At 33.1% G+C, this 112,238-nt stretch overlaps 18 protein-coding genes, 1 long non-coding RNA gene, 1 other non-coding gene and 1 pseudogene across 29 annotated transcripts; 11 read left to right on the top strand and 10 right to left on the bottom strand.

Annotated features, from left to right (window-relative positions):
• Positions 1-345: 345 nt before the first annotated feature.
• LOC111006634 (biotin/lipoyl attachment domain-containing protein) lies at positions 346-5,195 on the top strand. Of its 2 annotated transcripts, XM_022278661.2 has the most exons (9): positions 348-604; positions 1,495-1,683; positions 2,557-2,624; positions 3,111-3,164; positions 3,540-3,794; positions 3,906-3,968; positions 4,615-4,683; positions 4,777-4,822; positions 4,964-5,195. In XM_022278661.2, exons 1-9 carry the CDS (start codon positions 571-573, stop codon positions 5,023-5,025), a joined length of 840 nt encoding a protein of 279 aa, XP_022134353.1. In that variant the 5' UTR covers positions 348-570; the 3' UTR covers positions 5,026-5,195. The 2 variants fall into 2 exon arrangements, with proteins under 2 accessions (XP_087979404.1, XP_022134353.1); XM_088123278.1 differs by lacking the exons at positions 4,615-4,683; positions 4,777-4,822; positions 4,964-5,195 and adding an exon at positions 4,232-4,309 and having other exon boundaries at positions 346-604.
• Positions 5,196-6,004: 809 nt separating this feature from the next.
• On the bottom strand, positions 6,005-11,131 carry LOC111006183 (uncharacterized; annotated as a pseudogene). Its single transcript, XR_015790354.1, has 11 exons — positions 10,959-11,131; positions 10,744-10,847; positions 9,839-9,934; positions 8,963-9,750; positions 8,776-8,853; positions 8,302-8,626; positions 8,016-8,215; positions 7,628-7,704; positions 7,205-7,306; positions 6,478-6,661; positions 6,005-6,382 (listed from the first exon to the last, which is right to left on the bottom strand). The product of XR_015790354.1 is annotated as an uncharacterized LOC111006183 (transcript).
• A 4,420-nt stretch (positions 11,132-15,551) lies between these two features.
• Positions 15,552-17,374, bottom strand: LOC111006450 (uncharacterized). Its single transcript, XR_015790383.1, has 2 exons — positions 17,178-17,374; positions 15,552-16,534 (listed from the first exon to the last, which is right to left on the bottom strand). It is a non-coding gene; the product is annotated as an uncharacterized LOC111006450 (long non-coding RNA).
• A 1,740-nt stretch (positions 17,375-19,114) lies between these two features.
• On the top strand, positions 19,115-20,018 carry LOC148212104 (uncharacterized). Its single transcript, XM_088123011.1, has 2 exons — positions 19,115-19,340; positions 19,483-20,018. The coding sequence occupies exons 1-2, from the start codon at positions 19,115-19,117 to the stop codon at positions 20,016-20,018; spliced, it is 762 nt and encodes a 253-aa protein (XP_087979137.1).
• Positions 20,019-21,475: 1,457 nt separating this feature from the next.
• LOC111006462 (DUF399 family protein, putative (DUF399 and DUF3411)) lies at positions 21,476-25,989 on the top strand. Its single transcript, XM_022278416.2, has 6 exons — positions 21,476-22,420; positions 22,921-23,448; positions 24,002-24,109; positions 24,294-24,839; positions 25,263-25,376; positions 25,668-25,989. Exons 1-6 carry the CDS (start codon positions 21,560-21,562, stop codon positions 25,815-25,817), a joined length of 2,307 nt encoding a protein of 768 aa, XP_022134108.1. The 5' UTR covers positions 21,476-21,559; the 3' UTR covers positions 25,818-25,989.
• Positions 25,990-28,613: 2,624 nt separating this feature from the next.
• Positions 28,614-29,437, top strand: LOC111006023 (protein EARLY RESPONSIVE TO DEHYDRATION 15). Its single transcript, XM_022277758.2, has 2 exons — positions 28,614-28,957; positions 29,055-29,437. Exons 1-2 carry the CDS (start codon positions 28,693-28,695, stop codon positions 29,207-29,209), a joined length of 420 nt encoding a protein of 139 aa, XP_022133450.1. The 5' UTR covers positions 28,614-28,692; the 3' UTR covers positions 29,210-29,437.
• Positions 29,438-29,462: 25 nt separating this feature from the next.
• LOC111006024 (Heavy metal transport/detoxification superfamily protein) lies at positions 29,463-30,441 on the bottom strand. Its single transcript, XM_022277759.2, has 3 exons — positions 29,970-30,441; positions 29,814-29,889; positions 29,463-29,698 (listed from the first exon to the last, which is right to left on the bottom strand). Exons 1-3 carry the CDS (start codon positions 30,096-30,098, stop codon positions 29,541-29,543), a joined length of 363 nt encoding a protein of 120 aa, XP_022133451.1. The 5' UTR covers positions 30,099-30,441; the 3' UTR covers positions 29,463-29,540.
• Positions 30,442-37,737: 7,296 nt separating this feature from the next.
• Positions 37,738-38,633, bottom strand: SAG20 (senescence associated gene 20). Its single transcript, XM_088122308.1, has one exon. It carries the CDS (start codon positions 38,365-38,367, stop codon positions 38,035-38,037), a length of 333 nt encoding a protein of 110 aa, XP_087978434.1. The 5' UTR covers positions 38,368-38,633; the 3' UTR covers positions 37,738-38,034.
• Positions 38,634-42,429: 3,796 nt separating this feature from the next.
• On the bottom strand, positions 42,430-42,501 carry TRNAP-UGG (transfer RNA proline (anticodon UGG)). Its single transcript has one exon. It is a non-coding gene; the product is annotated as a tRNA-Pro (tRNA).
• An 847-nt stretch (positions 42,502-43,348) lies between these two features.
• ALPHA-SNAP2 (alpha-soluble NSF attachment protein 2) lies at positions 43,349-48,244 on the bottom strand. The gene is made up of 9 exons (XM_022278594.2): positions 47,918-48,244; positions 46,975-47,024; positions 46,821-46,893; positions 46,005-46,084; positions 45,679-45,830; positions 44,498-44,657; positions 44,358-44,405; positions 43,904-43,984; positions 43,349-43,564 (listed from the first exon to the last, which is right to left on the bottom strand). The coding sequence occupies exons 1-9, from the start codon at positions 48,060-48,062 to the stop codon at positions 43,484-43,486; spliced, it is 870 nt and encodes a 289-aa protein (XP_022134286.1). The 5' UTR covers positions 48,063-48,244; the 3' UTR covers positions 43,349-43,483.
• A 1-nt stretch (position 48,245) lies between these two features.
• LOC111006636 (pentatricopeptide repeat-containing protein At2g33680) lies at positions 48,246-52,936 on the top strand. Of its 2 annotated transcripts, none has more exons than XM_022278664.2 (3): positions 48,246-48,376; positions 48,634-48,876; positions 48,961-52,936. In XM_022278664.2, the coding sequence occupies exons 2-3, from the start codon at positions 48,799-48,801 to the stop codon at positions 51,148-51,150; spliced, it is 2,268 nt and encodes a 755-aa protein (XP_022134356.1). In that variant the 5' UTR covers positions 48,246-48,376; positions 48,634-48,798; the 3' UTR covers positions 51,151-52,936. The 2 variants fall into 2 exon arrangements, 1 of the variants encoding a protein (XP_022134356.1); XR_015790266.1 differs by lacking the exon at positions 48,246-48,376 and having other exon boundaries at positions 48,430-48,876; positions 48,961-51,356; positions 52,265-52,936.
• Positions 52,937-57,380: 4,444 nt separating this feature from the next.
• LOC111006410 (transcription regulator) lies at positions 57,381-58,981 on the top strand. Of its 2 annotated transcripts, none has more exons than XM_022278346.2 (4): positions 57,381-57,690; positions 57,953-58,069; positions 58,201-58,368; positions 58,799-58,981. In XM_022278346.2, the coding sequence occupies exons 1-4, from the start codon at positions 57,613-57,615 to the stop codon at positions 58,895-58,897; spliced, it is 462 nt and encodes a 153-aa protein (XP_022134038.2). In that variant the 5' UTR covers positions 57,381-57,612; the 3' UTR covers positions 58,898-58,981. The 2 variants fall into 2 exon arrangements, with proteins under 2 accessions (XP_022134038.2, XP_087979399.1); XM_088123273.1 differs by having other exon boundaries at positions 57,382-57,690; positions 58,198-58,368.
• Positions 58,982-64,924: 5,943 nt separating this feature from the next.
• Positions 64,925-67,244, bottom strand: LOC111006478 (BTB/POZ domain-containing protein). Its single transcript, XM_022278446.2, has 3 exons — positions 66,963-67,244; positions 65,562-65,741; positions 64,925-65,498 (listed from the first exon to the last, which is right to left on the bottom strand). The coding sequence occupies exons 1-3, from the start codon at positions 67,137-67,139 to the stop codon at positions 65,055-65,057; spliced, it is 801 nt and encodes a 266-aa protein (XP_022134138.1). The 5' UTR covers positions 67,140-67,244; the 3' UTR covers positions 64,925-65,054.
• Positions 67,245-69,508: 2,264 nt separating this feature from the next.
• Positions 69,509-70,491, bottom strand: LOC148212102 (uncharacterized). The gene is made up of 3 exons (XM_088123253.1): positions 70,195-70,491; positions 69,911-70,001; positions 69,509-69,782 (listed from the first exon to the last, which is right to left on the bottom strand). The coding sequence occupies exons 1-3, from the start codon at positions 70,241-70,243 to the stop codon at positions 69,680-69,682; spliced, it is 243 nt and encodes an 80-aa protein (XP_087979379.1). The 5' UTR covers positions 70,244-70,491; the 3' UTR covers positions 69,509-69,679.
• A 2,388-nt stretch (positions 70,492-72,879) lies between these two features.
• Positions 72,880-75,730, top strand: LOC111006488 (uncharacterized). Of its 5 annotated transcripts, none has more exons than XM_088123271.1 (5): positions 72,880-73,518; positions 73,912-74,029; positions 74,749-74,809; positions 74,935-74,973; positions 75,444-75,730. In XM_088123271.1, exons 1-5 carry the CDS (start codon positions 73,071-73,073, stop codon positions 75,585-75,587), a joined length of 810 nt encoding a protein of 269 aa, XP_087979397.1. In that variant the 5' UTR covers positions 72,880-73,070; the 3' UTR covers positions 75,588-75,730. The 5 variants fall into 5 exon arrangements, with proteins under 5 accessions (XP_087979397.1, XP_022134148.1, XP_022134149.1 ...); XM_022278456.2 differs by having other exon boundaries at positions 72,882-73,518; positions 73,906-74,029; XM_022278457.2 differs by having other exon boundaries at positions 72,882-73,518; positions 73,906-74,029; positions 75,430-75,730.
• Positions 75,731-78,191: 2,461 nt separating this feature from the next.
• On the top strand, positions 78,192-80,232 carry PRX52 (Peroxidase superfamily protein). Its single transcript, XM_022277951.2, has 4 exons — positions 78,192-78,661; positions 78,757-78,948; positions 79,219-79,384; positions 79,565-80,232. Exons 1-4 carry the CDS (start codon positions 78,449-78,451, stop codon positions 79,954-79,956), a joined length of 963 nt encoding a protein of 320 aa, XP_022133643.2. The 5' UTR covers positions 78,192-78,448; the 3' UTR covers positions 79,957-80,232.
• A 2,520-nt stretch (positions 80,233-82,752) lies between these two features.
• On the bottom strand, positions 82,753-84,969 carry LOC111006433 (LOB domain-containing protein 15). The gene is made up of 2 exons (XM_022278379.2): positions 84,333-84,969; positions 82,753-83,419 (listed from the first exon to the last, which is right to left on the bottom strand). Exons 1-2 carry the CDS (start codon positions 84,558-84,560, stop codon positions 82,994-82,996), a joined length of 654 nt encoding a protein of 217 aa, XP_022134071.1. The 5' UTR covers positions 84,561-84,969; the 3' UTR covers positions 82,753-82,993.
• A 3,405-nt stretch (positions 84,970-88,374) lies between these two features.
• LOC148212101 (histone H4) lies at positions 88,375-88,897 on the top strand. Its single transcript, XM_088122395.1, has one exon. The coding sequence runs from the start codon at positions 88,449-88,451 to the stop codon at positions 88,758-88,760; it is 312 nt and encodes a 103-aa protein (XP_087978521.1). The 5' UTR covers positions 88,375-88,448; the 3' UTR covers positions 88,761-88,897.
• Positions 88,898-90,550: 1,653 nt separating this feature from the next.
• Positions 90,551-91,111, top strand: LOC111006180 (histone H4). The gene has a single exon (XM_022277949.2). It carries the CDS (start codon positions 90,621-90,623, stop codon positions 90,930-90,932), a length of 312 nt encoding a protein of 103 aa, XP_022133641.2. The 5' UTR covers positions 90,551-90,620; the 3' UTR covers positions 90,933-91,111.
• A 6,095-nt stretch (positions 91,112-97,206) lies between these two features.
• Positions 97,207-98,302, bottom strand: LOC111006479 (uncharacterized). Its single transcript, XM_022278448.2, has one exon. It carries the CDS (start codon positions 98,107-98,109, stop codon positions 97,438-97,440), a length of 672 nt encoding a protein of 223 aa, XP_022134140.1. The 5' UTR covers positions 98,110-98,302; the 3' UTR covers positions 97,207-97,437.
• Positions 98,303-103,949: 5,647 nt separating this feature from the next.
• LOC111006728 (WEB family protein (DUF827)) lies at positions 103,950-106,668 on the top strand. Of its 2 annotated transcripts, none has more exons than XM_088122787.1 (2): positions 103,950-104,376; positions 104,891-106,668. In XM_088122787.1, exons 1-2 carry the CDS (start codon positions 104,125-104,127, stop codon positions 106,400-106,402), a joined length of 1,764 nt encoding a protein of 587 aa, XP_087978913.1. In that variant the 5' UTR covers positions 103,950-104,124; the 3' UTR covers positions 106,403-106,668. The 2 variants fall into 2 exon arrangements, with proteins under 2 accessions (XP_087978913.1, XP_022134501.1); XM_022278809.2 differs by having other exon boundaries at positions 103,954-104,376; positions 104,888-106,668.
• The last annotated feature ends 5,570 nt before the right edge of the window (positions 106,669-112,238 follow it).

Here is a 112,238-nt window from a genome sequence, read left to right as displayed (position 1 = left end):
ACAAAAAGAAACATATAAAATATGTAACATACTAGAGGAGACCAAACAAATAGATGTTTCGTAAACTACAAAACTAGAAATTGTTAGTTGATTCAATTTGAATAAATTTTGTTGATTTTAATAAAATCAATTAATTAACTAATTCGGTAAAAAAAATCAAAATTTTTGGACTTGATATCGTTTCGTTGGGAGCCCAGTAATTGAAAATGGGCTTTGGAAACACGGGACAGGCCCAATTGGATCTTAGTTGCGGCCTGCGGATACATAAATAGTAACCGTGGGACTGCAGGTACCTGATCATAACCCAAGTACATGAGCGTAAAGCCACGCTAGGGGAGGAAGCAGAGAGCTAAAACCATTTCACGGAGAAACTAATGAGAATGGGCGGAAATTTCGAAGCATAACATCTTCCAACGGTGACGAATCACAACTCACAACTGGATAGTACTATAACTCCTTTCTCTCTTCTCTCTCCCTCGATTTTGCCTCCACACAACTTCGCAGCTCTTTTTTTGCTCAACTTTCTTTCCTCTCCTCCGCTGCCTTCGAGCTCGCTTCTTGACCTCTTCCATGGAGTCCTCCGCTACGCTTCGCTCCTTTCACTGTAACTCTCTCTCTCCTTCTCTATCTCTATCTCTATCTCTCTGCTTGTATGTAATTTAAGTTTATTTCAGTGCTCTGGTTTCGTTGCGTAATGATTTAGGCTTTTGGTGACTGTCGCGAACTTGTTCTTGTTTGATGTTAAATCGAACGCCGATTGAAAATGTTGATTGAGCAGATTGTTTGAAACGTAAGTGCATTATTTCGTAGTTGCAATGTTGAACTATGAGTGAGCCGAGCTCCTCCTTCCGTGAACTCGCATTTCGGCGATAGAATGTAGCTTAAACTTTCCGGATCTGGTGTGCGATTCGTTTGACTATTTAGTTATTTTGAGCTACGGTTATCAACGTGGAACCGGAGTTCTTAGTGTAGGCTTGTTTGCTCATTGCGTGTGATTGTTAGTGTTCTAAACGAAATTCTTTGTGATTATTTCAAGAGGAGGATGCGCCTTTCTTGTATTCTCTTTCGGAAGCCTTGGTATGGTAGCAGGAAGCATACCTTAATTTGCAATTTAGTTTTGTGTATATAGAGATAATGTTTGCTTTCGGCCTATGATTGTCAACAACCTGAGGACGAAAGATTCAAAAGAAAAGTTTACGTGTTACAATTTAATGAGGTTGTTGAAATTATAACATTCTCACGGTTCCTGGATTAATTTTTTTTAAAAGAAACCATTAATGATTGCCGCTTTCATCGTCACTCTTTGTTGCCGGGATATATAACCTATAGATAAGCGCACAATATCTTTGGAATTTCATCGAACTTCTATTATTTCTCTTCATTTTTCTGTTTTTTATTTTATTTATTTGTTTTCATTTTCTTGGTCAAAGATTAGCTTAAGGAACAGCTCACCATGAGTTTCTATAACGAGCATACTATTCTGTGTGATTCCAGATTTGGCAGGTGGTTCACGTCTCCAGTTAATTGAGAAACCTTGTAAAATTTCTGTGTCTAATGTTAATACGTCGTGCATTCAAGGACTATCAGTTTTTGGTAAGCCCGCCCATACTCCAACAAACCAGAAGAGAACAGTGGTATTGTGCACAAAGACGCCTGAAGTTACTGAAACTGCAAAACCCAGTGGTAAGATTTATTGTAGTTGAAGTTTCATTATGGTTGTGTTCTGTGAGTAAATTCTGTTCTTCCTCTGACTTGACAGGCGCTAGCTGTTCTTATCCATTATAGTTAATTTATCACAATAAGGTTTGGGCTAAATGTTGTTTGTAACTTGTGTAGTTTAGGTGCCAAAAATAGACTAAATCTTAATTTCTACAACATGGATCAATAAGTTTTCCTGCAAATATTATGCTTTCTAATGCTAGATACTGGTGTGGCAATTTGTTTAATCATATGCATCCTATTCGTTAGTTTATAAACTTATACCGTTAGGCTCAGTTGGGTAAAATAGCGTCCATATTTCTATTGCATTAAGGAAAAAACTAGAGGTATAAACTGGTTTTAAGAACAATTATAGGCAGGAAATTGAAGTCATGCTGTCTCCCCCATCCAAGACTAGATTCTCCCTAACAACCCTTGTCACTTCCCTCCCCTCTTGTACAGAATTCTCTGTCTCTAACTAGCTCCTTATTCTAGGGCTCGGTCTCATTCTAAGAAATCCATGCAGGCAAATACAAAATTGCCCCTCCAAAATTAACCTGGCCTTACTAAATATTCATATACTTCTTTGTCAGGTATGTCAAACGCACCAAGTGCTAAGGACGAACTCCTACTTAAGTAGAATGAAACCATACCCTTACTGAAGATGACTTTAATAGTAAATCATGTGTTTCATCCTTGGTGAACATCTTGGTCTTTTAGTTGTAATTTTACTATTCTTCTTTTAACTACAACTATTGAAGGTTCTGTATATTTTGCACTGAAAACATATATAGGCATTGATCAACTATTCAGGTAGATTCTTTATTGGCTTTTAAACCTTCAACTTGATATCAACAGATAGCGTACTCCAAAGTTCAGTACAGAAGAAGCCTGCAACAAATGCAACATTTCCTAATGGATTTGAAGTGAGTTCAAATTTAATCTTGTGTTCCCGTTTTTTTCCTAATGAATAGCAGACAGTTTTCATTGGGTTTCCATTAGTAACCAGTAGAACTTCATCTGAAACTATAATGACAAGAAACTTGCTGAAATTCATATGTTATGCACTTCTCCTTCATGGTTTATATACACATGTGATGAACCTTGCAATATGGTACTGAATTAGAGTGTCGTGGCCATCTGCTGAATGGAAAAGGCCTTGGAATTATGCCCATTATATCAAAAAAGGGTTTTCTTTTTCTTGCTGAGTGTATTTGTCAGTAATTTCCGAAGGACATTCTTAGAGTTTGTGAAGTTCGAATATTCTTTTCCAGCAGTTGGTTAGTTAAATGTTGCAGTTGAAATCTGATGATATCATTTAAAATTTGTTTCTTAATAGTAATATTGTCTTTGAACAATTACATTCGATCATTCCAAATCAAACTGACTTATCTACTGTTTGAAATCATCAGGCATTGGTACTGGAGGTCTGTGATGAAACAGAGATCGCTGAACTAAAACTAAAGGTGTAGTACAATGCTTTTAAATATTTAGACAGCCATGCAGTGCCAAGAGTTTTTTCAGTTTATCTTTCACCTGATATCATAATTTTCAAAAGAATGAAAAGAACGCGAAGCGGAGTTGATGAGTCTTCTTCTTCTTCCTCAGCATCGCTCCTTCTTCAATTCCCTCTTACAGTATACCAATCTAAAAAAAAGAATGAAAAGAACACTGTACAAGAGACTCTTAGAATGACATTTACATTACATGGTTGTTCAACCAATGAAAAAACAGATGCATTTTGAATTGGTTGAATTCTCTTGGACTAAGTTTCTGGGACATAAAGATGTAGTTTATTCATTTTTTACTTGTATCGATTTGTCTTCTGTTATCTATTATAGGTTGGAGAGTTTGAAATGCATTTGAAGCGTAATATTGGAGTCGTAAAAGCTCCCATGTCTGCCATTTCTCCAACAATACCCCCACCAATTCCATCTAAACCCATGGTTGAGTCTGCTCCTACTGCACCTGCACCTCCAAAATCTTCTCCAGAGAAAAAAACTCCTTTCGCCAATTTTCCCTTTGAGAAGTCATCAAAGCTAGCAGCTCTGGAGGCATCTGGATCAAAAGGATATATTCTAGTATCTTCTCCTACGGTATGTAATGCATTAATGTGTACGGTTATGCTTCATCTAAAAAGAAAGAAGAGGAAAATCTGAGAAACCCTGGCATTATTTTAACACAAATTTTGCTTGTCCTTTCACTAGGTCGGAACATTCCGAAGGGGCAGGACAGTTAAAGGAAAGAAGCAGCCTCCTATCTGCAAAGAGGTATTGCTTTCATGCCTAATTTTTATCTTCAACAACATTTTTAACTGTCAAATTATTGAATCTAGGGGAGAGGATCGTGCCACTTTATTTAAACCTTAGATAGTCTGGATCTTCCTATACTTTGGGAGAAAAGGAAAATCAAACTGACTGAAATAGCCATGCCAATTTATTCTTGATACATATAAATCCGGGTGAGGGGGGAAGCGTGAATCGGTTTCAGCTGGGATTGTTTGTGCTACTGATAAAAAAATTGTGATTTGAAGGTCAACGAATTATTAGAGCTGCTGCAACTAGAACTGCATTTTCCGATTTCTCAGTTCATATGAAACGACGGTCGATGCATGAATCATTAACCCACCTTCATAATAAAGCCAGTAAATAAGTTCTTACTATCTCAAACTAGCACTATATTTTCTGATTTCTCAGTTCATATGAAACGTGTAATTGACGGGATGCATGAATCATCAAACCACCTTCATAATAAAGCTAGAAATTAAGTTCTTACTATCTAAAATTCATGATAACATGTTTACGACTTTTCAAATTCTTTCCCAATTTTAGTTTTACATTTTAAGTCATTTTGAGCAATTCACATAGTTCATGGTTTGGTCATTTAAGTCATTTTGGTGGCTTCTTCCATGCACAGAATGACGTAATAAAGGAAGGACAAGTAATTGGATATGTGGAACAGTTTGGCACTCAACTTCCTGTAAAGGTATATGTGAACCTTCCAATGCAATATTGTTTGGGCCAAACCTCTATGGCATCCATTAATACTAATTTTCACCCTCAATTCGTTGTCGTGCAGACAGACGTGGCTGGAGAAGTATTGCAGATTCTCTTCAGGGAAGGAGGTATGTTTATTCTATGTATCCTGGCAGTTAAAAAGTGTTACATGACATTCCTAGACTTGCGAAATTCCTCTAAATCTCAAACAAGTTTCAACCTTGGAGTTTATTGAGAGAGTTCCTCTTAATTTTATTTCTGGTTTGCAGAAGCTGTTGGCTACGGGGACCCCCTCATTGCTATCTTGCCAGCATTCCATGGAATCAAGTGATGATCAAGGTTTGCAGATTTCTGGTTTCAATTATTCTTTTCGCGTACTGTCTCTACTAAAAATGTGGTTACACAATGGGGGCTTAATTGCTGATACGTACTTTGTGTAGGTTTTTGGGTTTTATTACAATAAAGATCTAATCAACCTACGAATGCTTTTTGGATGACCAATTTTTGTTTTTAATTTTTCTACTTTGCATTTTAAAAGCAAAAATCAAGCATCTTTCGAACCTTTTTTTCCTTCTAAGAATTAGAGAAGCAAAGCATGTCTGTATGATAGCAATTTATGTTTTCTGTTTTTTTATTTTTTTTTTCAAAAGTTAGAAAGAGATGGAAGGAAAGAAAAGTTATAGAGAAACATTTAGATAGAGAAATATTCGCCTGGTTTAAGAAAGGTGAAGAGATTTATATATGAGATTTGGAAGGGAGTAAAGGTGGTTATAGAGAGAGAAGTAAGTTGGAGAAAGACAATGTTATTATGCAGTGTCTGGAAGAAAATGTGGGGTCTTGAGAGATGAATACCAATTTCTAAATTAAGAATCTGAACTTGTTTCTAAGAATGGGTAAAATATAATAAAGAGATTGTGAATAAACCATCATAATTAAAAAAAAGAAATGAAACAATTTCTTTAGTATGTTTTTATCAATTCTTAGAAACACATTTGACTTTTTAGTCAAACTTTAGAACAATTTTTTTAAACTAGTTTCTTTAGTTTTCAAATTTTAAGAATGTAGATGCAAAATAAAGAAACATATAGGTAAACTAAACACAAAATTGTTATCACTGATTTTTTTCTTTTTTTAGGAAAAGATAAATTAAAAAAACCAAATTATAATCTATTATTCGATAATTTTGGTTACAAATTTTCGTTTCTAAAAGAGTTTGACATTTTTTGTTTTTTATTTTTAAATTTCGAAACTTCACTGCCTCTATACTTCCTCTTCGCAAAACCTTCATTTCGCCATAAAGTGATCTGAGACCCATTAAATAATACAATATGATAGATAATGATGCGATTAATATGAAACTGTCCCCATATTATCACAAAACTAAAATTCGAAGGATATGTTTTGAGTAACCATAGAAAGAAGGGATAGTTAGAAGGCTGCAAACAAAAAACCCATTAAGCATTTCCCGCCATCTACCTACCTAACTTTTTACAAAAATTCACATTAAACGATGACCTGTAACAATTCTTAATTTTCTTACGTGCATTATTTACTAGTCCCAAAACGCCCATATATTCCTCTACCATCTAATTCTGAACTTACATGACGACGGCAGAGAAAAAACATCTTTTGCCAAATGCCCTTAGGTTGGTCAACTCCCAACCTCGCTCCTCGTTGTAACACTCCACCTGTTGAAAGATTTGCGTAAAAATGAAAATTCATTTTCATTCATGAAATAAGGTTGGTTCCATAGGGCCAGAAACAACAATTATAAACGACATACCGTTTCCGAAAATTCCTTGTTTTTCGTACCACCTAAAACGTAGATTGTATCTCCAATCACGGCATTAGCAGAGTAGCCCCTCGGTTCATTCATGGGCGCTGTTATCGTCCATGAACCACGACGAGGGTCAAATACCTCGACAGTAGGGATGAAGCTATCTCCACTGTATCCACCCAATGCATATCTGCAAAGGAAAAAAAAAACCCCCTCCGTGATGGTGATTAGTTTGAAAAGAAATTAATGTATTTTATACAATATTCTTAAAAGTACGGTAGTTTTATGAATGTCAATTTCGCTGTATGTTTAACAAATTGTTTTACGTGTTCAAGAAAAAAACAAATTGTTTTATTTGTAATAAAGTAAAAGGGTAGTTATTTAATTGAAATCATATATTCAGGAAACCCTTTTATATTAATTATTATATTTTTGTCAAAACGCGTAGCTAATTAGCATATATTTACAACGAAGAAGTTGAGAGTTCGATCCCCACCCCACGTGTTGTACTAAAAAAATATATATTATATTTTTCCTTTTTATATTTGTTCCTAAAAATAAATGATTTTTATACTCAGAAAATTTCACTAAAAGCACGTAACATATTTTAAAAAATATTATTAAAATATGTAATCTTAAAAAAGAATCCGATATTTCACCTCTAATACTGATAATTAACTTTTAAAAACTATACATGCCTATAATGCGAAGTAAAGTGGACAAGAAAGCTTACAGTTTTTCGTTGAGTACAGCCAAACAATGGCATCCCCTCTTTGTAGACATACTCGCAATTTCTCTCCACGATTTCTCCCGCGGGTCCAATATTTCTACTGACCTAAGGAAGAAGATATCATGTCAAACTCAAATTCTCACGGGATTCCAGCAATTTCTACTCCATAAACTCTTATTATCATTGGCTGTGTACTCTTTTGGAATACCAGACGAAAAATTTAATTTTATTATCAGTGTCGAGCAAAGGAGAATAGAAGCGATGCCTCAAAACATCCACGATTCAATAAATAGCAAGTGAAACTGCAAGCATCTCAAAGGAAAAATTACACAGCCAAAATGAAGTCAATTCAAGCGAAGATGGTAATTAAGCAGAGAATTCATTAATGCATATGCATATCCAATACTAAAATGAATGTAGGCTTACTGCAAGTAGTTCTTCCCATCAAATCCTCCCACAGCATAGAGAATGCCATTAAGTTCCCCAGCAGCAAGAGCAAATCTCTAGTTAAATTAGACTTCTGTTAGAACATGCCTCGAGACAAAATTCTGAAACTTTGTAATCTAAAACTAGGAAGAGTAAAAGGTAAAATCTTCATATAGAAAACTACAGTAAATGCCATAACATGGTTACTTGTCGTTAAAGATGGAAGCACTAGTGGCTCCATAATCTCTGATAAAAGCTTACAAGTTACACAAATTAATTAAAGAATAAAAGATAAGAATTTCACAACACCATTTCTTTGCTTAACAGAACACTTATCTAGCAGTTCTTATTTTTCGCAGAAGTTATAAAAACATTTGTAAGGAAATACCTCATGTCTCATCGATGGAGTTTGGATCCACCTTCCAGCATCTAAATCCAACATTTCTACTTCTGAGAAACATTCAACTCCATTTCCACCACCAATTGCAAAAATCTTATTATTTAAAGATACACCGGCCAAACTTCCCTTCTCCCGATTCAATGAGGGTCGACTAACCCACTGATGATTTTCTAGGTTATATGATTCAACTACGTATAAGAAAAATTACAATATCATTAAAATAGGTTAAAAGAATCTACATAAATAAATGACTGAAAAAGCTTCAAACAAATACCTGTATCATACCACACTTTTCCATTGGCACCACCAAGAACATAAATTTCACCATCTAACTTAGCTGTTGAGGCATGTGAACGCACAGATTTCATTGCAGGAAGAGATTCCATAATATCCCTGAAAGGATAATAGCAATTCATAGTTGATAACCAACAAGAACCATCAAAACCTCCCACTATCAATATAGATTCTTCAAGGTTTGCATGAATCTCTTCAGTTGACTGAAGCTCTTTTCCTTCCATGCTGCTTTTCTTAGGATTCATATCACTTTCTAACATCTCACACCGGCTGTTTAAACTTTGAATTTCAATTTTTGATCCAGCCTGTATTGCAACATAATTCAGCCTCTAGTAAATCATGAAGATTAAGTTTGAAAGAGGCGTAAACAAATTAGCATAACTCCAATTTAAAGAGAGTATACAATTACAGAAGTGAATAACATAGAAGCATCATCATGGGAGATAAGTCCTACCAGCTCCTGCTGCAGTAAATTGATTTTCTGAACTTGTTTATCGTGTAACAACTTCAGCTCTCTGACTTCTGCTAATAACTTTAGTGAATTGAAAACCAAGAAGAATATATCAGAGTAAAAAAACACAGACTGGTACATACGCTGGGGATCAAAACAAAGAAGTGTCATAAAAAGGGTGCTCAAGTACCTGAGTAACAAGCTGACGATCAGAACTCAAATTCACATCTATATTGGCTCCTAAAGAATTGTTCGCTGTTCTCTCCCAATGCATTCGAACGTCCTCATCATAAGTGTCCTCAAACAATATCTCTTCATCACCCTTAGAAAGAGCATTTCCTTCCATATTTTCTGCTACATCTTTAAGGTTTGAATAAGGAAGATTCACCTCCAAAGCAATTGACTTGTACTCTTCACTTTCAACTTTGACTTCAAAATAGGAAGAGTCTATTTCATTACTTGATATGAAGAATTCAGGTTCTTCAATTTCTCTGTCTTCCAGAACCACTGGTGGGAGCTTCACAAGACTTACTTTCTTCTTCAGAAGAACGCGATGTACAAGAAGGCTCCTCCCACCCATAGCTAGAAGGATTTGAACTAGAAAGATTCAATTCAGATGTTGGTTTCTCAAAATTCAATATCCTCTTTCGCAACAGTAGGAGAGACTTTGAACAAGGAGCTCCACTTTTTCTTTGAATCTGGACAAGTAACACTTATGTTTGAAGAAAATACCGAACTATTGGTGCTGTCTTCTCTTACATTGATAGTTTGGAAAGTTTTCAATGAACTGCTCGCTCTGTTCAATGGGGAAACAGTCGTCAAGATTGGTGAAGATGAAAATAAAGCAATCAACCTGTCTGTCTGCCTTTGGTCCAGTTCAAACCAAAAAAGCTTTGACTCGTAATAATTGTCAGAAATGATAGGCCTAAACTGATCTTCCAGCAAGGGGTGGCATTGCATCCGGGTCTTAAATTTAACCTTATCAACAAAATAGTAAGAGATCCTCAATTATGAGCATCCAACAATGTTACACAAGACGAAGCATCTCCATTACACATAAAGATACCTGTGCAGAATATGGAGTATAATCCATACCGTCATCAGTCCAAGCATATGGACTAATATACTGATTGCCTCGGCTAGTAGCCTCAAATATACGAATCTATTTGTGACCAATTACATATATCAAAGGAGCAATTATTACAAGAAAGGCAAGGAAGATTCAAGAGGCTTTCACACTGCACCTTCAAAAGCTTGTTAATGCACAAGAACCAACAAAGAGTTTTGAGCCCGAATTTATTCATAATGTTACTTCAATGAGTCAAGAAGAGAATGGAGCAAAGATGGCACGGGAAAAGTTGTCTATTTTGAGAGATGGCACGGAGGACAAAAAAAGTGTGCAGATTCGTGAACAGGTGCCTTTGCAGATTGCACCTCTTTGGAGTTTGTGAAGTCAAAAGTTGTCAAACCATATCCAAATGTGAAGCGCCTCCTACAGCACATAGATAAGACCATTTGAAGCATGACTACGTTTTCTGATCCGCATTTAAGTGTCTAGAATGATTTGCAATCAAGTTTTAATTTGCATTAAGTAGTATTTTGAAAAACTTTTGGTGTTCTTATGTTGAACGACCATTTGGCCTATTTAAAGGCTTGTAATGCTCTTGTTATGGATAACTTAAGATTAAAACATATTGAAATTCAAGAACTTTTGTTCCTTAACACTTTTGGTGTTGCTTCTTTCAAATCTTGCTTTAGGTTTGATGTTAAACCGATTCATTGGATTAGTATCGATCAAGCTAATTCTGGAGTGAGTCGTCTTAGGATCTAGGAGTGTATATCGTAGATTCTAAGTCCGATCTAAGAGTGATTCATCTTCTAACCTTACTCTTGGTTGGAATCATTCGGTAAGTTAGTCGTTTTTGTGAATGTTTGCAAGGATCCTAGAAGGACCTCTAGCTTTGTAAACACGAGCAACCTTGGTGCTTATCACCTCCTGTCACTGTAGTTAAAGAGAAACAGAGGCAAACCAGGATCGATATTTCATACATAAGAGAAATGTGGAGCCGGCAATCCTATTCAAGAAATTAAAAAGTATCACAAAACCTATTTGTTATTGAATATTAAAAAAGGACAGTAAAATTTGAAAATAAATGGTTGATCAGCAAAGGAAGTGGCCAGCAAACCAAACAATTGTTCGGATAGACATTCTTGCATTGTGCTGTGCTTGCAACCAAAAATAACTCCAGCCAATTTACTCTTTTCCGAGATTCCTGGCGGTGACACTGCCATTTAACGTACAAAGAGGCAGGGATTTTTCCTGCATTGTACAGGTCCGAGTATTCCTCCCAGCGCCCATCTGCGATTGATGAAAAAATCCACGATAAGTAAAAGGTTTCAAGAATAAGGAAACTTATCTCAGGAAGCTACTGTATAACAGTCCATATATCTTATTTAAGGATCGAAAATCATACTCCCGCATTCGTTCAAGATCATCAAATTAAATAAAATGCCGAAGAGAGCAAGTCTGAATCAGCCAAACAACGTTGCCTAAGGAATGATTAAATATACTTGTCCAGAAACAGTAGAGTTGCAAGATGAACATATACTTGAAAATACAACTTGAAGCAGAGGCGAGGTGTACGAAACTCAACAAAAGATACTCCTGAGTAAGAAATCGTCGCACGTCTATAGTAGAGTACAAAGAAAAGTAGAAAATAATATCGAAAACCATAAAATAAAAAAATAAAAAATCTTCGGCTAACAAATTATGCTCAGCGAATGATCAAATAGACTTGACTAAAACAATAGAGTCGCAATGCGAGTTACTTCGGAGGTGGAAGATGAACATGATGCATTTGCTTGAAAACAAAACTGAAGAAAAGGCTAAAAGATGTACGAAACTCACCGGAGAAAAACAAGAAATCGTTAGACTCGACGGAAAACTTCTCGCCGACGGCCAAAGAACGATTTGACGGAAATGAAAGACGCGAGAGGTTTTGACACTCTCTGATGGACGAAGACGGACGGTTTAGTAAATGCTCAGGAAATTACGATTTTACCCTTTCAATTGCTGGAAATCTTCACTTCCCCCTCTGCTATACTTAGTAGGCTGTAGGCCTAATCTTGAAAAGTTAAAATAGTAAAATAGCTACAAAAGAGGAAGTTTGTCAGGTTTCATGATTCCTAATTAAAATTTGCATGACTCTTCCTCTTCCATATAACCATTCTTTTTTTTGGTTTGTTTTTAATTTGTAAATTGTAAACACCATTATCTAATTTAATTTGAAGCGGTAGTATAAATAATATATATATATATATATATATATATATATATATATATTATAAGGTTTAAAATTTTATAAAAATGACATAAATTACAAACTTATACAAGTGACCAACCAAAAGTCACTTTTGGAATGTTAAAGAAAATAGAAATATTAATATTTCTATAAATACATATTTTCATTTACTATAATTCTCTTTTGTTTCATTTTTTAAGTGTAAAAAATAAAAACATATGATTTATCTTGTTGATGGGTACCGTGGTAATTAGCATATATTCCTCTTTAAGTTAGAAGTTAGAATCCTCATACGTCATTGATGCTCTCTCTATGATTTCTCTCCTCCTTTGGTATTGCCTTCTTACAATTTCTCTCGATTGACATCCTCTTCTCTTTATAATTTTCATTGACAGGCTCTCATTGGTAAAGATGAATGCAGCACTAAGAAAACCTTCGTTACACTGAAATGCTTTTGCTCCAATCTAATTAATCATCAAGAGGAAATGAAAAGTTTCATAAGAACAAACAAAAACAAGTAATCTCCAGTTGGCATGTTCATCATGTGTGGCTATTATGCTATTATTGCATTTTAATTTATAATTACAATGGTTCTAAAACAATGTTTATAACGGGTAGTAAATGAAATTTTTGTTAAGTTGGTTTTTCAAACATATAAGACTTATATGTTGAACTAAATGACCCTTTGTATTCTAACAATCGAACAAAAGAACCACAAACTTAATTTGATTGATGATTGAATTGAAAATGTATTTGAAAAATATGTAAATTCAAATTTGAGAAGAGAAATAGGTAATTATCTCATTTCCAAATGAATTCGATTAATGAAGGACACTAAAGAAGTAGTCAAAAGTTTACAATTAAAGTTTGATACTAAAGAAGTAGTCAAAAGTTTACAATTAAAGTTTGACACTAAAAAAGTAGTCAAAAGTTTACAATTAAAGTTTACTTTATATATTCAAATAATTTCCATCAATCTTCATTCAAGAAAAAAAAAATATTTTTTGGATATTTCCATCGATATTTTCATGAGTAAAATGGTCATATTATTATCTTTAATGGTTAAAAGTGATCAACTATAGGCTAATTAAGCTACAATTCATGTTTTATTTGCTAATTAAAAAAATTCCATGTATTTTCATTACTTTTGTAGAAATATCTGGCGACATCGACATTTCATTCAAACCTTGAAAATAGTAATAAAGTTGTACTAAAAAGATATATAGTAATGCAAAAGTACTACTGTAAACAGTCAAAAAAAATTTCATTAGGGTCAGAGGTGAAGCAAATTATTTTCATTTTTAGTAAGAATCAAGAATGCCTTTTTTAGTACAAAATTATAAGGGTGCATTTGGTTGATAATAAAAAAATAGAAATTTGAGAACAATGAAAACCATAGCTGTATTCTTTGTTTTCAGTGTTTTCACATATGTGTTTGATAGTAGATTTAGTAATTGAATCTCAATTTAAAAAATTGTTCAATATGTGTTTAGTAATATATTTGTAAACTAGAGGTGGTTGCAAACTAAATTTTAGTTTAATCTAAACTTATATTAATTAATTTATTAACATTTTTTTATGAATTTTGTATAATTGTTATTTTACAAGGTTATATAATTTAGAATACATTATATTTTACATGTTTTAATTTTAACAAATATAAAATGAGTTTATAATATGAAGTAATATATTTATCAAAGTTCTTATCATTTTTAATGTAATTCTGCATCTTCAAAATTTCAAATTCTGAATCTGAAAACATAAAAAAATCGTTTTTAGGAATCACAGAATCCGAAAACAGTTTTAAAAACAAATATCCAAAATCCTGTCAAACGCGTATTCCTGGATCCATTTGATTTAGTGAATCTGAAAACAAAAAAACAGAATCCGAGTGGACATCGTGGAGTTTTTTGCTTTATTTTACATTTCCTAAAAAAAGAAAAAGAAAAAAAAAAAGCTAGATTGCATGGGTAAGAATAAAAAATGTCTTTTATGTGTACAAATTTTTCAGTTTTTTATTAAGTGTAAGTAGATTGTATGGGTAAAAATGAAGAATGATTTTTGTCAGCTCTTAAGAAAGTTGATTTTGTTTCCTCCATTAAAAAAGAATTCAATATTTTTTCAAATGAAAATCTAATATAGTCTATTTTGTTGTAGTTGAATTTGAACCAACTCAAAGTTGGGTTATTAAGGTCGTTTGATAACATTGATATTCATTGTTTCTGTTTCTTTATTTTTAATGAGTAAAAATGTATTGAATGTTTATAACTTCCAATAATTTCAAGTATAATAAAACAACATTTTTATTTACGTTTTGGAACAAATTAGAAATGGGAAGAAGAAACTTATTTTTGTTGTTTCTAAAATTTTTATACGAATATTCCAAAAAAAAAAAAACAAGAAACAAAATTAGTTGTAAAATATTTAAATTTCTTTAGAAAATTGAAAACGAGAAACAAGAAACGGGAACTTATCAAACCCGTCTTAAAACAATTAATTTCTACAAATTTAGTTACATGTGTTAAAGCTATAAAATCATGTATAAAAGGACAATATATAAACTGCTGGAAAATAGAGTGATTGTACCTTCTCTGAAATCACATTGAATTGTTTCCATAATACTGAAAGTTCTTCCCTACAGTGGACGTAGGTCTAATCCTTGTTGTGATCTTCTTCCCTTTCATCTCAACACTTTACTTTCTTTTGCCTTGCGTCTGCAATCACAAAAAAGGGAAAATGTTCTTTTATTTCCCCAACCTCTATCAAAACTAAAACTTAAACATTTTTTTAAGTTGAAAATTGGAAACGCTTATTTAAGTTTAAGGTGAAATTTAACGAAATTGAAAATCTAGGGTAAAAATTGATCCATGCTGTCAAATTTAGTGTTAAAAATTAAAATTCATTCTTTCCCGTTGTGTCACTGTTGATATGCATCTATATTACTCTCTACATTAATCTGAATGCAAATAAAAAAAAAAAAGAACTTTTATATACATTTGCTAATTTGATTTATAATCTCTATTGGGACTGCATTCTTGAGATTGATGATTCCTTAGAAAATATTGTCTTGAGTTTAATGTCACAAGTCTTGATGGGAGATCAAAGACTTATATGGAGATCTCGCTAAGTTTTATGATTTGAGGTTGAATAACATATTTAGAGATCCAAGCCAAATTTCATGATTGGAAGGTTGAAGATTTATAATTCAGATCTAGCTTTTGCGTCAATGAATTAATGAAATATTTTGATCTCTTAAATATGTTAAAGTAAAACATTTTTTAGAAGCAAAAAAAAAAAAAAAAAAGAACTTCAAAAAGATTCTAAACATGTTACTACTTACTATTGTTCTTTAAATACTTTTCCGAAAATCTTCTTCTTCATTTTTAAATTAAAAAAAATGCATTTTCTTCCTGAAATATACAACAGTCAATTAAACAGAAGGGAGAGAAGGATGAAAAAAAATGGAGAGGGATAATATCATCAAAATAACATCAAATGCTCCACCATATCCAAACTGTCTAGCAATCAGAACAGATCAAAGAAAGAAAAAGTTGACTCAAACTTCACCCCCATATCTACCAAATCTGGGGGTATTGAAAAAAAGCTGCTGCCAAAACTGTAACATAAATGGAGATTAACGCAAGTTAAACAGTGCTTAATAGAAGTCCTCTAGTTTACTAATCAAGAGAAGTCAACAGACAACAGTAAATTTACACTCATGCTATGTCCCAAAGGCTTCATCCATAAGTTCCACCATCGGCTCTCACGTTGGTTTTGGAGGTGGGCATCTCGGTTGTCGCTTTGCATTGTAAAGTCATCCTCTGTATGTGACATTCTTTGAAGAAAACTAATGTTGTTGATACAACTAGAACTATGGCTACTCCAAATGTTTTCTGTTGTTGTATGAACATCGCAAGGGTGAAAGCAGCAGCGAGAAAACCCCTTGTTACACCAAAATCCCTCCCTCCAATCTCGTTAATCATCAAGAGGAAATGAAAAGTTGCATATGACAACACAAAAACAAGTAATCTCCAATTGGCATGTTCCTTATGTGCCATTACGTAATACATAACATAACCATTTCCAAAAGCCTTCAAAACACCTACCAAAGGAAAAACTAAACTCCCCCAATTCTGCAAGAAGTTGGAGAACCATTGTTGAGTGAATATGAAAATGCCAAACATGTGAAGTGCTGCAAAGCCAAGAGTAACCAGGAATATATGATTTGGAGGGATTTCAGTTTCCAAGCAGTAGGCCAATGATGCAACACATACACCCAGCGATATAAGAGTTCGATCTTGACCCTTGATAATCTTCTCATAAACCAGAGTATCCATGTGCTCAAACAGCTCAACAATCTTTCCCCACTTCATTTCAAGGAAATTTCAATTCAAGTGTAAAAAAGAACCAGAGAGGTGGAATGGCAGCGGAGAAGATCACAAGTAGAAGAAACAAAAGCCCTGTTTATTTAAGCAATCGGGAAATTATTGAAGTGTTGAATCAGGAAAAAGAAAATATAAAGTTGAGTTTATGTTTGAATATCAGAAAAACCACAGAAACACAATTGCATACCAACGCTATCCAGGGACAACCAAACTTAATACAAATTCAGATATATCTAAACGAATTTCAGATGAAAATTATCTCGAGAAGCATGTATATAGCAGTCTATATATATTATTTAAGAATCGAATATCTTATTCCTGCAATCCTTCAAAGCTCCTCAAATTAAATAAAATGCTGAAGGGAACTAGTTTGATCAGCCAAACAACATTGCCTAAATATACTTGTCCAAAAATAGTAGGATTGCAAGATATTATGAGAGGTGGAAGAAGAACATGTCATGCTTGAAAATACAACTTGAAGCACAGGCGAGGTATAAGAAATCATCGCACGTTTCTAATAGATTACAAAGAAAAGTAGAAAAGAATCGTGAAAACCGTAAAAAAAATCTTCAGCTAACAAATTATGCTCAGCGAACGATCAAATAGACTAGTACAGAACAATAGAGTTGCAAGGGGTGTTATTGCGGAGATGGAAGATGAACATCATGCTTTTGCTTGAAAACAAAACTGAAGCAAAGGCTAGACGTACGAAACTCACCGGAAGATGGATAAGAAATCGTCGGAAACTTCTCGCCGACGGCGAATCCCGGTTCAAAGGCCTCACCACAGAACGGTTAGATGATTCGAGATTTGAATAGAAGTGGAGAATCAGAAAATAGTGAGCACGCTGCACTGTGAATGTGAATACCGCGAGTGACGACTAAATGGACGGAAGACGAGCGGTAAATGTTTGAGAAATTACCATTTACTCCTCCAATTGTGAGTATGGAATAGGGATTAGATTTTAAACTAATTGATTGGATTTTTGTGTGATTTAAAAAGCTAATCTAATTTTGCATTTTTTTAAAATTATATTATTTATGAAATTTATAACTTTTTCAAACCCAAGATCCTTTTATGAAATTAAAAAAAAAAGTTTTCAAAATAAAACTTCCAAATCCATAACCCTTTTAAATTTAATAAATAAATAAATTCATCTATAAAACTCTAATGCAGACAAGGAATAATAACTTTTCAATATTATTAATGCGTTCCAAATTTGTATAATGTCCCTCGTGATGCTCATAATCATTGATTTAAATTTTATTATTGAATTGTGAATTAATAAAACTTGAGATTTTATATAAAAAGTTATGGTAAATTGCAAAAACCATCCCTAAATTATAATAGTTGTTGCAATTACACCCACAAACTTCTAATCATCAAAATTAAACCCTCCAACTTAAATAATTGTTTGAATTAATCTTTCGTGTTGGTTGGGTTAGAATTGTCGTTAAGTTCTGCATAAAAAACAAAAGGAAAAACAAAAATAAAACTCTCAAACTCAAGTTTGAAGAGCAGCGTCTGATCCTTTCTTGAAAACCTGATATGTGATGTTTGATTGCTTGCACAATTTCATCTTCCTTAAAACGCTTCCATTTTTAACTTTTTCTAGTTATTCATCTACGTAGTTTTGGGTTCCTCTTAGTCTCAATTTCGCCGAATTTTTTAAGATAATTTTGCAGAAAATGGAAGTCTGTCGCTGAGTTTGTAATTATCTCAAACAAAAGTCATCCTCTCTATACGACATTCTTTGAAGAAAATTAATGTTGTCGATACAACTAGAACTATGGAACTAGAACTATGGCTACTCCAAATGTTTGTGGTTGATGTATGAACATGGCAAGGCGAAAGCAGCAAGAAAACTCCTTGTTACACCAAACTCCCTCCCTCCAATCTCGTTAATCATCTAGAGGAAATGAAACTTAAGGTCTGGACTAAATTGTCGATTTTTTAAATTTAAGGATCAAATAGAAACTTATCATCAAACTTAGAGATCAAAAATGTATTTTAGAAATCTGTACGATACAAAAAAGAAATTGATTCCAAAAATAACTCACATGCTCGATATTAAAATAAGAGTATCATAATTATTTGTGGTACAATGAATAATCATATGATTATATTCTGTACCTGTCATGCTTTCTAAACAAAATAATCAAATACTTTTGATTTCTATAAAACAAAAAATAAATGAAGGATGATAATGAGAATAACAGTTTATTGCAATTATGAAGTCAAAAAAAAAAAAAACAGTTTATTGATGATAATATTTGTCCAAAGTTAAATGTTGTCTTATATTTTAGCTATCTATCTTCCATGTTTTTTTTTAAGTTAAACTTGAATATTTATATTCCAAGTTTTTTTTTTTATAATCATTTTATTTAAGGAAGAAGCATAATAATTTTTATATATTGGATGACTAAATATATGGTTGATAGTACAACAACACATAATAGATGGATGTGGCATTTTACGAAGAATGGCTCCTATACAGTAAGAAGTGGGTACAAGTTAGCTATGAGATTGAATCTACCTTCCCAATCCTCTAGCTCTGACAAAAATGAGAGGTGGTGGAAGGATTTCTGGAAAATGGACCTTCCCCCAAAAATTAAAATTTTTATGTGGAAAGCAATCAAAAATTGTATCCCAGTAATGACAAACTTGAAGAGAAGAGGTACGGAGGTGTCACCTATGTGTCCAATTTGCCTGAAAAAGGAGGAGACAGTGGATCACGCTCTGGTGGGTTGTAAACGGGCGTCTAAAATCTGGTCTTTGCTTCTGCCAGCATTAGATTCTTCTAATAATTTTAACGGTTGTTTTGTCGACCGGTGGACTAAGGTGATGTCGGATCTTTCGCAAAAAGAAGTCACCCTCGTTGGTATTACTAGCTGGACCCTGTGGAATGATCGAAATTCACACATTTTTAAAAATGGTACACCTGATGTTCATTTGAAATATAGATGGATTTTGGAGTATGCTGATGAATTTCTGAATAAAAATAAATTGACCTTGGACGCAAGCGGCCCCCTCCTGCAATCCCATCGTCTGGTGTCCCCCTCCAAAGGGGTTTTTAAAAATCAATACTGATGCTGCGTGTACCACCTCTGTTGGAAAGTCCGGAATAGGGATTTTAATCCGTGATGATGAAAATCGGGTACAAGCGGCGATGATTTCTTCCCAGCGTTTGGGAAGCCCCCTTTTGGTGGAAACCCTTGCTATCAGAGAAGGAATTCGTTTGGCGATGCGGATGGGTTTCAGTAAGGTGGTGGTCGAATCTGACTCCCTCGAAGCGGTTAAACTTATAGAGAAGAATGAGGGGTGGTTAAATGAGGTGGTTTCATTGATTGTTGACATCAGACATTTGTGTGTGAATTTTGACGATTTTCGAATTCAGCATGTTCGTCGTGAGGGAAATAGGGTCGCTCATATTCTCGCTAGAAATGCCATTTCTATAAATAGTCCCCTTCTTTGGCTTTGTGATTTTCCAGTTTGGCTTCTGAGCAGTGTGAAAGCTGATGATCGCACTAATATAGCCTTGGCAAGTTATTTTCTTTAATGGAAGTTTCTTTTAACTCAAAAAAAAAAAACAACACACAATAAAAGTATTTTTTTTTTCTAAATTGACAATACTAAAAATAAAAGTAGTACAATATCAAGTTCTGTTAATTTAATCGAAAATTTTAGAAAAGCAAATATTATTTATTTGAAGAAATACAATTTATAATTGACAGTGCATTCTTCCCTAAAAAAATATACCTTATGTTAAAAAATGTAAATTTTATTTTAAATATTAAAAGGCTAAATATATATTTTGTTCCTTTAATTTAGTTTCTGAATTTTAGTTTAAATTTTAAGGACGTTTTTAAAAATAATAAAAAAAAAATACAAAGGGGAATATAGTGTTTATTTACTTAATTTTTTAAACCAAAAAATAAAAAATAAAATGAAGGTAAAACCAAGGCTAAAGAGTATGAACCTCATCCCATCTAGAATTCGGAGCCTAAACTGTTTATAAATTCTTTTAGCCGATTTAAACTTTTTTTTTGTCGATTAATAATCATTATCAACCGGTTAATCTCTCAATTAGTTAAGATGCCTATTTTGAACCAAAAAATAATGAGTTCATTCTCCATATTACACTAAAAATATAATTATTTTCAAAATTAAAAATTTAAAGATAGATATAGAAATATTGAAGTCTTAATTTCATAGAGATGGTAGGTAAGATATCATTATTGATGGATATTTTAAACAAACATTTTACTCTTTCTAGACAAATAAAAATTTTATTATTATTGATATTATATTAATGATATTTAGTTAATGTCAAAACAAGCAGTTGAACCATACTTGATATATATCTCCAAACTGTGAGTACAGTTACGGGCTTCTCAACTTCTCCCACCTTTTTTCTTTTTTGAGAGAACTCAACCATTCAATATTGTAGTTGTACTAAAAATAAAAAAGTAATAATAAAATCAATAATAAAAAAAATCAATATTTTATTTGTGACTGTACGTCTACCTGGCGTCTATATCCCATATTTTATTACGTATCCAACCTTCTGTTCACCCATTTCAATTTTTATTTTTGTGATTTTTATAAATATGTGATGCCAAAAAATTCCAAATATCAATTGTTGAAAGTTAGGCTTGAGGATCATAAACGATTGATTTCAGGATTATAATTTTATTTTTTAAGTTGTTAGATCATTGATAACAATTTACAGTGTGATTTTTTTTTTCATTTTAAAAAAATTTACAACGTGAATTTTGTATTGTAATCTATCAATTTTAACATAACTCAAATTAATAAAGTACACCTAAAGATAGATGATTTGACCTCTCATTGGACTAAAATCAGTAATAAGCTATTATAAATTTATTTTATAATTTAATAGCACGGAAAGAAGTCTAATAATCAGAATATTTTATTGTTATTCTAATTTTTAAAGAGCCAGGCAAAAAAAAAAAAAGATATAGTTATGAATTTAAAATATTAAAATATAATTTAGAGGTGGAAATTCAATTCAACGGTTCTACCAATTCGCTTTTTGTGACGATGTGGAAGTGACAGCTGCCACACCCTCGCCACGAAATGAAGCTCCATGCCCACGGCGGCTTTACTGCCGGACCCGTACATGCGAGCTCCACCGTCCGCCGGCCACGTTCTGCTGCTCCGGAGACTTCTCTCCGGCAGAATTCGATTTCGGAGAGTCGCGTTGTTAGGGGAATTTCAATCGGGAGAAAAAGTTGCGCAAGTTTTTCAATCAGGCGAAATAGCCGCGCAAGTTTTTCTGTTCATTGCCGACGGGATTTACAGGAAGATTCGGAGTGTTCTGATGAGGTAGGGAGAAAATCCGCTTCGCCAATACTCAGTACGAGACGAGCCGTGCTTGGTGTTCCGTTAATTGCAATTGGAGCTCGATTTCTACAATCAGCCGTAGTCAGAGCGGAAGAGAAGTCGCCGGAGTCTGTGACACCAGTCCTTGAGGCGGTGACTTCACCGTCGCCGTTGGCGTCGCCTCAAGCTTCGACGGTTGAGAAGGAGGAAGCAATAACTTCGAGGATTTACGATGCGACTGTAATCGGAGAGCCGCTGGCCGTGGGAAAGGACAAGAGTAAAGTATGGGAGAAGATAATGAATGCTCGGGTCGTATATCTAGGAGAAGCCGAACAAGTTCCAATTCGAGACGATAAGGAATTGGAGCTTGAAATTGTGAAAAACTTGAAAAGAAGGTGTGCTGAAAGTGAAAGGATATTGTCTCTGGCTCTGGAGGCGTTTCCTTCTGATTTGCAGGAGCATCTCAACCAGTACATCGACAAAAAGATTGATGGAGAAACTCTGAAGTCTTACACTTCATATTGGCCGCCGCAGCGCTGGCAGGAGTACGAGCCTCTTCTAAGTTACTGTCGTGAAAATGGAGTTCGTATAATTGCTTGCGGTACACCGCTCGAGGTAATTGATTTAAACTCTAATTTCATCCATTTGTCTTCTCTGGTGGGAAATTTACATGTCGAGACTCAACTCAAATAGCAGAAAACTAACCAATAGAGTATCCCATTAGCTTTATGCCTCTTTGAATAGCGAGCCTGTGGAATGAAAAACTATTGTTCTATCAGTGGCTTCACAGTCCCATGTCGAATCAGAAGCAGAGAAGACTGTAATGACAGATTCATATGGATTTAGACCCAATCTAGATAATATAATACCACTATAAAGATTGGGTCGTGTTGTTCTTTCCAAGTTTATAGTATTTGTTTTCTAGACATAGTCATGTGTGCTTTTATGGCTCTACAAGCTAGTTCTTTAAAAATATTTACTGATGTAAGAATTTCCTGATTTGTTTCATTTCTCTTCAGCATAATTTTGTCTGAGCTTCTTGCTGTTGTTCTTTCCACATAAGTAAGAGTCATCTTGTAATATGGATACCGCATTAATTATGAAATCATGAATAGGTTCTGAGAATTGTACAAGCAGAGGGTATTAGGGGGCTTTCAAAAGCTGATCGAAAAGTATTTGCTCCGCCAGCTGGTTCAGGTTTCATCTCTGGATTCACGGCTATGTCACGTAGACTAGCTGACCAGAATTCTCCTAATCAGCTTATTCCTTTTGGTCCAAGTTCATATCTATCTGCTCAAGCAAGAGTAGTCGAAGAATATGCCATGTCACAAATTATTTTAAAAGCTATGGGAGATGGTGGAGGAACTGGTATGTTGGTGGTCGTGACAGGTGCGAGCCATGTTACATATGGAGCTAGAGGCACTGGCCTGCCTGCTAGAATCTCAAGAAAGGTACCAAAGAAAAACCAAATAGTTATTTTACTTGATCCTGAAAGACAACAAATGCGGAGGGAGGGTGAAGTTCCTGTTGCAGATTTCTTGTGGTATTCTGCTGCCAGACCCTGCAGCAGAAACTGTTTTGATCGTGCTGAAATTGCTAGAGTTATGAATGCAGCTGGAAGAAAGCGTGATGCCCTTCCCCAGGTTAGCTTTTCTTTGTAGGTTGAACAAAACTAAATATTTAATTCTATTTCTTTGACTTGGTGAATTATTAGGTTAAGACTCTACTTCGTGCTTAATGTTATTAAATTTGAATGGGGTTCTTGGAATAAGAACCATCTTCTGGTAGCTTGTTTAAGTTATATGCATGTGTATCTGGAACTTTATTGTTCTTCCATATGCTTGCAGTACAGTCAATGTGTGATTAAACTTGATGATTGATCGTCCAGGTGCTGTACCCTATTGTTACAGGAAAATTTCATTTGATATTTGATTTATTCCATTCATCGTGTACTCATTTCAAAGTTATCCTATATGATAATTTATTGCAAATATTTTACAAGAACCAGGCTATATCATAATTCAACTTTCTTTTGGATGACTATGGCATTCGAGCTAGTTAGCATGCATCTTTAACTAATTAGACCGAGCCATTTCACGATCCTACAGCATTTCTTGAGCAGCTCTATTTTTTTAAGTCTTTATGGTAAGTATGTATACTTTATTCTACTTAATAGATATCGTGACATGCTTTCAGGATATCCAGAAAGGGTTGGATATGGGTGTAGTATCACCAGAGGTATTACAGAACTTCTTTGATTTGGAGCAATATCCTCTGATTGCAGAACTTACCCATCGTTTCCAGGTTTAGTTTCTTTCTGAAAAAAAAAAAAAAATTCTCAGTTGCTGTACTTCTCTGAACATCTTGCTAAAGCTCTCTTTCTCTATCAATAGAGCTCCAGTAATCAGAATTTTCAATTTCTGTCTGGTAAAATAGACATAGTGCTTGAATTTTACATTGATTCTTACTGCACCTTACTTTGGCACAGGGTTTCAGGGAAAGATTGTTGGCAGATCCCAAATTCTTGCATAGATTAGCAATAGAAGAAGCCATATCACTAACAACTACTCTTTTAGCACAATATGAGAGGCGGAAAGAGAACTTTTTCCTGGAACTTGATTATGTTATTACAGACACTTTAAGGGGTGCAGTTGTTGATTTTTTTACCGTCTGGCTTCCTGCACCGACGTTGGCATTCCTTTCCACCGATGACATAGATGTATCTGGAAGCACAGATATTTTACAAGGTCTACTTGGGTCTATCCCAGATAATGCCTTTCAAAAGAACCTTGCTGGAAAGAATTGGAACCTCAGTCACAGAGTTGCATCTGTATTTTTTGGTGGCGTAAAACTTGCTAGTGTTGGATTTATTTCCAGTATTGGGGCAGTGGCTTCCTCAAATGCTTTGTTTACCATCCGTAAATTCCTCAATCCAGGATTGGAGACTAAGCAACGAAATAAGAGATCTCCAATACTTAAAACAGCAGTTGTCTATGGGTGCTTTCTTGGCACATCAGCAAATCTACGATATCAGGTAGCCAGAAGATTTACTTATGCTTCAAATATGTTGACGTAGATAAACTGCTCTTTAAAGCACTCATTTCATTCTTATTTTCTGGTTTCTATTTTCATGGGGAGTACCTCAAAGGCTTTACTTTAACCGGAGTACTTATCAGTAGTTGTTACTAATCTGAAGGCGAATTTAGGAGCCTTATTCTCCATATGCCCAAAGAACTTGCATTTGCATCTCCTTTATAGTGTTCATCTACATTGTTTTAGCATATTTGTTCTCACGTGCTTCTTTCTCTTGAATGATTTCTTTTGGGTGATTTAAATGTAAAAATGTACCGTGGGAATACGTTGTTGAGAATTATAATTGACCTCTGCATTTGTTTTATTTTCCAGTTTCAATTTTGTTGTCCATTTCAATCATCTGATGCACCATCTTGTAATGCAGATTATTGCCGGAATAGTGGAGCACCGATTATCTGATGCATTTTCTTCTCAAATATTACTTGTAAATATGCTATCATTTGTTGTTCGAACATTAAACTCTTACTGGGGTACTCAGGTGCGTATCCCCCAACTTCATCTATTTTGGAAAAAAGCTCAAAAAGATCAATCTATTGCTTTGGATCTTAAGTAGACTGTGTTATCTATTCCACTGTTGTGTTTGCTTTCAGTAAATTAAGTGAATCAACTATGTTCATAAACCTAGGATCAAAGGAAGATTATGTCATCTGTGTTCAAATGAGATATACCTCACCAAAAAATTATGATTTATATCAGTCCAAAACCATAGTTATGCTACTCTCTCGTTTTGCCTTCTGGTATATGATTAACTCTCTTTTGGAACCTGCAGCAATGGATCGATCTCGCACGGTTTACCGGATTACAAACTCGAGAATCGCCTTCTTACCAAGTGCAAGAATCTTCCAATCCTGTTGCATTGGGATGTAATGTCACTGAAGAGGCAACTCAGGCAAGTACCGATGAGTTAAAGAATCAATAAGGTCACATAACGCATCCGAGATAACTTGTAAAAATTAAATCCGGATGCTACATAATTGACTCGTAAAGGATAGATTTGATTTTGAGGGATTTATTTTTCTCCTGCACTATTCGTTGTAAGCTATTCGATATTATTCATCTAATGCAATTTTGGTGAAATTGGAAGTCTAAAATCGTATATAGGAGCGTTCTGACCTTAAAAAACGAAGTACTTATGAAATTTTCAAAATAGCACTAGAGATGGTCGGCACACCTTTAGTTTCATCCAAAAAAAAAAAAAAAAACTGGAGTGTCAAATGGGCTTCTATAATCCAAATGTAAGCTTATAATTATAATTCTTTTTTTTTTTTTTGGTAATGGTTTGGATGACGTGACACGATAAAGTGGAAGCAGTATATTGACATATATCTTCAAACGAGAAGTTGTAAGTTCAATCATTCACTGGTGTTAAAAATAAAAAATATGGTTGTAAAAATAAAAAATAAGAGTAAGTTACTCTTATTTGATCCCTGAGTCTCTTCTCTAATGCCATTTATATTAATATTAGGTGTCAAATTGTATATTTTATTTATTATTCCTTTTCTTCATGTGAAAAGTAATTTCATTCATAAAAAAAAAATTCTTGGGCCGCAAATACGTCAGCAAAAATGGATCTTTCAAACCAAATTGGTGGATGATCCATCCAGATACATGGATGACTAAGGCCCAAGGCCCAATCCACTAATTCGTAATAATTGTCTAAATATAAATTATTAGCGAAATATTCAAATAACAGTACTGGCGAAAGAGATTTATTCAAAAAAAAAAAAAAAAAAGAGAGAGAGAAGAAACATAATTGAAAATTTTTGAAATGTAGAACAAAAAGAACACTAATATCCAAATAGCATTTCAATTTTGTATTACATGTATAAATTAATCTTTAAGGTTTAATCTAAGTTGGTGCCGAGTTTTCAGTTTGGCTGAAACTCAATGGAACTGTCGGCACTGATAACAATATTATAGTTTAGTCTTTAGTACCATTCTCATTTTTCAGGGGGCGTTTGATTTCTTTCTTTTCTTTCCTGTTTCTTGTTTATGATTTTCAATTTTTTAAAGAAATTTAAGTATTTTACAACTAACTATATTTTTCGTTTTTTTTGGAACATTGTCAAAATTGTATAGAATTTTTCGAAACAACAAAAACAAGTTTCTTTTTTCTTATTCTCATTTCCAATTTGTTTCAAAATATAAATAGAATGATTATTTGTATACTTTTTTTATACCAATTGTTTTATCATACTTTAATTCTTAGATGTTGTAACTATGAAATTCATTTTTATTCATAAAAAATGAAAAAATATAAATAAGAAATAGAAATGTTACTAAACAAGTCTTTAGTAAATGTTATAGTTTCTCATTATTCCATTTTCAATTTCTTCTAAAAACATAAATAAAACAATCATTTTACCATTATTGGCTCACAAAAATGTATCGTAAATATTTAAAAAATAAATACAACATAAAAATTTTAAATATATAATATAAAAAAACAAATTTTATATTTTGAATTTATAATTTTAGGGGGAGAGAAAAAAGTTATAAAATATATTTTTATATTTCGTAATTAAAAAAAAAAAAGAAGAAGAAAAGAAAACGGCTACCAAGTGGCATTCTAATTAAAATGTAAAAACAAAAAACAAAAGTTACCAAATGAGTCAAACTTATCCCCTCTTCTTCTCCTTGGAGTGTGCTCACTGTCGCCTGGCAGTTCCGTACTTGGATTGAATAAAATTAATCGGATAGTGAAATAAAGATGGAAGAGAATACTATGTATATATATGCATACAATCCATAAATTTATATTTCTATCAATATTTTTATCATTTATGTAGCTGACATCAAATATATTTTCATAATTTTATAAAAAATTCAATAAAATATAAGAAGGGTGGAATACTAATCCGATAATTGAAGTATTTCTTACAAATTTTTATTTTTACAACGCTTCTAAAAATATCTGTGATATTAGATATTTTTATAAAATTGACATCTCGATATTGTGGTGGTTTAGGATTTTGTCTTGTTATTTGTGACACTTACACGTGTCCAATCTGTCCAATTGCCTGAAGCGGGGTGGGTGAGGGAAAAAGGAAAAGCAAAAAGCAAAAAGGCAACAGAGTTATGGATAAGAACGATGACGTGCAAATTTATGATTCTGATGGGGTTATGGATCAGGACCAAATCCCGGAGTTATGTTTCGAATTGCTGAATCAACAACAAAAAATAAAATAAAATATAAATATAAATATAAACTAGGGTTTCTATCTCCTCTCTCTCTCTCTCTCTCTTAATAATGATTCTCCTACACAATACCTACTGTAATGTAATAACTTTTGGGAAATTAATCTTTATCCTAAATTTTCAATTTCATTACAAATTGTGCAATCTAAAAGTGTTGCAATTTTAACGAAGTGGAGTTAAAAACCATTGCCCAAAAAAAAAAAAAATGCAGCTGGCTAAAAATTATTTGCTCTTTCAATATGCCGTAATTTTTGACCGATAATGATTTTTCCAATAATTAGTAGAAAACAAAATTACATGAAAATGGATTTATATAATTTAAAAATAGCTAAAATTTGGTTATACTTTCGACGTGGGGGTCAAAACGGCGTGCAGTATTGTCGGTTAGTCACGAAAATCAAGCTGTTTTTGGGCCGCCGGAGAGAAACCTTGGGCCGAACTTCAAACAGTGTCATTTCTGTAATAAAGCTGAATTCTGGGTGCTTTTTCACTCTTCTATTTTTATATATTTCATCCCAGTCTTCGGATAAGACTTCGTCTTCTTCGTCTTCAAGATTTCAATTCAATTCTCCAGAGAGCTTAAGCTAGCGGTGGCCATGGACGTGGTTTCCCTGAGAACGTCGTCGTCGTCTTCCGTTTCGGTGTTGAATCCTAATGCTCCGTTGTTTGTTCCGATGGCGTACAGGACGGTGGAGGATTTCTCCGACCAGTGGTGGGCGCTGATCCAGTCGTCTCCCTGGTTTCGCGAGTACTGGCTTCAAGAGCGCTTCCAAGATCCTCAGAATGATCTTTCGTTTTCTGAAAATGAAGACATCATTCTCCCTGATCTCGAGAGTTTCTTCGAGGACTTCGCTCGTCAAGGTAAAGAAACGAATTAAATCGAATTTCCGATTGACTCAATTCGGTTCACTTTCTTAATCGAGGTTATAAACTCGCGATTCCTTTTGTGTTTCTTCAGAGGAAGAGGAAGAATCTGAGTACTCCAAAGATCTGGTCCCGATTGGAGCATTGAAATGGCACAAGGCTCGGAATGCGGTTCCAAGGTTTGCTCAAAAGGCTCCGAAGATCGTCAACGTGAAAGTGAGTCCAAGGACGATTCACCAGCCGAGGTAGATTCGACGATTTGCCGAGTACGTTTCTTCAACAGAAACTCAGGATTCAGGAACCAGTTTAAGTTGCTTTCGATCTAGGTTATCGATTTCGTTTGTGTACAGAGGCTAGAACTTTGATATCGGTTAAACATTAACTCTGATGGTCTGTCTTCAGTTATTGTAAATGTGTACTATGTTCTCACTTTCGATTATGATATAATAAAAGACATCCAAAATTTTCAAAAAAGTAGATCAATGATCATCTAAATCCAAGCTGAAGAACATCGGAAATATTTTAGTATATTATTCTCTCTTCTTTAATTTTCTCAGCAGAAAGTCGCCGAAAAACTCTATTAAGTAATGTTGTTGACTTGATTATTGACTTCATCAGCTTGCCAAGGGATTGCAGTTTTGCTAATTTTGTGAAGCACTTTGATGACTTCTTCTGTGGTGACATTGCCTGTAACAGTCACCTTGTTCAGCTGCGTATCTACATTATATGTCTCTATATCTGCAAATCGTCCCCCCCCAAAAAAAAAAAAAATGAACACAGAAGATTCAATGCTTTGTTCATTAAATTTAAACCAGAGGCAGAGGAGAAATTGATGAAGACATTGAATACAAACCTTGGATTTTCTTGATGGCTTTGAGGATCTTCTTGATGCAGTCCTCACAGTGCAAACCCACCTTCAACTCCACCACCTATGTATGGCCAAAAAACAGAGAACCATTAGCACTTTTTGAAGTCAAATTCCAAGAAATTGTCTCTGCAAAATACTTGCATTAGCCATTCTGATCAATTTCTGATCCCAGCGCCAAAATCTGGAGAGTGTTGAGGAAAATAAAAAGTGAAGTGGGGTTGGAGAAGATGGATGCAAGAAGAGGAATGAAGTGTTTTGATTAAGATTCATTTAACCGATGACAAAGCGAAGCAAAGAATTTGAGCTGATGAACAGTGAAAAAGTGAAAAGGGGGAGGAATTGGATTCATTTTCCGTGATTGATGCGTTTCATCTTAAAAAGCTGAGCCTTTATTCTTGATTTCTAGACTTTAGAGTTCAGAGGAAGAGTAGCATCACCAAATATCCTCTACTTTGCTGGCTTTTCTGGCATGCCCATTTCTATCCCACAATGCCCTTTCGGTATCCATCCCCACTTTTTTCGTGTCCCTGCAAATATCCTGTTTTTTTTAATCGAGTCTGGATACTTCTGTTAACTTTTCTTTTTCCTTTTTTACTATCTTTTGTCACATTTTAGTTCTATTTTGAAATGTTTATTTAGATTTCCGTATTTTTTAAAATAATTATTTAATTAAAATTATAGAGATCAAAATGAACCAAAAGTAGAAATTATAATATTGAATTTTGTTCTCTTTTATAACGGTAGACATAGCAGTATCTATATACCAATTACCGTTGAGCTGGTAGTTTTTAGCTTTGATTAAAAATGAAATAAGATATCATGATATAATATTTTATTTTGATTTAAAAAAGATTCTTAAATTTTATTTGTGTTGACGTGTTTGTTTGTCTGGTAGTTTATGTTGGAAATGATAGGATTTGATGGACCTGTATGCAGTCGGGGAAGAAGCGGACGAACAAGAATTTAGGCCCATCTGATTTTAATGTTGGGCTCGGCCCACACTGAATTTATTTTTATGTAAAAAAAGGAGTGTATATATGTAAAATCTCGAAAATTTAAAAGAACCTTTTGAAGAATAAAAATTGAACACAAATATGAATAAGAATTACATGATGAATCCATACATGAAAAACACACACTTACAGAAAAGGACCATGAAAAAGCAAATCGTTGTGTAATATGCTTAGGAATAAAAACCATTTCCAATTTTACAACATATACATAATGTTGATGTTGAGATTTGGAGGTTAACGTGTCCTTATGGAACGAGCGATTGTTCGATAAATGAGCATGCAATAACGATCATCGATGTCGGTGTAGTGTCCTATCTAATTTTCTACAACGGTCAAGTTATTAAACGGGCCGGGGAAAGAGATAGTAGAGAGCATCTTAGGACAGATTTTTCACTTCTTTTATAGGTGCTCATGGTCAAATTGTACGTGGCATGTGGTGCTCTCGTACGATATTTTGACGGGTGGTTAGAGAACATTCCTAGGGCCTGCAAACTGTAGAGTGCACTGCGCCTTTCGTACCTTGTCGCGAGGCCCATGTCGCATCCTCCTAGTCGTACGTCTTAACGTAATAGCTATGGTCCATAAAGCCAACTGTCACCCTACGAGCGAAACACGTCGTACCCATAAAATATGCACACTTATGCGACATATGCACACTTTCATCATCAACACACACATGCACTACTGCTCTAAAGATGCTTCTCGCACTCTTTTAATTGGAGCGAAAAAAAGGAAAAGAAAATCAATGGATATATTCACGTACCCATAAAATATGAAAATATCCTTTGCAAAAAATAAGATACCTCAGTTCCCTAGTTTTGTCTTCTAATATTCCCCCTTCCTTTTCATCTTGTCCCCCACCACAATAGCTAGAGAAGTTTAAATGGAGATTTAAATTATATATGGATCTATTTAAATATTTATGTTTTATGTTATTCAAACAAGCTCATTTTGTATACTTCTTCTTCTTTTTTTTTTAATAATATTTTTGAAATCTTAAAAGAATTTTAAACACTCAATATGACTAGCAATTTCAAGATGTTTTTAGAATATAAAATATAAAAAGAAATCTTTATTCAAAGTGGAAATTGCAGATAATTAACTAAATATTGACCTTAGTATTTTAGTTTTCTTTTAACTCTTTATTATACTAAATTATTATCCACAAGTTCATAAATGAATTCAATAATAAGTAGATAATAAAATGAAATCTATTGAAAGAGGTGAAATGAAATGGTAAGCATGATTTTCCTATCAGAATTTTCAAAAGGAAGAAAATTGTCCACTTGTTGTTTGTCCATTCAAACACCCAAATGATATTTTAATGACTTTCTCTCTCTCACACACAATTTGCTTAAACTATAACTAATTTCTCCTTCAAAACAATTTGATGTGATATCTAGTTTGAGACTTTATTTGATAAGAATACCAACTTTGCCAACATTTCAAATTTGATAAGAATGCCAACTTTACCCATAGTTTGATGTCTTATTCTAGACTAAGAATTGCGTCTTATAATTATTTGATATTTATTTCGACACCCTTATCAGTTAAGAATATCAACTTCATCTATATTTTAAGTATAAGTGATGGTTTAATCCATAAATCTAATTATTTTCATTGGAACGAAATTATCTATATATTGTCTTTTATTTAAGAGTCTCAAATTTTTAATTTAGTTTTAGATTAGAATATATTATTAATTAGTCATCCTGATTTTAACTAGTTAAGGTGTTTATCCCAACAAAAGGTTATGAATTCTCTACCCACATGTTGTTGTGTACTCAGAAAAGAAAAAAAAAAGTGTTTCATTAATCTTTATATCTACCCATTTATATTATGACTTTGATTTTTAATAGCTTCACATTAGTCACTAAAGCGAACATAGCTCAGTAATTGACATATATTTCACATCAAATGGTGGTAAGTTCAGTCCTCCACCTCCACATGTTGTAAAAAAAAACACGCTTCATATTAATCCCTTAATTTCATTATTTTAATTCTGAAGAAATTTTGGCACACTTCTTAACATTTGATGATGCCACATCAAAATTTTAAACGACCAAATACACTGAATATTTTTTCTAAAAGCAAAAAATTTCTCTCTACTCAAACAAAGAAATCAATTTGGATTAGAAAGAGAATTTTTTCTTTCTTAGAAAAATAAGAAACAAACATTTGAAAATGACTCAACAAGGTTAGGGCCAGAAGAAAAAACAATTAATAAAATTCAAAAAGCAACAAATTAAAATTTCCCATCTAAATGGCTCTATTGATGGGACTCGTTCACAAGCTCCAAAATAACACCAATAATTTACAGCATTTCTTTAATCAAAAGATAACAGCCATTTTCGTGTAATTTTCAATCACTACTTTTCATGGAAAATTTTTGATATTTTAAAACAAAATATCTTCTAAAAGGGCTTGATTTAACTCCATTATCTGAGAGGAGCTAAGCCTGATTGATATTTACAAATAAATATGTGCTTTACATCATCAAATAGGAAATTTCATCATCTTTTCTCTATGTTAAATGTCATTATAATTAAAATTGTCTCTATTAATTGGTAAGGCCCTGTTTGTGATTCTTTTTTAAATGAGATACCAATATCTAAGTATGCTTGAGGAAATGAGTATATGAGTTTTGATTCTTATGAGAAAAGTGAAAGTTCTCCCCTAAAGTTAGTGTTTTTAAAGTTTGGACCAAATTTTGGATAAGAATTATGAATTCACAACTAATTAAGTTATACTTTAATTGTATAATATTTTTAATTTGTTGCTTTATTAAAATGACCTTTTTGCTTATCTTTCTGTATGTGTACATGTCCATTATTATTATGTACTGATTGTGACGTTAAACAAAAAGCTTACTTGTAAAATGTTCTAATATAATAAGTTAGTTTAGTTATATGATAAAGATCTTCACTTAAATATGTGGTCGTATAAAAAATTAAATTAAAGTCGAAATGGTAACAATAGTAATCATTTAAGGTAGGGTAGGATAGGATGAAACTTTAACTATCATTATATTATTTTTTAAGATGAGGATTTTTCAAGCAACTTTACTGAGAAAAAACAAAATTGGGTGTAGGGTGAATAAGTTTGCATTAATAATATTGATGGCTAGCTTAAGCACTTAAATTTGGTAGCATGACAGACAAACAGAGAGAATAATATTATATATTATATTGGTACAATATTAGCTCAGAAGATCATATACAAAAATCTTATTTTATTATAATATGAAAGGCTCATGGATGGGAATATAGTGATACATGAACAACTTATACCCATTTGAATTATTGTATCACATGAAATAGCAACAAATATAAATATATAAAAATTACAACCCAATTAATCAAAAAAATTTGTGCTTATTAATGATTAGTATATAAATCCCATATGATCCAAAATATAAAATGAAGAATGATTTAGAGGCTGGTTATTAAATTTATTTTCAGTGTCTTTTTGCATAATAGTTTAAACTTTGGTGGGGTTGTTTATTAAAATTGGTTAGCTTCTTTGTTAGAAACATAATGATGTTACCATGCATTTCTCATATGAAAGTCTTAAAATTTAGGAGAATAAAAGAAGGGAAAAAACCTTGATGAGAAAAAATATTATTTTAAAAAATAAAAAATAGTTCATAATCCCTTCTTTCCAAGCTTTCATTGTGGTTGATGTTTTCTTTTTAGCTCATGCCATTTGTTTCCATTTTTTCACGATTATCAACACCTCCAACATATCGGACAAAAGTGACCACTTTTAAGTGCAGGACACTGCATGGAAGAAAGTCTCTGGCAACAAGAATGGTCGATCTATCATTCTGAAAACGAGGAGTCAGAATAACATATACATGACTATAAAGTGGGTGCCTCTTATTTATAAGCGAAGGTTGGTGAATTCCACTTACCTGGCGGTTATTATAATTCCGTGATCTGCAGTATATTGTCAGAAAGACGATTGCGGAGTGGTTAGGCACGGTCTTTTGTACTTCCGCTCGCTCTTTAGGAAGGCTAGAGTATTTATGCTATATTCATCGGTTCAACCAGTATGAAGGTCAGACCTTATAATCCATATTCGTTGATTGGACTGAGGATGAGTTATGAATCAATCTATAAGCTAGACATTATCGTACATTAGAGTCGTGGATTGGAGAATTATTTCTCGACATATATGATATGTCAAGACATTGTATCTGTGAATCTATAATATGATGATGCATGAAAGGTCGTTTCGTTGCCCAAAACATACAAAATGGTATTTCAAGTCCATCTATGTATGGAGTGAAATATATATATATATATTTTTTTTTTTCTTTTTTTTTTAAGCTGACACCTTGATTAAGATAAAATTTCACCAATTTGTCCTATTTTTTCCTCATAAAAAAACTTTTTTAATGAAAAATTGTAATAATCTTTTTTCAGTTCATCAACAAGAGATTTTGATAGTAAAAAAGTTGAAAATTTTGAATTAAAGAAAAAAAGAAAAAATGTTGAAAATTCCTCGTCTGCATTCCATTATTATCATTATCTATCACCAATTCACTATTAATAAGTTTACTTTTGAGCTTCTCGTTCATTGGAAAGTCTAATGGCGACCACTTCAACCTTACTTTGCCTTCTAACTGACTTCACTAAGTGCGGTAAGACCTTTTTTTCTCTCTCTCTCTTTAATTACAAAAAAAAAGAAAAAAGAAAAAAAAAACTGAGTGCTGTATGAATCAGCAGCTGAAATCTATTCGCACTTTACGCCTTCCAACATCAAACCCACTACTTTTTTCTAATTTTTTAAAATACCGAAAAATCAACATGATACTATGTCTCATTCGAATAGAAATATTTATAAAAATATTGATAACATGTCCACATCAATGTTATTTCTAAAAATTGTAAATATAAAAAATTTGTAAAAATTATTTAAATTAACAAATAAACGTTTCATCATTTTCTAAGGAGTTTAAAATAATTAATGTTACGTGTGTTTACATTAGTGATAACTTTTGATATTTTTCATATTTTATCGATTTTTTTGTAATATTATAAAAATATCAAATTATCGTTTATATTGATGTTGAATTCACTAACACATAGAAATGTCGATAGAAATTTTGGCATGTCATAGAAATTTAATATCTTAGATGCAACTTCAGACTACTATTAATATTTTTACTATAGTGTAGAAACTATATTCAACTTAACATATTTTCTTATATATTAACTTTTTTTTTTTTGCTTGGATATATACATAATAGGACAAATATTTAAAATCTTCACTTACACTCCTATAATACTATATTTAAAAATAAAAATAAAGACAAAGTTTCCCATCGTTTACAGCAACACATTTTGTGATATATAAAAATTTATATGTTTCTTAAATAAAAATAGAAAGAATTTAATTTTTTTAAAGAACAATACATTATAAATAAATTAATAGAGAATTTCAACTTCCACTACCCATGTTTGATTACTTTTTTTTTATAACAATTATAGAAGTGTGGATTAAACCTTTGACTTAAAAAAAAAAATTGGTATCTAAATCATACTTCACTCCCAAAGATTTTAACTTTACAACATTTTTTTGATGTGTCATTAGTGCATTTGAACATATTGCTTTAACTTTTTTGAGAGTGGGATTGTAGCATCTTCAGTTTTTATTTATTTATTTGATGTATGGATTTTGTTGCCCTCTTTTGTTTTGTTTTGTTTTTTTTTTTTTGTTTTTCCAGACACTTTGAAGTAATTGAAGATTAGGTTGGGATTAACTTTTCTTAATCCTACCATTTGAATTATTTCTCTTTCCAATTTACTTGAAGTTTGGTGTCTGTTTAAGTTCCAAAATTACGAGACAATTAATAAACGTATTTATATCTCCTTGATGTATATATTCTGCTACCTTAGTTTAGTTCAACTAATTAAAATATTTATCTTCAATAAAAAATCATAAATTCGAATATTCACTTCCATATATTTATATTATATTAAAAAGAAAATGATATATATAACCTCATCAAAAACTTTAAAACTTTTGATAAGATGAAAGAAAGTCATATCAAATTATTAAAAGTTGGAAGTTTAATTTGAAAATTTAAGATAAAATTGGACTCTAAAATAATTGATATTAAATCTATTGTTTGTTATAGTTATAAAACTTAAATATACTCTTTTTTTTTTCAAGTCACTTAAATATACTCTTTAGAAATTTGAATAAACAAATACAATGCGAAAAAGATGTCTGAATGGAAACAATTTAGAAAAGTTGCAAATGCGGCCAATGACCAAACTGAATCAAAATTAATTGATTTGATATTTTCTCTTTTAGCGTTGAAAAATTCGATTTGATTTCTAATTTTATTCATTAAAAAATTAAACAACATGAAACCCACGAACTCGAAGATCAGACGGCGGAGAGTAGTTAAGACGATGGCTTAAGCTTTGAATAATTCTGTAAGGTGAGAGGAATCTCCACCGTCTGATTTCCCCAGATCAGACATCTTACTTGCCATTCCAAAGACCCACAAGTTGTTAAAAAAGAAAAGGCCCCCACTTGTAGAACCTTCTGGATCTCAAATCACATCCCACCCTACACGTGGCAGCCAGCTATAATCTCCCTCTCTCCCTCCATTTTATGGGGAAGGCTGTTTTCGAACTTATCCAAAAAATTAGGCATCTTCCCATATTCTTTTCTTCACGTTTTCCCCCCAACATTTGCACAGATTCGCAGTTTAGTTCCCTTAAAATAAGTGAAATCCCATCAGTAGTCATCACTCACCACCCCCCAAAGTTTGCAATTTTTCTACTTTTACCCAAAATTCATGGGCCATCGCTGGGCAGAGTTTACGTCACTCACATTACAAATAGAAAATAGAAAATAGAAAATAGAAAATAGAAAAATTAGAGAAACAGTGGAACATGTCCTTATTATAAAAAAGATTACAGATACAGATACAGATACGTCGGGAAATGACCAATAGGACCTCGCCCCCATGGTTTTACCCAACTCCAGCACACACGAGATCAAATCTCACAAATCACGCAAAAGCAAAAGGCCAAACGCCAAAACAAACAAACGAAACTCAACACGCCCTGAGTTTCTTACATCTCTCTGATTCTTTGATGTGCGTTACTTATTTTTGTTATAGTAGAAACGGCCGCACCGGAACAGAGAGATTCGGGTTGTTTTGTTTTTTTTTATATGGCCAAGACGAGCCCCGGCACGGATTTCCCGACCTGACTGGAGAGAGTGCTTTCCCAGACGGAGGGGCAATGGTGCAAGGACGCGGCGGTGGCGGAGGAGGACGGCGGAGAATCGATCGGACTTCCGAGACGAGTAACGGTAAGGGATGTATTGAAGTATTCCCTGACCTGTGTGATTATCCCATGAGTAATGGTCCAAGCGTGGATCCAGGAGATGGAACGGGTGGGGTCGCAGCCTTCGACGAGGACGGTGGATCCGAAGGAGGTGATTGATTGAGGAACGAATCGGAAGGATTGGTCGGATTTGGCTCCGGTGAGAAGGCGCATCAGAAATTGGTGAGAGGGGGGACCATGGAACCACCACTCGAGATCTGGAGCGAGAATCTGGTGAACAGTGTTCACGTTTCGAGAGCTCAAGGCCTCATACAGGGCGAGAACCACCCTTTGATTACTGGAATCTTCTTCCTCCAGAATTCCCTGAGAGTTAGCCAGTTCTTGCAGAAATTTGCCTTAGCCTGAGCCTCGGACACACAAACAAATTATGAAACGAAGAAGATTTTGATTTAGATTTAGAGTCGATGAGGAAACCAGAGGAGACTGGTGAGGAATTCACGGGGAGGGGCGGGGGGGATTTATAGGGAGGGGCATATCCGGACAAAATATTGTCTACATCGTCATCGCTTTTGGGGTTCTACACGTGGCCAATCAAAACGCACGACGAGTATCATTTTGGGCAGAATGGTAATTTCCAGCAACCTCGGTGGAGGGGGAAGTAATTGGGATGGGCGACGTGGCGTGTTTTGATTAGAGGGGTGCAAATTTTGTTTATGGAGCGAGACGCAGGGAAGTGGAGAACGGTCAAGCCAACTTCAGCTGACCGAATCGTGTCCCAAAAAAATGGGTTCGTAAAGTTACGCTAGCTATTTTACAGTCGATAGCTTCACTTAGCAGAACTGAACCCAGTCCAATAATGTGTGAAATTTTTCTGAAGAAATGACTTTTCAATCTATTTGTTTCCTCAAAAAATTCAATTTGACAGGAGGGGAGGGGAGAATATTTCTCCGTTGGAATTTTTCTTGCAAATTAGGTTATGAATTGTGGGAGTAATTGATTTAGGGACATGGTTAATTGAAAATGGTCTATTGCATGGTTGGGCATGAATTGAATCATGGGGATGGGGATGGGGATAAGTCTACTTTGAAATATTTGTTGGAAGAGAATGAATCTGGAGGACGCATAGAATAGGAATAGGAATAAGAGATACAATAGTTATAGTTGTTATGGGCATATGAAACCTTGCCAAAATGGGTGGATTCCCATTCCCCACATGTTGCTTCCAATTTACAATTTTGGTGCGGATTTTAGAGATTACTTTCAAAATAATGTAATTCCTTACTACTATTTTTAGTGAAGAGTGGACAACTTATTATACATTTTTTAAAGCATAACAAATTTTAGTTGAACTCAGAGTTAATTTCTTTTAAATATTTGGTTCAAAATAAATTTTAAATATTTCAGGGTTGGTTTGATAAAATTTTTGTTGTTTTAATAATTTTTCATTGCTATAGAAATGAAGAATAGAAATGTGTTTGTTAATTTTAGTTAAGCAAATGATTATTTGATTTGAATAAATCTATTATTCAGGTTCATAAATCTCATTTTTACACCTTTTATACAAAATGTGTGGTTCACAGTCTGAAGTTATCGTATACAAAATACAGCTTTTTATTCGATTTTCAATTAAGTCAAAGACATCTCAATCTCTCATTCTCTTCATTTTTTTCTTTGTGTGGCAACTCTTTTACTTCGTCTCATATTCTAAGAATTGACAACTCCTTAATAGATAGATACTTTTTTTTTTCTCTGGTCTAGAGCTATTTAAATTTTTTTTATTTGTATAAGCTGTCGGCCACATTTTTATCACTCAATTTCAGCAATATTAATGTGCAGGCCTATGACTTAATTTAAGGTTAAATTGGAAATTCAAACATAGTACGAAGAACATTTATAAATAATATATATACTTTAGGGACAAATGAAATGTTCTACTGTAGAAAATACAAAATAAATGAGCAAATATTTAAATAAATCCTTTACGCAATTTAATATGTATATGTAGCTAAGACAAAGTCATCTTTTATGATGCCCAAAATTGTTTATTAGGCTATCAAAATATACATATCATTATAGAAGGCAGTGGACCACTAGATAGCACCAAGGCAACATTTATTAATAAGATGCAACTTGTTTATCTTTCTTTATTTTCAATGGAAAATGACGGAAATTTGAAAAATGAGGAGGATTTAAATTTTCTTAATGATATGAGAACTCAATTTTCATTGCCAATATAAACAACTTTTCAGCCATAAACTATGTTTTTGTAGGTTGCAGAGAAAAGTAGGAAATTGTAGGTGACGGCTCTCCTTTTTGACTTCCCCACAGAAAAGAAAACGACTGTTCAAATTTCTCTCCACATGTTCTCAATCTCAAACCATCCTCTTCCTATTTCCTATTTCTAGTGTTACAACTATTCGATGTATGAACTTAACATAGTTCAAATGGTTAAATGTGTACCAATTCGAATAGTCAATTCGACGATGACTCAATTTCTTTAAACGCCTATCTTCGATAAAAAGTCGTGAATTCGAATCTCTATTCTATTTATTGGACTCTTTATAGAAGGAAAATTACGGTAGGTAACAAATTTTTTTTATGTATTTCAAAATATGTCACTTGTTTTTAAAAATTTTTAAATATGACACAACTTTTCACTTATATCAACAGTATATCAAATATTCATATAAGTAATATATCAGAGTATATTAAATACTTGTATCAGTATTATATCAGATGTATATCATATACATATTGCACAAAGACTCGCACTCATATAAGAGTATATCTGATAAATATTACATACATATTGTAAGGATATCATACATTTACATTTAGTAGTGTATCAAATGTATGTCTCTCACACACACACATATATAATTGGAGCTTTGTTTTTTTTTTCTCATAAGTGTTATATTTCAAAAAACTAAATGTGATTGTTATTTTGCTAATTTTACTCTCCATTTGTAACCGCCCAAATTACATTATTTTTTTTTTAACAAACCAACCAAAGTGTGGTTCTCTTGGGTAAATAATGAGAGAAAAGAGGGACCATATCATAATCAAATGAGGCCAAAATAGAATTTTGTGTGAATGTGGGAGATTATTTTGCTTGTTTCGTCTCCATTCAAGAATCAAGATTGCTTACAACCCATGTTGATCTGTCACCGGCGGCCATCACAGGCGAATCTGAGCCACATGATGAGCATCAGATGGACAAAAATAAACCCCAAACGGCCCCACTGAGAACGACATAAAAAGAAGTCAAATCTCAGCCACCAGATAAAGATGGGTGGTCACAGACAGAGAAACAGTAGTACAAGTTTGAAGGAACTAAAATTCAGTTTTTATCTTTTTTAACTTTAAGGGCACAAAATGAGCAGTGGAAGCTTCAAAGCAAGACGAGTCTTAAATGAACTGCGGAATTCAATTTGGAGAAGACAAAAACAAATAATTGGATACATGCAACCAAAACACATATTATAATTTTTGTAATTATTTGGGTTATCGAATTTAAAGAAGAAGAAGAAGAAGATCTTGTTAATCAGAAATAATCAGCCATGGAGATTTCTCTATCAGAAGAGTCACAGATTCACCCATTTCCATTTACTTGCACATTTTTTCCACCGCCAAATTTTAATCTCGTTGACAAACTCTGCCGACAATATCTTACACATTTCAATTACTAAAAATTCAATGATTATGATTTGGGTTTAGTTTGTGGTATGATTTGGTGTTATGTTTGGTACCTAAAGAAAATACTTTTTAATATATGATCTAATCTTGTCCATTCAATCAAAACTACCACTTACACCAATACTTGGACCAACATAGGAAAAGATATTTAGGGATTAAAACTAATCCACACCCGACTTTGTGACCCACTCATCCACCAAAGTTACAAATTAATCTATCACTACATTTATTAAAATACAAGACAAACACATCTCTGTCCCTTCTACTATTTCCTTCCCACGCTTGTAACTGCAGATGTAAAATCAACGATGGTAGGAAAATACACAGCAGATCAATTCAGAAACAGTGTTTATGATATTTTTATGGAGAGAGGGAGCAGCAGTTGCAATATCTGATGATCTTTGAAACTTGAGGAATATCCAATTTATGGTTTTGGAGATTCTTATTGAGATTTTTAAGACCCACTGAGTCATGGAAACAGCACTAAATTCACGTCAACAAAATAACAGACGCTAACCATTATGAATTATGAAACAATTAAATTCTCAAAATTACATATGAATATCATCCATTCTATGAGGGGCATTCCGAGAATCGAACTCGGGACCTCTCGCACCCAAAGCGAGAATCATACCACTAGACCAAATGCCCATTGATGATGCTACTTGCTTGTGTAACATTAAGAACGTTATATCGATGAAGGTTGGTATTTGCACCTCAGCGACCAACAAAAGGAAAATCAACGATGGAGTACAAAATTAATATACATGTGTCAAATCTGAAAGCAAATTCAGTAGAGAAAGACAGATTCGTCATCTAAGAACATAAATATGGAAATGAGGATTAACCGAAAAACTAAATTGTATTCCATATTTTTAGTATTTTTTAATGTGTTTGGTAATAAACTTGAAATTGAACCTCAATTTTAAAAATTATTTAAAGTGTGTTTAGTTACTAGTATTACCAAATATTTAGTTCAATTTAAAATGTTATTAATTAATTTTTAACCTACATATTATAGATTTTGTATAATTATTATTTTAGAACAGGTTAAAATATGATATGACATTTTTCTTAAGATGATTAAAGAGCCTACGTGGCAAGTTTAGTTGCCAAATAAACACTGGATTGGGAGATTAGATTAAAACTCTCAAGTGGAGACATGGACAGAACTTGAAGAAGAAAACCCAGTAAGATCAAGTTTAAAATATTGAATGAGTGAACTTGAAACCAAGAAATATAATCAAAATTGCATACCCAATCGGCCCTAAATTCTTTTGTTTCTTCCCCCTTTGAACATGTTCCTCATTTACACGAACATTTTCTTTCATTAATAGTGAGGACCGAGCAAAAACTCACAGTAATTAACCGCATAAAAAGTCATAGTAAAAACTATGACTCTTCAATTATCTCAAATTGATGTCCAAGCCAAGCCAAAGGAAAGCAGGGTAACAAATAGTACACATTCACAAACTCATATGCATGCAAAGTTGCAAACTGATCGAAACCCAAACCAGGTAATGTTTTAGAATCACAGACATCATAAATGTGGTGAAAATTTACATAAACCTCATCATATAGAGTGCAGCAATAAACAACCAAAACCCAACAAAACAATTTGTCATAAAGAAATTTAAGTAAGATCATCCTCCTCCAGCTCTTTGGCTTTCAGCTTTTCCTTCACTCTCAACAGAAGAGTTGTCTTCCATGGGTCCTGGTCAAGTAATTTATGCATATAAGTAAACAATAACGCATGCATTTTTCTAACTTCAAAACGCAAGGAGATTAATTAGTTCATCCAAGGGAAAAAAAAACTCAGAGCACTCTTTCACCACCGCACATCTTTTTCCAGCAATTGTAAGATAAATCCATCCCCAAACATATAACATATTAGAAGTGTGGCAATTATAGAATGGATAGCCTTAGTCTATGCAATGGACATACACATGGAGAGTTTTCAGCACCAGGGTCTCTCTAAGAATTTCTATCAACCAAATTGGATATCTTTACAGTTTGTAATGCAATGTAACTTTGCAAATGCAAAGAGAGTTACCAGAGGGGTCATGCTATCGAACTCCTTAACGACGTCAGTGAACTTTGCAACATCTTCTTCATCAATTGCACTTGCAATATCCTGACAGATGAAGTACTTTTTCAGCTCGAGAGAGCACAAGATTGATAAAAAAATCCAGGGGGGAAAAAAGCGGTCATAGAAGAATGCAGAATGCTATATTCATATGAAAATAAGATGTAAAGAAGTATCTAATTGAAATCTTGAAAACCAGCAGACAGCCACACATAATATGCAAGAATGGAATAAAAACTCATGTGGAGAAGTCAATGCAACTGAACTTGCAACTGAACTTGCAATCAACCTAAATGAAAAGAGATCATTAAGGGTCATCTACCTCTATCATGTAATTTATATCATAGTGCATACAGACAAGAATGAAGCAGAAAAAAAAAAAGAAAAAAAAAACATCAGTTGAAGATTGAAACAAACTTACAGCTAAAAGTCTACATTCACGTGTGTTAGAAAACGTTGGATCTAATTCCTGTAAAACAAGAGGCAAGACATTTGAATAAGACAGTAGCCATAAGGTACATGTAAACCATCAAGACAAAACAAAAAGTCTCAAAATTAAACCTGATATTCATCCAATGCTTTGGTGATGGCTACAATATCACCTTTGCAGAGTTGACATAAGCCAGCATTAAGAAGATGCCCTTTGACTCCATACTTTAGCAAGTTACTTTTGAGTGAATGCCGTGCAATCTCTACATATATTTTAATTGCCTTTTCGTACCTGAGAAAAATTTACAGTTCATAATCTGTTATTACCTTCCGACTAAGGTAGTCCACTATTGAAGCTTTGAACTCAAATATAAATTCCCTTCGTATACAAAGCTCTTCTGTGTACATTTTACTGTTGAGAAATAGTTTCATACTCTTTCGTCATTCGGCTTCAATTTTTAATTAAAGGAATAGAGGGCATTTGATCATTTCTTTTCTCAAAATAGGCATCGATATGTTGCACTAATTTTATTTTATTTTTTAATTGTAAGAACCAAAAAAAAAAAAAAAAAAAAAAAAAGACTGTCTACAGCATCTAAGATCAAGATCAAGAAATTTATAGGTTATCTTTTATGAGGGTGACCACTATAATTTGAACCAATGACTTGTATCTAGGTTTGAATTGTTGTCTTTTTTGACATTAGACCAACCCAAGGTTATTTATACATTGCAATTCTCTATATATTTACCGTTTGTTCTAACAAATAATTTAGTCACCCTCAAACACAGCAGATTACCAATAGCATCTATCACCAATACCCTGACAGCTAATGTTGAGCCCTAGGGCCAGGCTCCTGAAATGGAATCCCATTCCTCGTAATTTAAAGGGTTGTATGAAGTTTTGTTACAATTCTTTTTTTAAGTATAATCTGTAATGATTTTTGGACATGCTAAAAATTCTTTCACCTGTTAGACCAGAATACACACTAATCCTATAATTTATTTTCTAGCAATGTGACGAAAGAATATCAAAAATATAATTTTTCGGAAATTTGTTTTATAGTACAAAATGTTTTATAATTTATACTAAAATGATAATAGATATATTTCCCATTGAAATACGGATATCATTGAGAAAAATATAAAGGATATTGTTTTTCCTTGTACACATTTATAACCATGATGTACATACTCATGGCCTCATTAAACTGTTGTCAAATAGAGGAAAATATGATTGAGAATTAAGCCAATGACAACTCATGATTAATTTATTAAGAGAAGCGTACAACAATTGGATGAGTAGAAAGGCTTACTGTTCTAATTGAGCGGCAAATTGTGCCACTTTCTGCTTGCACTGGTTCGCAGATGTTGTTACTTCTTCATTTTGGAAAAAGTCTGCAGCTTTCTCAAAGTAACCAATAGCAAGTTCAATGTTCTGATCAGACTCATATAGTTCAGCAATTTCCTACATCACCAAAGATGATTACAATTTGAACAATGCCTTACATTCAAAGTAGAAAAAGAAGCAAATAAATTCAACCAAGAAAAAGAAAGCTAATGAAGACATTATTGAATAATTAATTTTCTAAATGATCCTGCGAAACTAAAGAGTTGAGGTTTAAGTAGCATAAACATGTACCTTCAAATATCTTGCAGCCATACTGAGCCTTCCAATATCACAAAATAGATTAACTGCCTGCTCCATGCATGAAGTGGCCTCTGCAATACAATAAATATTTTTAGCTACAACAAATGTCCATAGTCCATACTAAAAAAATTGATTAAAAAAACCAATGTAGCAATGTAAGGATGAGTAACATGATCGTAGCAGATGACTTTAACGAATTAAATTGAAATAGTAACATATCTGGATTTACATCATTGACAGATAGAAAATATAAGGAGAACAAGAAGGCTATTTACTGGGTCCTTCTGAGTTAGCAACTTATATTAACGTCAAGAATCAATATCAGGTTAAAAAAAAAAATTAATAAGACAATTTGCAAAGATAATCACTCATGGACAAGAATATTCCATCAGAGAAGAAGAACTAAAATAAAATCCAATTCTAACAAACCATTTAACACGTGGATGTAATGTTATAGTATTTTTCCATTCTCTCATGATTGTTCTCTATTCATGATCTACTAAAATGATTTTTCAAACAACAAAGATTGAGTTCTAATCTCTTTTGTTTATGTTGAAAATAAGAAAACAAATCAAGAAATATTGAAGAATTAAAGAGAGCATGGAACATTAAAAAGAACATAATTGGCCAGATAATTGAATAGTGTATGTGTACGGGAAAATTAAACAACCTTTTATAATTGAAATGTAAATTTTGTGATAACTGAAAGTACTGGAATATCATGAATAAAGTTGTGCATACGAGTGTTCGTATGACATACTATAATGAGGAAATAACATAAACATAAAGAGCAGTATGGGACTCAACCCTTTATAGATGTTTTCTTATAGGAATTGGCAGCATCAACATAAGCTTGAGCAGCTTCATGCTTACTTTCCACCTACAAAAAAATGATTTCTAAAATGATGTCGGAAAGGTCATTTTATGAGGTAATACACTATAAAATATTTGAAGCACTTACCTTCAGATGGCAACTTGCCAACTTTGTATATGTTGACCCAGCTTTATCCCCTAAAACACAGGATGCATAGAGATTAAAGCCACATAACAGGTGAAATAGTGAGAAGAGATGAGGTAACTGTGAATGATAACAAAATTATTAGACTACATAATTTTGGGGAAAGTGACTGTTTTTATATTCTTTCTACTGAGAAAAGAGACCGATGCCACAATTAGGGGAATAAATATGTCCTTTTTATTTAGGGGAAAACATGTCCTTTTGAAGATTAAGAAAAATCTAAAAACAGTGTTCAAACATGTCCTTTTGGTTTACATTTCTTCGTCCCTCTGGCCAATATGTCTGCAACCAAACCATTTAATTTTCACTATGTCCTTCACATTTTGCATTGCACGGCTAACACATTTATGGATTTCTAAATATAGTTTTCAGTTATTGTGTCTGGTTCCCAAACAATATGATCCAAAATTGTAATTTGGATTGTTAACGCATCCAAACCTTTTTATACTGTGTCTAGCTATCATTTGTAGACAACTCTTAGATTGTATCATCGTATATCCGGATAGAGTACAGACAGTTGCATCTATAAACTGAACATAAACCAAATGCATTTATTGTGCCATAAAAATACCTTTACAATCCATCAGATTATTGACTCATTCAGTCCTAACCCTCCTAGCTCAAATCAAGTACATACCTTGCTAGCAGGATCGTCAAAATAAATTCTAATTTCAGTAAAAACAACTATGTAGGTCAAATTCCAACCAGAAGAACCAGCAGGTAGCTCTCTGTTTGATCGACAATAAATTCCTTTTAATTCAAGTAACAGACAATAAAGTTCAGTCCAAGTGAATGCATAATGACGAGAAAAATTGAATGAATCGATGGCGCAAAGATCTAAGGGACCAAAAAGAAGAAGTTGCAGAGAAAGATTATGGTGAATTACATGATTTAGAAAGCTTGTAACAGTTAGCAGCCTTATCGAAGAGGTCAGCTGCATCTTCGTACTTGGAACCGAACAATCCCCATCCATTGAGCTTCTTCTCCGCTTTCTTCTCGAATTCCTCTCCCTTGGCAAGCTGATCGGCCATCTTCAATCTGTTTCCTCGAGTTTGCTTGGAGCTTGAGAAATCAAACGAAGAATAAAAGCAGGGAGAGAAATTATGGTGAAATTACTATGGTCAACTCTGGAATTTGACGGTCCAAGCAGGTGAGAGATTTTTCTTCGGAAGTAAGCTTTTGTTCCGTCGACCTCGCTCAGCTTTTGCTGCGCCGTCCGAAATCCGCTAGTTAAAATGCCGAAACCAGCGGGCAGCTTGGTTTACGATTAGTCGGTCTGCACCGATCCTTTTCCAATCGCTTCTATACGACGTGTCGGCTCATGGGCAGGGGAGTGACCGAAATGGTAATGAAACGGCGTCGTTGTACGTGCTTGAATTTTCTTACAGTTGAAAATCATAAACTTAAATTCATATAAATTGAATTTTTTTTAATCTATAAATTGAAAATTATTATTCAGTCTTAAAAATTGTTAATGGAATGATTCTGTTCTTTTTCTTTCTCCTCTAAAATATATATAATTATACAATGTTTTGTAAGGTCAAAATATACTATGCTTTGTTTTAAATTATTAATTCTTTTTCCCTTTTTTTTTTTCTAAAGACAGAGGTTTTAAACTTTAAATTGTTAGTGGGAAACGGATTGGGATATCCAAGTGATGAACTTGGAACCAGAAAGAACCAGTAATTCAATTCCAAGGCGGAAGCAGAGGCAGTAACAGGACTCTACTCGCAGAAGTGGCTTGCTAAAGCTCGAGAAGAAACTATTATGAGTTTCTCCATCAAATTCGCCGTCGCCCAACCTGCTCAATCCATTGTCTTTCCTTCCCGAACCTCCAATTACCAGGCTAGTTCCTCATTCCCTCAAGCAATTTCTTCTTCTTCATCCAGAATTGGAATTTATTGGCGTAATGGCTAAAAATTTTAACAGATTAGGAATTTGGCTTTAACACCACCACATTCTGCCACCCAAAATCCTATTACGGCCGCCGGTATCAAAATTTCTAATCCCCAGCTTCAAATTCAGCCACTTGTTGATCTCCTGCGTTATTGTGTGGACATAAGGTTTCTGAAACAAGCAAAGACTATTCATGGGTTTCTGTTAAAATCACAATTTTCAAACCGAGACTCTCTGGTCTTGCTTAATCATGTTGCTCACGCTTACTCGAAATGCTCTGATATCGGTGCCGCATGTCGCCTGTTTGATCAAATGTCCCAGAGAAACATATTTTCTTGGACTGTCATAATTGTTGGATTAGCTGAGAATGGTTTGTTCCTCGATGGGTTTGAGTTCTTCTGTGAAATGCAGAATCAGGGAATTTTCCCGGATCAGTTTGCTTATTCTGGTATTGTGAAGATATGTATTGGTCTGGAGTCCATTGAATTGGGCAGAATGGTCCATGCCCAGATTGTTAGTAGAGGTTTTGCATCTCATACTTTTGTATCTACTGCTCTTCTCGATATGTATTCGAAGTTACAAAAGATCGAGGATTCGTACAAGGTGTTTAACACCATGACTGAAGTTAATGTGGTCTCATGGAATGCTATGATATCAGGGTTTGCATCAAACAGTCTTTACTCAGAGGCATTTGATCATTTTCTCAGAATGAAGGGAGAAGGAGCAATGCCTGATGCACATACATTTATCGGTGTTGCAAAAGCTATCGGGATGTTACGGGATGTGAGCAAGGCAAAAGAAGTTAGTCATTATGCTTCTAAGTTGGGTGTAGACTCTAATACTCTCGTGGGAACTGCTCTCATTGATATGCATTCTAAATGTGGATCTTTGCAAGAGGCAAGATCTATCTTTGACTCTCATTTCACGAACTGTGGGGTTAATGCACCATGGAATGCAATGATTTCGGGATATTTACAGAGTGAGTGTAATGGAAAAGCCTTGGAATTCTTTGCCAAAATGAATCAAAATGACATTCACTTGGACCACTACACTTACTGTAGTGTATTTAATGCCATAGCTGCTTTGAAGTGTTTGTCGACGGGAAAGAAGGTTCATGCCAGGGCTATAAAATCAGGATTTGAAGTGAATCATATAAGTATATCCAATGCAGTGGCAAATGCCTATGCTAAATGTGGATCCCTTGATGATGTAAGGAAGGTGTTATACAGGATGGAAGAAAGAGATTTAGTATCTTGGACCACCTTAGTGACTGCCTACTCTCAATATTCTGAATGGGATAAAGCAATAGAGATCTTCTCAAATATGAGAGAAGAAGGTTTTGTACCCAATCAATTCACCTTTTCTAGCGTGCTTCTTTCATGTGCCAGCCTTTGCTTACTCGAGTACGGTCAGCAGGTTCACGGTTTCCTCTTCAAGGTTGGCTTGGATATGGACAAATTCATAGAAAGTGCTTTGATTGATATGTATGCCAAATGTGGCAGTCTGGCTGAGGCAAAAAAGGTTTTCGATAGAATCTCTAATGCCGATACAGTTTCATGGACTGCTATAATCTCAGGTCATGCTCAACATGGTATTGTGGATGACGCCCTTCGACTGTTTAGAAAGATGGAGCAATTGGGCGTGAAGCCAAATGCTGTCACTTTTTTGTGTGTCCTGTTTGCATGTAGCCATGGAGGTCTGGTGGAGGAAGGCCTACAATACTTCAAACTAATGAAGGAAACCTATGGTTTGGAGCCGGAGATGGAGCATTATTCCTGTATCGTTGATCTCCTAAGTCGCGTGGGACGTTTAAATGATGCAATTGAGTTCATAAGAAAGATGCCCATAGAGCCCAATGAAATGGTTTGGCAGACCTTGTTGGGCGCATGCAGGGTCCATGGTAATGTTGAATTGGGGGAGCTTGCTGCTCAGAAGATACTTTCTTTCAAAGCAGAAAACTCTGCTACTTATGTTCTCTTATCCAACACCTATATAGAATCAGGGAGTTACGAAGATGGACTTAGTTTGCGACACGTCATGAAAGATCGCGGCGTAAAAAAGGAACCGGGATGTAGTTGGATCTCTGTGAATGGTAGACTGCATAAGTTTTATGCAGGAGATCTTCAACACCCAGAAAAAGATAAAATTTATGCAAAGCTAGAAGAGTTGAGGTTGAAGACCAATTCTTTGATCGATGTACTAGATTTGAGTTATGAACTGTAAGATGTTGACCTCGAGTAAGCTATACAGATACAGATTGAAGCTTCCATCACTTCAACCAAAATCCCTACAGGAAAATAAAAAAAGAATAAGCATCAGCCAAACATATGAAATTAAACAGTGAAGGCAAATGGATGCTTAAGAACTAAATTTGGAGGCTAAGGGATGTGGGACTTACAGATATGATTCTCTGCATTCATCTCCTGCAGGTTCTGAAATGTATATGGTGATGTACTACATAAGATAAGGAAGAATAATGACCTAAGTTAGGGGAATGATAAAAAGTGCCATTGATTGATGCTCGGTTCTATAGAAGATCTTTTACTTTTTGACTAGATGATTGTTTTGTTGGTGAAGGTTATCACTTATCAGAAGTCTGACCTCTTCTATAGTAATGCATTGTTATGGTGTGCTAATATGGAATCATAGAGCCTTTCTGCTTATGACTTTACTGGGGTCTACTGATCTTGTCATGCTCTAAGTAGTAAAATTTATCATTACATGAATAAGTTTGGGGAGAAATTTCTCAAAATCATCAGCAGTAGAAATGAGGACATCTCTCTTTTTTTCCTCTCTCTCACTCTCTTATTTGTTTTTGTTTCAACTTTCTAACTTTGTCTTTTATCCTTCATTTCTTTCCCTCAGAAACGTGGCCTAGTGGTTTCCTGAATTCTATTTAGCATGCTAACAACTGTTTACTATTTCCCCCGTGAATTAGCTGAAATGAGATTGCTCATTTTTTATTATATTTTCCCTTTTACCATAGGAGGAATTTGGCCGTTCATGAATTATTGCTTGCAGTAGCAGTGCAGCGATAACTGAAGTAAAACATTTTGATATGAGCTCTCATAACTAATTAACATGCTTCTTCTTCCCCACCAATAACCTCATTACCTGTTGTGGATGTAATAATACTGGTCCATGTCATCCAAAACCAAAACTATGCATTAAAAATTTGAAATGAAACCACTTGATGAGATGGTAAAAGAACAGTACTGTGCTGAAATAGTGTCTATTCTTAGATAATGCATTTTGTGGGATAGTCCTTATCTTTAGAAGCATCCCAATTGATTTACATAAACCTCTCTTAATTTTATCAGAACTGGCTTTTTGGCAGGGGAAACGAAGCATTCTCGAAGGTTAGCGAGACGGGTGATGAGCCTAATGCAAGGAGCGTGGTCCCGAGACCCGTGTTATGGAGCGTGAGGGGAGGGGAAGAGGAAGAAGAAGAAGAAGAAGGAGTCTCCTCCTAGTTTATGGGGTTGAAGAAGAGAATTGCATGGTGGAGAGGGAAAAATGTGTGCCTTTCAGAGACTATCCAAAAACCAATAACGATGCAGAACAGTTGAAAGGCTGTTTTATGAAAGGTATTGGTGGGTATGGCCCCTCGCAGTGTAAGCTAGGCTTGTTGTGCCATTATATGTGGTCCTTTTGCTGGATTTATATGCTGGTTCCTTAACATGTGAAAGAAGATAGGACAAGCGACTTCCACTCCACGTCCACTGCACATATTCATATATTATATTAGTGGGAAATGGGAATTAAGAAAAATGGAAATATTGTACTGAAAATCTATCCATCTCAAAGCCTACAAACCGCCCCCGTGACCTAAAATGTTGAAATCTTTCTGTCACCATCAGTGGGGTAACAACAACAACACACAACACAATATGGTACGCTCCCTCTAACTTAATGCTATGCATATTTTGTTGCTACTTATACAGATTCATTTGCTCTTTGGGCCACCCCTAAATTATAATTCTTCATTTCTCTCCACAATTTTTGCCCTCTTTCTTTTCTTCTGCATATTTAAATCAAACTTTTTAAATAGCATTATATTGAGAGGAAGAAGAAAAAGAAAGAAGATGCTGGATTTCAATATACAAGACAAAACTTTATATAGCTGTCATATAAGTTTGTTTGCGTAGTTTATATATTACTGTCTGAGCATAACCAAGCTGACGTAAGCAGAGTAGCTGCTACAATTCTAAGACTGACGACCTCTTTGAGAGTGACCCTTTTCAAATCTCCTCCTTCTGCTTCAAACCCACTTTTTCTTTTTTCCTTTTACCCCTTTTTTCTGCCTCAATTTTACATTATATTCCCACATTTTCCTCTGCTTTAGAATAAGGTCCTGCTCCTAATTATATTCAAATTAAAACTTTGGTCTTGTGCTGATTCATTTATATGATCTTTTTTCTCATATATACACTAGCAAAACTTGTTATTGTCATTGTTGTTTATATTATATTATCCTTGTATAGATTCTTTACCTACCAAAAACTCTCTCCTCGGCCCCAAGTGAACAAGAGAGGCACTTATCAATAACTTTATACTTTTATTAAGTTTTGTTTCCATTGTACATTTGCATGTGAATGTACTTTCCCGAAGTGCAACTCACGTGACCTTTTGTAGCAAGTCACAAGAATCCTATAACTTTGCTCCACAAAAACGGATAACAATAGATATTTTTATTTTTAACACACATAGAAATTAGAAATATAGAACCGGATATGGTTAAGTTATATATCATCACCATCGAGGAAATTATTCGGTGGAAACGAGTACAAAAACTCCTTTCTTCGAGGCAGAAAGTTCAAATCTTCATCACACGATTGTTATACTAAAAAAAATTACATCTTATTAATCTAATTGAGTGCAATAATTAATGGAATTTTTCATCCCCTATAGAGTTCAAACTTGAACTTGTTTCTTTAACTTAGGGTAAAGAATAGGTCACGAGAATTATTTCCAAACTAAGTAGCTATACTTTTAGCATGATTGGGGTTCTCTACTGTGAAAATGTATATGATGAAACCGATTAAGAGGCAGAAAATTGAATTTGTGTTGGGATTTTTTATGCAGATTTAGTAATGCAATTATATCATCCTAATTGTTTTGTGCTATTTAATCAAAACAATGCTAGGGATAGCCAATCTTATCCTTTTGCAGCTAAATTACACCTGGGGTTTTCGGGAAATTGATCTCGTAAACATATCTCAAACCCGACACGGGTGACAGTGTCTATCACACGCACGTTCATCCTACCAAATTGTCATATTTACAAAATTTTATTTCTTGTATTATAATTATAAATATCACAAAACTATGTGTCACCCGATACAATTTTACTATGATTAATTATAAAAATTAAATCTAAAAATTCGAAAACAATCCATTTCAAATCATAGGTACTATGGTTTCCATCCCACGAGGCTCTCTCCAACTTTATTGCAACTAACGAGCAGAGAATGTGGGCTGGAAAGGCTTTTCCCTTTTTGGTGATTTAAATCTAAATCTAAAATAATTTAATGCTACTTAATTAAGCACGCAGATGCATGCTTTATTAGGTTGGAAAATTAATTAATTAGTTAATAAAGTTTATGGGATATAAATATATATATAATATGTGCACTCTGGAAGTACGTATTTTATATGATTATGAAAGTTGATTAGAATCTGACTTCAACATCGAAAGTTGGGTTGTAAAGTTGTGAAAAGTGTTTTGTTATGTTGACGTTTGCTTTGAAAGCTTTTTTAAGTTTTATGTTTATGGTATCATTATGGGTTTCATGTGAAATCAAAATAAATTAAACAGGTTTGTTTTAAAAAGTAGAAATTAGCTAGAAAGCTTGATGTTTTCAAATTATGAATACTCTGTATCGACTATTCAATCTAAAAGCTTAAGAAGCACATACTTGTGATGGATCAGTAAATAATTTGAACAACCCACCAAATGATGACACAATCGATAAAATACAAATTGGTTTGAAATTTGGTGTTAGGAATGGAATCTCTCAGCACCACTCCACAAAAAATGAATGAAAATACACATAACATGGATGCTATAGATATATAGATCCAAAGAAACGAAGCTGCGAGAGACAAAGTATAGTGTAATTGGGTATATAAAATGAAGCAATTTGATTGGTTTGGAAGTATACATTTTGGACTTGGGTGTGCATTATTGAGAGGGAGAATTGTACAGGGAATTATGGGGGGGGGGGTTGGTTTCCTACCACTGTACATAAAAGCAACCATGTGAAAAATCAAATCAAAACGGGAATACCAACCCACGAGCAGCGTGCTTAACTTGGAGCAAAACTAAAGTCGATCATCGAGCGTCTTCTCAAGCATGTGAGTGACATCAAAACATCTTGAAAAGACTCGTGTTGGTCACGAAATCAGCACAACCAGAATGTTGGAGAATGCCGCTGGGGCCACCAAGGTACCGTATTCAAATTCAAAATCTTCGTCCGAATCATGGGTCTAGCGATTACCTTAATTATTTTTCGGGTTAGCTAGGGGTAGGAAGAAATGAAAGAGTAATAATGATATATAATAGGCAGTTGTGTTAATTAAGATAGGGTGAAGACAAAGAGCTTATCTGTGTGAGTTTTGTAGGGTTGCTCTTTTTCCATAATATCATGATATTGATACAAATATATAAAAATATAAAAATATATATCGATAAGCATCCAGTCACGCTCATTGGACAAAATCCACACTACTCTACCGGAACATGTCCAAATTCTGAATCGTCAATCACAGTAATTACATAGCAGCAGATAAAAAAAAATGTTTTATTTATTTATTTTTTATGATTAATTATTATTCTTGGTTGATTAAAATTAATTAGGGAGGCATAAATGCGATTAAAATTGAGAGGATTAAAGATTAAAGAGAGGGGAAGGGACAAGTGTAGTAGCAGGGTTGGTGTGTGGTGTGTATTGTTTTGTTGTAATGATTAAAGGGCACACATGTGAATAGAGAGAGTGGGTACCTTATTTGTCTCTCAACAATCCAGACAATTTTCCCAACCAATATTAACCCCTTTTAATTTTTTAATTTTTTTTTCCACCTTGGTATTCATTTATATTATAATGTTTTTATTCACTTCTCGTGATATTTTTAACTCATATATATATATATATATACACATTTGCTTATACGCTAATGGCTATATCGATCATTCACCCATGCATGCAAATAACTTTAATAATAATGTTGTTTTTAATTAATAATGTTATGAATTATGAATGATTTGGTAGCTGGATATTTTGGTTCCAATTTCCAAGAAGATTGAATGTTGTGATCACAGTTGTTCCAATTTCTCATTGCATAAGAAGTTGGAAGAGGAACTATGTGTGTGAAGGAATGCAGAAGGGCACGTGTGGAGAGAGAGAGAGAGAGAGAATTTAAAAAATATATATATGAAATTAAAATGAAAATTAATAAGAAGAGAAAAAAAAAAGTCCCCCGTGAGGAGTGTTTGGAGGCATTCAAAAATCACAACTAAACATCCTTTTGGTTGCTTGCTTGGCCTTCACTTCTTTCGATGGCCATTTTCACTCCCATCCGCAACGCAACCATCACGAGCCCTTTTTTATTTCTGCCCCCACAATTTTCTCACCTCCATTTTTTTTTTCTCTTTCTCCATTCTGCCCCTACCCTTCAACATCCATCCATGTTACTCTCTCAATCATCCTAAACCCTCCCAATTATAACCCCGATCTATTTATATTCGTGAATCCGAACATAGTTTAGTAAATAAAACAAGAATTACCTTTTTTTTCTTTATGTTGAGAAGTCTCAATCTCCTATAAGTCTCATAGAGGATGACGTTGTGACAAGGGTCTTGGACTTTGTTGTATCACTGGATTGAAGTTCTACACCGGTCATTGTGTTGCTCAACCCAAATAACAAACCTTAGTTATAGGGATCTACGATAGTCTCTTGAAGTGTTAACTGTGAAGGATTGAGCAAAAAATTCAAATTAAAGTTGTGACAAGTCCTAGAAAATGAAGCTTGATTTGATCAACTATTTCATTTTTTAAATTTAATTTTAAGAAAATAAGAAACCCAAAATAAAATAGTAAAAGTTTCCTCTATAATTTGTCTTTAAAATTTTTAAAATTCAAAAGTTATACAAAATTTCTTGTCCACAATTGTCACAAGTAGTACTACTACTTTAAGTTACTATATACATTACTACATACGCATTAGGGTTAATTTGTTGGTTTGTGTGTGGAAGATTGAGATGTGGTTTTATTTGAATTGTACAAACTGTAAAGTGAGCATACACTTGTTATTGTTAATGGGGAATGATTCATTGAGGAAAAAAACAACTGAAAAAAAAAAGAAAAGAATGTTAAGTAGGAAAAGAAAAATGATAGAAGGGCAATTTAGTAAGTAGAGTAGTTGGCATGGTATTTTATATATATTTGGTTGTAAAGGAGAGCAGTCATGTGGGAAGCTAGCAAACAGAAGATCATATAGATTTGAGGGCTCATCATGGCCTTATAAAAACACCCTCAAAGTTTTTTCTTTTTTTGCAGAGATACTAAAGTGGAACAAAGAGAGAAAAAAGATAGAAGAAGAAGAAGAAGAAGGCTCATAAAAGAGGAATAAGGAGGCTGTGAAAAAAAAAAGGATTGAAAAAAGAAGGTTGAATCATCCATATCCATGGTTTCTAGAGAGCACAAGAAGGCAGTTCTGCATGAGAAGCTCCAATTACTTCGTTCAATTACCAACTCTCATGCTGTAAATTCCCTTTAAAATCTTGTTCCTTATTTTCTTCTTCTTTCTTCTCTCCATTCAATCGAGATTTACTTTTGCCATTTTGGATTTTGAGATAATTCAAAAAAAAAAAGTTTGATTATAAGCTAGTATGACCAATGTATGTAGAAGAAAATAATTAGTTTGGTAATTTTTTGAAAAGAAAAAAATTAGGAAAATGGTTGATTTAATTTTGAGAGCCAATGATTTTCTAACACAAAAGATTTTGGTTTTGTGTGTGTGGCAGCTAAACAAGGCCTCGATAATAGTGGATGCATCAAAATATATCGAGGAGCTAAAACAGAAAGTAGAAAGATTGAATCAAGACGTTCAAAATTCAATCCACCCAAATCCACTTCCCATGGTATTCTAAATCAATCAACCTCTTTTTTTCTTTTTTTTCTCTAATTCTGATGATTAGGGTGTGGTAATTGATAAAAAAGTTTGGTGATTTAATTAATTAATTTGTGTTTGTATGTGTGTGTTTTATAGCAGGTTACAGTGGAAACCCTAGTGAAGGGATTTTCTATAAATGTATTTTCAGAAAAGAGCTGCCAAGGCCTCCTTGTCTCCATATTAGAAGTGTTTGAAGAGCTGGGGCTTAATGTTCTTGAAGCTAGGGTTTCCTGTACTGATAGTTTCCAATTACAAGCTATTGGAGAAGTAAGATTTTCCAATCACCCTTTTTTCTATATATATATATATATATTATCCTCGTCATCATGTATATATTCTCTCTCACAATCTTTATATATTATATTCTTTCATGCATAATTGGGTTTTCTTTTCTTTGTCTTTCTTTTTTACCGAGGTTTAGACTTGAGTAGAGCTGAATTAGTTAGGTCATTTATATCTCCGATTAAAAGATTTTATGCATTCAAATCTCCATCAAAGATGTAGCACTTTTAAAAGTCATATCAATCATTCATTTTTTTTGTCACAAGTTTATTGCCTAAAGTGAGAGAATTTTCCATCTAATCATATACTTCCATGTTGGTTTTATATATCATATTGTAGCATTTTGAACTTATAATTAAGATTTTCGTGAATGAGACTCAATGTAAAAATGTGGTTTGGGGAATTTTTTCTGCAGATTGACGAACAAGGAGAGGAAGCCATTGACGCTCAAGCTGTGAAAGAAGCAGTCGTTCAAGCTATAAAGAGCTGGAGCGAAAGCAGTGAACAAGATTAGAAGAAGGAAAGAAAAAAAAAATCCTTAATTTCTCCAACTTGTTCCATTCTCGGCATTTCTTTCTTCTTCTTCTTTTTTTTTGGGGGGGGGGGGGGGGGGGGGGGGGGGGGGGGCGGGGTCTTACCCCTGATCTTTGCTTGTAATGTTTAGTAAAAATTAATCAATGGAAAACCAATTGATTAATCTTCTCCAAAAATAAAGGAATCGAAAATTGAATATATAAACAGAGAGAGAGAGAGAGAGAGAGAGAGAGAGAGAGAGAGAGAGAGAGAGAGAGAGAGAGAGAGAGAGAGAGAGAGAGAGATGATCAAGATCTCATTGAAAAAAATATAAGAATTGAAGACAAACTTTTATGTTTTGCTTTTGAAAAACCATGAAAGGTGTCACTTTTGGAGTCGAAGTACGAAGAGAGTGGAGGGAAGAAGTAAATTAAAGTACCTTAAAAAAAAAGGAACAATAATGTTTTTTTTTTCTTTCTTTCCTCTCATCATTACAAACTGATATAATTTCAGCAAGTACGTAGAAGGAAGAAAGGTAAAAATAGGAAAAATATGTATGTGGGGGTGGTGAAAAATGAAATTAGCTTTTTTTTTTTTTTTGAGTGGTGTGGTTGAAATTCTTTTGGTTGGTTTGTTCCAATTCCAACATTATGGGCATAATTTTACTGTTGGGTTTTACTTGTTGAAGGATGTTGGTCGAAGGCAGAACAAGAGTGTGATCTTATAATAATTATATGTGTGAGTGTTTTGTGTCGTTTTTTTATTACGATGCTCTGAACATATAAAATAAAACCATTTCACGTGAATAAAAAAGGAGAGAGTATATTTCACGACAAACTTTCATTTTGGTTAACTCTCTCTCCTACCTCTGACACTTCTCTCCTTTCTAATTGTTTTCCACTTTCAAATTCTTACTCTTTTCTTTTTTTTTTTTTTTTGGCTCTCTTTCATATCATATCATATGGCCAAAGGCCAAAAACAAAATTAACTCTCCTATTATGCACCATCTTTTCTTTGCCTCTCTGAATTTTCGTGTCTTTTCTTTCTTTTTTTCGTTTGTCCTTTGTAGATTGATCAACAATGTGGCTCTGTGTTTGTGTTTATATCACTAAACACCCTTTAAATGTACTTAATCTCTCTTTATGATTGTGGTTGTTCTTCATTTCATCCTCTTCTGCCAGCTTTGAGAGGAAATGGTGTTTCATTTTAGTTCTATAAAGGTTAAAACACCGTTTTTGGTTCTATACTTTATCCGCTATGGTTCATTTTGGTTCATGTATCTTTGTACTAACTATTTTGGTTCATTTTAGTTCGTGTATTCTCAAAATGTTCGGTTTGGTCGTTGTAATTTTAAAAAATGACCATTTTTGTTCCTATTTTCAAAATTTTGACACAAATTCGTTATGCATGATGGAAGTCTTTAGTCAGGCTACATTTTCTCTTTTTTTTTTTTTAACGAAGACATGGTTACACATTTCAATAAATATATTACGTGTAGTGTCGTGTTGAAATTTTGATAGGGAAATGAGATTAAAAATAAAATTAAGAAATCAAAATGGTCACCTTTTAAGAGTACATGGACCAAAACAAATATTTTGAAATTACAAGGATTAAAATGAACCAAAGTTCGTTGAAATTTGTGTTAGAGGAGGTACATAAGAACGAAAGTGAACAATTTGAAAATACAGGAATCAAAACTAACAAGGAGTTGCATAATTGTTTGAACATACGAGCTCTTAGAGGAGGTAAAGATATTGTAAGCACTAAAACGATGTTTGTGTTGGTCATTGAACTCTTGCATTTATTTCATTTTTTATCCAAACTTTCAAAATATTTGTTTTAGTCTCTAAACTTAAAAAATAAAAAAAAAATAAACATTTTAGAATGTGAAGCTTTCTTTTTTTGTTTTAAGAGATACCGCCATATAGCATACCATAACATATCAAAGAAGAATAATGTAAAACTTAAATATCTTAATCAATTCAGATATGTTATGATTAACTAGCACATTAATATAAGTATTTGAAGCTAAGTCATCTTTCTTCGTTTAAAGAAAAATACAAATACAAATACAACTAAAATAATTTTTTTAAGTGGTTAATTAAAATCGAGATTGTAAAAGTTCATGAATCAAAATGTAATAATTTTGAAAGCACCAGAAAGTGTGAGTTTGAATGAATCTCCCCACCTTATATATTATACTAAAAAAAGCTTGTACACATTAAACAATTATTTCTCTCCATCGAATATTTGATTTTTATTCATTAAATACTACCACATAGTTTAATGCGTTAATCAACTACTACACAACTTTTTCATTATATTAATCGTGAAACCTAAGATAAATCAATTCATATCATAAACACAAATCCTCATGAATGATTGAATAAAGTATAACCGGTTCATCAGCAGATTAATTATTCGATCATAAGAAAATAAAATAAAATGAGTTTATACATATATATTTGCATATGAGGGTGAGTTCATTTCCAGGAAACATGGAATATATTTGAATTTGATACTATATATTATAAATTAATATGACCTTGTATGCGTAGAGGATCCCATATTGAAAATTAGGACAGCGTGGAAAATTATTAAATTATAAGCTTCTGCCCAAACCCTATAATGCTCTATTAAAGATTGAGATTAGGGCTACAGCTATGGTTAAACAGTTTAATTAGTGATGTGTTTAAGGAGGGGACAGTAAGGATTCTGTGGTCGGTGCAAAATCTAGAACATTGCTTTCATGAACAATATAATATCTTAAATTCATTAACCTTCTTCCTTTTAGCCAAACAATCATTTGTATTTCAAAAATGTCTTCGATTTACTTCTATTCAAAAATATATCTCATCGATTGAGAAATGAGAGAATTTTTATATATCTTTTTTTTTATAACCCAGTTGGCGGCTCTTTGACCTTTATGTCCGGGTATAGATACTGTCTTCATACCCATTACATATATAAGGGATCATTGTTTCGTGGAGTTACGTTCCATGTGACTTGAACCCAAGATCTTAAGGATATTCCTTGAGATTTTTATATATCTTAACATTACGATAATCTGATATATACAATATTAAAGTGAAAAAAGTTTAAGTAATATTATTTGCCCTCTATTTTATATTAATATCGTTCACATGTTAAGTTGTATAAATGATATAAAAATATACATACAGTCTAGACATGTGAGGGTTAGTGTTGAAAATATATTAAATGATTAAATTTTACCACAAACCTAAAATATCAAATCTTAAACCTAGGATGGTGAGTGATTCAAATTTTTTTTTTTTTAATTTTTGGTGTTTAGTTTTTATTTATTTTTTAACAATATTGAATAGTATTTGCTAGTGTAAAGTAAATTATTAAAACAAAAAAACATGTTTATTTCTTCATGTACTTCACAAGAATACAATTCAATTCACCATCATGCAGTTGCCTTTTTTATTATTATGTCGCAAAGAATCCTTTCCAATAATATATATAATAATAAAATTTTGGAAATTTAGATTTAAGATTAAAATATATATATATATATCTTTTAGAGGGATCGGATCGGGAGAAATCCTTGCATGGGGCACGAATGCCCTTTATTTATTCCAGAGAGGATCGGATGTTTTCTTTTTCCCCTAACATCAACATTAATTAATTTAGTTTTTTCTAAGTCATTAATTAGTTTAGTTGAGTCTTATCTTGGATTAGTATTTAATTTAGTTGAATCTTATCTGGGGTTAGCATTTCATTATTTTATGACGATTCAAATAATTTAATTACGTTAAAAAGGGACTTAGTAGCTGAATTAATTATTAATTGTATGAGAGAATTCTAGCTAATAATCCCACGGCAACTCACTAAATAGTCTATTAATGAACATAAATGTTGATGTTGTTTACTGTCGAACTTACAGGTCGGTCACGTGGACGAACTATCGAGGTGGTCACAAGTGAACTTGCACAAGGAACAAACACTCCGACGCTCAAGTTAGTTGCGAGCTCGAGCTTTTTAGGTCGTTCTTAGAGGAAATAACGTACCTGATAATGGGGTAGGGTGTCCCTTTTATATGCAAACAAGGGAGACAAAGTCGTTGGGCTGTTATACGACCAGCGGTTACAACTGTCGGGCCCCCAGGTCAGTGGTTGGGTCTAAGGTCGGATTCCTCAGGTCGGTGAGTATATCTTTCAAGCATGATCTCAATTCGACATGGATTAGGTAAGTGGATACGGATGATCCAATATTTTCTACCTCTTTCCAATCTAAATAGGAGATGACACGTATCAAAATTCTGATTTTGACTACGGACAACAAAGGTCTAAAATAATTACAAATTTTACTTCCGGTTAAAATGATGTTAGCACAAAATTTGTAACTTGATTTATAAGAAAAGGATGAGTGGTTATATAAACACGTGACTGTGTATTAATTAGACGAAAATAAATGGGGTGTTTAGCGATGGTGACGAAGGACAGCTGTGCGAAAGCGCGTCAAACTTTGAGGGCACGTTGAAAAATCAAAAGAAATAAGTATTTTTGTTGCTGTCTATTTATTATTTGTGCCTATGTGGGATATTGCAAATGCGAGGCCCACAACTATAAAAAAACAACTCAATTATTTTCTAAATAATTGTGGTTATAGGATTTTACTTCTTTTTTATATATATACATACACACAATAAGTGGATATTCAAACTCAGAACTTTTGATCGGGATATGTGCATTAACCCATTAAGCTTCAAATTGACTATAGGAGTACTTATGTGTAGTCAGTTTTTTTTTTTTCCGAGTACAACATGTGAGAGTGAGGAATCAAACTCACAACATGTTGGTTTGAGATATATGTCAATTATCGTTGAGTTATGTGCGATTTGTCAGTGTGGTAAGTTAGATTATATTGAATTCATGAAAATTTAAAATCTATTTGGTAATATTTTTGCTTCGCGTTCCTTTTTTAGTAAAGAAATACAAAATTATGTTTGATAACCCTTTCTTACTTCTTACTGCTAAAAAGAGAAATAGAAATATTTTTTTTATAACTATTTGCTGTTTCTTATTCTTTAAAACTTCAATAGAAAAAGGTTTTTTTTTAATTAAATATTTTTTAAAAATGTTTATATATTTATAGTTCAAGTTTTATTTTAAAAAATCATGCTTTTATTTAATTTTATGGAAAAGAATTAGAAATGGGAAACTTTATTATGTGGTTTTCAAAATTTTCATATAATTTTGAAAACATTTTTTTAGAGATAAGAAATGAAAAACAAGACCCGTCTACCAAACACATGTTTTTCTCAAAAATTATGAATAAGAAGAAATCAAAATATTAAAACTTATAGTTTATAGTTGCAAATAACTTATAACTCAACTAATTCTATCAGTTACACGATGTAAATAAACTTGACTATTATATAATATTTAGATTTTGTTATTGGTTGTCTTTAAAATATTATTTTAGAAATAGTGAAAAGTTGGAACTTTAAAAGATGTATGACATTTTAATTTTCACACATTAAATTGAAATTAGCGATTTAATATCATATGAGTCAATATAAATTTAGCTCAACTATAATTGGTTTATATGTTTCTCACCAAAACATCTTGGAATCCTCCAACCCCACTTCTTGAAAATAATAAATAGCAATTCAATGTTATCTTCCGAGTTAATTTTGAAATAAAAGAGGAATATGGGCAAGTATATTGAAAATAAAAATGTATCTTTCATTAATAAATTTAGGTTTGTTAAATTCAACTTAAACTAATTTAGTTGCAATCAAACATAAATTTTTGTTTCTAAAATATTTATAGAAAATTTTGAGGACGATGTTTCTTAAAATGATAATAAGAAATGAAAAATGTTTGTACAACGAAATAACATATACAGTTTAAAAATAAAATTCAAACCTAATAGTTCAAGTAATGAGTCTCACGCACTTAAATTCAACCTTCAAATCTCGCTTTCTCAATCTCCAAACTTTCAAAATTATCATATTTTAGTTCATGCATGTTCAAAAATATTATTTTAGTCTATGAACTTTAAAAAATCATCCTTCTCTTTCATTTTACTTCTAATAAATGGATAACATATAGATACAATATTAAGTAGCACAATAAAACCAAAAAGTAATAATAAACTAATTAAGTAAAAGGGAAATTGGGAGTGTTTTATTTTTTGGCGTCCATTAAAGAAGCTCTAGTAATCTGGACGGAAAGATGCGGATTCTTGATCGCAAACGCATCAAATCGAGAGGAGAATACGATTTCCTCCATGTTTTTGACGATGAAATCCATGGCAGTCTCCTTCAGCGCTCCCAGGGAGCAAACATCTGCTACCTCCACCACATCCAGAGCGTTGCCGCAATTCAGCGATCTCACCATGTACCTCTCGCAGAAGTTCTGCAGATACCCAATCTCGTATTTGTCCGCCGCGAGACTCAGCGAATACACGTGCTTCTCCAGCCTCTCCTCCGCCACATTCCCGCCGTACAGGAATTCCAGCAGAGATTCCAGCTCCTCGTGGCTCATTTCCGGCACCGTGATGGCTTCCACCGGCGCGGCTTTGCAGCCGTCCGATTCGAGGAGGTTTTTGAAGATCTCGGATCTTGTTGCCTGTAATTGTCAATTATTCAAAGGTGATATTGGATTGAATTACGGAATTAGTTGCAATTTTACCAGTAGGGCTCTGTGAGCGGAAACGGGAGGGGACGCGGCGGAGCCAGCCTTCAGTTGGATATCGGTGTGAATCCGGTGGCGGAACGCGGCTACGAATTCGCCCAGAAAATCGATCTTTTGTTCTAGTTCTTCTTCTCGCTCTTTCAACTCTGTTACCCATTTCGAAGCGTTCGCCAGAGTCTGGAGGCGGACATCAAAGAAAATAAACACACGATTCCAAAATATTAGGGTGGGTTTAAGGATTTGATGAAAATAGGATTGTTTTCTTTGTTTTCAGATATCTTTAATAACATATTTGAAAATTTAAAATATTACTGATTGATTTATTAATGTATATATTATAAATTTTGTATATTATTACTTTACAATATTATATATTTTATAATATATTTTATTTTATATTTTATTTTTATTTTACCTAAATGAAATGACTTTATAGTATAATATAATATATTTGTCAAATTTTTTACCTGATGTAATAATGTATTTTAAAGTTTTAAATTTAAAATCTAAAAATACTGGTTATCAAATATGTACCTATTTTCTTTTATAGTTCACAAATTACGCACATTAGATATCATAAATAAAACAAAATATATATATATATATATATATATATATATAATAAAAAAACAACATTTTTACCTCATAATGCTAGAAAATAGCAAATAGGACCGAAATAGTTACTAAATTTTAAAAATCAGAAGTTGGAATTCTGACCTCTTTATAAAAATTTAAAAAAAAAAATTGGAATTATCACCTTATTGTTAAATTAAAAATGATTTATCAATTATGCTTATGTCGTTTTTAAACAAGTATTTTCTTTTCTATTTTTTTAAAAATAAAATAAGATACAAAATTAGAAGCAACCACCATAATAGGGATTAGTCAAAATCTCTATTATGCTTAACAAATAAAACTATGCTTATATTTCTTATATTGACGTGGGATATATTTAAACATTGTGGAACAACTTTATTTTACCTCATGGAAACTTATAGAAATACTTTTAGATTTACTACTTACTCAACAGGATTTTTATCAATTTATTAATATTATATTAATAAACGAGAAACCAAAAAAATAGTCTCGTAAAAAAAATGATACCAATGACCGAAAAATAATGTTCATTTGACCATTTACAATACCATGTTCTATTGCATGGTAGTTGGTCAACATGGTTATCTATCTCGTTGTTCTGTTTTGGTCCAATTCAGCAATCTGGGCCCGAAGGCCCAAATATCTCACTTTGTCATGAACTTAATTAACTTCTATATTATAACCTTTTTTTTTTTGGCTGTAAATTCTTCATCTTTGACTAAACTTTTCATAATAACAATAAAATTCCACGATGTAATATTGATGTTAATTTGAAAAGAGGAGATGAAGAAAAGAACTTGCCTTACAGGAGTGACCAAGCTGAGACGAAACATTATTATTACTTGCAATTGCTTTATCATGTTGAAGATGGTCTATCAAATTCATCAGACGCTTTGCTCCGTCGTGGCACGACCCGCAAATCGTATTCCGCGGCGGCCGCAACATCGCCGGAAATGCGCTGCAGACTGAGCAGTCCATTTCTCTCTCTCTCTTTCTCTGCCTTCTCCTCTAGAGAGAGAAACCAAAAACAAAAAACAAGCTCTTCCAAATCAGCAGGAAGAAGATGAGAGTTGAAACGACCCCAAGTCTTGGGTTTAAAGAAACAGAAAAGAGGTTGTTGAATTTATTTATTTAATTGGGTTGTTATAACTTAAAGGAATCTAAAAAGAAAAATAAATGTTGAATATTTAGAAACTGAGTTTGTTTAAAAAAAGAAATTATTGAATTATCTTTGTTAATTAGTTTCTCCTTTGATAACATATAAAAGAATCTAGTTGTATGATTGCCTTAATTGGGTTCAATGCATTTTAATTGGAGATAACTGACCATCCTGCCCTTGAAGTTGTGAGAGCGTTTTCTGGGGGAGGAGGGCAAATGGGAGAATTAGCAGATTGAATGTTGGCGATTGAGTGTGTTTTAAAGAAGTGGAATAGAAAAATTGGAAAAAAAATATGGTTGGAAGTGGAAAAGGACTTTCCAACCTCACCACAGCCGAGACATTCGAGGCAAACACGTCTTTTCTCTTTTTCTTAATTAATTAACTATTTCCAGAGTCCTTTTATATAATTAAAACAAAAATGCCGAAATATTTTTAAAGGAGACTTAGGAGTAGGAATTTTTTAAATAACAACACAAATAAGTTAGTAAACAGCTAATTATTTTTTTTAGTGGTCTAAGTTTAAATAGACGATTTTTTTTAATAAAAAATAATACATGTCTTAATGCTAAAGTGGACTTATTAATCCTATTTATATAATAGAGAGACTTGTTAACAAAGTAGGTTAATCACTTTATATTCCACTCCCTATTAAATAGGGGTGACTTTACCAAGTTAAAAAAATATAAAATTAAAAAGAAATTAAAATCTTAAAAATATCCCCTACATACACGGACTAGACTAAATTAGACCCATTTAAAAGAAAATCAATTATGTTATTAACTTCCAAAATTTTATTTCAATAAGTGATCATTGTAATTAATATTATTATTTAAATGTATCAAATTTGAACACACTTCAACTAGTTGAGGCACATATCTTAATAAAATGACGCGGGTTCTATTCCTCATCTCCATGTACGTCTATCATGAAACTCTATTTCTTTGTCACTACGTCATCCTCAGAGATAACCGTTTGATTGAATTAATAATTAAATTTTATTATATGGCTTAATTTTCTTGAATCAAAAAAGTTTTTTAATTTTTACCATCCAAGTAGATCCATGTAACATAAATTCAATTTTGATTGTGTTAATTTTACAAATTCAAGTATAGCTCATTAGATGATACATTCATTATATTTCTTAACATCAAAGGTTCCATCTCTTACTTGTTTTTATGTTGAGAGAGAGAATTTTATCAAATTTTTTTAATATAACAACAAGTGAAAGTAGAAGTTGAAACACATACTTTTTTTAGTTAGAAGTATACGTCTTTGCTAGTTGAATTGGCTGGCATCCATACTTGATTGGCGAAAACTTTAAACTGAACCACCAATAATTGCAAGAGCAGATTACATAAATGTGTATTCTATTACCTAAACTTATTTATAATAGAAACAAAAAACAACCCCTAAAAAACCCAGAGGAGAATAACACATCACTTTATTAAATATTTATATAGGGCCATAAAACTCCATAACCGACAAAGTGATCCTACACCCTACATCTTCTTATCTTGTCTTATAAAAAATTAAAGAAAAAACAATTATGTAAATATAGATATCCGATTAAGAGATGTTTAAAGTAAGAAGAGTTAGGAGAGCTCCTAATTAATTATATGTGATTAATTAATGGATACATGGTTGACTGAGAGCTATCAGTGTCAAAGGTGGGTAAAAGTTGGTCATCTATTCTCCCTTTGTTTTGTGAATTCAAATATTAAAGCCATCTAATATTTTTTAACATTCTTAACTCGATTAAAATACAAATTTAATCATTTTTATATTACCAAACTCTCATGAGTGTGCTCATTTAATTAAATTAAATGGATTAGGATTGAATCTAAACAGAAACGTATTCAAATCTGATCATGATCACCTATTTAGTTAACAATTAATTATATATATATTTTATTGACAATCAAATATAGCTGTGTGAAGCAATTTCTCGGTGGGTCAAATCCTCGCTACAACAGCATTATTTTTTAAAAAATTAGGGAACTTTTGCCAAATCTGTTAAAGAAATAATAAAATAATCTCCCCTGTGGCACGTCGGGATTTTGAGATTATAGGCCATTCTTCATCCTCGGTTCATTTATTGGTCAAATTTATATATTCAAATAATATTTTGAAGAAACGAAGTATTGTTGATTAAAAATATTTTGAAAGATAAATGCTACTGAACTGAACATTGAACAAGTAGAGTAGCAGAAGATCTTATAACTTTGCCATAAATGGCTACACATACATCAATTAATTAAAACTAAAAGGATCCAATATCCTTCATTTAATTTACACAAATTGATGGATCCCATCCCTTAGCCTTAGAAAAATATCGTCGGCTTTTGGTTTTCCATTAATCTTAATCTTTTTCCTCCGGTCGGTCGCCGGCGGCTTTCTTCTCGTAGTAGTGGTAGACGGCGGCGCCGGAAAGAACCGCCAACGTCAATGCCTGAGCATGCATCCTGACGCAAAAAACAAACTTCCATTAATTTCAGTAAAAGAAAATTCTCGATCCATTTTATAAAAAGAAATTAGCTCTAAATTTTTATTTTGTATATATTTGTCGGGTATATAATTAATAAAAATATACCTGGCATGTATAAGCCGGAGACTTGGCTTCAGGGGAGTCCTCGATCGGGTGTACGCCAGTGATGCTCCGATCCCAGATGCCCATAGCGCTCCTATAAAGATAAACACCCAAATTTTATCCAAACTTTTTTTTTTTTTAATTTCTAATATATTGCTGCATCCCTAATAAATTTTGCAAATTAACACTCTCATCCCTTTCAGCTTTAGTGGTAAAGCATCTCTTTTAAGGAAATACGAACATAAAATTGAAAAGCGTCGGAGGAGATAAAAGAGAGGAGAAGTTACCAATGCTGGTGAGTTTGTGTTGAGAAACCCAGGATTGAATTGCTTCCATTGTTCTTCTTTTGAATGTCTTTTTTTTTTTTTTTGTTATCTTTTCACTCTAGAAAACCCAGTTGTGTGCAGAACTGCGATGAAGAGGGAAGCAGGAAGAGAAGATTTATATAGAGAGAGTTTAGAGAGGGAGCACATTGGTTTTAGAGAGATTCCTCTGTTTTTGTTGGAAACAGGATGCTGTGGCTCTCCGTTTCTGGTTTCTTCACCAAATTCCCATATGATTCTCAAATCTCACTCTCACTCTCAGCCGTTGGATGCGCCACTAAACATTGGTCTCTGCCAATCCACTTACGCTCTACTTTTTAAACAACAAATTAAAGAGATAAAACTAACATTTTTATTACTTGCGCTATATTGTGTTTGCTTCCTTTTTTCTTTCTTTTTATTATCATGATTTTGATATGATGTCATATTTTTTGCGTATTTTAATAAATTATATTGGGTTTTGAGAAAAAATTTGATCAACAAGTCTTACATTTCATTAAAAAAGAAAAAAATGAAAAATTATCATATAACTTGCATATTAATTTTTAAAATACTAATTTTAGTGTCATTTACAAGTGTCCAATAAAACCAACTAATTTTACCAAACCGATTGAGCCCAAGCCCATGACCCATATACGACCCACCAAAACTCTATAAATAAAGGGGTGACCTCTCATCTCCAGAGAGGAAAGGAGGCGGTGCATTCAGAGAGATCTAGAACAATTGGAGATTCAGAGACACCAGAGCGTTCACAGTCATCCACAAGCTGTCGAATTAAAGTTCACATATGACAGAATTAATCAGAAGATCATATATTAAAAATCGTAACACTACATCCATTCAATACAAATAAAAGTTCATCAATACGAGTTTTCTCTTCGTTGAATTTCCCGTCAAACACGTATAATGTATTTGCATGTTATTAAGGGGAGGGTCAATATTTGTAAAAATTTATAATGTATTTGCACGTTATTTAGGAGTAGGTCAATATTTGTAAATTTATATTGGAAAGGTTATTTCTCACCAGGTATTTCTCGAGTTGAATTTCTTTTGATTTTTGTATTAATATCAGAAACAGTACAATTAATTTCTGAGTTAACTGAGATTTAAATTAATATATGAACTAAAATACTAATAACAATGGAATATTAATAAAATAATAAACTTTCAAATTTATAATTTCGATTCTAAAAAAAATTTATAATTTTATGAAGGTGCGAATTTGGCTTAAATAATGGAGAATGCGAAGATTTCCATATATCTGGCATAAAAAAAAAAAATAATAATACGCATCAGAATTGTGTCACAAACTCACATGTATGTTTTTTAAAAACCAAACCTTATGTAAAAAATATCTATCTGAAACTTTGACTGAATTCACCTACCGAAATCAAACGAGGTAAAGTGGGTTAATTAGGGGGGCATACCACGTGTGCAAAAATTATTATATTTGGAAAAATATGTATCACCTAAAAAGCATCATTCAAAATCCCAGTACCTTTATTTTTTTATTTTTATTCTATTGATTTTTTAGATGTGGTTTTGTGGGAAACTAGGGGTGCTGTAATATGACTAAGCTTTTTGACATACTCTTTATTTAACAAATATTAACTCCCTTCCATTTATAGCTTATGAAAATGTTATAATATTTCCCCTACTTTTGTTTCATAACCAGATGTATAAAATGAAACACTGTAAAATCAGTTGAGTTTTACTAATTCAATTTATTGGTCTACGGTAATTTAATTTAATTCAAAAAATTGTACATTGACAAATGATAGTTTAATTAATCTAATTTAATTGGTTTAAGATATCAACGTCTCTTCCTGTTGGTGGATAAGATATGTGTGAGCATATTGATTGTTTGATCCTCACCCGAACATTAAATATTAATAAAAAGTTAGTTAAGGTTTTTTTTTTAATTTAAGTTTTTATTTAGATATATTTTATAGGTTATCTTTTATTTCTGCATCTAGTGATGATTCTTCGACACATCACTCGTTGAGATAGGATAATAATATAACCATTTATTTGTTTAAATTATATTTTATTCTTGAGATTGAGATTTTCAATTTGATCACAAGTCCCCAAAAAATAACAGAATTGTCGGAACTTTGAGAAAATAAATTTATCGCTAGATGCTTGAGGAAAAAAAAAAAAGAAGCTTGACAGGTGAACGGTACGTTCAGAAATGGGATGAATTACATTCATAATTTTCGTAATTAGAATCTCAACAAGTATAGTTACATTAAAACTTTATCTATTTGTTGAATCACTAATTAGAATATAATCTATTAATAAATGTACATATTTACCTATTAGTTCATTAAAAAATAATAAATAAATAACATATAGAATAAATATAATAGAATGATATTTATTAAGAACAATTTAGAGAGAGAAAAAAAAAACTTCTTCAAACTTGAAAATCTATAATCGTAAATACTTATAGACGTTAGTGAAATATCAATTCTAAAATGTCGGAGAATTAAAAAAAAAAGGTGATTTATGAAACGACAATTGATGAGATATGGATCCGTGAGGCCCAGGTTCTTGTTCAAATGGACCGAGCCAAAAACACTGTAAGGCCCATAAATCATAATAGTGGTGGCCCATCGGATACCAACTAGAAGATTCCGCCCAAAGGCAAAGTTCCCGTGCTTCAGTTCATTTCACGGCAAACGCCACTCCAAATCTTGTCGTCGAAGTTTCAAGTTCAACCGGAATTTCCCGCCAGCGTTACTGTTAGCTTCCTCCACACAAGTTCTTCCTCGCGTCTTCTCCAGCATGAAGATTCGGGAACGCCTTCTTCTTCCTCTGTGAAATGGGAAGAACTGGAGATGGAAGCCCCGAAGCGAAATCTCAGAGCTCGAAAACCCCTCTCAGATTGTACCAACACCGTCCTCTCCTCGCAATCGTCGGCATCGAATTTTTCCTCTGTAATCAAACCCCGGAGACGTGTAATCAAGTCCGCGGTTAAAGATGCTGTCAACAATGAGAAGAAAGGCGAATCAAGTTTTACGTCTGCATCCGCATCCCTTAATTTGCAAGCTTCAAACCCTAGTTCTGATTGTCTTCCTACAGAACCAAACCCTAGTTCTGATTGTCTTCCTACTGAACCAAACTCCAGTTCTGATTGTCTTCCTACTGAACCAAACGCTAGTTCTGATTGTCTTCCTACTGAACCAAACGCTAGTTCTGATTGTCTTCCTACAGAACCTAGTTCTAGTTCTCTTCCTGCAGAGGCTTCTACTCCTACGCGGCGCGCAGATTTGCCGTCTAGTTCAGGTAATTGTACTTTCTGATATCCGTTGCCGTGCTGTGATTTTGGTGTTTTGGTGCTTGATTCTTTCAGTGGGACAACTGGAACTGTAAGCATCAGTAACTATTACTTCCCTTTTTTTCTTAAGAGAAGTTCACTTTACTGGAACTACTACTTTGGAATTTATGAAATACGAGCTATTTTGGAATTGTTGAAAATTTTAAGTAGAAGAGATTTGTTGTTTTACTTTTAATAACTAATGCGGAGTGGAAATACCTGCGTGCAGGAGAGTATTCTTCTTGTACGCGTGGTTATATGAACTAGGAACTTCAATATTGAGATCTTTTTGTTCATTTTTTCTTCAAATTTTCGGTGGCTTGAAGTCTGGATAATATGTTGCGTCTTGACTTCAGGAACAGATCGTGTTTCGGAGCCCCAGTCATTCTACAGTAGGAGGCACCCTACAAATAAAAGGAAGAGCACGGAGATAGCATTTACACCATTTATTTTCGCTACCGCATCAAAAATCCATACCATGTAAATATCTCTGCACTTTTCCCCCCTTTTGAAACCAAATTTCTTCACATTTAAATCTTCGAAATGGTTCATGGATTGATTTTTTTCTGAAACTAGACGAATTTAGTCACAGGTTCAACGTTTCATAGTGTCTAATGAGAGTTTTATCATGGTATTTATGTGACTAATGGAATCCAATGTTTGCTAAGTTTCAAAAGAGCAATTTGCCTGCACTCTACATTAGTTATCAACCTGGCTTGCCCCTGCCCTGCTTTGTTGGACAATTTAAACATTTATCTATCCTGGTCCATGTGTTGCTTTTATCTGTGAAGTAAAATTTGACTATTCAAACAATTACTATTCAGGTTGATTTGGTGTTGCTCTGATTTTATGTATTGAGGAAAAATTGCAGCTCGCATAGATAAGGATTTGTCTACTCTTTCATTTTTGTTGATAGGTTTGCTGAGCCTCAATTGTTTGAATGCTTTACGTATGAAAAGCTTCAGTCTGTTGAGGCTTTCATCTTTCTAGTTGAACGTTTGTTTGTCTTCTTAATAGCTTCCAATTTTGTTGGAGAAAAGTTAGTTTAGACTAGTGGGCATTAGTGCTAATACTACTACTACTAGAATGTTTTTATCTAAAGTTATGGATTAATGGATAGAAGAAATATGTCTCCTAAATTCTCCTCGTTTAGTTTTGGTTGCTCACTCGGTTGTTAATGGTTCCCTTGGTTTAAGCAGGGGTGAGAAAAGAGATGGATACAGCAGCCCATCCAAAGCGAGGACCGTTCCGTGTAAAAAGGTCCGTTGAAAATTGTAGTACTTGTAAAATTTGTATCTGTTAATCTAGAGTAGGGAAACACTTTTATCCTTATTCTTGCTCCTTGCTTCTTTAGTGTTTAATTTGATGTTTATTCTATATGTCAGCAAAATATGTATTCTGACCTTTCTCCCAGAAATGTGATGGTATGTATGCTTTAACCATACTACAATGAATGACTTCTGTTCCTGATTAATTGGAAGTACCATACCACCACTGTGTGAAGTGTGAACATTACTCTTAGTCATGGTTTGGGCAATATTTTACTGACTTTTGTTTACATCCTCTACGGGATTATTAATTGATTAGACTTTACAGACCGACTCTGTTTCTTCATAAAGAATAGTAAATAGTTTGTATGAAACGGCAGAAAATGACACCCTTTCAGTAGTATTAACAATCGAGATCGCCGGGTCTCAGTTTTCGAAGCCTTATTTTTCATAAGATGAGGACCTACCGAATTGCCATGATATGGTAATTCACTAATTATGCAATTAAAAGTCTCTAATATTTTTATTTCACACTAACCATTTGTTAGCAGTCAACTATTAGAAGTCCTAAATCGTGGTTCAAATTCAACTAATTAATGTAATAATGAGTAGCTAAGTTTTTGCAGAGGCAACGTGGAACAATATATGGAAAAGATGAGTCCAAGATTGAGCTTCCACGGGAATTTGTTGAGAAGCAGAAAGCATATTTTTCAGAAGTAGATGCATTTGATCTAGTGGTAGAGGAGGCTAAATCATCCGACTCGGAGTAGACGGTGCTGTATAGTCTTGTGAAGCATAGGCAATGTAACCATTCAAGTTAGTAGTCTGTATGGTGAAGCTGTTATAAAGCTCATTACTCATAGAACGGCTTGCTCAGTTAGTCAATCAAATCAGGTGCTGTTTTCTCCCTCTACTCTTCATAATTTGTTAGCTTTTTGTGAGTCTCTGATCTTCTTTGCTGTTAGGCCGACCAGAAATTTAAAATTTCGCATCTCATAGTTTTCAACCTCAACGGTAACATTTGCAAAAAATGTGTGTAGACTAATAGAGTTTTGGACTGGATTAAAAGTCCTAAATAACAACTCGACTTTAGAACTCAAGGAAACAGTTGTACAACCTATAGAATAGATCATAGATCATGTTCAAGTAAGGTCGTCCTAAATAACAACTTGACTTCTGATAAAAGCGGAGAGTGTTTGGCCAATTAGATTAAGAATCTAGTAATTAGGCTAAGTCAAGTGTTTTAGTTGGTCAATTGATTAGGATGAAATTATCTTAACCTTGGTAGCTATATAAATGGGAAATGGTGGGATCAGCTGTTAGCCTTTTCTTTTCGTTTGTTTCTAGTTGGGGGGGTGAGTTTGTTTGATATGACTTATGAGGGGCCAGAGGTGTCTCATGTTAATAATTTGGGCACTGTTTGCTTATCTGTCTGGAGATGACTTTAAACCTGCCAAATCATTTTATTTATTTCGTAATTGTTGAAATTCTCTTTGGGAGGATAGTGAAATGTTAAATTATCATACTTTGACGAAGATAATGGATATTTTTTTCTGTATATTTACAAAATTAATCCCTTGTACTTGGTGAAGACTGAAGAGTGATAAACCTTAGGGCAGATTAAATTCCATGAAATCCTTCAAAACTTTTCAATTCAGAGTTACTAAAAAGTGTACTCTTTGTAAATGAAAACATAATAAATATTATTATTGAAATCATGAAAAGAAGACACAAGTCTTGAGTTGATATTTCTGTGTTGCTTTGCTTTTACTGGCTACACGAAATTAAATTGCATTCGAAAATGAAATTAGGAATAGGATTGTGCTTCTTTCTTCTGGAAATCACTCTTCCCTCGTTGTAATTAAATATTCTGCAGACTGTTAAGCCTTAAGCTTTAATTATTAGAAAATGATATTCTACCTAAACCCCTTTTTTTTCTTTTTCACTCTTTTCCATTTTCTCGGCTCAGAAAAGAAAGCCTACATGACATACGCTTCCTTTTCATCCATTTATCCAACGCTCATCACATCGCCTTTCCCAAGACGCCACTATCGTGTTAACTGTGTAAATAGAAAAGTCTTGCTTCTTCGTATGGTGTTAATTTCTTTTTTTTTTTTTTTTTACTATTACTGTGGGCTCTATAATTTTAGAACTTCTATTTAAATCTAAATTTTGTTCTTGTACTTTCAAAACATATATTTTGGTATGTGTAGTTTTAAAAGGTGATTGTTTTAGTTCTTTCATTTTCATTTTTATCTTATTTCTGTCGTTCACAAGTTGAATTTTTTATAAACAGAGATCGAAATAGTCATTTTTAAAAGTACAATGACTAAAATGAAATGAACAAAAGTTGAAAGTATACCCACCGAAATAGTATTTAAATCTTAATAATGAATAAATTGACCAAGGCCTATCAATGCTTATTTCAATGTTGTATCAGTGGCTCATTCTATGATGTTCAATGGTTGGCAAACCAAAAATCTACATACTAGACATTTTTATCATTATTTTGAATAGAAATTATGACACGATTGGAACGAGTCATATGGTTGACTTTAGTCTACCTCTATTAGTCAGATACATTATTAACCTTCTGCAAACCATCATGAGATGGCTCAAGTGGTCAATGAGGGCCTTTGTTAATAGTAAAGGACTTAGAGGGAATGAGCTCAAACCATGATTTAATATCCTACGAGTTACCTTGTCAACCAAATACCATTACGATAAATCTTTGTATAATTGAAGTTTTCTTAATTCTGATTATGTTCATATCTCGAACCATTTGCAATTATCCAATCATTTCAACAAGATGAGAAACGCATGGAAGATACAAATTGAATATTTAATCATAAAGTTGATAACTTTATAACTACCGCGTGCGTATATATAAAGTAAAACCCGTATAACCTAAGCTTTCTACCGAAGAAAAATCAAACGGAACTTTTCCAAATTACTTTATCAATCACTTTAACTTTCTAATAAGATAATTGGGCCACACTTCAATTTTCAACAGCAGCATCTTTGAAGTTCATAGCCCTTTATAACATTATTCCCATGCACAAATGGGACCTCAATCTTTGACTTCTCCATTTCCATTAATAAAACTTCGCAGAGTTCTTTGACAAAACTCATCTTCCAAATTCTCCTTCTGCCACTGCCGTTCTGTTCAAACTCACAGACGGGTTCTCTTCTATCTCTATTGATATAAGATATACGAGAGTTTACAACTAAAACTAAAGTTGTTAATATCATATCATTGTAGAAATTATAGAAACGTCTGTTGACGGTATAAAATTATTCTATCATCTTTTCAACGTTCCTCCTTACCATAAGTAAAGAATTTAATGGTGGTCCGACTTGTCGTCCAGTCAAAGGGGAGTGTGTGACTTGATTTGTTAGGATTGTTGTAATGATATTTTATGTTTTACTTTTTCAAAGGGTGGAAACGTAGAAAAACACTCCCCCATGCAACTCCATTTCTACGAGTTAGGTTCACCTGCCAAAGCCTGTTTGATGGAAGAGAAGCCATAAAGCTTCCTTTATATAAACCCCACATGGTAACTCTTTCTTCTTCATCAAAACAACACAACACTAGTTGGAGATTTGTTGTAGATCTTGTGTTGTTCTAGCAATGGGTGCTTCCAAATTTAGAGGAGTTTTGATTCTGAGTTTGGTTGTTCTGTTTTTGGGCAATGCCAGAGCTCAACTTTCCACTAGTTTTTACTCTTCTTCTTGTCCAAATCTATTGTCCACTGTCAAATCCTCTGTTCAGTCTGCTGTCTCCAGTGAGGCTCGTATGGGAGCTTCCCTTCTTCGCTTATTCTTCCATGACTGTTTTGTCAATGTTAGTTCTCTCTCTGTTTTTTCTGCATGAAAGGTATCGCTAAGAGACAGTCTCCTTGAACATAATCATTTGTTTTTTAAATCTTTTGAATTCAGGGCTGCGATGGGTCGATTCTATTAGACGACACGTCGAGCTTCACTGGAGAGAAAAATGCAAATCCCAACAGGAACTCTGCTAGAGGCTTTGATGTCATTGACAACATCAAAACCGCTGTCGAGAATGCTTGCCCCGGAGTTGTTTCGTGTGCGGATATTCTCGCCATTGCCGCTCGTGACTCCGTTGTTCTTGTAAGTTGTTCATTTCAATCATCCAATCATGTCTATTTAGTTTCTTTACCTTTTTTTTAGAGTGTATTTATCTCGTGTTTACATTCGAAGATGATTTTAATATACTCCTAAACTCGTTTTATAATATTGTCAACTATCTAACGGTAGCTTATGTAGTTAACAGAACTAGGATGATAGACTCATTCCTACAACTCCGAAACGTTTATTATAAACTTTAGATTAAATAGATACAACTTTAAAAATTTAACCGATACTGTACAATGTTTACAGCTAGGAGGACCGAGCTGGAACGTAAAGTTGGGAAGAAGAGATGCGACAACTGCGAGCCAATCCCAAGCCAACAACGACATTCCTGGACCAACTTCAAGTTTAAGCCAACTCACCTCCAGATTTAGCGCCCTTGGACTTTCCAACACCGACTTGGTCGCCCTTTCTGGTTTGTCTCTTACAAAAATTTTTAATACTCCGTCAGTTCCTACTCCTTTTTCTCCGCTCTAAGAAAATATTATTTCTTAAAGAGCCATTAGACAGTAGGCCCTACCTCACTTTAAAACCTCAACATGTTTTACATATTCATGCTCTCGTACTACTATAAATTTTTCCTGAATGGTTTCAGGTGGGCACACGATTGGACAAGCACGGTGCACGACATTTCGAGCTCGTGTATACAACGCAACCAACATCGACAGTTCATTTGCGAGCACAAGGCAAGGGAATTGCCCGAACAGCGCCGGGTCGGGCGACAACAATCTGGCCCCTCTCGATCTCCAAACTCCCAATGGTTTCGACAACAACTACTTCAAGAACCTTCTCCAGAACAGGGGCCTGCTCCAGTCCGATCAAGTTCTCTTCAACGGCGGATCTACGGACTCCACGGTCCGAAATTACGCCAACGCCCCTGCCCGTTTCTTCTCTGACTTTGCTGCAGCCATGGTTCGGATGGGAGATATCAGCCCTCTCACTGGATCCAATGGGGAAATTAGGAAGAACTGTAGGAAGATCAATTAAATTTAAGGAACACCTATAATCCTTTGTTGTTGTTCTTGTCTTGTTCTCGTTTTTAGTTTGTGTGTTATGGAAGAATAATTAGTTTGTGCAAGTTTTTTTTTTTTGGCTTTTGAACGAAGGGTTTTTTATTTGGGTTTAGTGCGTCTCTGGAAGCAGAGTTTATGATCAAACAACTCTAATATTATTAGTCGGGTTCTTTTCTAGTACTTTTTCTACCGGTTGTTGGATGCCCCATTCCCATATATTGTATTAAAAAGAACACACTATTTTGTCTCATCATAATTAACTTGAATTTGACCCAATTCATATAGTCTATCCATTTGAATTTTGAAAAATAAATATAGAGGGAAATTGTTGACATGATTCAGGCACATCAATAAATGGATATTAGGAAGAAGACTTGGTCAATAAGTTTGATTTTATTTGTTTTTTTTTTAACACATTTTATGAGATAACAAGTTGTGGTCCATTCTAATTTTTTTTTAATTTTTAATAGTTCAAAAATTTCAATAGGTTAACAGTAGTTTCTATTTGTGTGTAGGCAAGTATTTTTCCCTTTTTTATGTTTATTAGTGACACATTTTTATTGTTGAATGGAGCTGTCTTTCTGTATATGTATTGATTTTCAATAGTTTTGAGTTATAAATGACAAAAATATTTCCCAAACTTCCATCCAAATAAACTAACTTATTCTTCAATTAGTTTTTGTGGCTTTTTTAACTATATATAAAATTACAGTTATAACCTTTTTTTTTTTTGGTAATGGTTTACTCTCTCACCGTCTTTTCTAATTATCTTCCAAATACACAAACAGGCCAAACTTCTATTTAAAATTGTCTCGTCGCTTAAAAATGAAATTGAAATTAAATATATGGTTGTTGTAAAGCATTGTTGGATCTTCCTATACAATAATATATTGTAGTTATCTATCTATTCTCCGTCTCACATTTTCTACCATTTGCGTCAATTTTTCTCTAAGATACATTAAAAAAAGAAAAAGAAAAAACAGTAAAAGTTATATGTATATATATCCTTAAAATAGTAATTGGGTTATAGATAGTGTACTTGAAGAAAATTAGGACTCGTTTAGTAACTTTCTGTTTCTTGTTTTTTGTTTCCAATTTTATTAAGAAATCAAGCATTTTCCAACTAATTTTGTTTCTTGTTTCACCTCTTTTGGGAACATCTCACGATTGTATAGCTATTTTAGGAACAACCAAAACAAGTTTCTTCTTTCTTCTTCTCATTTCCAATTTGTTCCAAAACATAAATAAAAAGATTATTTTATTATAGTTGGATTATTAGAGGTTGGAACCATGCAATACATTTTTCTTTATTAAAAATAAAGAAACATAAACAAGAAACGGAAATGTTACCAAACAAACCCTTAATGACTCATTCTTTCACATGAAGTCGTCTAATAATTTTAGAAGTGGAAATAAACGAAGCTTTTTTTTTTCTTTTTTTTAGAAAAAACTGAGCACTTTCAAACTATTGTCTTATCTCCGAAAAAAGAGAGGGAAAAAATAAAAAGAAAACAAAAAGACAGAAAGGTATATACAATCTAAGAGATGCAAATGCTTTAAGCAATCCATGACACTATACCAAATTCCCCATTAATTAGAGAATCCAATGAATAAGTCTCCCACTTCACTCATTGTGATTAAATTGCACTTGAAACATGGTCATAGTTATAGAATTATTGCAACGGCTCGTTAATATTGGTTCATTTTCGTGGGATGAAATGAACTGTACAATGGATTAATCTATTGATTCAAAAGACTAAAAGAGCATAGACAAATTTTAAAGAATGAATTCAAACTATAGTGATACTATCTAAGATTTACCTTAGCAATCAAATATAAAAAAGTTAAGGCCTTGTGTTGCAAGAAAAGAAAAATTCAACCAATTAATTGTTTACAGTTCTATATTAGAAAGAAAATATAGAAAATGTCAATACATGCATGCCTGATATAAAAAGTAAATTATTAATTAATTACATTCTCAGGAAAAAAAAGAAGAGGAAAATGGGATACAAGTTAAGATATGCAAATATTTGGGGGCGTGTGAAGCCAAAAAAAAATATATATATATTGTTCAATTAACCCATTTACAAGTTAAATCTTGTCTTTCCGACAGACTTAAATCACCAAATTAAGTTAATATTAAAGAAAACACCGACTTAATTAATTAATTATAAACCATCATCCATGTGCGGCTGACTATGTATCTAGTCAACCTAAATTTCTCAAACTCTGTAGACTTTCCTTTCATTTCAGCCACCGCCGCCGGCCGCCGTCGGTGGTTTTATTTTTCTGTCACCTCTCTCTTCATATGTTTTATATAGTTTACAATCAAAACAATAATGTTAAAGAGTAATTGAAAATTACTACAAATAAGTAGCTAGCTAGTTAAGAGAGACCAGTCAACACCAAGAAAGTAAAAATACGTTTTTATATAATTTATATCGTTAAATTATCAAAAGTAATTTTGAAAATCCAATACTAAGATGTGTTTGAGAGTCATTTTGGCATGAACAAAATCATTTTTACTATGTCAAAATCACTTTCTTACTATTAATAATGTTTTGACAAATTAAAAAATTGATTTTAGGAAAGTTTAAAATTATTTTAAGGTATCATTTAGATGATAAATTTTGAAAAATCAACTAAAAATCAATTATACTTAAATTTCTTCATTCAAAATTACTTGTTCCACGATCACCTCCAAAAAAACCCTAGATAAGAGAAACACTGCATCAGTGTTCTACCAAAAAAGTGTTAGTGGAATAAGGACTAAATTCAAAGCACCTTTTCTTTATTCAAAATCTATCCCAAACAAATAACATGCTATTAGTGTATCATGTAAATACCAAAAAGCAATATATTAGTTTCCAATAATCAGTTTTTTCTGCCAACCTGATCCGAGTATTACTTATTAATAGACGCCTCTCCTCAAAAGATTAGAGATTTGAATTTCTACCAAACCCACAAAAACTTTGTCTATAGGTAATTAAGCAGGTGTTCGAGTTGCAAGTTCAAGCAAAGTAGGAAATATGTTCAGCCGAGATGGTGTTAAATTCAGGGGCAGCACTACTGATTGGCGAGGAATAGATCGCGGAGGAGGACGGAGGAGGCGGCGGAAGAGAAAGTGGAGGCGGCTGAGAATGTGGGGGAGTCGGGGGTGCTGCAGGCGGGGTTGCGGTGGTGGAAACGACGACTCCGGCGGCGCCCGAAATCAAAGCGATGTGTGGAGAGGAAGAAGAAGAGGGAATAATAGCATCTCTATACTTGTACTTCAAAATCTCAGATCTTATCGAATTGAGGTCAGCTTGTAAAGTTTGGAGTTGGTGCTGAAGAGCTGAAATGGCGCCCATGCAGCCGTAGACTGGATCTCTCAGCCTCAGATTGGCTTCATAAACCAGGCTGTTTGCCGCGTCGGCTCTTTGACTCTCTGGTACCTCCTGAAAATTTCCACCACCAAACAAACAGAATTAATATTCTTCCCTTTCTACACCAAAACAAAACAAACAAATTAAAAAGGTTAAATTTAATTATATAAACTGTTTACTTTGACTTAAATTTGTTCGAAATTAATTTGAGATAATATTCAATTAAATTTACTTAAGCTTATCGATTGAATGGTGGTTTATTCATTTTTAACCTACGTCATTCTTAAATAAACATCTTTATATAAGTGTACTTAGATCGACCGGCTCATGACAAAATTTATTAGATATAAAATTAAAAGTTAAAATGACTCATCACACTTCTAAATTGGTTTAACTTGATAACTATTTTATAATCTAATTTTTAAAAAATATTTTCAAAATTCAAACCAAATTTTGAAAACTAAAAAACAATAAAATTTTCAAAATTAGGCTAAAAGTATTAATAATTTATAGGATTCAATCTCAAAATCAATTCGCTATAAATTGTTAGGTTTGCATTATCTAATTTCCATAGAAGATCATTAACAAAGAATTCAAATATGTTTTTGGTGAAAAAAAAGTTTATGAAAGTTTCTCACAAGTATGAATGATGTGTGGTTAAAAAAAAAACAAAAATATTTTTGGAAGCAGAAAATTAAAGACAAACTATTATCATCAAACTTCAGATTTGAAATTTGTCAATTTACCTGAACAAAAATTGATATGAAATCAGTGTATATAGTCCGTAGCACAGTAAAATAATATTCTTAACTGATACAGCAAAAACCAAAGTCAGATCTATTAATTTCCATTAATTTAATAGAGAGTGGATCTGAAGTACACAGTAGAAAAATGTAAAATTTTTTCTTTTCTCTTTTTTCCATATGACTAATACGAACTGAAAATGAAAGGAAAAGTTATGAGATTAGGGTTTAGAATTAATTACCATGAGCATCTTAGCGACATTGCTGGCACCAAAAACCTTGTGGACAGAAGCAAATTTGTGGGGTTCATGTGGAGAGAAATATGGAGAAAATGGACATTCTTGAGCACACCTTCTTCTCAGAAGCTTACAAGCTGCGCATGGCGTTATTGTATTCAGCCTTCCTCCATTACTGCTCAAAATATGCCTATAGTTATTACCACTGCATAAAACTTCTGTTTCTCTCTTCATCTTCTTCTCCCCTAAATCCCTGCCGAATCCCGACGCATCGATAAATATTCCTCTCGAATCGAAATCAGAAATCCTTCTCTCCTTGAGAGAGAGTTTTCAGAAGAGAAGAGAAAAAAAGAGAGGTTTGGAGTAGAAAGAGGGTGTACTTAAAAGGCAAGATTATACAGCGAGAATAATATATAAATATATAATAGAGGACTTGTGTGATAAGAAAACACAGCAAAAAGGGGGAGATATGAATGCGACGTACTGAAATCAAGCTCTCATCTTTTGGGGACTTGAGAAGAGAAGAGAAAAAGAAGGGCAATTTTGATCTGTGAGGAACAAAGAACATGGGTTTCAGAAATTTATTTGGAGGGTCATGAGACAAATACTGGAAAATAAAAAATAAATATATATGTAATGAATGTTAATGGGGAAGGAGTGAGGACAGTGTGGGAGATAGAGGCTAATTTATATATGTTTTTATGACTGCTGGCTCACGTGTGCCTTCTTAAATGCGTTTTGACTTTTGAGCCATGTGACCATTGCTTCTTTCTCTAACACAAGACATGCCCAAAATTAATTAAGTTTACAACTTGAGAAATTCTACCAAGTGCATTTTTAAATTATATATATATATATTTAATCGAAAAGAAATCATGGTTACAAAACACGGAGCTATGTTAATCAAAATGGTAGAAATGTCATAATTACAAAAATGTCTAATTAGAGGACCAAGTAGAAGTCGAGACTTTTAAACAAAATTTTCAATATTAATGGCGTGGCCTTCTCCCACACCAAACACCATGAAATCTTGTTGTTCCTACTGTGCACTTGCACGCCACTGAAAACTTGACAACTATTGAAAACATCTCTCTTCTCTTTTCAATTATTCTCTTCTACCTGTCAAAATTTCAAGAGTGCCTAGAGATTTATGGTTGCGGAGTAGTTTTTTTCTGGTAGGTTTAAGAAATTCTTCTAAAAATTATATATATAACTAAAAATCCGAATGTGATTTACAGAAGGAAGCTAATCTCACAAATTTTTTTTTAGAAGCTAATCTCACAATTAATACAAAGTTCAACCCATGATTAGTAAATTAAGCCAAGCATAATGTAAAGCCACTTTCAACAACTTCAAAAAACTATTGCTTTAAAGGGGGGGAAAGGGAGGGATACATCAACATTTTGGTCCATAGTCAATAATTTTCATGATTAGTAAACATTTTCAAAATGAGCATTTTTGTAGTAAATTTAAACAAATATTACAGGAAAAACTAAAACACACACTTGTAAAAAGAAATAGCTAGCAACTCCCATTAATTTGAGAAGTTGAAAAACTAATGACATTATCGAACAAAACAAGCTTTTCACTTGGGCATATGGGTAGTAGTTTCTTGTCAAAATCAAAATCCCACAAAAAAAAAAAAGGTGGTTTTCTTCAATATTTTGATAATAATGTTTTTATATGTAAGTTGTGGATTCTTGGTGAGTGTCCAGAAGAGAGATCATTCACCATAAAATACTCAACATTTGTCACTGATGTGCATATGCAAGAAAGGGACTGGACACCCTTTACCAAATCTAAAAACAAAATCACATCCCCAAGCTTTAATTTTTAAGATAACAACACTTAATTAATTAGAGTTCGCTTACTTAAAAATGGACAAATTTAGACACAGCAAGTTCTTGACAACCCTTTCTGACCCACCACCTACATTTTTCACATACATAGAAAGGAGAAAGCTTAAAACTCAATGAAGAAACTATTTACTGAAGTTTTCAAGAGGTTAATTTTTTCCTTTCTTGTCAAATGGGTATAGGGTTTTAATTTGTGTTACTTGGTTGTGAATTTGAGGAGTGTTATGTCAAAGTGGGTGGTGAAAGGGAAGGAAAAGGAGAAATAATTTATAGTATATATTAGGAGAGTATTGATTAAAATTAATATAATAATGTGATGAGGATAAGTAAATTATGGTATGCTTAGACTTGAAGGGAATATAGCACCATCCCTTCTTGTTTGACCCGTATTTTGAGCCTTACAATTCGCTGCCTTGTGTTCTCTCTCTCATTTCCCAAACCTAACTTTCTCATAATCTCTCTCTTTTTCCCTCCTATTCTTTACTCTTAACACTAAACCCTAGATGCTGCCATCAATAGGGTTTTGCTTCCGAATTTTGTTCGGTTAAATTATAAATTTAGTCGTGTATACTTTGAATATTTTGAACATTATATCCATTTATTTTACCAACTTTTAGTTATCATCGTTTGTATGGTTAATAGATTATTGATGTACTGTTACTATATGCTTATTAGTTTGTCGAATTGTGTATTGTATCACAATAACTTTTTCTTTTTTGAAAGAGAAACCATTTTCACTATTAAGAGTATGTGAGTCGTATTACACCAACTTTTTTTTTTTTTTAAGAGAATCCATATTCATTAAGAAGTATGTGAGAAACACAATTTAACGAGATGATAGATACATCATAATTAGAATGAGAAGATTTAGAAGACCAAGAAGAGGGTGATATTTAATATCTTCCTAAAGATGAGTATAAGATCTGAAATCTATCTATAAAAGAGCGATTATTCTTCTTGAGCGAAATATTCCAAAGAATAGCACCCACTACATTGCGCCAAAATATGTTTATGCTATTGTTTGCATGGGAAGAAAATACTTAAAAAGTATCGATATCATACCGAGAAGAGGGATGAAAACGTTGAACGTGTTGAACAGCAAATGCCAAATGGATGCAGTGCTAGTAAAAGAACAATGTAATAGCAAATGGTCATGGTAGAGCGTCTAGAGCATCGATGAAATGTGTATTGACATATAAATATGGCTTAAAAGCTTAGGAGACTAAATAAACACAATATAATCTAAAGCATGAATGATTTTATCTTTCGGAAAATGAAAAAAAATGCTAGATATTTTGGGTATTACTCTACTTTTTCTTGGCCACGTTGCTAAAACCAAAAGAAATTAAAAAATGGAAGTTCTTTAACCTATTTATTTATATCCCCTTCCATTGATAGTTCCAACAAGGGTGACAAATTTAACCCTTCTCATCAAAATCAAACTATCTAGTAATTATATAATATTTTTACCAAATGTTCGGTACAAGTCCAAACAGCCAAGATATAATAAATAATTATTTTATAAATCGAAGTTAAATTTTAAGTTTACTATTTTTAAGTCTCATACTCGACATGGCACAAGAAGGGGTAATAGTGATAAAACATATCAAATTAGATGAACTACAGCCTGAGGGTCTTGTTCATATTAGCTCTTGTAAGTGTTCAAATGTTGTACTAGTTTCATCATTTATGGATGATTATTTTTTATTTACTTAGTTTTATTTTCACATCCAAAATACAGTACATAATAAAACAAACAATAGTTGCAGTTAAAATAAGCAATCAAGGACATCAAGATTTTTAAAACTCCTTAAATGATGAATTTTTTTGATTTGAGAAAATGGTGGTTTTCCTTCGTACTAATTTATCTTAATAGTTTGTTTTTTCTACACTCTTGTCATTTTATTTCACAAAACTAATTTACTTTAGTGATTCAAGCTTGGGCCGGCCCGTTAGCTGCTGTGATTGGGCTTTTTGGATCCACAAAATTTGGCAATTCCCGCCGCCAGCTCCAGATATTTCACCTACACAAATCACATTACATTGAAAAGCACAATCCGCGAAGCTTTCACGCGGATCGACGTTCCTGACCGTCGATTAATCGAAAATCCAACGAACAATAAGACTCCACGTCAACAGCTTCAAAAGCCGAGCGTCGAATTCACTCTACTATAAATTCAACCGAACCACCACATTTCGTCAACAAATTCAAAATTTCACGATCAATCGTATCGCATACGCTTCCCAATTCAGCTCCGATTCAAACATGTCCGGCCGCGGAAAGGGAGGCAAGGGCTTGGGAAAGGGCGGAGCCAAGCGTCACAGGAAGGTCTTGAGGGATAACATCCAGGGCATTACGAAGCCTGCAATTCGCCGTTTGGCTCGTCGAGGCGGCGTCAAGCGAATCAGTGGTTTGATCTACGAGGAAACCAGAGGAGTGTTGAAGATTTTCCTCGAGAATGTGATTCGCGATGCTGTGACCTATACCGAGCACGCCAGGAGGAAGACGGTCACCGCCATGGATGTGGTTTACGCCTTGAAGAGGCAGGGAAGGACTTTGTACGGTTTCGGTGGTTAGGCTATAGATCAATAACATGAAAGATTGTAGATCTTGGCTTTAGATCTGGTTTCTTTTTAGTGTTAAATCATATTTTTTGGATTTCCTGTAAGTTATTCACAGTCATTCAGAAATTGGACTATTACTTGGTTGAGAAATTGTCCTCTGGAGCTTCTTCTATCGTTCATTCCTCCCAATGTTACTGTGTTCTTCTGGTCGTTGCATATAGAAATTGGTTTGTAACTGAGGCATGATGCTTTGAAATTGCTCGATAGGAATGAATTCAAGGTCTGTAACTCATAACTGAAAATCTAATATTGGTTACTATTCTTCCCAATTTAGCGTAAAAACCAGCATTGCATTCGGGTGACTATGCTACGGCTGAACGTCCATATACTGTTAGGGTTTTTGATCGAAGGAACTTTCTCTAAATGTGAAAGTCAATAGAATTTGTATTGGTCAGTACCTAAACAATTGATTTTAGAGGATTATAACAGGAAAGTTATTCTGCCAGTTGCATTGGTTTGAAGGTCTAATTATAACCTCTAGTTATCTATAGCCTAGTAAGTTGGAAGAGAATTCCTTGTTTTAAGTTTTATTAAATCCCCCACTTTTCAGAATTTCACTCTAAAATTGAGCAAAGAATTGGTCTATGCGAAGAACAATGAGATATTATTGAATCAATAACCAGGTTGTTTAACCACTTTGTGGCGATAAATGAAACCAAAAAATTGTTGATTTCTTTTATACAATTGAACAAAAAATGGTAGAAAAAAATTCCCCACCAACTCGCTCAGGTGAATGGATGATATTGTTACGGATCACAAAAAGTGGTTTTTTACCCAGAAAAGCACTTCAACTAAAAGTTGTGGTTCATGTGACAAGTGCTTTCCTGTGGAAGTATTTATTTTACGGATCCAACTTAGGTTAACCAACATTATGCTTGTGCTAATATCAACAACTAACTGTAAGTTTATCAATTAAGGGAGATAGCCACTAACCGGAGTAAAATTATAAACATAAACGGGGGAATGAATCACATCCTTGAGATAATGAAGAAGAATTTTAATTTTAATTTGTCCTCTTCACTAACTAAATCACAGCTCATAAAGTATATTTTGATGGTTTAATGAGCATCATATTAGTGAGAATAATATCGACATGTGATATTTTCATCCAGTATTCAATAGTATATAAAAAAAATTGATAAAATATATAAAATATTTTTCACTAATATAGACATTTAACTTATTTAAAATGATATATTGTAAATATCTATTTATATTGATATTTTAGAGAAATAATTACGGATATTTTCACAGTTGAAATCTTGGTGATAATATTTGAATTATAAGCTTAAAAAATACCAATACAATTCACTAGAAAAATATCAGTATCGTATTTTTATCCTTATTTACTTAAATGATCATTAAAATCTACCAGAAAAAATCATTGGAACAATATATATTTTTTAATATGTATCAAAGATTTTCTGGACAATTATTTAAAAACAAATCATTTAATTTGGTAATAGATTACACTTTTAGCAATGCTGTATAAAAAAAAAAGAGTTATTGAGTGGTGCATTTGCATTAGGCGCTTTCCCTTCCCGCTGCCCGAAAATTTCACGTTTGCCCGCGTAGAAAATGAAATTACATTTAAAAAGCAGAATCTGCGGATGTTTCACGCGGATCGAAAATTTCCACCGTCAGATCAAAGGAGCATCCAACGAACGACATAAGTCCCCGCGCAAACAAGTTCATAAACCAGGCGTTGGAATTTGGACTTCTATAAAAAGCCTCTCGCCATTATTTTACAACATCAGATTCACAGCTTCCCGATTCAACTAATTCTCTGTACCATCCAAATCCAGTAGTGAAAATGTCCGGCCGCGGAAAGGGAGGCAAGGGCTTGGGGAAGGGCGGAGCCAAGCGTCACAGGAAGGTTCTGAGGGATAACATTCAGGGCATCACGAAGCCTGCGATTCGTCGTTTGGCTCGTAGAGGCGGCGTAAAGCGGATCAGCGGTTTGATTTATGAAGAAACTAGAGGCGTTCTGAAGATCTTCCTCGAGAATGTGATTCGCGATGCTGTGACCTACACGGAGCACGCGAGGAGGAAGACGGTTACCGCCATGGATGTGGTTTATGCGCTCAAGAGGCAGGGAAGGACTTTGTACGGTTTTGGAGGTTAGGTTATAGGTCGATTACTCGAATGATTTCGGATCTTAGCTTCAGATCTGGATTCTATTCTCTTACTCTCCTTGTTTAGTTTTAGGTTTTCTGTTAGTTAATCTCAATTGTTTAGACTTTGTGAAATTTACTTCAGTGAAGATTAAAGAATGTTGCTATAAACTGTTATGGATTTTTCTCAGTTTCTCTTTGTAATCTTGATTTCTTTTAACTGGTATAAATTTTAATTTGTTTTACAATCATTAATTATATGAGTCGACTTCAGTTATCTTGCTTCGATGCTTTGTTTTGAGAATTAAGACTGCCTAGTAAAATTCGAACGAAGCAATTCCATTAAAATCAGAGAAAATTCTCCAGATCCTTATGAATGGAAGTGGAAAGTATTTCGAAAGTTGATAGATAAAAATTTCCGATACATCTTGATGGACGAACGAGGTGTATCATCATTTGTTCTGATACTTGTGATGAAAACACTGGTCAATCTTAATTGATACATATTCTGACAAAGGATTCATTGACAAACGGAACTCAGAACAAAAAGGGTAAAGTGGATTACAAAATTCCCACAAATGCGAACGCCCTGGAAGATCTTCACCCTCGCCAATAGCTAAGGCTTAAAATATTTTTGACAGCTTTTTTCAGAAACAAATTTGCAACCAATAATGGTAATTTTGTCCATCACAGTCTCTGATCACCCAATAAAAAGCTCCAATTTGCTGCGTTTCATCCCACGATGCTCGAATTTTCCATTCTGCTTAAGCTCTTCTGCATTTTATCAAGATGTAAATTGATATTTTGACATTATTCGATTTAATCTCTCTTTTTTTCACATCCAAAAACAGTCCTTCAAAATAAAAACAGAGGTGTCGAAACTAAAGTCGAGATTTCTGATTCTTATTATTTTGAGACTTGAGTGTTGTTTAGGTTTGGGTTATAGGCCCGATTGTTTTCCTTGAATATTAGTGGGCTGGAGTTTGAATGATGTTGAACTCAATTTTGGACTTTAGCCTCATTCGGGCCATAGGCCCAATTTGCGTTAGATTTAGATTGATTTAAATTTGTTGTTAAGTCTATTACTATCTTAGGCTAATTTGAGATTAAATCGTATTACAAGTTTTGAACTTATTTGATATTTGGGCTAGGGTAATTGAGAGGAAATGAGTTCAAACTCTATGATGGCTACCTATTTTAGAAATTAGTAACTCGTATGTGATTCCCAGTACCAAATGTTGTAGGCTTAGACGGTTGCCATAAGATTAGTCGAGGTGCGTATAAGCTAGCCTGGATATTCACGGATATCGAAAAAAAAGAACTTATTTGATATTAGGTCTAATTTTCATGCGATTCAATTTAGTTATGCAAGTTAACATGATCAAACGACTCTAAGAAAGATATACAAAATTATTTAGATTTGCTATGTTCTACCATTAATTTATGGACCATCTAAAAACGAATATTTTGTAACTATAGTAATAATAGCAATAGAAGGATTAAAAACTTTTTAGGGGGAGAGAGCATATAACAAAAATTCCGATAGATTCACCTTGAATAAAAGCTTGCATAAATACATTTGTTCTTGTTTATTTTGTCCACAAATAAGTTCAAATCTCAAGAACAAGTGCGAAGAGCTAGAGATTTTGGACCTTCCAATGAGCTCAACCCATTGAAGGGGCTAGCACATAGTGGGCCCTAAGCCCAGCCCATTCGTCGGAGAAAGAAAACAGAATATAAAGGAGATAAATAAGGGCCGCAGAAATTATGGAAAAAACAGTTGATTTTTTTAGTAATGTTTGCTATATGACCCAAACTAAACTTAGAATAATTGCGTGCACTCTTCTAATTTCTATCAAAAGATTGATTTGAAGTTATTGTGTAATATACTTGTTGAGAATATATTAGAAATATTAAAGAAATGTAGGTCAGATTTGTGTAATGTTATAGAATTAGTGTGTGAAACTATTTTATGGAGACTAGTTTTTAGAAACCATTTGACAGACCTCTTTTAGGAAATGTTATTCTTATAAAATATCAGTTGTTTTTTTTTAATTGAAATACGTGGAGTGAAGATTCGAATTCACGATCTTTTCATTGGAAATGAGTAGTTTAATTAGTCTCAGATTGACTCGAACATTTGTTGATGAACTTGAAATCACTATATCTCGAACTATTTTTTTATAGGAGGGAATCCAATTAAAAGAAAAAAAAGCCACATAAACAAAGAAAGGAAAAATAAATTTTAACGAATAATCAAATTATTATTTGGGAGTAATTTTGATATGGCTAGAATCACTTTACTATTGGCAAAATCATTTTCATTTTAAAATAAATACGTTTTACGTTGATTCATAAGTGATTTTGAAAAATTAAAAATCACTTTAATAGATTTCTAGTCAATCACTTGGGAGTTGGGGGTGATTCTCCCAGTGGCTTTTGAAATATATATATATATTCTTTGATAGAAAATTAGTTTTTAAAATGGTTAATGTTTTAAATTTCAAATGCATCTTTATATTTCAATTTATTTTCACCTTAAATTTTGAGAAAATTTAAAATTTTTGCCTTTTTATTATATTTAATTTTGTTTGTTCTCTCTAAATTTTTATTCCACATCTATTTATTTCTCTCTCTAAATTTTTTTCATTCATTTTTTAAAATTTCTCTCTCTAAAATTTGTGGAGATTGGTTATTTAATCATATGTATCATGTTTTTTTTTTCATTTTAATTAGTTAATAAATTGCATTAAATAATATTTCAAATATATATTATTAATTTGTAATCTTTAAATCACTTTAAAAATCAAATATTAACGTTCGAAATCACTTTTAATTACACAAAAATCACTTGAAAAAATTATATAAACAACCATTAAAATAATTATATAAAAAATATTTTCACAAAATCACTTGTGATTAAATCTCTTTTACTTAAATTACTCGTTTTAAAATAATTTCCAACCGATAGACTTATAGTCTTTGGAGAAATGATGGAGCATCATTTTATATATTATATTTAATCTTTATTTGACTAGGGAGGGACAAATCGAGGAAAAGTACAAAATCTTTATATTTTTGAATGGTCATAAATTAAGGTTCTTTCTTCTTGGTTCCACCTTGATTTTCAGTTTCTCTGGTTATGAGTCTCAAAATTTAAGAAATTACGAAAGGTTAATGTTTAATAATATTCTTAAAAAGATATTTCATTTTTAATAAATTAAAGAAGGGTTAATGTTGTTATTGTCAAATGATGTAGGGTGGTCAAGCGTCAAAGCATTTATTGCAACACACGTGTCACTTAATTTGTGGCCCACTTGGAACATATTTGGTAATTTTTAATATACTTTAAAAACATTGACAGAAACATGATATTTTTCTAAACCCACCATTTTTTAAAATTGTATTTTAGAAAGAATCATTTTTTTAAGAGACTTTTTTGAATAGATATGTCTCAAGAAATGAATCCTCTAACAGACGATATCTAAGCTAAATTTGAACCACACATTTCTCCTAATTTTTGTTGAATTTAAGTAGTAGGAGTATAATATTCTTGCTTGTTAAAGAGTAAATTACGGTATTAGATTAATTAATTAGTAAGTTGGGCATATGGCGATTTGGATTCCAAAATAAAAAAAATAGGGTCTTATTATAAAACAAAAGATTTGGTGAAATCTTGAGATGGAAGTCATCTCTTTGCAGACGTGTGCCTCATTTGCAGGATACTTAAATCTTGAATGTTGTGTTTGAAACCAGATTCCGGGGCAATTTTATGTCCACATGGAAGACATACTTATTAATTGACACACCTTTTTCAGCTACTCTTTTCTTCAAGTTTCATTTGTTTAATTGCTCCAATTTGTTCACATACTTTAATAAGTTGAATTGCGCAACTTCAGGAACTCAGTAAAAAGGTCGGTAACATTTTTTTTAGTACAACAACATATTACAGGATGTGGATTTGAATCTACTATCTTTTAGTGTTGGGGATATATATTTTAATCAGTTGAGCTATGCTTAAGTTGACACTTTTGATATATTGTTGAATGAGTTGTTGAAACATAACAAAATGATTAAATCGTCATTCTAAGACCCTATGATTTATGTTTAAGTTTGATTTCAATTTGGTATATAACTTGATATTAACAATTTAACAGGTGTTTCAAAAAAAGAAAACAATTTAACAAGTAGCATTTTTATTAGATATGGTAACAAGAGACGATATGTTAGATACCCTAACCCGTCGGCTTAAAGCTTTTGAGTTCATTGATAGTTTAATCATGTTTAAGATTATATTAAAGTAGATGTCCTATGTTTGTGAACTCCTATATTGTCATTTCCTTCTCATTGATTTCTACTTGTTAGGTCTTGTGCAAATTTACAAGTCTACAAGTGGGTCGAGTATTATTAAATATCTTATAAATGATTAAATTTACTCTAACGCGTAAATTTTTAAGCGTTTGGGTTCATTAGTCAATGATATTCAAAACGATAAGCTATTATTTAGTATAATGCAAGAAGAGTAAAAATTATTTGATTGTATCTGAGTCGCCTACATTTGAATTTGTTGAGCAAAAAACAAAAGGATGGTCGGGATTAAATAGTCAAAATCCTAATACATTTAGCCTAGTGTAGTTTATTACTTTTAACTTTCATAAACATATATTTTAACTTATAACTTAGTACAATGCTCAGATCTAATGAAAACGTGTCTTATGAAAAACAAGTCATCAAAGATACGACAAATTCAATTTTAAATAGATTTATCTAAACTACAGAAACTAAATTGAAAAATTTAGAATCACTACGAAGAAATTAGAATGGAGTAGAAACCATATAAACTAATATATTAATTTCACAAAGAAAGAAAAAAATGAAGATCAGGTGGGTAGGCGTTGGTTGAAAGCATAAACTTAAATGAAATCAATGTATATAACAATCATTACATGTGCTAAAGACTTATCCACTTTATGGTTAAAAACAAAAATGAAATCGAAAAATTATTAAATAATTTAAGTTAGTTAATTTTGATTTGACAGTTCAAATTAAACAACCATAAGTTTTTACTGTACAGTGATGAGTTTCCATTGCCATAAATGCAAGAGAAGATGAATTTCTTCTTCTGTAGACTGTAATCTGCCATTGATGATGATTGATTAATGACATTAAGAACAGAGAATGGGAGCAACCAACCAAATTAATTTCACAGTTATTTCAAAGTCGACTGTGTTTAATTAATCCGACATTAACTTCCTCATCTGCCTGCAACCACACGGCAACCTCGGCTGCAATTTTTCTTGCCCTGCGTTGCACTTTTTAGCCTCGTTAACTAATTGATTCCGAGTCCCGTCCGAGGCATTCGGGCCGATGTGGGTTCGGTTTCTTGGCTCAACCTATGGTTTGGTTTGTAAGTTTGTTCATTTGAGAATTGAAATTGTCTGGGAATGTGAATAATACTCCGTGTATTATGAGTATATTAGTAAAGGACAATATATTTGTAGGGATAGTTGGGATATGATAAAAATATTTAGCAAAATTAATAAAATAGCAACCATGTTTAGTTTTTTCAGATATAACATTTTTTTTTAAAAACGGGAGTCCAATTTTAAAACGAAAACTTTACCAAAATGATATACATCTGACTACTGATATATATATATCTGATATGCTATTAATATAAGTGTCTTGATATATTATTAATATAAATGAAAATTTGTGCTATATTTGAAAATCTAAATATTTTGAAATACATAAAAAGATTTTTCTACCGGATGCAATCTCTCATATTTTTATTGGTACGAAATTAGCAGTTGGTTATAAGATATTTTAATAATTAAATAGCTGATTATTAGGTTTGGTGAAAAGGTTGAAAGAATACCTTATTACCTCTAAAATTTTTAGTACTCCAATCTCTTTATTTTAGGTCACACTACTATATATGAATATTTTTTTTCATAAATACTTTTTTAATATTGTTGGACCTGTATTGATATAACAGACAACAAATAGTAGTAGCACTACCCTATAATAGTGGATAACTTTTTACTTCTTTCCCATTTTTGCATTCTAATTGGTTCTCAGGCTGTAATGGGTTTTAGGGTTTGTCAGATTTCAGTACCTCTCATTTATGTTCTTTACATGGTTTTAGTAAATTTTTTTCTTCTTCTTTTTTTTTTCCTCGAGGTTTGAGCTTATAATTAATGGGGTTCAAGCATTGGAATATAGAAACATTATATTACATATACAACAGTGAATATGAGAATGTGAATCCAAGAGAAAAAAGAATTAACAGAAGAAGGCTAAAAAAGCTTGGATTTTGTTATAGTTTGACATGAGATATGCCATTCAACAAACTGAATGTTCCATACAATAATATAACATTTCACTCCACACACAGACACAATGACAGAAGATTTTGAACCCATAAAAAGAAAAGAAGAAGAAGAAGAAGAAGAAGGGATATGGGAATTTGACTAATTAATTAGATTCACACAGCAAATTATGTTTACTAATTAATTAATTAACAGTACCTCGGCCAGCGGATCCATGGCCAACCATGGACAAAAAAGCATTCTTCACACTCACTAACTGGTAACAACCTCGGAATGAAGCTCTACTTGAAGAAGCACCACCAAAGCACAAGGTTGATGTCGGAGAATTCGAGCTCCCGGGCTCGTCCCCGTCGCCGTCGTCGAAGCTATACTCAAATGGCAAGCTCGGAGTATCTGAGATTGAGCGGCGACGCTTGAAGAAGTTCAGTTTGGGCGAGGAGGAGGACGACGAGCGAGAGGACGACCACGACGAAAACGAGGACGACAGAGAGGCGGAGGAGAACGAGGACGGGGAGTTTCGGGATCTCCTCGGCGCGAGGCGGGGGAAAATTGAGCTCAAAAGGGTTGGTTTGGAGGAGGCCTTGGAATTAGAATGTGAAGAGGTATAGTAAGAAGGAGGAGGAGTAAGGGGAGGAATTGAAGTTTCTGAATAGCTGTGCTTTGGAGTGCCCGGTCTGGACTCCCATCTGAACGGAATTGCACCGGAGGCGCCGCCATAGTAGACTCGAAAAGACGAGTTGGCGGCGGAGTTTGCTTCTTTGGACAGAACCGGCGCCGGCCTTGTGAAGAATCTGTCATTTTGGTGTTTGATTTGGAGAGGTTTTTGAGAGATTTGGTCGTAGTTTGCAGATTGCATCTTGAAGGGCAAGAATTGGATTCTGAATGAGAGATCTCTCGGCCTTTGTTTTCCTCAACAGATCTGAGAGTTTTTTCAAGATCCAAAGCAGCTGAAAGTTGTGATATAATAATAATAAAACAAAAGAGAGAGACGAATTTGATGATTAATGAAGTAGAAAGGGGTGTTTGAGTTGAGACTTCTAAATGCTTAGTCTATGTAGTTGTTGAACAGTGTACAATAAATTAAAGGGTGTGTGGCATTGAAATTGACAGACATAAATATTCATATCAGGAATTTGTCTTTAGGGAAAGGGCAGAGTATAAGTGGGTCAATTAACATTAATCATTAAAATATTTGAATCAGAAAAATACTTAATCTCTATTCTCATTGAAAAATTGACAGTTGATTATTTTATTTTGGTTGGTTAATTAATTAAAAGAGGTAGAATTAGTTAATAAGAGTAATTTGTGGGTGGAATTTAATATGGGGAGGGGAAGATGGGCAAAGGAAGAAATTAAGGAGGGCATGATGGAAAGACATTTAAGGAAGGGAGAGGGGTTGTTTTTTAATTTGTTAATTTTTGGGGGGTTAAGGAGTGGAAGATGGTGTAATAAATGAAAGAGATGATCGTGGTCCATATGATCCCTCCATGAAAGCTTTGCTACTTTAATGTGATTCTTCTCCGAAAGAAACATGGTTGGTAGAGAGATGTTGATGAAACGTTTCGTAACGAAAATATCAAGCTTTATAGTAAATAGTTATATAGAGGCATCGTCTAATGTAATAACTCATGTATATCATTGATATATGAGCACTCATATTAATATATCATTGAAAGATCATATCAATGTTATTGATATTATATTAGATATTTTATTGGTATATAAACACTCATATTAGGCCTCAAGAAAACATAACTATATATATATATCGAATATAAAATATATCATCGATATATATAACATAGCTGATATATCTAATATAAAATATACCAAATGTGAACTATCTCACTAATATAGTACTTGATAATAAAGGTATATATAATTGAATCCAATTTAGTTAGAAAAGCAATCCTTAGCACTCTAGCAAAATTTTGAAAATTGTTTTTCTCTGAAATATTTAATAATATTTTTTTTATTCATTTTCTTTGCTAGGAAAGTGGAGGTATCCATAGTCTATTGTTGGTTGGGTAATGATCTATAGTAAGGTTTGAACTCATAAGATTAGATTGAGTTGTGTTCTTTCGAGTGGACGAGCTTATTACAACCACGTGCTTGGACATCACTTCTTTATTTTTTTCGACTTTTGAGACGGGACTCCTTTCCGGTGAAAGCATGATGTGCAACAAATTTGATAATTAAGGTGATATTAATAAAAACGGCAAAGAACGAACGTGTGTGTATATATATTTTTGAAAGAACTCTTTAAAATACTTGTATTTTAAGAATGCCTTAAAAGCTTTTGAATATAATTTAAACAAAGAGTCTTATTGATGTATAACTCTACAAGAAAATGTATGTATATATATATAGCTAAAGCTAATTACTTAACTAAATAAGAATATTGCCTAATATATTATTCTCTCTCACATCAAAGTCATAAATGTTCTTTTTTATGATGTAGGGATTAATCAGCTAACTAACATATATTAAATATCTTAGAAGTAAGCTATAAGAACGGTATGAGGATAAGACAAGTGTCCTTCTGTATCATTGACATGTCATTTTACATGGTTGTGTTTGAGTTTTTGCTGAATAAGACAAGTGAACAAATATTTAATTATATTCATAAATCAAATAATTTTAGTTCACATGTGGTTCATATGATTTTTTTTAAATCCCTAACAATCTTAAATATATTTTTCACTCAAATAAAAAGGGAAAAATATAACTACATTATCAATAAATTAAAAGGTTTGTAGAAAATGGACATTTCTTAAGGTCCCAAACCACCCAAGCTATCTCTTGAAGACATTCAGAGAATTTGAATTGAAAAACCTAAATTTATATAATATGAAATTAATTAAGAAATCTAAATTGAAGCTAGTTCATACTTACGTCTATATGTGTAAAAAATAATTTTTTTTTTAAAAGTGTTAAAGGATCCTCGTGGAAAAGATAAGAGATCTAATAAGATTTTATAATAACTTGAATTATTCTTCTCATTGCCAATTGGTGAGATGAACCCCATGAATAATATGGTATTAGAGCCCAAAATGCTAAAACGAGCATTCGGTCGAAATATGAAATTTGACCAAGATCCATAGCTACTCATCTCATCGTCAATTGATTTTGAAATGGAATCGCGAGTTAGTTAGACTTGTCAACTTAGACTTACCTCTAATTAAGGTTACGTTGTATTGAAAAGAAAAAAGGTAGTCAGACATTAATTTCAAGTTATATACAGATAAACTCCTGAGCTAAATGTATTTATTCACATCTGTTGGGCATTGATAAGTTGACTCAAAATGCACAATAAAATGGTAAAAAATGGTAGGTATTAATTGGGGTGAAAGATTCATAGGGCTTAAAAAAAAGGAGGGATGGAGAGATGGAGTATGGTGGTCCACATTTAGGTAGATAGGTGCATTAATGTGCAATAATTATTAGATCAAAGCCGGAGGAGAATGCTTCAATTAAGCCTCATTCTGCCTACACACAATGTTTGGAGTTTTATGAAAAATTTATGAACACTATATAAAGTTGGTGAACCAAGGTTCAAGAAAATTTAACACCACCAAGTATATGGAAATGGATCCCTCTTTAAAAAAAATATATATATATATATATAATCGATGATATATTAGTTTGTCTCTGGTATGGCCATCGTATGAGATGAGGTGTTCAAATGATCGATTTGTTTTTTATTTACTAGAGTAAGTGTAACGACTTTTGATAATGGTCGAATTCTTTATTTAATAAGATCAGTTCTTTAAATTAATTCTTGATAACTTTTGAGGGGTACGATTTATTTATATGATGATAAATGATTTGAGGTGTCTAAGCAATATGAGGTTAGCTTAGGATATCGGTGGTGGGATTCATTATAAAAATTGACACATAAATGACCTAAATCAAATATAATTGGGCTAGGAAATGTGAGCCCAAAGATTTATTTATAGCTTTCAAAATAGTCTGAGAATTGTAAAGGAGATTCATGTAAGATTAATGTAGTATTTGTGAATGTGTGACTCTGAAAAATTTGTTAAGTTTGGTGGCCATAAAAAGGATAAATCACAATCATTTCTTCTTGGAACAACAGATGGGGTTGGGGATCGAACTCACAACTTCTTGACTAGAGATATATTTTAACTATGCTCGCTTTGACAAATTTAAATAAAATTTTAAAGTATACATTATAGGGTAATCAAATAAAATACATTCAAACTATCCACACTTGACTCGAGCCACGTAAAAATTGCTTCGGCAAACACCATACAGTGTTTGATTGCTAGCCAGTGGAACTTTTGAAACCATTTATTTTTATTTTATGATCATAAATGATTGATAGCGATTAGTAAAACGTGTCATTATCAATCTTCTTTGGAAAATAAAACTTTTATAAGAACCACCCTTAATCAGTGAAACATGTCTCATCAAGTTCATTTGTGATTTTTACCAATTTACGGTAACAAAAAGAGAAATCAATTTTGAAGTTTGCATTGCAGTTAAAACAATGCAGTAACAGAAATAACCGTGATTGTCGAAGACGACGTCGTAACATAGGGATTGGAGTTTTGAAGAATTAAAAGAAAATTGGTTGGTTGTGAAAAAGTTAAAGGGATGCACTCGCCGCAATCATGTCCTCCTCTTATTGCCTTTTCTTTCCTTTTCCTTTTTCTTTTTTTATAATCATTAAAACGATCAAAAAGGGAAAATTTTAAAATAAGAAAACATTTTATTTTTTTCTCCTTTCAAACTCTCACCCCATCTTTTACCCACACATTGCCAGTTAATCACGGATTTCAAATATAATTAGATTTAATATAATTTATAGGCTTAATTTTTTGAATTTAGTAATAATTTAATATGATCTTGAAAAAGATTCATGTTCATTTCTTCTTTGGTTTAACTTAATTTATTCAATTCAACATGTTAAATTTTCATATTTTAATATCAACTTTAGTTTCAGAATCTAGATATTCATAACTATTATGGGTCGTCCCATTGTTCTAAAGAAGCCCAAAGAAGAAATAAATTAAAAAAAAAATAAAGGGAATAAGTTCAAACTCATGATAGCGACTACCTGCCTAAGATTTAGACCTATGAGATTATTAGAGGTATGCATAAACGGACCCAAATATTCACGGATAAAAAAAAGAATTATATTAAATATGTTTTTATTACATTTTTAATAAAGATTTTATATTTACAATTCCCTATTTTTGAAAAGTAGGTATAGTTGCTCTCAATTTTTTTAATATCGCGATCATCATTCTTATTAGCCTTTTTTTTAATAACAAATTGTTAAAAACTATTTCGTTTTTCGTTTTTAAAATTTGGTTCAGATTTGGTTCAAATTTGAAATAGTGTCTAAAAATTCAAAATTTAAAAATAAAAAATAAAAAACAAAATTGTGGGCCTATATAATTTGGTTTTATGGAATCATAACCATTATAATTTCTTCAAAGTTATTTCACTTTGCCCATTTGTTTTAAATTATTTTACTTGCATGTTGAATAATCACTTCAATAATAAGTTGGAAAAACAAATCTGTCACAAAATATCACTTTTGTTCCCCCTTCTTCCCAGCCTTTGGATTACAACCTATCAATCTTAACAATTTATTTTCCTTTTTTTTTTTTTGAAAAAAAGTTAACAAGATTCAAGATTTCAAGGTTTATTTTACACATCACATAAGTTTAAAGTTCTATACAATAGAATTTTTATCAAAATAATTAATTCTTACTAGATATTTTTATGCAATTTTTTTAAAAAGGAATTCTCGACTCTCATTTTAAAAGTACACAAATATTGCCAAATGAATCAATTATTGTGAGACAAATAAAGTTTTGTACGTAGGAGAAGTCTCTCTCTCTCGGAAACTTCTTTGTTGCAAGAAATCTTTTACTTTATGCTTTTCCAAATTTTGAAAAATACAAAAGTATCAAAAGAGAAAAACAATCAATTGTAAAGTAAAAAAAAATGCATATTGAAATTGAAATTATCTAAAACAAGAAGATACTCCACCAAAAACCATAATGCCACGACATGACATTTTAGAGAAAAAAAAAAGTTTCATATCAATTATTTATCTTATATCCTAATTCTTTTCCTTAAAATACTATTTGAGATTTTCACAAGAATTACATATTGAAATTAAAAAAAAAATTAGCAATTTGGCCAGTAATTAAGTATTTTAGACTTTTAGTTAATTAATTTTGACAATAATGGGAAAATATGTGATAAATTAAGAGATAGATATGACAAATTGTCTTTTTCATTTCAAAATAAAGAACGACATGTTTCCCTTAATAATTATAGACGACATGTCGGCGAGATTCAATCTTAGGGTGATGGTCCATTGTAACCGCCAAGTACTGATTGGCGCTTTTAACCGCAATCCACGCCCAAAATCAAATACCGGTTAACTCCTAGGTCGCACCCGCTACTCCCTACACCCACCATCAGATCTCGTCAAACTCCAAAATTCAACGGTCAAACAGTCAATAATTTGACTAAAGCTTTTTCCACCAATCAGATTCATCCACATGTAATTTACTAGCCAATTCAGAAGCAGAGGAACATCTCCCAAAGGGAAAAGAAAAGCCGGAGTTGCCAGAGGGGAATTATTGTGGACCCGACTGGTTCAACTCGGAATGGAAACTCAGTGGAGCTTTTTTGGGGCGAGTCGCGAATCGGTCCCCCCCGAAACACCATCATCACTTCCCCCATCGTCCCTCGATGAAGCATTATGGTTTCGAGGATCGGTTTCGCATCATGGACTCGCCCCCGAAAGTCCAACCCACAGTCTCTTTAAATTCCATTTCGCACTAAACGATTTTCCATAGCCACAATTGTGAGCTCTTCGGCTATGGCGGAACCACCCGACCCGGCTGCGGAGGCAGTACCCGGGACCCCATGTATAACCGAAATCAGATACGACAAGGGCTCCGATTCTGACCCGTTTGGGCTCGGGCCCGCCGGAAGTGGCGATTCGACTCCGGCTCCTGGGATTCGGAGGTTTAATTTCAGAGCTGTTATTGATACGAACCCGCCGTTCGGCTCGGTTAAAGAGGCCGTGACCCGGTTCGGCGGCAGCGGTCCGTGGATACCCTTCTGCAAGGTAACAGACAAATGTCTTTGCTCCTGATGAACTTTTCCATTTTGCAGTAAGAATGTGAGAAATTTCTTGAAGTTTAGTACTGGAAGCATTTTTTAAATTTTTTTTCGTTTTTGTAATGGACCTTTTTGTCGTTTGTTTGAAGCTTAGTTTTTGTCTGTAAACTTGAACAGTAGTTGAAACATGGGGGTTTTGGATCGATGCAAAATGGGTAAATTTTATTATAATAATTCATTTGTTGAATATGTGAGTTCACTGTCAATTCAAGAATATAAGTGATGCTTGAAATGGCTTTGACGAAAACGAAATCTGGCTTATAGTTGAAGAATTGAATGTATATTTTTTACAAGAAACGCATTATTTAAATAATGATCTGAACAAAGTTCTCATTCCTGATTTTTTCTTGTTTATGATTATCTTTATTAGACAACATTTTGTATTTCGTGTTGTAGCTTGCTTTTGTTGATTATTATGATGGTTTTTTAATTCATTATGAACGATTATGATAAAGCAGCAGGGGATTGAGGAGTTTGATATTAAGAGAATGGAGGAACAGACAGCAGAGTTGGAGAAGGATCTGATTGTTAAAGAACTGGAAACACTTGATGTATTGGAAGAATTGGGTGCAACAAAACGAATGGTGGAAGAGTTAAAACGGCAGCTGCGGACTGAAGCATTGAAATGCTTTCCGGCCCCAAACTTCCATTCAGGGGAACAGACTCCAACTTCTTCTGTTAAAGAAATGGAGGAATGTTTTGGTGATCTCATTTGCAACCACGAGCAGCATATGTTGGGAGATTCAAGCCCATCGCCTGATATGATCTTAATGGAGTTGAAGCAAGCAAAAATGAACCTTGGAAAGACTATTAATGATCTGGGTGTCATTCAAACTTCTGTTGAATCTCTCAATAGGAAAATGAAGAAGGAGAAGAGCTTGCTGGCAAAGAGACGAGATGGGGTAGCGCTGAAGTTTTTGGGGCCATCGACATTGGATGAGGAGCGAAAACCAATTCCAGTCAAGTCCCAAGTGACTGATGATGTTGAATTTAAAGATGTATCTGAGAATTCATTCAATAGAGCGATGGAGCTTCCTCAGGTGAATCTAAGGGGTGGACAAATAAAGAATCCAGATGGAGCGAAATCCGATTATTCGGTGGGTGTGGCCGGGAACGAGCACACGAAGGCTAGTTTGAGGACTGCCGAGTTAAGGTTGCTCGCAGCGAGAAAGATGGAAGAGGCTGCAAAAGCGGCAGAGGCAGTGGCTCTAGCTGAAGTTGAAGCTCTAAGTGGCATTGATAATTCAGCTGGATTTTCCTTACAAGAGCCAGAGACAATGGTATTTAACTTCAAGGATCAGTCTTTTCTGAACTCCAACACTAAGAAATCTGGGGAATACCCAAAGAAAAATGAAGATGTTATGGTTCAATTGGACGAGACAAATCCTTCTAAATTAAACATTGAAAAGAAGTTGAAGGAAGCAAAAGAAGAACTTAATCTTGGTAAAAAAGCATTGGAGGAGGCTCTAAACAGAGTTGAACTTGCAAATAGAAAGCAACTAGTTGCTGAAGAGACTCTAAGAAGATGGGTACCAGAACATAAGGGGCATGCTTTCTACTACCCCAGTGCCCTCAACAATTTCCTCCACCCTTCCGCCCTCGCGAATTTCCGTCCCTCCGTTCATCAAGCTTCTCCACTGCACAGCATGAGTAGGCCAGATCTTGTAAATAGAGATTCAAAACCTGTTCTAAGATCTACGATTTCGATGCGAGATGTGCTGAGCAGGAAGCAAGGTTTATCTGGAGACAACATAGCAAGAATGGATGGGCAGCAGACTGAAAAACAGAAAGTTGCTTTGAGTCAAATGCTCCATCTCCATGCACCAAGGGAGGATCTAACATTTCCTTCAAAAACAGAGAATGATAGAAATTACCAAAAGAATCCCTCAACAGAAAGAAAGAGGTTTGGCTTCATTCAGATAGCACTCCCCCTGATGAAGCAAAGTAAGAAGAAGCCACAATCACAATCATAAACAGAAGAAGGAAGCAAGTGTGAGGTTCTAACATATTAATTTTATTCATTAGTCTCTTTCGGTTTTCAGTGATGTGTTATAATACCACAATGTGATATTCAATAATCTCCAGCGATCTTTGCCATTCGTTGTTAAATGTTTGTTTCTAAGTTTTTTTTTTTTTTTTTTTTTCTAGTGGAACTGGTTATGATGTTTGAATTTCACTGTTATGTGATTGATGTTGGAAGTTTATTTATTCTGTTGCTATGATGAGATATTGAGGTGCTTGAATTTGTCTTTTGGTATCCTATGTTCTCTGTTAATGCTCTGCCATTTTCAATTCTTAAGCTGGAGTGGAAACGTGCCCTTGGAACAGTTGGTTTGCAAAGAACATCATTGAAGTAGAAAATAAACCTGAATTTGCTTCATGTGAAGTCCTTGCTTGCTGCTTGTTTTACTCATAAATTCAATGCAAAAAATGTAGAAGTTAATATATTCTCTAAGCTATGACAATTTGTTCAAGCACTTCTGATGGAAATCCTTTCAAACTGCTCTGTTTTTGGTTTTCTTCATCTCCCATTTAACAAAACCACCATATTAAGAAGGTGACAGTCAAAATCATACATTTTATCTGATTCTCTTGCCAGTGCTTTTGCAAAGCAGAAATCAACCATGAACTGGATTAACAATGCTGTGTGTGCACATACATTATTGTTTCAACTTGTAATCGTTTTATAAAGCTGTTTTAGGTGCTAATGTCTGCACATTGTGTAACTGAGATGTTATGTTAGTAGCACAAAGAGAGAACAGATCCTTGATGGGTCAAACATTGAACTGGGCTACACTCAGGCCCAAACCCCAACATAATTTTCGCCTCGCTTTGTAGAAAGAAAAAGCTTTAACAATGTTTCTTCATGGATAAATCATTGTGAAGAAAAAGCTTCAATTTATAAGTAATATAGGGATGAAACCATACTACACAACTAAATATGGAATATTCCTACAGTACAGGACTTGGTCCAATAACAAATTGACACCTGTATATAATTTTTTCCAGAAGAACTAAAGTACGGAGATAGTATCTCACGTCGTCAATATATTATTGGACCACATTCTATCGAAACTTCCTATATTGTACACTTTAAGACAACTAATGAAGATCTATATTGTACTTAATCTTGTATCTTTACTATTTCTAGTCGATCTTATACTTTACATTATCTATTTATAACTAAGAACAACATTAATTATTTTTCATTAGTACAAGAAATTTTTTAGTAGATTTTCAAAAGCAACATCATGTAGAGACCACCCTCTATCGGTAAGCAAGAGTTCCTATTCCTACTAACTTTCTGATGCGGTATATTTTTATTGGTCTATTTCCAATGCATTTAATAGATAAGTAGATTCTACTAAAATTGTTGAGTTGTCTAAGATAAAAGATATGATTAAAAAAATAATGAAATTAACTAAAACTTTTAAACACGTAAGATGCATTAGGACTAAACTAAGAAAAAAAATATATTATTTAGGTTTTTGGTTCGTTATATTATATATAGCCTTTTATTTTTTTGGTTTATTTTAAAGTGGGGGATTAGCGATAATTAGAGCCCACATGTCGTAAATGTGTTAGAAATGCCCACGGAATAAAATAAATCAAACCCTCCCTCCAACTAATTAAAAGTTACACATAATATAATATATGCTCTCCCACCCATCAATATAATCCAACCCCATTTTTCAACATAATAAATATCCAAGAAAGAAAAAAAAAAAAAAAAAAAAGAAGGTGATATTTATCCATAAATGTCTCCATCTTAGAATGAGGGGTTCCTTAGGGCCACTTGGCCAAAGCATCAATTAATGATGAGCCAAAAGTTGGCCAATTGATAAAAGACTCACCCAATTTATCTTATTCTCCATTGCATACATGTAACTTTTTGTGGTACCACCTCATTCTTTCTAATTGCTCTTTCCTTTTAAATTCGTTAGTATAATAATGTACAAGTTTGTGTGGGGAAAAATCTCACCTCTTGTTTGGAGTTATAAAAGTTTGAGAGAGCGTTTTTTTCTATTTTTGTAATTCGTGATTTGGGTCAAGGAGAGTCCGAATATTCATAAAGTTGCATATCAAAACCAATTAATAAGAGAAAAGTAGTTAAGATTATCAATATTTCTGAGTTCTATCTCAAAATCAATTGACAACAAATGTCTTATAAACTGCTTGTTAGGTCTCTTGATCTTTAAAGCGTGATTGTAATATTTTTTATATATTGGATTTTTCTTTTTTTGTTTAGTCGTGTTTTTTTCTTGATTTGGAGTTTTACATGTAAAGTACTTTTGTCTTCTTTTAATTTCTTAGTTATTTTCTACTTATCTTGTATAATAGAATAGTCTTGGTTCCTTAACTTTCATAACTATTATGCCTTCAATACTTTAAATAAGTCCTTAAGCTCTCATAGAAGTCTTCAAAATCTATTGAAAATCAACCTCGATCAAATAGACATAATTAATTTGAAAGTTTAGGGAGACCAAATAGAAACAAGCACGCGAGAAGAAGCCTAAGGACCAAACTTATGATTGAAACTTTTCAGCTTTAACTAAAAAAATTATCTCATGAGAATGGAGAGATATTATCCTAAATGTATGCTATTTTAATACAAAAAAAGGGGTTTATAATCATAGGGGAATTGGATCATATAAAGCAAAACCTTTTATTGATTTGATCTTTGAGGACAATTTTTTTTTTGGTTTATTGAGTACATGTCGCATTTACGCGTGTTACCTTCTCACACAAATGGAAATTAGGTTGGCGTATAAGCATCAGGAGAAAAGGATTGCTAATAATTGAAGTGAACTAAAATAAAATTATAAAAAAATATAATAACTAAATAAATTATGTGATCATCACATATGTGTCGAGCATTTGAGGCTATTTTTAGTGGGTGGTGAAAAAAAAACCTAATTTGTAATTTGGAGAGAAAAAAAAGTTTGAATATTTTGGATGCTCCAAACCCAACAACAACAAATGACAATGAAGCAGAGATGGGAAGAATATCTTCGCACCCCAACTTTATAATTAATAGTTATCTTTTTCACTTAATCAAACCCAAAACAAAAGTGGGTATTCCATTAATTAGTTTTCAGAAACAGATTGGGCAGAAGCTACGGTTCTTCGATATGGGTCCCAAAAACTTTGGATCAATTACTAAATCATTCTCCTCTAATTGTCTATTAATCATTCTTTTTAATAATAATAATAAACTAACTTTAATGCTTTTGCTTTTTGTATCAGAGAAAATATCTGTGGTTTATTTGTATTATAATATCATAGGCATGCAAGAAAAAGCTTGTAATTACAATCCTCAAGGTAACATCAATCTAAAAGTGAAAGTTTTTTTTTTGGCTGTCACAACTTTAACCCTAATCCATATGATTTTTTTAGATTTTTATACACTTAACTAAAGCTATATATATATATATATATATATATATATATATATATATATATATATATAAATACGATGAATTGAATAGCGATGAAATTTAGAGGCGAAAATAATTTATATAGTCGCTAGAGTAGCAATGAAGTACTCAAAAGTCACTTCAAAAGCGAAGAAGATAAGCTTTCGTCACATACATAAAGGTAGTGTGTCGCTTATAAAGCAATAGAAAGTGATTTGTCGCCCATTTTGACGACTATGCCCAATAAAATAAGGGCGCTGTGTGTCACAATCGCACCTTTCAAAGGACTCCCAAAGCGATTGTGCGACACTTACTTTTGCCCACGAACAAGTCAGCCAACGAGAATCGAATAGCCGGCGGCACTACGACTATATATCGCAACCTCCACCCCCGTTCTCAAGGAAACGAGGTTGGAGAAAAAAGGTTTGGAAAACGTTTGAAGACATTTTGGAAAGCTTGTTGTATGCTTTAATGCAAAAGAATAGATTAGCGACAAGACAAGAATACAACTCGATGTAGGGAGGAGACTAGGTGTACCCCTTATATTATAAAGCATTTTGCCTTTGACAAGCGTGAACATTCAAAGTGGCGAGGAGTCACTCGCCACCAAAAGTACAATGAAAAATAAATAGATGGCATAAAAGTAAGAGGGAAGAGTGTGTTATAGGCATGCGGTGATAGACGACATGTCTGGATGAGCATGGCAATGACACTGCATGCGTCTTGCATCAGATTTACATACTTTTATTGATTTGTATCCATAATAATATAGATGTAAAGTATAAATTAGTTTAAATATAGAAGGAAAATAATGAAGAGAAGTGTGTGTTGTTTGTTGAATATTGAAATGGAGGGAAAGACATGGAAGGATATATTCGATTTGTGGGTGTCATTATCATAAAGAAATTAAATTGAAAAGTTGATATATGTCACTCAACCCAACATGTAATCTTAGCACACTGAGCTGAAGCCTGAAATGATGGTGTCCAGCTGAATAACCATTTCATCATTATTTTCTATGAAGGGACAGCTAAGTACCATTTTCTCTACTTTCCAATATTATTTTATGTGTTTTATAATAAAGCAAACAAATGCTAACATAGAGGTATATTAATAATAATGAAGTGCTTTTTTATAAATTAAAAAATATATCACATCTTTTAAAGGGTAAGTTTTTGTAGGATTAATTCTTGTATTGAGCAAGAGTTAGTGAATAAAGATCAGATCTTTCACACTAGAGAGAGGATAAGAGTTTTTATAATAATCAGGTCTAGTAAACTTTATAAGTGATCTCTATTTTGTTTATTTTTCTTTCTTTGCTTGTTATATTATTCTTGTTTATCAATTATCACGCGTGTGGAATGAGAATCTAGTATCTTATAAACTCTTCAAAGTATTTAAGTGATGTCCTAAATTAGTTGTACGTTTGAATCCTGATGAAGCTATAAAAAATAGTGAGCCTCGAAATCTAGTTATATAAAAATTGGTGAGTCATATCTCAATCTCAATGAAATGTGTGTTGTTCATAGTAAGTAAAGCTCTCATCAAAAAGGAGATGTGCCCTTACATAAAATATTTGAAAGAATAGTACTCAATAAGATCTTTGTTCAAATAGAGGATTGTTAAGGGTACAGCAAATAGCAGCATTGGTGTTAGATTATTCCATAATATGATTTGTGGTTGAGTTCAAACTTCTCAAATTTATAGTGTGCTTTAAAGAAAAGATGAGTCGACTTTGGATAAAAGCAAGCTTTTTGCTATTATCTATACTATTTGATTGAAACTTGGTGATTCTTTATTCATGAAAGAAAATTTATTTGTAAGGTGAATAGAGACGTCTCACATTGGTCGAGACTCGAAATATTAACATCTTTTAGTATATTAAATATTTTAAAGGAGCAAAATGATGGGGAGTAGACAAAGAGAAATTCATTATCGGTTCCCAAATTATTTTATCATAATTTTTATGAACTAATATCCTAAAGTTGGAAAGGTGAAGGGCCATATTTTGGAATATCCTATCCTATCCTATATGGCTATATGGCTATATATATGTATTTTATAAACCTAGTGTGAAACCAAATCCAAACACAAAAAAAAAAAAAAAAAAAGGCGTTTTCAGGCACCTACAAAATAACAAAATGTAGTTATTTTCAACTAATTTTTGTAATAAAAATAAATTAAATTTAACACTTCACAGCCGAAATTTGAAATTTTGTTTTGTTTCTCCACTCAACCACCCACTCCCCAACCAGCTCCCTACAACAACAGTCAAACTGATTAATCTCCACAACTTTCCCTATTATTTCAAATTAATATCTTCTAATTTTATTTGAATTCAATTTTCCTAGCCACCCACCCAATTTTTCAACCCAAAGAAATTTTCACACAC

Source organism: Momordica charantia, assembly GCF_013281855.1.
Source record: "Momordica charantia cultivar OHB3-1 chromosome 4 unlocalized genomic scaffold, Mcharantia_2.0 BLBB01000004.1, whole genome shotgun sequence".
Classification (NCBI taxonomy): Eukaryota; Viridiplantae; Streptophyta; class Magnoliopsida; order Cucurbitales; family Cucurbitaceae; genus Momordica; species Momordica charantia.
Note: the sequence above shows the minus strand (reverse complement) of the source record. Positions and strands in the feature narration are given on the sequence as shown.

Bases quoted from the DNA above. Each gene is read 5' to 3' on its own strand.
- LOC111006634 (XM_022278661.2), top strand. From the start codon at position 571: ATGGAGTCCTCCGCTACGCTTCGCTCCTTTCACT. The intron at 1,684-2,556 runs GTAAGATTTATT...TGATATCAACAG, and splicing joins TGAAACTGCAAAACCCAGTG to ATAGCGTACTCCAAAGTTCA. The intron at 2,625-3,110 runs GTGAGTTCAAAT...TGAAATCATCAG, and splicing joins CATTTCCTAATGGATTTGAA to GCATTGGTACTGGAGGTCTG.
- LOC148212104 (XM_088123011.1), top strand. From the start codon at position 19,115: ATGACAAACTTGAAGAGAAGAGGTACGGAGGTGTCACCTATGTGTCCA. The intron at 19,341-19,482 runs GTATTACTAGCT...CTTGGACGCAAG, and splicing joins AAAAGAAGTCACCCTCGTTG to CGGCCCCCTCCTGCAATCCC.
- LOC111006462 (XM_022278416.2), top strand. From the start codon at position 21,560: ATGAAGCTCCATGCCCACGGCGGCTTTACTGCCGGACCCGTACATGCG. The intron at 23,449-24,001 runs GTTAGCTTTTCT...ACATGCTTTCAG, and splicing joins AGCGTGATGCCCTTCCCCAG to GATATCCAGAAAGGGTTGGA. The intron at 25,377-25,667 runs GTGCGTATCCCC...TGGAACCTGCAG, and splicing joins ACTCTTACTGGGGTACTCAG to CAATGGATCGATCTCGCACG.
- LOC111006023 (XM_022277758.2), top strand. From the start codon at position 28,693: ATGGACGTGGTTTCCCTGAGAACGTCGTCGTCGTCTTCCGTTTCGGTG. The intron at 28,958-29,054 runs GTAAAGAAACGA...GTGTTTCTTCAG, and splicing joins CGAGGACTTCGCTCGTCAAG to AGGAAGAGGAAGAATCTGAG.
- LOC111006024 (XM_022277759.2), bottom strand. From the start codon at position 30,098: ATGAATCTTAATCAAAACACTTCATTCCTCTTCTTGCATCCATCTTCT. The intron at 29,890-29,969 runs GCAAGTATTTTG...GGCCATACATAG, and splicing joins AATTGATCAGAATGGCTAAT to GTGGTGGAGTTGAAGGTGGG. The intron at 29,699-29,813 runs GTTTGTATTCAA...GACGATTTGCAG, and splicing joins AGCCATCAAGAAAATCCAAG to ATATAGAGACATATAATGTA.
- SAG20 (XM_088122308.1), bottom strand. From the start codon at position 38,367: ATGCGCCTTCTCACCGGAGCCAAATCCGACCAATCCTTCCGATTCGTT.
- ALPHA-SNAP2 (XM_022278594.2), bottom strand. From the start codon at position 48,062: ATGGCCGATCAGCTTGCCAAGGGAGAGGAATTCGAGAAGAAAGCGGAG. The intron at 47,025-47,917 runs GTAATTCACCAT...CCTGTGTTTTAG, and splicing joins TTACAAGCTTTCTAAATCAT to GGGATAAAGCTGGGTCAACA. The intron at 43,565-43,903 runs GTAACTCTCTTT...TTACTTGACCAG, and splicing joins TCGATAGCATGACCCCTCTG to GACCCATGGAAGACAACTCT.
- LOC111006636 (XM_022278664.2), top strand. From the start codon at position 48,799: ATGAGTTTCTCCATCAAATTCGCCGTCGCCCAACCTGCTCAATCCATT. The intron at 48,877-48,960 runs GCTAGTTCCTCA...AAATTTTAACAG, and splicing joins CCCGAACCTCCAATTACCAG to ATTAGGAATTTGGCTTTAAC.
- LOC111006410 (XM_088123273.1), top strand. From the start codon at position 57,613: ATGGTTTCTAGAGAGCACAAGAAGGCAGTTCTGCATGAGAAGCTCCAA. The intron at 58,070-58,197 runs GTATTCTAAATC...TGTGTTTTATAG, and splicing joins ACCCAAATCCACTTCCCATG to CAGGTTACAGTGGAAACCCT. The intron at 58,369-58,798 runs GTAAGATTTTCC...TTTTTTCTGCAG, and splicing joins AATTACAAGCTATTGGAGAA to ATTGACGAACAAGGAGAGGA.
- LOC111006478 (XM_022278446.2), bottom strand. From the start codon at position 67,139: ATGGACTGCTCAGTCTGCAGCGCATTTCCGGCGATGTTGCGGCCGCCG. The intron at 65,742-66,962 runs GCAAGTTCTTTT...GTCCGCCTCCAG, and splicing joins AGCTTGGTCACTCCTGTAAG to ACTCTGGCGAACGCTTCGAA. The intron at 65,499-65,561 runs GTAAAATTGCAA...TGACAATTACAG, and splicing joins CCGCTCACAGAGCCCTACTG to GCAACAAGATCCGAGATCTT.
- LOC148212102 (XM_088123253.1), bottom strand. From the start codon at position 70,243: ATGGAAGCAATTCAATCCTGGGTTTCTCAACACAAACTCACCAGCATT. The intron at 70,002-70,194 runs GTAACTTCTCCT...TTATCTTTATAG, and splicing joins ACACAAACTCACCAGCATTG to GAGCGCTATGGGCATCTGGG. The intron at 69,783-69,910 runs GTATATTTTTAT...TTTTTGCGTCAG, and splicing joins CTCCGGCTTATACATGCCAG to GATGCATGCTCAGGCATTGA.
- LOC111006488 (XM_022278456.2), top strand. From the start codon at position 73,071: ATGGAAGCCCCGAAGCGAAATCTCAGAGCTCGAAAACCCCTCTCAGAT. The intron at 74,810-74,934 runs GTCCGTTGAAAA...TCTATATGTCAG, and splicing joins GGACCGTTCCGTGTAAAAAG to CAAAATATGTATTCTGACCT. The intron at 74,974-75,443 runs GTATGTATGCTT...AAGTTTTTGCAG, and splicing joins TTTCTCCCAGAAATGTGATG to AGGCAACGTGGAACAATATA.
- PRX52 (XM_022277951.2), top strand. From the start codon at position 78,449: ATGGGTGCTTCCAAATTTAGAGGAGTTTTGATTCTGAGTTTGGTTGTT. The intron at 78,662-78,756 runs GTTAGTTCTCTC...TTTTGAATTCAG, and splicing joins TCCATGACTGTTTTGTCAAT to GGCTGCGATGGGTCGATTCT. The intron at 78,949-79,218 runs GTAAGTTGTTCA...CAATGTTTACAG, and splicing joins CTCGTGACTCCGTTGTTCTT to CTAGGAGGACCGAGCTGGAA.
- LOC111006433 (XM_022278379.2), bottom strand. From the start codon at position 84,560: ATGAAGAGAGAAACAGAAGTTTTATGCAGTGGTAATAACTATAGGCAT. The intron at 83,420-84,332 runs GTAATTAATTCT...GGAAATTTTCAG, and splicing joins ATGTCGCTAAGATGCTCATG to GAGGTACCAGAGAGTCAAAG.
- LOC148212101 (XM_088122395.1), top strand. From the start codon at position 88,449: ATGTCCGGCCGCGGAAAGGGAGGCAAGGGCTTGGGAAAGGGCGGAGCC.
- LOC111006180 (XM_022277949.2), top strand. From the start codon at position 90,621: ATGTCCGGCCGCGGAAAGGGAGGCAAGGGCTTGGGGAAGGGCGGAGCC.
- LOC111006479 (XM_022278448.2), bottom strand. From the start codon at position 98,109: ATGCAATCTGCAAACTACGACCAAATCTCTCAAAAACCTCTCCAAATC.
- LOC111006728 (XM_022278809.2), top strand. From the start codon at position 104,125: ATGGCGGAACCACCCGACCCGGCTGCGGAGGCAGTACCCGGGACCCCA. The intron at 104,377-104,887 runs GTAACAGACAAA...ATGATAAAGCAG, and splicing joins CGTGGATACCCTTCTGCAAG to CAGGGGATTGAGGAGTTTGA.